Genomic DNA, 144,179 nt, shown 5'->3' with positions numbered 1-144,179 from the left:
TGAAAGCTGGGGAGATGAAGATGCGTGTTAAAACTGTGCACTTCGTCTCAGCTGTGGAAGTGAGAGGACTCCGGCTTACTTTACAGAATAGATATGTTTTGTTAGAAAATATATTTGTTGTTCCTGAATTAATGAGGAATTTGATTTTTGTAAAGTTTTTATTGGAACATAATTATACTATTTATTTTAATGTAAATAAAACATTTATTTGCAAAGATGGTATTAATATTTGTTCTGCTAAGCTGGAAGATAATTTATACGTGCTAAGACCGTTAGCAATTAAAGTCTTCCTTAACACTAAAATGTTTAAAACTACGGTAACACAAAATAAAATACTTAAAATTTCTCTGAAAGAAAATGCCCATCTTTGGCACCTAAAGTTAAGAAAAGAAAATGCCCATCTTTGGCACCTAAAGTTAAGACACATCAATCTCAATAAGATCAAGAGATTGTTAAGAATGGACTTCTAAGCAAGTTAGAAGAACATTCTTTACTTGTGTGTGAGTCATGCCTTGAAGGCAAAATGACTAAAAGATCTTTTACTGGAAAAGGTCATAGGGCTAAAGAACCCCTAGAACTTGTACATTCAGACCTATGTGGTCCGATGAATGTCAAGACAAGAGGAGAGTTTGAATATTTCATTGCTTTTACTGATGATTATTCAAGATATGAGTATGTTTATTTAATGCAACAGAAGTTTGACGCTTTTGAAAAGTTCAAAGAGTTTAAGGTTGAAGTTGAAAATGCATTAAATCAAATAATTACAACATTTCGATCTGATCGAGGTGGAAAGTTTTTGGATCTTACATTCAAGAGCTATTTGATAGAACATGGAATTGCATCCCAACTCTCAGCATCTGGTACACCTCAGCAGAATGTTGTATCGAAAAGAAGAAATCGAACCCTATTGGACATGGTTCGATTTATGATGAGTTATGCTTCCTTACCTGACTCGTTTTGGGGTTATGCAATACAGACTGCAACTTATATTTTGAACTGTGTTCCATCCAAGAGTGTTACCAAAAACCTTTATAATTATGGAATGGTCGTAAAGATAGTTTACGCCATTTCAAGACCTGGGGTTGTCCAACACATGTGCTTGAGGCAAATCCTAAGAAACTGGAACCTCATTCAAAGTTGTGCCTATTTGTAGCCTACCCTAAAGAAAATAAAGTATTTGTGTAAACAAATGCTACATTTCTAGAAGATGACCACATAAGAGAACATAAGCCTCGTAGTAAGATTGTGTTAAATGAACTTTCTAAGGAAATTACTGAAGCTTCAACAAGAATTGTTGAATAATCCAACATCTCAACAAGGGTTGTTGAAATTGGCTCATCTAGTAGAAAATGTCCACCTCAAGTGTTGAGGAAACCTTGACATAGTAGGAGGATTTCGAACCTACCTGTCCGTTATATGGTTTTAACAGTATTAAAAAATAAAGGGTAGAAGAGAAAACACCAAAGTTACGTGAAAAACCCTAGATCAGGGAGAAAAAACCATGAGTTTTTTTTATTAATTTCTAATACTCAGTACACAATACAGGAACATGTATAAATAACCAAAGGTAAGAAACCCTAGACTGTAGACACCACATAAGAGGACTAAAATGGCCTTAGGGCTAAACAACATTTTCAACAAACAGAAACCTTAGCTATGGTAGCAAACGAAGATGTTGAGGATCCATTATCTTACAATAAGGCAATGGAGGATGTTGACAAAGATGAACGAATCAAAGCTATGGATCTTGAAATGGAGTCTATGTACTTCAATTCTGTTTGGGATCTTGTAGATCAACTTGATGGGGTAAAAATTATAGGTTGAAAATGGATCTACAAGAGAAAATGAGGTGTTGATGGGAAGGTGAAAAACTTCAAGGTTAGACTTGTGGCAAAGGATTATTCCTAAGTTGAGGGAGTCGACTATGAGGAGACTTTTTCACCTATTGCCATGTTAAAGTCTATCCTGATTCTCCTGTCCATTGCCTTATATTATGACTATGAAATCTGGAAAATGGACGTCAATACTGCCTTTTTGAATGACAATCTTGAGGAGACCATTTATATGGAGCAGCCTAAGAGATTCATACCCCAAGGTGAAGAGCAAAAGTTTGGGAATCTTAATTGATCCATCTATGGATTAAAGAAAGCTTCTCAATCTTAGAATATAAGATTTGATACTGTGATCAAATCTTATGGCTTTGATCAAGACGTTGATGAGCCTTATGTTTACAAGAAAATCATTAACAGTTCAATAGTTTTTCTAGTGTTGTATGTAGAAGATATCCTACTCATTGGGAATGATGTAAGTCTACTGATTGAAATTAAAAATTGGCCAGCGACCCAATTCCAAGTGAAAGATTTGGGAGAGACACGATTTGTTCTGGGCATTCAAATATTTAGAGATCGAAAGAACAAAACGCAAGCTCTGTCTCAGGCATCGTATATTGACAAAATGCTTGTCAAATTTTCGATGCAAAACTCCAAGTGAGGTCTACTTCCTTTCAGGCATGGAGTTATATTGTCTAAGGAATAGTGTCTTAAGATACCTAAAGAGGTTGAGGAAATAAGACACCTAAACTCCAAGTGTAATGTATGCGATGTTATGTACTAGACCTGAAATCTGCTCTGTGGTGGGGATGGTCAGTAGATATCAGTCTAATCTAGGATTTGATCACTGAACCGCCATTAAAAACATCCTTAAGTATCAACGGAGAACAAGGGACTACATGCTCGTGTATGGTTATAAGGATTTGATCCTCACAGGATACACGTACTCTGATTTCTAGACTGATGAGGATTCTGTTGGGATTGGTGTCCTAATTCTCCCAGAGTCTCGTTGTTTTGTAAAGATACACATCATTCAATGAATAAAATAAGTGTTATTTAATTATGGTATTTACTCATATCCAATAAACAAAGCTTTTTGGTTATCTTATGTGAACTTAAACATGTATATGTGATTACAAGTGGATCATGACTTAAGTGATAACCTAAATAGGTCTGTAGTATAAGGATTAAGGTGGGATACATGATCCTAGTGACACAACGGATACGACCCGCTTTGTAGAGGTTTGCAAGTGTTGTAAACTACTACAGATGGTAGATCCTGACCATTCATGTGGAGACGTGGAGCGAGGGTGTCCTATATAAAGAGTTTGTATAAGACCTGAACCACGAGATGACTAGACTCTGTATATAACGCCGTTGATACTAGAGACTTGCATCTCACCTACACGACCTCAATCTTGAGTGTTTTGGGAACTCTTGCCTTTGAGGGCGGTCTTTTGATTAGTATGGGTGAGAGTGGCCAGATTACCAACTCAACATGCCTACCTTTTTAGGGACTTGTCTCATCTGGGAGTTGGGAACTCAATATATGGAATTCACTCATTTTCCGAAGCAGGGATAAGTAGAGAGATTACTCCCTTAAGGGCTGATTCTGGGGCTTGAACATAGTGGCCACAGCTTCTCTTTGGAAGAGAAGACTCAGTCATAGTAGGACTATGACTTATGTTCATTAGAGGGATCAGTGGTACTTAAGAAGACAGATGTAACTACAGGGGCATAATGGTTATTCGCCTAACTGTACTTACGAGCGATCTGTGAAGGGTTGTCGCACTTCTGATTGGTTAAGATGGACGCATAATATATCTGTGGTAAGGAGAGTTCAACTATCGGTCTTTAGTGGAGTGCCTGATGCTTAACGGATGGTGGATCCCGTGACTAAAGAGTTTAGTCAGTTATTCACGTATCGTTGGAGCTTCGAGCTACAGGTCTATGAGGTCCCCTTGGTAGCTCAATGGATTTAGTTGAGGATCAGTTCTTGGTGTCGATTTGAAATGTTCAAATTGACAAAAGACATTTTGATTATATATGATATAATTGATATGATGTATAAGATACATCTAGTGGAGGATTGATGTAAATGAGATTTACATTAAGTACCATGGAATAGAAAAAGAACTATAGTTTATATGTTTCATGAGATGAAATATTAAAACTATAGGTTATAAATATAGTATGATAAGTTAGTTATCATTTATGTTTATAATAATATTAATTATTGGATAATTAATTCTTTTTCTTTTAAATAATCAAAGCAGTGAGTGGTTATTGAATCATGGTAACCGTGAGTTTAAAAGGAAAATGGTTTTCCTATTTTGAAATGAAGTTTTACAAAAGTTTGATAAAAAGTTTTGAGTTTTTTCTCTTGGCGCAAAGAAACTCACGTTAGTCATAAAGTAAATATGGATTTACTAAATGACGGCTGGGCGAGCTAAACGATCATGCAGTATTTACTAAATGATCGCATAGTTTTGCCAAACGATCGCTAGCCCAAGGTAAACGATCGTGTAGTGTCTATAGGCGGCAGACCGAGCTAAAGGATGAGCTAAACGATCGCATAGCTTTTACTAGACGATCGCTTAGCTTTATCTAAACGATTGGGCATTGACCTATACGATAGGTCTCCGCCATCTCCCACTTGCCCAGTTGTGTACGCGATCGGTGTTTCCTCCTTCATCTGCCTCATACCAAGTCCGAATAGAGTCCACCCTCTGGATTCTCACACCGAGAATACCAAGGCCGCCTTGTTGGTGGTGTTAGACCTAACTCGACACCGTTGAGGTTTTCTGGAGGCCGTTGTTACGGAGGAGTTCGTGACCGAGGAGATTATTGAGGATGAGCAAGAAGTGTCCGTGCTATGTTCATTGCGGTGTTACGGTTGTGTAGATCGAACGTTCGAGGTTGATGATTGTTCGAGCGGTCGCGCAACAGAGCATGGAGATGCATCTCATATGTGCGTAGAGTTTGCTTTCTGTGCATTATAGTTTTTCATGCTATAATTTCTCTATATGAATTGTATAATCGTTTGTTTGAATTCGACTGTAAACATATGTTCATTCATGATTGTAATTTGAAATTATCTTGATTTCGCTGCTCATGGAAATCTCACTTCCGATTTTCTTCAGATTCTAGAAAATCCACCTCAGGATCAGTGTTTACTCTTAACTAATGGGGTTGTGGCCAAGTCCCGAGAGCCTCGGAGTCACAAGTGGGGGAAGCATATAGAGCGGAAGTATCATCTCATCCAAGAATTTGTGCATTGAGGGGATGTGATCGTCATGCAAATAGCTTCGAAGCACAACATTGCTAACCCATTTACAAAGGCCCTCACGCTAAGATGTTTGAGGGTCACCTACAGAGTATGAGTCTATGGGATAGGCCACATTTAGTCTAGTGCAAGTGGGAGATTTTGTACTGGGCGCGTATTATGCCCTAGTTTATTGCTTTGTGTACTTGTATATTGTACATCCTACTAGCTTTAGGACAAGTGGGAGATTGTTAAGGTTGATACCCTAAATCTTGTAGGGTCCTCTAGTTTAAGCTACAGATGATAACCTTTGATGTTAGTTTATTGGTTTGTGGGTTTAATGCTACTAAATGTAAAATAAAACGTCTCATATTATATTAAATACATAAATGATTAGGATCAGGTCATATGTAGCACTTTACAACAATACCTCCGCTCACATGTCTCTACATGAATGATTAGGATCAGGTCATATGTAGCACTATACAACAATCGTAACATCTACAAAGCGAGTCGTACTCGTAGTGTCACCAAGATAAAGTATTCAGCCTTATCCATCTACTATAGACCATTTAGGTTATTACTTAAACAAGATCCACGAAATGACTAGTCTCATTATATAACGCCGTTCGTAATTGAAACTTACATTTCACTAGAATGACCATAAGTGACATGACTTGAATCGTGAGTGAGTTGTGAACTTTTGCCTATGAAGGCGGTCCTTTGATTTGTATGGGTGAGACTGGCCAGATCGCCGATTCAACAGGCCTACCATTTTGGGAATTTGTCTGATTGGGGAATTGGGAACACAACTACACAAGACAGAATTCACTTCTTCTCTGATGTCGGGGAAGTAGATAAATTGTTCCCCTAAGGGTTGATTCTGAGACTTGAACAATGTAGCGTCACACCCTTTCCTGGCTCGAGAGGGGTTTGATTATAGTTGGACTATGATTTATTGTTCATTAGAGGGATTAGTGGTACCTAAAGGGTTAGATGTAACTATAGGGACAAAACGGTAATTTAGTTGTACTTACGAGCAAGTTGTGAAAGGTCATCGCATTCTTGACTGATTATATCTAATGGACATAGAAATAGCTGTCGATCTTTAGTGGAGTGCCCGACAATTAATGGATGTTGAATAATTTAATTAAAAAAAGTTTAATTAATTATTCAAGTACCATTCGAGCTTCAATCTACAGATCCATGAGGTCCCATTTGTAGCTCAACATGGATTAAATGAGAATCAATTTTGAATTAATTTGAATTGTTCAAATTAATTTAAGGAATTAATTATATGTGATATAATTAATTTAATTTAATTATATATGATATAATTACTATAATGTATTTAATACATTATAAAATAAAATTTATTTAAGAGGAAATAAATGTTTGTATTTGATTCAAATATTAATTATGTGAATTGGATTTATATAATTGAATTTAATATAAATATGATTTATATTAAATATCATTAACGAGAGAATTAGAACTATAGGTTATATTGTACTTGATACAATATTAAACTATAGATTATGTGTTATATTTGATATAACAAATAGTTTAATATATATTATATAATAAGGTAGTTATCATATAAATATATATATTAAATTTTTTATTAAAATAATTTTGTTAAATTACTTTTATATTAATTTTTTTAAAAATAATATGGGAAAGAGTCTTAACTAAATTATTTTTATATTAATTTTTTAAAAAATAATATGAGTGGGAGTTGTAACTCCTTCCCCTCTTTTCTCTCTCAGTGGTTCATGAAAGTGGGGAGTGTGCAGATGAGTGGTTACCTTCTTTTTCTCTCTTGCGTTTTTATGAAGATGAACACAGAAGGTTTTTTTTTTTTTTATCTCTGCAAGAAAAATTCTCCTATATGCTTCCCTATTAACTTTTTTATCTCAATCTCTTTTCCTCTCTTCCAAAATACCAAGAGCCCACATAACTCTTTGGATTCTCATCCCAGAGAATACAGGAGGGTCTGATTGGTAGTGGCTAATTAGGGTTTCAAGCACGTTGCAGTTCATGAAAAAAGTGGAGAAAATGATTCACGTGAAGAAGGTCGATCTTCAAAAGTTAGTATCTTCTTATCTTTTTTTTCTCAATTTTATAATTGGCATGCTGTAATTTTGATTTAATGCATAATATTTCTCTATGTTTCTGTAAAATTTAATGTTCTGTAAAAATTGGGATTTGGAACTGATCCCCGCTTCCACTTAGGACCTTCACAGGTTCCTTCACATGAAACACGTAAACAGATAACTTTAGGGTTGGTTGGAGCTTCAATTTGAAATAGGGGCAAGAGTTATTTCAAGGGCAGCTACTGAAAACATTTTCTAGTATAGTAAAATATCATTGTCTATGAGCGATAAACTACGATAGACATCTAACAGTTGATGATAGACCGCGACAGACCTCCATCAAGACACTAATAGACAGTGACATTTTGCTATCTTTGTAAATAAGTTGGTTCATTTTTTTTTATTCAAGAACAACCCTTATTTTAACTCTCTTTGGCGCAATAATATTATTTTACAACTCAGTGATTAAAATAACCCGTTCTCCTTATTTTCAATGTTTTCAATAACTCCAATTGTCAAGAATTAACTCCAACCACTACCTATACGAACTATCAACTAATCCAAAAGTACAAGTTGATAGGTTGTAGTAAATTAAATTATATAAGCACTTTAACGCTAGTGAATGATAAAATTGTCGTTGATAATTTATTATACAGGTTTTAAAGTTTAATAAATGTATGGGAAGACTAACTTTTAATCCTCCAATTTTGAAGAATGAGTGTGTTTCGTCCTTGAGTTTTCAAAACATACCTTATTAGTCTCCATTTTTTTTTCTTTTTAACGTGATTTTCAAGCTCGATGACTTTTTATAAGTGAGTTTTGAAAGCTAAAACACTAGACTTGTAGTTTAATATATATTCTTTTAGAGCTCGACAATATGTAATGAAAATTCAATTTTCTAACACTTTGCTCAAAGTTATATTCTTTAACTACTTTTCGTTTTTCTTCTTTTTTAACACGACATTTAAAATCAAATAAATCAAACTTTAATTCTTCTGGATCGAAGATATATTTCTTATGTTTAAATTAACTAACCTATGCTTAAATCAGTAAAACAAGATAAGTTTGCAATGTAAAAATTTGGGGTAATGTTGTAAATTTCTCATAAAAATGTATTACGCGTAATTGGGGAAGCCCATTGGGCCTATTGGAAAAATAAGAGAGACCGGAAAAGCCCATGTCGAGAGCCCACATGAAACGTCCGAGATTCTGAAATTTCTATATTTAACCTCCCTCAATCTTAAATTATTATCTTACCAGTAAATTTGGGAGGTTGTACCAATTTAAGCCCCTAAGCTAATAATTATATCAATATAATCCTAAATTTTAGAAGTTGTATCGATTAAATTATAAATTAATAATTGTATTAATTTAAACTCTGAACTTTCGTGAATGTATCAATTTAAACTCTTCATAATATTTTTTTTAAACATCGTATGAGACTTGTAATTTTATTAATTAAATCTCTAAACTTACATAAGTTAAACAATTTAGATTCTTAATTAAGATTTATTTAAAAATTATCCATTTAAATTATAATTGTCAGTTTTGTTAAATCGACATTTATAAAAGTCTACATATGTGTAAGAATTTATCTACGGACGTTTTTCAAATATAATCCTAATAAAGGTTCTAAATCGTTTTACTTATAACAATTTATAAGTTTAATTGAAAAAATTAAATTTTTTGCATGATATTTTTCAAACTAAATCTAAAGAACGGTGCAAATTGATTCACTTAAGAAAGTTTAGGGTTTAAAATTTAAATAGAATTATTAGTCTTGGGTTTAAATTGATACCCACAAGGTTTAAATTGATACAATTAATAGTTTAGGATTATTAGTCTTGGGTTTAAATTGATACCCCACAAGGTTTAAATTGATACAATTAATAGTTTAGGATTTAAATTGATACAACCCAAAATTCAAGAGTATAAATTGACATTTGTTCTATCTTTTTTTAATAAGATTCCTTAATTATATACCCTAGACACGAACTTGTCTTTTTTTTTTTCCCTTCTTTTTAAAATCAAAATTGTCCTATCAAAAGATAAAATTTGCAAAAATTAAATTAGGTGAAGTTAATCTCTTAAAAGAACGATATATTAAAATATTAAATAATATGGAGTTTCATCTCAAAATCAATTAATCAATTGAGAGGAAAATTTCTAGTCCTAGGTTGTATATTGAACCCTTCCATACCTCTTCCATAACTATTATGTTCTACATTCATTTTACATAAAGATTCCATCTTTTTATCTCACTCATGTTTAGTTTACATTATTTTTTTATAACAAATTTCTCTCTCATGTTTAATTTATATTATTCATATATATATATATATATATATATATATATAAATTTGATTTGTTTCATTTTCTCTTTTTTACGATTGATTTCCTACTCTTCACATTATTTTCTTTCCTTTTCTTTTCGTTTTTCACTCTCTCACTTTTTATCTTATTCATAAATTTCTTCATTTCAATTTGTTTCATTTGGATGCTCAACTTATCCAGTAAATCAGAATCCAACTTATCCAATATATCAACTTAACAACAGTATAAAAAACACTTTAACAAAAGTATATGCATCTCATACATAAAGTTGATGTTTTCTTATTTGATTTTCAACTATTTTCAACTATTATATAAAGTAAACATAAAAATTTCCTATTTGATTATCAGCTGTTACACAATACATTTGATGTTTACTTATATATTTTATAGTAAGTGTAATCAATCAGGACATCCTTCCAATTTTAGATCAAGTACTTTATTATTATTATTTTTGGGTATGAAATTATCACTAAGTTAATAAATTCAGAGATTATCAATTAGTTACCCACTCGGAACTACAATGTTTTCTTAATAACTCAAATCAATATTGAAATAATAAAAACCAAAAGTTAGAGACCACCAGAAATTAAACTTAATAATTTTAGAATTCCATCATCAGCTGACAACAATCCACTCCATGAAAATTAACAGCAATCCATCATCAACTAAGCCACACAATAATTCCCACGCATTTAACACCATGAAATGATTTCAATAGCTAAATGCAACCACACTTTTATAGAGAATATTCTTCTTGATTGAACTCAAAGGTAAAGTTACAAACTCTCAAATACTAATTTTCACTCTCTTAAGTTTCCTCTCTCTATTTATACATGTTTACAAGAAGAGTTTAACACCTATAGAGACATTTATTAAAGCTCTTCTTTGTGGTTATAAAAACTTTACTAAAGCACACGAGGGCCACATAGTAATATTAAAATTTTGTTAGATATAAATAACTTTCATTGGTGTATCAAAAAAGGATAAGAACTTACTTCTAAGAAACTTTGGCGTGTTAGAAATGTTGAGAATGTCCTGGAACTCGCAGTTCGTGTTAAACATTCTATTTATCAATAATAATAAGTTATTGATTTTGCATTCTATTATGAAAGTCCAATAAACATATTCATGGCTATAGTCTGAAAACTTTAACTTTATGTGGTGATATAAACAGGATCAAGTTAACAGTATATAGCCTAAATGATCTAATAAGTATATGGATGAAATTGGGTATCTTATCCTGGTAACACTATTGGATGCGACTCACTCTATAGTTGTTATAAGAAGTTGTAAAATGCTAGAGGCATCCTATGCAATGAGTTTGCATATAGATTGGACCACGAAAATAGTCACTTTTCTTTATAACGACCGTTTACTGTTAAAACTAACTATTTCATTTATTAAGTAACCTAGGTTAACTCGATCTTAATCCTTAGCTATCTATGAACTTCTATTTATTCAGGATTATCCTTTGATCTGCATGGGTGAGAGTAGTCTAATAACATTGCTCAATAATCCTCCCATTTTGGGGATAAGACCAGATGAATAGCTGGGGACATAGCCTTGCAAGATGGAATTCACTCCTACCCGATTTAGGGTTAGCAGATAGGTTGTTCTCTTAAGTACTGATTCCAGGTCTTGAACAATCGGGGCCCGCCTTCTCATGATAGAGAAAGGACTTGATTCATTGCTATTATGAATCAAAACTGTTCATTAGAGGGTCAGTGGGAACTTAAGGAACAAGATGTATTCATAGGGGTAAAACGGTTATCTTGACCCAGTTGTGATTACGAACAACCTATGAATGATTGACTTACTGATTATGGTTATATCAAGTGGACATAATTTATCTACAGTGAGGGGAGTTCAACTATGGGTTATAGTGGAGTGACCCATTAGTTAACGAATGAGGATTAATTCAGTATAATGAGTTTAACCGATTAATCTCGGATCGTTGGAGCCCATGATCTGTAGGTTTGCGAGGTTCCCCTACTAGCTCGTAAATGGATAAGTTTTAGAGTAGCATGATAAGTTAATTTGAAGCGTTCAAATTGGAATGAAACGGAATATGAGAATTTATATTTAAATATGATTTAAATATATAAAGATGAATTTGTGTAAAAATTAATTTAATATTTGATATTAAATTAATTAGAATTATTTAAATGATTATTTATTAATTTTATTAGAAAATTAATTTATGAAATTAATTTTATAAAATTAATAATATTTTTCGATTTTAAAACCAAGTGGATTTTGAAATCATTTTTTTTTTATGAAAATAGAAAAATTGAAAAATTGCACAAAATAGAAAAATGGTTTTTTCCATTACCATCTTCAATTAACTCACTCAAAATCCATTAACTTTTTCTTCAATTACTCCAAACATGAGCTGCATCTCATGCAGCCATCTTCTTTGCATGATCTTGAAGAGTTCTACAAAGATATGACTTCAAACCCTCTTATATTAGATGAGCATCCTTTAGTTTCTACCAAAATTAATAAATTAGAATGCTTATTGGTCCTTGTTATTTCCGGTGCCTGCTAATATACTCTTACAAGAGAGTGTTTTCGCTAGCTGAATAAGAGAGAGTTAAACATTGATATAGAGACATTTTACTTAAAACTAGATGTAAGCTAAGTACATGATAATAAAGTAACAAAACTCATTGAAAAACAAACTTATGTATCTTAACAACTAAGCTTATCAAAATGAAGAGAAAATTAATAATTGTAACCAAATAGAAAAGACAATAGTAACGAAATAACTAAGAGAAAAGAATATAGTAGCTGAATTCATTTGGAAGGTACATGAACACAAACAACTCACATGGTAACTCAACCTCAAATGCCTAAATTTATGGAACATGAAAGCTTCATGGTCATGAGAAGGAAGATTCTTTGAAAACACCTAAAACCCAAAGGAAAAAGAAAACAATGAAAACACACACATTATATAAATATTAAAGTTAGAAAAGAGAGAACCAATACGATACATTGAACCATTTTCATGTCTTAAATACAAAATGCTTAGTACAAAACCACATTCAATTAGGGTTCATATAACTTAATTTGAAAAAGAAAAAAAAAAGAAACAGACCTACCAAATCAAGGTTAATAATCGGGCAATTTGTTGAATGATGACCCATTACCTCACCTATAATATCTTACTCAACCACCTCAAAATGTTGACTTATTAAATCAAGGACACTCATAACTACCAGAATCAATAATGTAATCTTTCAAACTTATAAAGGTATCTCATTACAACCAAAATAGAAAATAAACATACAGTTCATGAAATGAAGCTTGATAGTTGTTGTTGATCGGTGGGTATTTAAATCGAAGATGAACTAGGATAACAGTTCATAGATACAAAACAAAGGGTTTTTTCACAGATACAGTCAGCGAAAGTCGCCTCAATCATTCAAGTGAGCATTAGCAAGAAACTTGGAACTGAGGCAGACAGTTACACTATTACTAGATGTGAAACTTAAATAACATTTTACCTGCTGTGAAGAGCCCACAACTTGCGATTAGCCGACATGAGCCAATAACCAGGAGGGCAAACAAGACCTTTATCATCATCATTCTAATTTTTTATGTTACAAAAGATTCAAACACGGAGTTCGAGCTGGAAGCCAATACTCGGATGCTCGATCTGGATTTCTGCTTCAGCTTCGAAGTGAAGGAACTCTAAATCTAGAGAACCAGTGAATGGAAGCAGATCGTTCCAAACTCTATTGTGAAAGAACATAAACATTTACAATCAAAAGAAAACAGTTATGCATCATACGATAAATTACAACATGCTTCGAAAATAAAATACAAAGGATCGAGTAGAATACCTTTGAAGAACCTTTTCTTCACGTATCCCTCGATCGTTCAGCAATGTGTCCAGCAGCACGAACGCAACAAGAAACTTAACAAACAACACGAACTGGAAAAACCTCGATCATAACCGTGTAAAACTCGATCCTTGACCCTCGAACGAAACTCGATACTACCACTCGGTTACCTTGGTATTCTTGGTGTGAAAATCTAGGAGTTATGGGCTCTGTATGGATTTGGTTAGAGGGATGGAGGAACTAGACGATCGAGTATGCGACAACCAATCTTTTAGAATAAGAAGTCTATCGTATAGAGTTTAGTACTCGATCGTTTAGTAAGCGAGTAACTATCGTATAGTAAACTCGATGACTATCGTTTACTCTCTCGAATATGAAAACGATCACTTGATGCGTGTGTCGTGTGAAATCAATAATGAAAACTCTTTTCATCTTTATCCATCAATTAGCCATAAACCGTCTATAACCTCCCACCAAGGTGGTTATTGGAGAAAAAGATAATTAATTATCTCATAATTAATAAATTATAACTAAATACAATAACTAACTTATCATATTTTATTATCATATTTTATTTATAACCTATAGTTTTAATATTGCATCATATGCAACATATAAACCATAGTTCTTTTTCTCTTTTATGGCATTTAATATAAATCATATTTATATTAATTCCTCCAACCAAATAATGTATCAAATACATCATATCAATTATGTCATATATAATTGAATAAATTTAATCATATCACATATAATCAAATTTCCTCTTGTTAATTTGAACATTTCAAACTAACCCAAAAACTGATTCTCAACTTGAATCCATTGAGTTACCAACGGGACCTTATGGACCTGTAGCTTGAAGCTCCAATGGTAGATGAATAGCTGACTAAACTTTTTAATCACGATATCCACCATCCGTTAACCGCTGGGTACTCCACTAAAGACCGACAGCTGCATTCTTCGCACTACATATATATTTTTGTGTCCATCAGATATAACCCATCAAGTCCATCAGATATAACCCATCAATAGTACGATGACTCTTCACAAATCGCTTGCAAGTACAGCTGGGCCAAAATGCTGTTTTGCCCATGTAGTTACATCTAACTCTTTAAGTACCACTGATTTCTCTAATAAACAATATATCATAATCCCACTATGATTAAACCTTTCTGGGGCCAAAAGAAGGTGTTGTGTCACATTGTTTAGCCTCGGAATCAGCCCTTAAGGGAGTAATTTATCTACTTACCCCTGCTTCAGGGAAGAAGTGAATTCCGTCTTGTGTAGCTGAGTTTTCAGCTTCTCAATCAGACGAATCCCCAATGTGGTAGGTTTGAATCGATGATCTGGCTACTCGCACCCATGCAAATCAAAGTACTGCCTTCATAGGCAAGAGTTCACAACTCTCCCAGAATTAAGGTCATGCTACCTATGGTCATCCTAGTGAAATGAAAGTCTCTGTCATAAACGGCGTTATATAACAAGACTAAATATTTCGTGGTCCGATCTTATACAAGCTCCTTTGTATAGAGTATCTCCGCTCGCATGTCTAATACACGAATGATTAGAATCAGATTATTTGTAGCACTTTACAACATTTGTAACATTTACAAAGCGGACTACATTCGTAGTGTCACCAGGATAAGGTTTTCCTCCTCTATCTATATGCTACAAGACCATTTAGATTATCACTTAAAGCACAATGTACTTTATCTTACCATGATAAGCAGGGATTTTAGTTTCTTAGTTTATGGTTAATGCAACAAAAAATATCACATATTTTATAAATCAGAGTTAATAAAATATTTCATATTATAAATCACAAAATTATTTGTTTGTGTTTACAAACTACAAGACGTTACGAGATTTAAGCATTAACCCCAACACGAAGAACCTCACCAACAAAGACGAAATGAACTGGACTTCAAAGATTGAGAAAGCTCCATTACGGACATGGATTTTCCAGCTTAAGCGTCCATTAATTTGGAAGATAAGTGATGAATTTCGCACAAGGCTAGAATCAACATACTTGAATCTACAAGTGACGCCCACGACTGGAATTTCCTGATGGACGATATGGGCAGCGGCGACTGGACAACAGTGGAGGTGATGGAGGCTGCCGATTGAGGTTCCTACAGATGGTTGAGAAAGAGAGGCAAAGAGAGTTTGAGTGAGAGGAAGACTTAGAGAAAGAGGTTGAAGTTTATACAAAGACTAACGGCAGTGCACACGCTACCGATGAACGCCCAACCAGACAGAGTCCCTGAACAAAGACTGAACGGAACCGAGACTGCCGCTAAAACAGTTTCGTCCTCCTTCGCACGGCTGAAGAAATTTTTTCGCTCTCTCAATCTAAGTGTGTCCTCCTTTGTACGGCTGTAGATCCCCCTTTTTCAATAAGGGTTTTCATGATGGAAGCCCCAAGTGGGAAAGATCACTTATTTACAAAAATACCATCAAATGTTACTTACTCAAATGCCACTCTCTGCTTTTGCTTCATTATTCTTGAAATTTTTCTTAAAAATTACATATTACTTGACTTTTTTTCCATAAAAACGTCAAGTAATTAAAAGTTGCAATTGTCAAGTAATACAATTTTTATAGTAGTGATGTTACTCATTGGATGGAAGAGGTATAGAAGATACAATGGTAGGACTAGAAATTTTTCTCCAATCGACAATGAAAAAAGTGACACATGTATCTTATAAAAATTGCGAGTTCAAATGCTCCTTAAGATAATATCTCTTGGTTTCATCTCAAAATCATTGACAGTGAAATGAGTAACTCATCTATCTTATGAATATTATGAGGACTCTTAATTTTTCCAATCTGAGATCCTCGACATAAAACAACCTTATTTAAGAGAGAGAAAACAAATAAAAACTAGAATGTTTTTCCACTTTTTTTTTTAATCAAACAAATATAAAACATGAAAAACATAATAAATGAGTAAAAACACTGTTTATAAAAAAAAAAAACCATTAAACTGACTATTCTTAAAAAAAAAAAAAAATTAAACTGCTATAATGTGGTTGTCTCATAATAACTATTAGATGTAGATTTCTTTATCTGCAGTTTAATTTAACGATAATTAATATACACTTACTTTCTTGAGTCTGAGTTCAATTATCTATTTTACAATTATTGTACTAAAATTAATTATAATAACAATAATAATACCCACGAAATATAAATGTAAGATGCAACTTTATCTACATCTAAAAATAAAAAGAAAAAAAATATAGTCATGACCTTTCCAACAATTTATACATTTGGAAAACAAAAGGAGAGTTTTTTTTAATTTAAGAAAGAATTTGTTTCCACAGGGGTAGCCAATTCCATGTAATTGTAAATTCTTGGAGCCCACGACTATATAAGAAGTTGATAATATATAAAATTAATATTTTTTTTAGTAGTGAGACCCACAAATTCCTTAGCCAAATAAGGTGTGGAGTTCACAATTCCTACTACCCAACCCTAACTTCCCAAGTTCTTCAACCAATTTGATGAAGGCCACATCCATATTCTGAACACCATAAAGTTCAATTTACATGTATTTTTAATAAATTTTAAATTTAGCTATTCGAATTTAATTTTTATTAAAATTGACTAAATAATTATAATAATTGTCATGCAATAAAATATAATATGTGAATATGTTTTTAAAATTTATAAAGAAAATGTTAATAAATAACAAAATATTTTTGAAAATATTAACCATAAACCAGAAGTAGAGACTAAATTTAAAAGTTATTAACATTAGAATACTAAAATCAAACAAACTTGAAATATAGAGACATAATATAGTAGTATTCTTTTTCATATATATATATGTATATAGGGACCAAAATGTATTTTAACATAAAATTTAATTTTCAAACACTTTAAAACATTTTTGTTTATTTCAATTAAAAAAAAGAGAAAAAAATTGCGTTTTGGCCTGTGGCCCGTGGGTTCCATTTATCATGTATATTCGCTCTCGAGCTTTGTTGAAAATTCTTAGATGGACCATTAGGTAGACTTCTCTTGAAGGCAAATAGAACAATCAAATCATCTTGCTTTGTTGTTTATTTTTAAGAAAAGTATATATTTTTTTTACAATAACTCTAAATTAAGTGTGTTAATTAAAACTCCGTCAGACATTATTGGAACGACAAGATTCTCAGAACGACAAACAACAAACAGTCAAGGTACGACGGTCAAATAAAGAACAAAACCTGCAAAAGAAACTCGTTATAGACTGAGTCACAAAACTCGCTCTCTTTAAGATGTTTCGCGGTTCTGCTCAAGTGTGCAAGCAGATATGGAGAATTGTCCCGTCGTCCCCAGGATATAACAACCAAAGAAAATCCGATTGAAAATGCACCGTTATCGACCGGAACACACCCTTTCTAACCCACTGCTCGAAAAACAAAAATGGAAGAGTTAGGAGGGAAAAAGAGAACATTCGAATGGGAGTGAAAGAAAAAATTCATGTGAATGAACTTGCGAATAGGAGTGAATGAAAAAATTTGTGTGAATGAACATTCGAAGGGGAGTGAATGAAAAGAGAACATTATAGGCCTTCAGAGTGGAACGGTAGAGAACGAAAGAGGCGGAGAGCCTCAGAATGTGCAAGGCTCGCGCGGACGACTCGCTGCGAGGGAGGACCTTTTCTTTTCTTTTTTGTTTCGGTTTTAAAATAATAAAAAAAAATAATATTTTTACTAAAATTAATCATCACACATCGTACTCAACCAGACGGCGGTGGCGCGCGTGTGGGACGTCCACCAAATCCACATTAATTTATCTCTTCACTCACTTCGAAACATGGGTACCCTTAGAACCTAAACCCAAAGCTCGAGATTGGAGTATATAAAAAGGTTTCTAAATCAAAATTTTCTAATGTAGGATTCTCCAACTAAATGGTTCCCTCTTATTTTTTAAAATTAAATTTTCACCCAACATAAAAGTATAATTTTTTTTCTTTTACAATAACTCTAAATTGAGTGTGTTAATTAAAACTTCCAAACATGGTTTAAATATAAATATAAATATATATATATATATATATATATATATATATATATATATATATTTCACACAATTTCTTTTTAAATCTCATTAAAGTAGCAAGAAAAACTATCACAACAAGTAGAAAAAAAATATAGGAAGAAGAGCAAATAAATAATTGCTCAAGTTTAACGAAAAATCAATATTATCTATGTGATTCTCGCACTTATCTCTAATCTACCTTAATTTTTGTATTATACATTGACGGTTTCCAAACAAAATTTTAATTAAGGATCTAATTTTTGGGGATATAATTTTTTTTTTTAATGTTTATGTTCTAAACTTAATCGAGTATTTAACCCATTACTAACCAATATTCCTTTCACATTGACTTTGGTGAACCAAATTGATTGAGAGTATGAACAGAATAAATTAAGTTTCCTTGATAATCATTTTATTCTTAGATTTTGTTTTTGAAAATTAAGCTTATGAACATTATTTCTGCGTCCAAATTTCTTTTTTGTTATCTATCTTTTATCCACAGTTAAAAAAACCAAGCCAAAATTTGAGAATTAAAAAAAGTAGCTTTAAAAAAGTTTTGTTTTTGGAATTTGGCTAAGAATTCAACAATCATATTTAAGAAAGATGCAAATCATTGTAACAAATGTGGATGAAATAAGCTTAAACGAAAAACTAAACGATTATCAAACGGAGACTAAATTAATTTTCAATTTTTGATTTATTTTTCTTAAACTAAAAAAGTAACTGGTCAAAATTTTCTATCTCCACCCCTATATTGTTATCGAAAAAGAAAAAGGACATTTTTATTTTATAATTTGAAATCATTTTCTTTTGTTGAGTGAAAAATCTCACACACACATATATGTATTTAAAAATACCAATTTTTATTTTGTGGTTAGGTCTTTTTGAGCTTCTTTGGTAAAGATATATATACTTTATTTAAGTTGAATTATGTTCATGTAGGTAATTATGTGTGGAGAATGAAATATTTAATTTAATTAAAATTACATAACAATAAGGTTTTCCAAAATTTTTCTGTTTTTCTCTAATTTAGTCTTTTTTTTTTTAATGAATATAATTTAATTTGTTACATTTGAATCTCACAAAACATGTTTAATTACGAACAAAAATCATGTGCAAATAAAGACAACTTTATTAAGAAGTGAAAATGTATGTGTATATATATATAGAATAAGAAGTCAAATTTGTAATAGTGGTTAGTATAAAGAACAATGATGTGACATCATAGTAATCATTCCCATAAACAGTAATTGTCATAAAGAATCTTGTGGGTGCATAAACCAAGCACAGGATTGGAAGGCATTACATATAATTTTTCTTCCATTTCTACCGTATTGGAAATAACATATACCATTTGACTATATTGACCTGAGTTATACTTACTAATCTTTTAATTTGGTGTTGTAACAGTAGAAGTATTCGATTGAAAATAAAAGAAGAAGAGGAGAAAGAACAAACAACACAAAAATTACAGTAGTTCAATCTCAAGATGAGATTTACATATACCACCTTGCTTGTTGCACGCTTATATGCTTACTCACTTACTCGATGCTCTCCTGAATGCTTGCTCAACCGGCCATTTAATAACATCGGGGGAAACACAAAAAATATCCCTCGAAGAAGAAAAGAATTGATGAAAGTGATGAAAGTGTGCAAAGTTTATTTATGAATCCTGCTTAATATGTTGATAGGGACAACGACCCTTGTCCACTTTGGGTATAAACCCTCATGGCTTTGCTTTTGGTTTCACCCAAAAAACCTCATACCAATGGAGATAGTCATTCTTACTTATATACCCATGATCCTCCTCTAATCTAACCAATGTGGGATTTTGGTCGCATTCCCAACATATGCTAATAAGATGAAAACAATATGAATTTCTATCTCTTTATTGGAGGGAATTGAATCTTCCAAAAGTTTCGAGTCCATCATTTTGATTCTAGATCCAACTACCGCTTCCATGACTATTTCCACCCATCACACTATTCTTAGTATATAACATGAGTAATTGGAATGATTTTAAATAACACAACAAAAGAAAAAACAAATACATAAAGGATAGGTGCTTGTTAGTATCCATATAATTTAGGGTAATCTTTAAGCCATATTTTGATCTCTTTAAATTTTTGCACGTAACCAACTAAAACATACGTTGTTATACTGTTCGGATTATACGGTCGGTAAAAGTAAGTCTAGCAATTAAACCACTCATTAGCAAAAGATTGTGTTTCTTGGCAAATTGCATCATTCCCGACAATAATTAACATAGTATTAAAGAATTGATGTATAAACCATCTCGTGGTTCATTTCCTCAACCATGTAATGTCTTAGCAAACTAAGTTTGTTGTTCATCTCTTAAAGTGATGACCTAACTACATAATATTCTTTTCTACATATATCATATCATTTCACTTGTTCCAAAATAGTTGAAGTGATCACAACGTAGGAAATTTTAATCTCTCAACTAGTTACAATGTCTCATTGTCCGTTCAATTACGTTGTGGTTATGAATCAAACTAACCGTTCAATTTTGGAATACATAATAGCTTAAGTCACAAATTTAGTCCCTTAAACTTTCAAAATTACAAAATTAGTCTTTGAACTTTATCTAATTTTTAAGAATTCACAGATCATAATTATACACGAAATTGAATGTTTAGGGTTCCAGTAAACATAGAATTCACATTAATATCTAATACGTCGATTAGTTTTTAATTTATTAGAGACCTATTAGACACAAAGTTGAGAGTTGAGAAGCTCGTTAAAATTTAGGTCCCTACTAGATATGTTTGAAATTTCAAAGACAAATTCAATCCTCAAAATTAATGGACTACACTCATAATTTAACCGACATAATATAGAATTTGTATTGATTGAATTATACTTGAATGGAAGTCCATATCATTTGATGAAAATAAAGAGACGTTTCAATGAATTGTTCAACCCACCTATATACAATCTCGAACTATAATTAGGAAAAAAATTGTTTTTATCCATAAACATGTCAATTTGTTTAATTTTCACCCAAAGATTTTGATGTTATCAAATTAGACCATAGGCTTATGAAATATTACGATTTAAATATATTAAGAGTAATCTATTACAAAATTGTAGAGTAGTCTGTTAAAGTTGGTTACACTTGTACATAATATTTAGCTTTCTGTTGTTACTTTTGTTACGAGTTTGTTAGCCTATAATCTTCTATTTACACCATCCTTGTATTTTACTATAAAACAATTAATGAGAATATCTTTTCATTGTGAAAAGTTTCATAGTATCAGAATCTATAAAGTCCAAACTGTTGGAAAGGTAAGACTGTTGGAGAGGTACCAACACGCAGTGGAAGGAAGAAATAAGGATCAATAAGCAATTTAATTCATAGCATAAAAAAAAACATGTTCAAAAAGAGTTTAATGGTTTTCAGGAACATACCTTTGAAAAACCTTTGAAATCTTGATTTCCAACTACTAAATCCTCCAAATCTTTATGCAGACCACCATGAAGAACACCTTCCAAAATGATTTGAAAAAACTATTTTCCTTTTTATCTCACGGTTACCATAAAACCGCAAATAACCTCCCACTCAAGTCGGTTATTGAGAAAAAGAATAATTAATTATCATATAATTAATAAATTATAAATAAATATAATAATTAATTTATCATATTATATTTATAACCTATAGTTTTAATATTGCATCACATGCAACATATAAACCATAGGTCTTTTTCTATTTTATGGCATTTAATATAAATCACATTTATATTAATACCTCCAATCTAATAATGTATCAAATACATCATATCAGTTATATCACATATATTTAAATTAATTTATATCATATATAATCAAATTTTATCTTGTTAATTTGAACACTTCAAACTAACCCAAAATCTGATTCTCAACTTGAACCCATTGAACTACCAAGGGGACCTTATGGACTTGTAGCTTAAAACTCCAACGATACGTGAATAACTGACTAAACTCTTTAATCATGATATCCACCATCCATTAACTGTCGAGCACTCCACAAAAGACCGACAGTTGCACTCTTCACATTACACATATATTTTTGTGTCCATTAGATATAACCAATCAACAGTGTGATGACCCTTCACAAATCAATCGTAAGTATATATGGGCTAATTTATTGTTTTGCCCCTGTTGTTGCATCTAACTCCTTAAGTACCACTGATTCCTTTAATGAACAGTAAGTCATAGTATCACTATGACTGAGTTCTCTCTTTCCAAGAGAGGGCGTGACCACTATGTTCAAGACCCAGAATCAGTCCTTAAGGGAGCAAGTTATCTACTTAACCCTACTTCGGGGAAGGAATGAATTCCGTCTTGTGTAGCTGAGTTCCAAGCTCCCCAATCAAACGAATCTCCGAAATGGTAGGCTTGTTGAGTTGGCAATCTGGTCACTCTCACCCATACAAATCAAAGGACCGCCCTCATAGGCAAGAGTTCTAAACTCACTCAGAATTCAAGTCATGTCACATATGGTCATCCTAGTGAAATGTAAGTCTCTATTATCAACGACATTATATAGAGAGACTAATCATTTCGTGGTCCGATCTTATACAAATTCTTTGTATAGGATACCCCCGCTCGCATGTCTCCACATGAATGATCAGGATCAGACCATTTGTAGCACTTTACAACACTTGTAACATCTACAAAGCGGATCGTATCCGTAGTGTTACCAGGATAGGTATCCCTTCTTATCCATCTACTACAAACCATTTAGGTTATTAATTTAAATAAGATCCACTTATATTTCTCTACATACTTGTTTAAATCTACATAAAATAACCTCGTGGATGAGTCGTGGATTGAGAGTTGTGGGAGAGGTGTGTAGGAGTATATCAGTATGCAGCGGAAGCAACAAGGATCAATAAGCATTCTAATTCATTAATTTTGGCTGTAACTAAAGCATGCTTATACAATAATAAGAGGGTTTCAAGTAATACCTTTGTAAAACCTCTTTGAATCACAAATTTAGATGCAAATCTTCTCCAAAATTTGTTGTAAACCACTTCAAGATCTTCCCTACTATTCTCATGGAGCCTTAGATTGAGTTATGGGACTCAAAATAAGCTTGAATGAAGGGAATTTGGAAAAGAACTCACTGTTGCATCCATTTGAAGAACACCTTCTTCAACTCAAACTTTTCTAGAAAAATTCAACTGATGCATGCCTCAATTCCATTTCCATCTTTTCTATTTATTGTAGGACATTCATGCAACGAAGAAGGTTGCATGAGATATTACTCATGCTTGGAGTATTGAAGCTAGAGTCAAGTGTGAAGGAAATCGAACACGAGGATTTCCATGAGCAGCGGAAGGATCATTCCAAATTACAAATCGTATATGAACTTTATAATTACAATAAAAAATGGAAACATATGGTTATGTGTAAATATAGAAATTACAGCATGATATACAAATGATCAAGGACAAGAGTAACACACTTTAGTCGACTCATCACAAAGCTCTTTGATCACGAACGCTCGATCACAACTACATAGCAACACACAAATGCTCGTCTAACATGACCGCTACACTGCACGACCACCACGCACTCGAACTAAGTGATCGCCTTGGTCACGAACACCCCAAACAACACGAATGGCCTCTATAGAACCTTGACAGTGTCGAGTTGAGTATGACACCACCAAGAAGGCTACCTTGGTATTCTCGGTGTGAGAATCTAGAGGGTGGGCTCTGCGTGGACTTGGTTTGAGGTAGAAAATAGGAGGAAACACAATCGTGTAAACGATTGAGCAAGTGGGAGATGGATGAACATATCGTATAGGTCGATGCCCAATAGTTTAGGAAAAACTAAGCGATCGTCTAGCAAAAGCTATGCGATCGTTTAGCTCATCGCTTAGCTAAGTGTCTATCGCCTACTAACACTCCATGATCGTTTAGCTCACTCCAAGTTGTTGCTTAGTAAATCTCATTTATTTGACAACTTCCATGAGAATTTTTCCAAGATTTCTCAACCTTACAAAATCTTACTAAAATTAGGAAAACCTTTTTCCTTTTATCTCACGGTTACCATGAAACCACCAATAACCTCCCACTCAATTGGTTATTAGAGAAAAAGAATAATTATCCAATAATTAATAACTTATAGTTTATAACCTATCATAATATATTTATAACTAACTTATCATAATATATTTATAACCTATAGTTTTAATATTTCATCTCATGAAACATATAAACCATAGCTCTTTTTCTATTCCATGGCACTTAATGTAAATCTCATTTATATTAATCCTCTACTTGATGTATCTCATACACCATACCGATCATATCACATATAATCGAATTACCTCTTGTCAATTTAAACATTTCAAATCAACACCAAGAACTGATCCTCAACTTGAATCCATTGAGCTACCAAGGGAACCTTATAGACCTGTACTTCGAAGCTCCAATGGTACGTGAATAATTGACTAAACTTTTTAGTCACGAGATACACCATCCGTTAACTGCCAGACACTCCACTAAAAACGGACAGTTGAACTCTCCTTACCACAGATATATTATGTGTCCATCTTAACCAATCAACAGTACGACAACCCTTCACAGATCACTCAGGATTGAGGTTGTGTCACCTATGGTTGTTTATGTGAGATGTAAGTCTCTAGTATCAACGGCGTTATATACAAAGTCTAGTCATCTCGTGGTCCGGTCTTATACAAACTCTTTGTATAGGACACTCCCGCTCGCATGTCTCCGCTTGAATGGTTAGGATCTACCATCTGTAGTAGTTTACAACACTTGCAAACCTCTACAAAGCATGTCGTATCCGTAGTGTCACCAAGATACGGTATCCCACCTTAATCCTTATACTACAGACCTATTTAGGTTATCACTTAAGGCATGATCCACTAGTATATCACATATACCTGCTTAAGTTTACATAAGATAACCATGAAGCTTTGTTTATTGGATATGAGTAAATGCCAGAATGAAATAACAGTTATTTTATTCATAAAAACAATGTGTATCATTACAAACAACGAGACTCCGGGAGAATTAGGATACCAATCCCAACAAAATGGATGTTAAGTGAGCTACTTAGTTGATAGTGGAGAAATCCCATTTCCAAATTTGTGTTTTTTCCAATTTTAATTTTGTTTTATATTATAAATTGATTTCCAAAATCAATTTTAGTTTTTTAAAATTAAAACTTTATTAATTTTACAAAATTAATTTCATATATTAATTTTCTAATAAAATTAATAAGAATTAATTAATTAAAAATTTTAATTAATTTTAATTAATTTAATATCAAATATTAAATTAATTTTACATAAATTCTACCTTCAAGAATTTAATATTGAAATGATATTTAAATATTAATTCAATTCTCCAATTTCGTTTAATTCTAAAATTAAACGCGTAACTATATCTTATATAATTACTAATTCCCTTAATTCTAATTTGAACGTTTCAAATTAACTTATCACACTACTCTAAAGCTAATCCATTTACGAGCTAGTAGGGGGACCTCGCAAACCTACAGATCATGGGCTCCAACGATCTGAGATTAATTGGCTAAATCTTTTACACCGAATTAACCCCCATTCATTAACTAATGGGTCACTCCATTAAAGTCCATAGTTGCACTCCTCTCACCGTAGATATATTATGTCCACTCGATATAACCATGATTAGTAAGTTAACCCTTTACAGGTTGTTCGTAATAATGGCTGGGTCAAATGTCTATTTTACTCCCAAGATTATCTCTTGTTCCTTGAGTTCCACTGATTCTCTAATGAATAATTGATTTGTGATCTGATCAACAAAATGAGTCCCTCTCGGGCGAATGAGAGGGTGGGGCCCCTTATTCAAGACTCGAAGTCAGCACTTAAGGGAACAACCTCTCTACTATCCCTGAAAGCGGGTAGGAGAGAATTCCATCTTGCATCCTATGTCCTCAGCTATCTACCCAGTCTTACCCCTGAAATGGAGGTTTAGTGGGTCGGCGCTGTTGAGCCAACCCTCACATATGCAAATCTAAGGATAATCCCAAATAAACAGGAGTTCATAGTTAGCTCAGGATTAAGGTTAAGTTACCTAGGTTGTGGCTTTGAAATAGTCAATCTTAAACAGTAAATAGTGTTATAAAGTAAGAATGACTGATTTCGTGGTCCGATCTTGTACAAACTCATTGCATAAGATGCCCCTACTCCTCATGTCATAACATGTTCGAATTAGGATCACATCGTCTGTAGCATTTTCCAACTCTTTGTAACAACTACAGAGTGGGCCACATCCAATAGTATTACCAAAATAAGACACCCAACCTCATTCATATACTATAAATCATTTTGACTATTTACTTGAACCTGATCCACTTTTATGTCTCCACATAAAGTTCAATTACTCATGTAATAGTCATGGGTCTTTTAGTTTATTGGATTTCTAAAACGAAGTAAGCAGTTCATTTATTCAATAACAACTTATTGAATTTTCAGAATAGGTTTTATTGTTTACAAACCAGCAGTCTTAGGACATAAAACCCAACAAGTTGATGCTTGAAATGGGAGGTTTCTCCTCCTTTACGTAAGCCAAGGTGGTTGAGGAATGACCTAAAATCATGCTCTGGATGTTTACCCATCATTTTAGGCGTTGACTAATAGTTTTGACTGAGAAAACAATAATCCTAATTGTTGGGGATGATGCCCTAAACTCTCGTTTGGTTCTGTAGTTTGTAAATACAGTATTGAACAAACGCTTGTGATGTAATAATATAAGATATTTTCTTCACTTTTGTCTATAGAATATTGGATGTTTTAATTTCTTTACCACAAACCAATAAACTAAGATCCCTAGTTGTCGTTGTAACTTAAACATGCATGTGGAGACATACAAGTGGAGCATATCTTAAGTGATAACCAAAATGGTCTGCAGTATATGGATATAGAAGGGAAATCTTATCCTGGTAATTTTACGGATGCGGTCCGCTTTGTAGAATAGTTACAAGTGTTGTGACTTGCTATAGATGGTCTGATCCTAATCATTCATATGAAGACATGCGAGCAGTGGTGTCCTATACAAAGGAGTTTGTATAAAATCGGACCACGAAGTATTATAGTCTCGTTATATAATGTCGTTCATGACTTAGACTTCACTTCACTAGGATGACCATAGATAACATGACCTCAATCCTGAGTGAGTTGGAAACTCCTGCCTTTGAGGGCTATCCTTTGATTTACATGGATACGACTGGCTAGATCGCCGACTCAAACCTACCACTTTGGGATTTCGTCTGATTTGGGACCTGGGAACTCAGCTACACAAGATGCAATTCACTCTTTTGTCGAAGCAAGGATAAATAGATAGATTGCTCTCTTAAGGGCCGATTCCAGGGCTTGAACGATGTTTTGTCACACACCTTCTCATGGCCTGAGAGGTGTCCACACATAGTAGGACTATGTTGTATTGTTCATTAGAGGGATCAATAGTACTTAAGGAGTTAGATGTAGCTAGAGGGGTAAAACGATAAATTGGCTCAACTGTATTTACGAGCATCTGTGAAGAGTTATCGTACTGTTGATTGGTTATATCCGATGGGCACAGAAATATATCTATGGTGAGAAGAGTGCAGCTATCGGTCTTTAGTAGAATGTATGATAGTTAACGGATGGTGGATCTCGTGGCTAAAGAGTTTAGTCAGCTATTCATGTACCATTGGAACTTCGAGCCATAGGTCCATAAGATCCCCTTGGTACCTCAATGGATTCAAGTTGAGAATCAGTTTTTGGGTCAGTTTGAAGTATTCAAATTGACAAGAAGGAGTTCGATTATATATGATATGATTGAACTGGTCAATTATATATGATATAGTTGACATAATGTATGAGATACATTGATTGGAGGAAAATGATATAAATATGATTTATATATAGTGGAGGAGAAAAGGAATATGGTTCATATGTTGCATATGATGTAATATTAAACCATAGGTTATAAATATAATAAGATTATATTTATTTTTTAATTTAATAATTATGGGATAATTGTGGCAATTTTTTCTCCATAACCGAATGAGATAGTGGGAGGTTGCATTCACTTTTCGTAACTAAAGGATAAAATAAAAATGGTATTCATTTTGCAAGAGGTCAGACATTCGCCCACCAATTGTGTTTACTACCTATCGCATAGCAAATCGAGAGCATAAACGACAGCTCAAAGTTTCTAAACGAGCGTATACATGCACACATTTCCTAAACGATCATCCAGAATTACCTAAACGGCTGTCTAGCTTTTTCTAAGCGATCGCGCGCCCGAGCATTTTACTAAACGATCGTCTATACGATCAGTGCTTGCTTACTACACGACCGTCTACTTTTACCTAAACGATAAGCATCCGTCTATATGATAGACTCCTGATATCTCCTACTTGCTTGGTCATGGTAAATGATCGTTTCTTCCTTCTTCCCTCTACCAAATCCAACAGAGCCCACATCTCATGGATTCTCACTCCGAGAATATCGAGGTTTCCTAGAGGTGGTGTCTTCCCTGCTGCCTTGTTCATGAGAAGCCTGTTCGTGAGAGAGAGATCCATTGACGAGAGCGAGATTTCTGCGAAGAAAAGTTCTTCAACTGGTATGTATCTTGTTCTCTTTGTTGTTTAAAGTTTAAAGCATGTCGTAATTTATTGTTAAATGCATAACTAGTCTGTTTGATTGTGAATGCGGTAATTCTATCACAATGAGTTTGAAACGATCTTGCTTCCACTCAGAGGTACTCTTGGATAAGAGTTCCTTCAATAATGATTGGACATGAATCTGAAAAATTAGGATTTTTTTATGCGGTCGTAGTGAATCTGATGATGCAGTCGCAGTAAAAATCTGTAAAATAGTAAAAAAAAAAAAAAAATCTAAAAGATTATATAATTAGCCCAAATCACTAAAAACACACTTTAGACAATTCAAAGGCATGTGATTACTTATTTTATCTAATTTAAGGCACTCCAGGGTCAAAATGTCACAAAAAGTGTCATTTTACAATTAAAAAAAAATACTAAAATAGATGGTAAAAACATGTACTTTTTTACATCAACCAGTCTTTCTCGGTATCCATTAAAGTATAAGGGCTACTTATGTTGCAGCATGGAGATTATTTTGGGTCTTGGGGTGTCTTGCACTCCTGATTACATTGGGGTTACTCAAACAAAATATATCAAAGATTTGTTGAGCCATTTTGGTATGTATTCTGCTAAGAGTTGTAAAACTCCTTTTGCGCGCTACAATATATAGAGCTATTATTGGAGCCTTACAGTATTTGACTTTCACTTGATCGGACATAGCCTTCTCAGTTAGTCGATTGTCTTAATTTATGCACTCTCCATCTAATGCACATTTTTCTATTGCAAGAAGAGTCTTATGGTACTTATTACGAACTATTAATTCTGGTCTTATGTTCAAAAAGAGCAGTGGCAACTATCTTAATTTAAAGGCCTTTTCATATTCGGATTGGACTGGGGATTCAATCGATCGGTGGTCAATTACAGGCCTTGTTATTCTTTTAGGCAATAACTCTGTTTCTTGGGAAGCCAAAAAGCACGACATCTTAAAGCTCTACAGAAGCTAAATATCAAGCGCTTGCAACAATAGCTGCAGACATTTTTTGGCTTTGCCAACTTTTACGGGATTTCAAAGTTTTTAGCAATCAACCACTTACTATTTTTGTGACAATATTATGCTATTCAGCTTTCTCGGAATCCTATTTTTCATGGATGAACAAAGCATATTGAAGTAATTTTGTTTAGAAGAAAGTTGTTTGGAAAGATATGTTGGGGTTAATGCCCTAAAGTCTCGTGTCCTGTAGTTTGTAAAGAGTTTGTATGAATGCTTGTATTGTATAATATATGGTATTTACTTCACATCTTGTTTTTTTTCTCAGTTGCATGTTTTATTTACTTTACCACAAACCAATAAACTTAAAATCCCTGGTTATCTGTATGTAACTCAAGCATGTATGTGGTGACATACAAGTAGATCATGTCTTGAGTGATAACCAAAATTGTATGTAGTATATGGATATAGGAGGAAAACCTTATTCTGGTAACGCTACGGATGCAACCCGCTTTGTGAAATGGTCACAAGTGTTTTGACTTGTCACAGATGGTCTGATCCTGATCATTCGTGTTGGGGACATGTGAGCGGGGGCGTTCTATACAAAGAGTTTGTATAAGACCTAACCACGAAGTGTTAACGTCTCGTTATATAACACCGTTCATGACAGAAACTTCACTTCACTATGATGACCATCGGTAACTTCTGCCATTGAGGGTGGTCCTTTGATTTGTATGGGTGCGAGTGGCCAGATCGCCGATTCAAACTTATCATTTTGGGGATTCATCTGATTTGGGAGCTAGAAATTCAGTTACACAAGATGGAATTCACTCCTTCCCCGAGGCAGGGATAATTAGATAGATAGCTCCTTTAAGGGCTGATTCCAGGACTTGAACGATTTGGTGTCACACACCTTCTCTTAGCCCGAGAGATGTTTACACATAGTTGGACTATGTTGTATTGTTCATTAGAGAAATCAGTGGTACTTAAGGAGTGAGATGTAACTACATGGGCAAAACAATAATTTGGCCCAGCTGTACTTACAAGCATCTGTGAAGAGTTCTCGTACTCATGATTCGTTATATCCGGTGGACACATAAATATATCTGTGGTAAGAAGAGTTCAGCTATTGGTCTTTAGCGGAATGTCTGACAATTAACGGATGGTGGATCTCGTAACTAAAGAGTTTAGTCAGCTATTCACGGACCGTTGGAGCTTCGAACCACAGGTCCATTAGGTCCCCTGGGTAGCTTGGATAAAGTCGAGAATCAGTGTTTGAGTTAATTTGAAATGTTCAAATTGACAAGAGGGAGTTCAATTATATATGATATAATTGGACTGGTTAATTATATATGATATAATTGGCTAAATGTATGAGATACATTATTTTGGAGGAAGTTAGATATAAATATGATTTATATCAAGTAGAGGAGAAATTACTATAGTAGATATGTGATATCAAACTATAGGGTAAAAATATAATATGATTATATTTATTAATAATTTAATTGATTAATTATATGAGAATTAACCTAAAATCTCTCGCGGATGTGTGTTACTGGGAAAACCGCATCGGTTATTGTAACCGAAGAATAAAAATGAAATTTTTTTTCATTTTGAAGAGTTCGAAAAGTTCGAAAGGTTTTGCATTGGTGTGGAAACGTAAACGATCGTTTAAGTAAGTCTAGAGCCTATACAATAGTCGCTCAGTGCCTAAACGATCGCATACATCGCGCCTAAACGATTGCACACTAGTTCCTAAACAATCGATTAGCTTTCCTAAACGATCGTATAGTGTGCTGTGTTTGCTAAACGATCGCCCACCTTTTTCTAAACGATCGTTCAATAAAACCTACACGATCATGTAGTTTCTTCTAAACGATAAGCACCTAGCTATTCGATAGCTTCATATTCTCTCCCACTTGCTTATCGTCTACATGATCAGTTCTTTCTCCTACCTCTACCAAACTTACCAAAGACCACGCTTTTGGTTCTCACTCCGAGAATACCTAGGACTCCTTTCTGGTGGTGTCGTCCTCGCTGCGTTCGTTTGTTTGCGGTTGTTCGTGCTACTGTAGTTGACGTATTTGCTGGGCGTTTGTTGATCGCGTGGAGGTCTTCCGCTACGTTGAGTTCCATAGCTTGAAGAGCGTCTTCAACTAGTATGAGAACTCTCTCCCTTGTTATTTTATGTTCAAAGCATGCCGCGAATTACTGTTTGTTTGCATAACTGTGCATGTGAATGTATATGGTGTATTTGGTCACGGTGAAATTTGAGCAATCCGAACGCGCTCATGAAACTCTTCGTTAAGAGATCCTTCAATGCAACTTTAATATATTCATACTTCCCAACAACTTGCTGATTTGTTTACAAAACCCCACACTTTTGATAGGTTTCACACATTGAATTCCAAACTAATATTGGTCCTTTGTTTGAGGGAAGATATTAAGAGTAGTCTGTTGCAAAGTTTTTGGGTAGTCTGTTACAAAGTTTGTTACACTTGTACAGAATATCTAGCTTTCTGTCATGAGTTTGTTAGCATATAATCTTCTATTTAAACCATTCTTGTATTTTATTGTAAATCAATTAATGAGAATATTTTTCCATTGTGAAAAGTTTCAAAATCACCATTTTAATTGTTTACTAATTCACTCATTAATTTTAAGAAATATCAATGCAAACATCTCAATATCAACGCAAACATCTCCAACTCACTGATTTTAACAATATTAAGTTCTATAAAAAATTTTGTTTGGTTAATCCACAAGTTCACAACAAATCACAATTTTTAATTTTTTTAGAAAAAAAAAATTTCTTTAGTGTAGTTATTATTTGAAATCTCTATAAGGTGTATATTTTATAATCCATCTGACGCAAATGAAAATATTTGCTAAAAAATACAAATAAAAATTATAATACAAGAAGATCTGTAACGCTTTTTTAGTCTAAGGTGAAGACTGCCACACAAACTTAAGAAGTTAAAACTCGTTTCCACTTGATAAGTTTAGAGGCAAAAGTTAATTATTATTTTTCTATTAAATACAACTACACATTTTTTTTCTTTTAAAAAATAGGTCAAATATCAATTTATATCTCTAAACTTTTATTGTATCAATGTAAACCCTAAACTTTCATAATTGTATTCAAATAAAACGTAATGGAGTTTAAGTTGATACAATTATGAAACTTCAAGGTTTAAATTGATAAACTTATAAAATATCACAGTTTAAATTAATACAATTATTAGTTTAGGGTTTAAATTGATACAACATTTAAATTAATATAATTATTAGTTTAAAGCTTAAATTGATACACAGCACTTAAAATTCAAAGATATAAATTGATATTTGTTCTAAATGTGATAATATTTTTCTGTGAATCTGCTAGCAAATACAAAAGGGACGAGACAAAACCCAACCACATAAATTTACAGCCGTTGGATTTCAAATTTCCAGCCACCTCAATTTACAGCCGTTGGATTTCAAATTTCCAGCCACCTCAATCTCGATATATACACGCTCTGGCTATGTGAAAGTGACAATTTTTTTGTTAGAATATAGAAGCTTTGATCGTGAAAGTTGATAATGAAAACTTATGTTAACTATATTCGTGTTGGCAAAAGTGACATCAATTTATTTATGGCGATTGTTATTGATGTAATAGTTTTTTATATTAGGTTCAAATCCATGACCAAATGAGCCCAATTTTAAAATAAAGGACTTCCAGTCAAATAAGAAAAATGTTTTAAAAAATCATAAATGTTATATGATTATTAAATTTTTTTTCATTTGGAAAAAGAAAAAAATAATAATAATAAGAGTTGTCCAACTCATATGGACTTGTTAAGTCCTAAGACCAGTTCAACTTGATCATGCATTTAATCTTGGTCAACTTTACAACCAAACGAAGCAACACATTCCTCTCTCACAGCTCCACTGCAAGAAAACTGTGATACCATAATATTTAAAAACTGTCATATTTAGAATGTATGACAGTTATTTTTTGTCATAGTATTTCTTGTAAAGGTATAATATTTAATGACAGTTTTCGAAAAATATCATAATTGAACTTTAAATGACAATAAATAATTGTCAGTAGTGAACTATTTCTGACAATGATAAATTGTCATTGTCAAGTTTAATATGACATGTTATTATTGTCATCGGTTGACTCAAAATTGGCTAATTTATGTAAGATTTTAGGTAATAGTCATAGTTATAAAATGTCAAAAAAAGAATATATAGTGACATTTTTTCCTTGTCAAGAGTAAATTTACCATGACAATTTTCAGTGTCATTAAGATGCACTTTTCGATAGTTGTTATTTCTGTTAACCTTGTCATTACATATAAGATTTTCATAATGAATTAATGTTTTTCAACCCCAAGAACACAAATATAAAATACTTTCATATATGTAGAAAATAAGTGTAAAGTTGATAATATTTTTACATAAAAGATAACTAATAACCATTAATAAAGGTTTTGTAATAAGCCACATCAAATTACATTTCAATCAAAGTTTAGCTGCTAACCCTACAAAAAATCATATAAATATATCAATGCTCCATGGTGTTTTTTTCTCCAACAAATTCTTACAAAACCTGTTAAGAAAATGAAAAATCATTTTAGAGTTTAACTCTACGCATTTATATTGATAATAATAGCAATATAAGAAGGTTTCGCCTTTCCAATGTTAACAATTTTTCCAACATATTGATCTTACCCAAAACATGGGGTTCATAACCTATATCCATAAGTATGAATACCCATAATCAAATTGGGTAAATGTTTTACTTATACAACATTGATATAATAACCTATACTCATAATTGATCCATGTCAACAATCATAATAATATTCAACAAAATTCTCCAAAACGGTAGTAAAAACTTAATATTATTTGACAACAAATTGCATCCTTCTTTTCCTTATTATTATTATCATTCTCTTAGGGAGGGGGGAGGAGGTATACAAATGAAAAATGTAAACACAACCACGTACCTATTGAGCACCACTAAGTTGCCGAAAAATGACGAAATAGATCTCGTCAACCTATACACTCTTTGGATAATCATCACAATTTCTTCCTAGAGTAAAAAGCCAATACTCAAATTAGTCTACATATATAGTAATCTAAGTGTTCTTATATATCATTTAAGCACTAAACTCACGACTTTGTTGGTCTTAGTTTTTCCTACTGTGTGAATGTACATGTATTTCTTCTCCAAAAAAGTCCTTTACAACAAAATGCAGTCCAAAAGCAACAAAAAAAATACCAAGTACCACATATCATGTAAAAAAATATATGCAACCCTACAAAATTAGCCCATTCAGATTGCACTCAATCAATGTCATCTTGTGTATAAGTAGATGGCGCACCTTTCATTTGTATACAAGAAAGTGGATCTTAACTTATGGCACTAAATTTGTAGTTCAAATTGTTTGAAGTTCTACAGTACATACCATATCTACAATTGAAGTGTTCTTGGACAATATTATATCACGCATAAACTGCGTAACATAATAGCCGCATTCAACCATGCCCAATTGTTTAGGACACTTTGCATAGAACATAAGAAACATAGATATGGTTGAATGAACTCTTAAACAAGAGTATCTATGAGCGGGTTCGGATCTTTCCTATTTCATTGTGACCGAATTACCACACACATACTTTAACAAACAAATAGGCATTGTAACACTAATTATAGCTATGCTTTCATAATTAAAATACAACAGATTGAGTATATGTACCAGTTGAAGACAATCTTCGCTTAAACTCAATCCAGCAGAAGCGACTCCTCTATAGCCTTTATCGCTCAGCAAATAGTCGTCAAGCAGCACCAAGATCGTCTACAGAAACGACAGCACACGAACAAACAGCAACCGAGGATGACACTACCACTCGAAGCCCTTGGTATTCTCGGAGTGAGAATCCAAATAGTGAACTTTTATGGAATTGGTAGAGGAAGGAGGAAAGGACGATCGTGTAGAACGAATAAGCAAGTGGGAGATAGTAGATGACTATCGTATAGTCGGGTGCTTGTCATTTACGAAAAGATACAAGATCGTGTAGGTTTTACTAAGCGATCGTTTAGGTCAGCTCGGTGCGCTAAGCAATCGTTTAGAGAATGTGAGCGATTGTGTAAAAATTGCATACGATCGTTTAGTGCGCGAGTGTGCGATCGTTTAGGCGATGGACGCTATCGTATAAGCTCTCAACTAAGCAATCGTAAAGTTTCCACATTGTGAGAAAATTTTTCGAACTCTTTACAAAATGAAAAAAAAAATCATTTTATTCTTCAGTTACAATAACCGAAATCAATCTTCCCACTTTCGCACGATTCAGAAGAAATTCTTTGTCAATTAACACATAACTGCCTATTAAATAATTAATGAATATAATAATATTATATTCTTAGCCTATAGTTTGATATCATATATATACTATAGTAATTTCTCCTCTATTTGATATAAATCATATTTATATCTAATTTTCTCCAAAACAATGTATCTCATACAATTAGTCAATTATATCATATATAATTAACCAGGTCAATTCTATTATATATAATCGATCTCCCTCTTGTCAATTTGAACATTTCAAACTGACCCAAAAACTTATTCTCGACTTTATCTAAGCTACCAAGGGGACCTTATGGACCTATGGCTCGAAGCTCCAACAGCACGTGAACAGTTGACTAAACTCTTTAGCCACAAGATCCACCATCCATTAACTGTCAGGCATTCCACTAAAGACCAACAACTGAACTCTTCTTACCACAGATATATTTCGGTGTCCATCGAATATAACCAATCATGAGTACGATGACCCTTCAAAGATGCTCGTAATTACAGTTGGGCCAATTTATCGTTTTGCCCTTGTAGTTATATCTCATTTCTTAAGTACCACCGATTCCTCTAATGAACAATACAACATAGTTCAACTATGTGTGAACACCTCTCAGGCCAAGAGAAGGTATATGGCGCCACATCGTTGAAGCCCTAGAATCATCCCTTAAGGGAGTTATCTATCTACTTGCCCCTGCATCAGGGAAGGAGTGAATTCTTTCTTGTGTAGCTCAATTCCCAATTCCCAAATCAGACGAATCCCCAAAGTGATAGAATTGGGTCGACGACCTGGCCACTCGCACCCATGCAAATCAAAGGACCGTCCTCAATGACAGGAGTTTCCTGTTGGGATTAGTGTACTAATTCTCCCGGAGTCTCGTTGTTTTGTAAAGATACACATTGTTTAATGAATAAAATAAGTGTTATTTAATTCTGGCATTTACTCATATCCAATAAACAAAGCTCCTTGGTTATCTTATGTGAACTTAAGCATGTATATGTGATATACAAGTGGATCATGCCTTAAGTGATAACCTAAATCGGTATGTAGTATAAGGATTAAGGTGGGATACCTGATCCTGGTGACACTACGGATACGGCTCGCTTTGTAGAGATTTGCAAGTGTTGTAAACTACTACAGATGGTTGATCCTGACCATTCGTTTGGAGACGTGGAGCGGGGGTGTCCTATACAAAGAGTTTGTATAATACCTAGACCACGAGATGACTAAACTCTGTATATAACGCCGTTGGTACTTGAGACTTGCATCTCACCTAAACGACCATAAGTGACACGACCTCAATCCTGAGTATTTTGTGAACTCCTGCCTTTGAGGGCGATCCTTTGATCAGTATGGGTGAGACTGGCCAAATTGCCAACTCAACATACCTATCTTTTTAGGGACTTGTCTGATCTAGGAGCTGGGCACTCAATCCACAATATGGAATTCACTCCTTACCCGAAGTAGGGATAAGTAGAGAGATTGCTCCCTTAATGGCTGTTTCCGTGCTTAAACATAGTGGCCACAACTTCTCTTTGGAAAAGAAAGCTCAGTCATAGTAGGACTATGATTTATGTTCATTAGAGAGATCAGTGATACTTAAGAAGACAGATGTAACTACAGGGGCATAACGGTTATTGGCCCAACTGTACTTACGAGTGATCTGTGAAGGGTTGTCGCACTGCTCATTGGTTAAGATGGACACATAATATATCTGTAATGAGAAGAGTTCAGCTATCGGTCTTTAGTGGAGTGTCTGGTAGTTAACGGATGGTGGATTTCGTGACTAAAGAGTTTAGTCAGTTATTCACGTACCGTTGGAGCTTCGGATCTACAGGTCCATGAGGTCCCCTTGGTAACTTGGATTCATGTTGAAGGATCAAGTTCTTGGTGTTGATTTAAAATGTTCAAATTGACAAGAGGTATTTTGATTATATATGATATAATCGGTTTGATGTATGAGATATATCTAGTGGAGGATTGATGTAAATGAGATAAAAGAACTATGGTTTATATGTTTCATGAGATGAAATATTAAAACTATAGGTTATAAATATAGTATGATAAGTTGGTTATCATTTATATTTATAATAATATTAATTATTAGATAATTAATACTTTTTCTTTTAAATAACTAAATGTAGTGGGTGGTTATTGATCATCGTAATATTGAGTTTAAAAGGAAATCGGTTTTCTATTTTGAAAAGAGGTTTTTAACAAAAGATTGAAAAATAATTTGAGTTTTCTCTTCGGTGAAAAGAAACTCACGAAAGTCGTCAAGTAAATACATATTTACTAAATGATAGTTAGACGAGCTAAACAATCATGCAGGTGCTAGCTAAACGATCGTGTAGTGTTGACTAAACGATCGCATAACTTTTCTAGATGATCGCTGGCCCAAGGTAAACAATCGTGTAGAATCGATCGAGCTAAACGATAGAGCTAAGCAATTGCATAGCTTTTGCTAGACGATCGCATAGTTTTATCGAAACGATTGGGCATCGACCTATACGATAGGTCTTCGACTTCTCCCACTTGCCCAGTCGTGTACGCGATCGTTCTTTCCTCCGTTCGTCTACCTCACACCAAGTCCAAACAAAGCCCACCCTCTGGATTCTCACACCAAGAATACCAAGGTCGCCTTGTTGGTGGTGTCAGACTCAACTCGACACCGTCAAGGTTTTTCGGAGTCTATTCGTGGTGCTGCGGAGGTCGTTCGCTGTTGTAGAGGACTTCGTGACCGAGGAGATCGTTGAGGACGAATGCGAAGGGTTCGTGCTGTGTTCGTGTGGTGTTGCGATCGTGTAGATCGAGTGCTCATGGTTGCGGTTGTTCGATCAGAGTCGCACATCGGAGCGTGGAGACGCTTCCTCATATGTGTGTAGAGTTTCCCTCTGTACATTTGTAATTTTTCATGCTGTAATTTCTCTGTATATTTGCATAACCGTTTGTTTAAAGTCGACTATAAATGTATTGTTGATTCATGATTGTAATTTGGAATAGTCTTGCTTCCGCTCTCATAGAAATCGCGTTTCCGATTTCCTTTAATTGGTATCAGAGCCAGGTTCTCTGATATTCCAAATTACAGATCTGAATCAAATGGTTTTTACAATCGCGGTGGGTTTTCGCATTTGTAGTTAACCGTTTTCTGCATTTTTGGATGAATTGATGAATGTTTCGGGTTTAAATTGTCTTTTTGTTAAAGCTTTCATTATTACAAATTGTTAATTGTAAGGGCCCCTGCGTTTTTGGGCAAAATTAACTTTGCAGTTGAGTCTGTAATTCGAACAGTTCGAGTTCATCGATTCGTTCGTGATGAAGCTTTGACGCATGGCGATGCAGTTCTCAACAAAGAAGAAGATTAATCGTTGATCGGATCGTGTAGCCTTAATTAAACAATCGTAAGGATTTTACTAAGCGATCGTTTAGATATATTTTTAGACGATAATGTAGTATTTTCTGAATGATTGTTTAGCTAATGCTAAGCGAGGGGGTAAATCGTTTACCATATCATGTAGCGATGGTTGCATGATCGGGTAGGCACTGGAGGTAAGCGATCGTAGTGGGAGCATGCATGCTCGTCGTTTAGTAGAAGGTGCACACTAGACGATCGTGTAGTTAGCAAGCTTCATCGCTTCATTACTACCTATGCGATCACACTTATGCGATATGGAGATGCTAGCTAAGCGATCGCTTAGGCAATGGTTCTTCGCGGAATCGTAGTCGCTTAGACGATCGCGGAAGGTGGGCGTCGTGTAGAGCGTGCTAAGCGATCGTGTACTTCAGGCTTCATCGCTTTGTAAAGGTACACGATCGTGTAGTCATTTCTAAACGATTGTATAGTAGATGCTAAACGATCGTTTAACTCTGGAGCACTGGTAAGCGATAGAACGAAGGGTTTGTTTTATCGTGTAGACGATCGCAGAGTGCTGAGTACACGATGGATGGTTGAAGAAGCGATGCTTTGCCGAGCGGTTCAAGACCCAGTTCGCCTGTTTGAACCGAAGACTCCTTGTCTTTGTAATAGTTAGCTTCTCTTTTGTGTTTTAAGGAAATTTTACCCAGTTCGTCAACTTTTATTGCTTATACATGTGATGTATGGTGCTTATATGCCAAAGTGTTTGTCATATAGTTAAAAACCCACCTTAGGTTGTGCAATTATTCATGCATCATGTATTATAAATGTTATAATCTTACATGAAGAAATTACTTAATAGCATGTGCATACATCATGAAATATAAGAGTTATATTTTGCATGCAGTGAGCATTATCATGCATCATCCTCTTATTATAAATGTTATAGTCTAAGGGTGAATGGAAGCATGTTTTTCTTGTTTCATTGTTGTTTTGTATAAGTGTTATATAAAAGAAGTAGCAATGAATGGACAATGCATTGAGCATGGCACTTAGGCTGTTTATAATCGTTATGAATGCCTTGCATGTTTCAGCTTCGCATTGTGGTGGTTGTTTCCGTTTATAAGTGTTATGAAGGAAAATAGACCTAAAATCAATAATTCAGAGTTGTATGCGGACTTAGGGTGAACTCAAGTTTCTTAAAAGGGTTTTAAAAATTGGAATGAGATAGACCTAAGTTCATTTTGTTCTATTTGGACAAGATAACATATCTAAATCATGTCAATTCCATGGAAAACATGCTTTACTTAATATGAGAAACAGTTTCATAAAAATGTTGCTTGGTAATCCATTTAAACACTTAGCATGGGAAATATCTTCAAGAAATCATAGTTTCTAAATCATTAAAATAGTAAGTCACCGCATAGTCTAGTAATCTAGCTTAATCTTTTAAAATCAGTTTAAAAGATTAAATTGGTTGGAATAAAAGATTAAATTTGTTGTAAACCTATCTATAAGGAACCTTTTGTCTAAAGCGGGTTCTGGCTAGGCTGGGGTTCTTAAGTTGATGAAAATATAACACCCCTACCTGGGAACCTACCTAGAAAGGTGAATTAGATAGATTTTCAACAAGCATGTGATATTTTGGTGAAAGACTCCGTTAAAGAGTTTAATGGATGATGATCAAAAGTTGTTCAACTATCCAAGGTAAATGTACTCTTGGGAAAACCTAAAAGTCACTTAGTTAAAATTCTTAGCCGTGTTTTTTTTAAGTAAACTAAACCCTAGGTTATAAAATACTCGGTGGGAGGAGGAGGTGTATCAGATATGTCTATGATTCCACTCACGTTTCTCCCTATATGTTCACACTGTGATATTCATACTTGGCCTCTAGATGCCACAGGATACATCCCCCTTCGGATGTTGTTTGCACGAGTCAATGTCAAGGTGGATGGAGAGAGTATTTATAGTAAGTGGGTGAAGGGTGTGTGCCAACACGTTCTATGGTCTCTATCATTGGTTCACATCGTGAGATCATTCTGTATGCCCTCGTATCGCCTTCGGAGCGGCCCCCTTCGGATGGGTTTTGTGCAGTTGGTCAATATCAAGGTGAACTCCAGAAATGGATAGGGTTGCTTTAGGTTTTGCCCCAATCGAATTTTTCCCTTTGGAATGGCCTTTTGTGACGAACCTTTTGGGCTTAAAATGGCGGGTCACAGTTACGGGAGATTGTTAAGTAAGTTAATAATCTCTTTGCCAAATCAATTATGAATAGTCGTTATAGGAGCAAGAGTTGTTCTGGTATTAATGGCTGGTTGAGATCTTCTCAATTCAGAGGAGGGATAACTGACCTCCCTTCGGCGGTTTTTGTCCTAAACCTTTAAAACGTCATTGCAAAACTAGATTCACACGGGGTTCATGTTAGTTTTGCTAAAACCTTATTGGATGTTATTTTGTTTTACAACGAGTATTTTCTTGAAACCTAACGTAGGTCAATGTGTTTTTCTTTTTAGCAACTCGTTAGTATTTCCGTTTAAAGTTTTTAAAAATGACCGATTTGTTACAGTGAAAAGAATCGTGTGAAACGAATTTCGTGGCAAACGACCTCCATCCCACTACTCTCAGAGGAGGAGACAAGACAGTAAATATGATTTATTGGTTTTGGAGACATGTCTGGTGGAGAATGATGATTCTGTCTGGATCCTTGATTCAGGTGTTACCAATCATATCAGTTCCTCTTACTAAGGATTTAGTTCGTGGCAAGCATTGCCGTAGGGAGAGATGACTCTTCAAGTCAGTAATGGTGAGGTTGTTTCAGCTGTTACTGTAGGCAGGCTGAAGTTATTTGTTGACAAGAAACGTTATCTGTTGCTGGACAATGTTTTTGTAGTTTGGTATCAATGAGGAACTTAATCTCGGTTTATTGTCTCATTGAACAAGGCTATATCGTCTCCTTTTCTGAGAATAAAGTGTTTATTTTCAAGAATAGAATGGAGATTGGTTATGGTTCAATAGAAAATAACTTATATGTACTAAGGCCGTTAGTCATAAAAGCCTTGTTTTACACTGAAATGTTCAATACGGGAACAGCAGCTAAAAGACCAAAGGTTTCTCCAAAGGAAAATGTCCGTCTTTGGCATCTAAGGTTGGGTCACATCAACCTCAATATGATTGAGAAGTTGGTGAAAATTGGACTTCTAAAGAGTTAGAAGAAAACTCCTTGCCAGTATATGAATCATGCCTCGAAGGCAAGATGACCAAACTACCTTTTACTAGGAAAAATTACAGAACCAAGGAAGCCTTGGAGCTTGTACATTCAGACCTCTGTGGTCTGATGAATGTTAGAGCTCGAGGTGGGTATGAATATTTCATCTCTTTCATAGATGATTATTCAAGGTTTGGGTATCTCTTCCTAATGCAACATAAGTCTGAAGCTCTTGACAAGTTCAAAGAGTATAAGGCGAAAGTTGAAAACTTGTTAGGTAAGAAGATAAAAACACTACGATCTGGTCGTGATGGAGAGTATATGGACCTCCAATTCCAAAACTATATGATAGAACATGGGATTGCGTCCCAACTCTCGGCCCCAAGTACACCTCAGCAGAATGGTGTATCAGAAGAAGAAACAGGACCTTGTTGGACATGGTTCGGTCTATGATAAGTTATGCTCATCTTCCAGACTCGTTTTGGGGTTATGCAATGCATACTGCATGTTATATCCTAAACAACGTTTCCTCAAAAAGTGTTTCTGAAACACCTATTGAGGTATGGAGAGGCCGTAAAGGTAATTTACGCCACTTCAGGATTTGGGGCTGTCCAGCACATGTGTTGGTGATTAACTCAAAGAAGTTAGAACCGCATTCGAAGGTTTGCCTCTTTATAGGCTATACCAAGGAAACGAGAGAAGGATCCAAGTGACAACAAAGTGTTTGTTTCCACTAATGCTATGTTCTTGGAAGAAGATCACATGAGGGATATAAGCCACGAAGTAAGCTCGTTTTACGTGAAATCTCTAGTGAGATTGAAACTGCTGAGGGTTCAACAAGAGTTGTTAAACAGGCCGACAGATCAACAAAAGTTGTTGAGGTCGAGACGTCTAGTCAACCAGCTCAAGAGTTAAGATTGCCTTGACGTAGTGGGAGGGTTATGAACCCACCAGATCGCTACATGGGTTTGACTGAAGTCGAAAACATCATTACGAATGATGGAGTCGAAGATCTGTCGTCTTTTAAGAAAGCAATGGAGGATGTTGACAAAGATGAATGGGTTAAGGCCATGAACCAGGAAATGGAGTCTATGTACTTCAATAACATCTGGGAGCTTGTTGATCCACCTGATGGGATAAGACCTATTGGGTGTAAGTGGATCTATAAGCGAAAGAGAAGTGTAGATGGAAAGGTGCAAACCTTTAAGGCTACGCTCGTGGCAAAGGGTTATACCAGGTTGAGGGAGTTGACTATAAGGAAACGTTCTCACCTGTTGTCATGCTTGAGTCTATCCGGATTCTTCTGTCCATAGCCACATTCTATGATTATGAAATATGCCAAATAGACATAAAGACTGCCTTTATGAATGGTAATCTTGAGGAGACCATCTATATGACTCAACCAGAGGGGTTCGTAGTTCCAGATCAAAATCAAAGAGTTTGCAAGCTTAATAGGTCCATTTATAGGCTGAAACAAATATCTCGATCTTAGAACATCAGATTTGACACTGCTGTCAAGTCGTTGGCTTTGACCAGAACGTTGATGAGCCTTGTGTTTACAAGAAGATTATCAACAGCTCAGTAGCTTTCCTGGTACTGTATGTGAATGATATCCTACCCATTGGGAATGATGTAGGATATCTGACTGACGTCAAGAGTTGGCTAGCTGCCCAATTCCAAATGAAAGATTTGGGTGAGGCGCTATATGTTCTCAGGATCCAGATCATTCAAGATCGTAAGAGCAAACTGTTAGCCTTATCTCAGACATCGTACATTGATCAAATGTTGATCAGGTATAGGATGCAGGATTCCAAAAGGGGTTTGTTACCTTTCAGACATGGAATCGTTCTGTTTAAAAATCAATATCCTAAGACACCTCAAAAGGTTGAGGAGATGAGATGGATTCCCTATGCTTCTGCTGTAGGAAGCTTGATGTATGCTATGTTGTGTACCAGACCCGACATTTGCTATGCAGTAGGGATTGCCAGTCGGTATCAGTCCAATCTAGGATTTGATCACTAGACGACGGTCAAGACGATCCTCAAGTATCTTTGGAGAACAAGGGACTACATGCTTGTGTATGGAGATAAGGATCTGATCCTTATAGGATACACGGACTCTGACTTTCAGACCGATCGAGATTCTCGTAAATCGACATCGAGGTCAGTGTTTACTCTGAATGAAGGGGCTGTAGTTTAGCGAAGCATCAAGCAAGGATGCATCACGGACTCCACTATGGAAGCCAAATACGTAGCGGCTTGTGAAGCAGCTAAAGAGGCTGTTTGGTTGAGGAAGTTCCTTACAGATTTGGAAGTTGTTCTAAATATGGATTTGCCTATCACTCTTTATTGTGATAACAGCGGGGCTGTGGCAAATTCGAAGGAGCCTCATAGTCATCGTCGAGGTAAGCACATAGAACGGAAATATCACCTAATCAAGGAGATTGTGCGTCACGGTGATGTGATAGTCGAGCAGATCGCATCGAAGCACAACGTTGTTGATCCCTTTACAAAGGCCCTCACAGCTAAAGTGTTCGAGGGTCACCTGGAGAGTCTGGGTCTGCAGGACATGCGGCATCTTGTCTAGGGCAAGTGGGAGATGATACTAGAATATGCCCTAGTTTATTGTATATTATACATTTTTATATTGTATTATACATTAGTCTCCCGAGTCATTAGGACAAGTGGGAGATTGTTGGGATTGGTGTCCTAATTCTCCCGGAGTCTCGTTGTTTTGTAAAGATACACATTGTTCAATAATAAAATAAGTGTTATTTAATTCTGACATTTACTCATATCCAATAAACAAAGCTCATTGGTTATCTTATGTGAACTTAAGCATGTATATGTGATATATAAGTAGATCATGCCTTAAGTGATAACCTAAATCGATCTGTAGTATAAAAATTAAGGTGGGATACCTGATCACATAGAACCTCTTCTGCACGATGCAAACAACCCTAGATTATCTCCTTCCTCGAAGAGCCGCAACCTTTGCCTAGAACTTCGACGAACGACTCAAGACTTCAAACATTTTGAATACAGACTCGATTATGATTATTTATACCCAAAAACGTAGGGGCCTTTATAAAAAAACAGCAAATATAAAAGGAATTAAACAAACCGAGGTAATTCATCTCGAAAGCATCCATTAATCTGGCACATCCGCAGCAAAATTAACATTTAAAACAGCATAGAAATGCACCCATCATGAATGTATACATTATTTCGTTGCAAAAAATGAAATCGGAGTTTCAGAAACCTGACTCTGATACCAATTGAAGAATCTCATATCGAGAATTCCATGAGCGAGTTTAGATCGCTTCGATTTTATAATGACCGAAATACAAAGGATATACATTCAACACATACAGTTATGCATATAATTTAATTATCAGCATGCTCAGAATACAGTAAAAACCATGGAAAGGGTTCAAACCAGATGAATACACTCTTCGAACGTCTGAACCCTAAGCAGCGGAAACCTCCAACAGATCTACCAACACCCAGCGAGTATTTCGACTGCAACAACACGATCCGAACGTACACGAACAAAGCAGCGGGGATAACACCACCAAAAGAGAAAACCAGGTATCCTCGGCGTAAAAAACCCAAAGAGTGGGCTCTGGTGAGTTTGGTAGAGGACGCAGGAGAACACGTCGTGTAGACGATAAGCAAGTGGGAGATGAAACTCTACTATCATATAGCATAAATGCTTATCGTATAGTAGAGCTACACGATCGTGTATGAAAGACTGAACGATCATTTAGGAAAAATGTATACGATCGTTTAGCGAAAACATGAGGCAGACGAGCTTCTATCATATAGGCTCTCGATTGCTTTCACGGATTCTTTTGAGCGCGTGATAATACGAATGCACGATTGAATAAAATGAAAACGATTTTCATTGTTCTAATTTGCCCGTTACCATAACCATCGCAGCCCCACTTCCCACGTCCAAACGTGGATAAATCCGTTAATTGTCAAATAATTAATCAATTAATTTAATTAATAAATATAATCATATTATATTTATATCCTATAGTTTGATATCATATATCTACTATAGTATTTTTTCCTCTACTTGATATAAATCATATTTATATCTAATTTCCTCTAAAATAATGTATCTCATACATTTAGCCAATTATATCATATATAATTAACCAGTCCAATTATATCATATATAATTGAACTTCCTCTTGTCAATTTGAACATTTCAAATTAACCCAAACAGTAGTTCTCGACTTTATCCAAGCTACTCAAGTGACCTAATGGACCTGTGGCTTGAAGCTCCAACGGTACGTGAATAGCTGACTAAACTCTTTAGCCACGAGATCCACCATCCGTTAACTGTCAGTGATTCCACTAAAGACCAACAGTTGAACTCTTCTTACCACAGATATATTTCTGTGTCCTTCGAATATAACCAATCATGAGTACGATGACCCTTCACAGATGCTCGTAAGTACAGTTGGGCCAATTTACCGTTTTGCCCCTGTAGTTACATCTCATTTCTTAAGTACTACTAATTCCTCTAATAAAAAATACAACATAGTCCAATTATGTGTGAACACCTCTCGGGCCAAGAGGAGATGTGTGGCGCCACATCGTTCAAGCCCCGGAATCAGCCCTTGAGGGAGCCATCTATCTACTTACCCTTGCCTCGGGGAAGAAGTGAATTTCATCTTGTGTAGCCGAGTTCCCAGCTTCCAAATCAAACGAATCCTCAAAATGGTAGGTTTGAATCGGCGACCTGGCCATTCGCACCCATACAAATCAAAGAACCGCTCTCAATAGCAGGAGTTCCCAACTCACTCAGGATTTAGGTCATGTTACCTATGGTCATCCTAGTGAAATGAAGTCTCTGTCATGAACGGTGTTATATAACGAAACGTTAACACTTCGTGGTCAGGTCTTATACAAACTCTTTGTATAGGATGTCCCCGTTCGCATGTCCCCAACACAAATGATTAGGATCAGACCATCTGTGACAAGTTACAACACTTGTGACCATTCCACAAAGTGGGCCGTGTCCGTAGCATTACCAGAATAAGGTTTCCTTCCTATATCCATATACTACAGACCATTTTGGTTATCACTCAAGACATGATCCAATTGTATGTTACCACATACATGATTGAGTCACATACAGATAACCAGGGATTTTATGTTTATTGATTTGTGGCAAAGCAAATAAAACAAATAATCGAGTAAAACAACAAGATGTGAAGTAAATATCATATATTAATAATCACAGGTGTTCGTATATACTGTTTATAAACTACAGGGCACGAGACTTTAGGGTATCAATGCCAACAAAATGGTGTTATATAATGAGCCGTTAACAGTTCATGGTCAAGTTTTATACAAACTCTTTGTATAGGACGCCCCCGCTCGCATGTCCCCTACACGAATGATCAGGATCAGACCATCTGTGACAAGTTACAATACTTGTGACCATTCCACAAAGCGGGCAGCATCCGTAGCGTTACCAGGATAAGGTTTTTCTTCTATATCCATATACTACAGACCATTTTGGTTATCACTTAAGACATGGTCCACTTTTATGTCACCACATACATGCTTAACTTACATATAGATAACCATGGATTTTAGGTTTATTAGTTTGTGGTAAAGTAAATAAAACAAACAACTGAGCAAAATCAAGAAGTGAAGTAAAATATCATATATTATACATCACAAGCATTCGTACAAACTGTTTACAAACTACAGGACACGAGACTTTAGGGCATCAACCCCAACAATCTCCCACTTGTTTAAAGTGAAGTGGGGTGTACAAAAACTAGTACAAAACAATAAACTAGGGCATAAAGATCCAGTACAAGAAAATCTCCCACTTTCCTTAGTCCAGCCGCGGCTAATCCTGTAGACCCATGCTCTGAAGGTAACCCTAAAACACTATAGCTGTGAGACCCTTCATAAATGGGTCAGCAACATTGTGCTCTGAAGTGATCTTCGTGATGATCACGTCCCGTCGATGCACTATCTTGCAGATCAGATGATACTTCCGCTCTATGTGTTTATCGCGCCTGTGACTTCTAGGCTTCTTAGAATTCGCCACTGCCCCACGATGATCACAATAGAGGGTAATGAGCCTAGACATATCTGAAACAACTTCCAGTTCTATCAAGAACTTCCTGAGCCAAACAGTCTCCTTAACAGCTATGCAAGCCAATACGTACTCCGCCTCCATAGTGGAGTTGGTGATACACCCCGGCTTAGTGTTTCGCCATACTACAACTCCTCCGTTAAGAGTAAAAAATGACCCTGACGTGGACTTGCGAGAGTTCTTATCAGTTTGAAAGTAAGAATCCGTGTATCCAGTAAGGATCAAATCCGTAAATCCATATACAAGCATATAGTCCCACGTTCCCCGAAGATACTTGAGGATGTTCTTCCTTGCGGTCCAGTGACCTTGGCCTAGGTTAGACTGATACCTACCGACTATGTCCACAGCGTAGCAGATGTCTGGACGAGTACAGAGCATCGTGTACATCAAACTGCTAATGGTAAAAGTAGATTATTTAGAGTTCAAAAAACTGCATCGGATACCCTGGACATATGAACTCAATTCTGCACCCCGAACATAGACATGTGAACTCAGACCAAATAACTCTGGACCCCAAACACAGACATATGAACTCCACAAACATATGAACTTTAGACAATCATATCTCAATTTAGCATCCAAAACAACCTCTAAAAGATCAATATTTAGGTGTACTAGACTACAACTACTTTTTCAACCCACTCTAACAACACGGTAACAAAATCCAAAAAACATAATAAGAGTTTATCACTCTAACCATGCAATAAAAAAATCTAAAATATACTTTATAAAGAAAACAAAAAATTTGTCACGTGAAAAGTCGTGGTTGGATAATTAAGTGGAATAAAAAAACATGAATTCCAATATGCATTCAAATGTTTTTCATATATATTAGGATCGTTTTCTAATATAGAAAAACGAGTCAACTTATTTACAAATATAGTAAAATGCCGCTATCCATCCGTGATAGACACTAATAAATTTCTATCACGAATAGACAGTGTTATTTTGTTATATTTAAAAATATTTTCAGTGATTATGTTTTTTTAAAAAATTACTTTATATATTATTTTAATTTTTAAAACTTATTTGTTTTTACAAATGTTGGTATTATATGTGGGATTATTCCCCCTTTTTTTTTCCCATATTTAGAATCATTCTTTATTTACTATAAAATTCAAGTTTACATATCATTTTGATTTTGAACCGTGTATTTTAATTTCTGTTTCATTTCATCCATATACTTTTAAATGGTTAAATTTTATTTAAATTTAAAATTATCATTAATGTGGTCTATGTATATTATCTGCTATTTTATCTTTTAGACCTATTGTTTTATTGGACCAATTAAGTAAAAGATAATTCCCTGATTAAGTCACAGATAATTCCTTAATTAAGTCAAAGATAATTCCCTAATTAAACACCCTGATGAGGGTGTCTATATAAAGATAAAACCGAGGGATTGGTCCCCGCGCTGCCTTATTAAGTAGTTCTCCTCATAAAAAAAAAATTTAATTAAGTTCTAAAGGAATATTAAGAGAAAGAAACACAATCCCTTAAAATACCATTATGATGGATCAAGGTTTGTTATTGTAACTAATGTTATTGTGAAAATCATTTAATTCTAAGATATTAACATTTATTAGTTAATACAATATTAAAGTTCTATTGTAAAATCATGAAGTTAAAACTTGATGGAATACACAAGCATGCAACAGAAGCAAACAGAATCAATAAGCACTCTAATTACATTTAATTTGAGTTCTAAAGCATGCTATTTCATAAATTCAAAAGAGGGTTTCAAGAAGAACATACATTTGATGATTTCTCCCAACCAAGATGCTCTTCACTCCAAATCAGCTCCAAATTGACAGTGAACCACCAAGAGATCTTCTTTACCATTCTCAGCCTTGAATTTGAGTGGTGGAACTCGAATTTGAGTGAATTTGGTGAAGGATAATAAGGGTTCTTGTGAGGAAGAAGATGAAGTAGCAGAAACTCTTTTCAGCTCAAGCACCACCGAGATCTTCTCTAAAAAATGAGAGTTTTATATTTCTTCAGCATACAAGCATTCCTCAGCCATCAAATGACCAGCACCTACTTCTCAATTCAAGTGAGATTTGTGTATGCTTGTAGAAAGAACACCTCCTACTTAAGGTGTTTTGTGGACAAAACCCATATAATCCAGTTTTTCTAATTTTTCATTTCAATAATCAATTAATTAGAAAAATAATCAAAAGTTGATTCAATCAATTCATAATTAATCAAATATCAAAATTCAATTTCTTAAATTGAATTTTAAATTGGAAATGTGAATTTGAATTTTAATTAATTAAACATATTTAATTAATTTAATATCTAATATCAAATTAATTACACATTAAATTTAAACATGAATCTAATTCATGTAATTGATATTTAAATATCATAAACTCTCCAATTTCGTTTAATTTCAATAAATTAAACGTTAAATAATTATATTAAATATAATTTATACAAACCCTAATTTGAATTTGAACTTATCCAAATTCAAACCCTAATTTCAATTTGAATATTTCAAATTGATATCATTCCAAATTCACTTAATTTAATAATTCAATCTGTCCATGTTTTACGAGCTAGTAGAGGGACCCTATGGACCTACAGATCATGAGCTCCAACGATTAAGATTAATTGGCTAAAACTCTTTAGACCAAATTAATAAGTATTCGTTAACTATCAAGTCACACCACTATAGCTCAATAGTTGCACTCTCCTCACTGTAGATATATTTGTGTCCACATGATTTAACCATAACTAGAAAATCAACCCTTCATAGATTGTTCGTAATAACGGTTAGGTCAATATGCCGTTTTACCCCCGATATTACATCTTGTTCCTTAAGTTCCTACTAATCCTCTAATGAACAATTGGTTTATGATCCAGTCACTAAATCATATCTCTCTAAACCCAGTGAGAGGGTGGGACCCCTTGTTCAAGACCTGAATTCAGTACTTAAGAAAACAATCTTTCTTCTATCCCTAAATCAGGTAGGCGTGAATTCCATCTTGTACCCTATGTCCCCAACTATCTACCCGATCTTACCCCTAAAATGGGAGGCTTATTGAGGCGGCGTTGTTGAGTCAACCCTCACCTATGCAAATCTAAGGATAATACCGAATAAACAGGAGTTCATAATTAGCTCAGGATTAAGATCGAGTTACCTAGGTCACCTAAGCGAAATAGTCAGTCTTATACAGTAAACAGCGTAATAAAGTAAGAGTGACTTATTTCTTGGTCCGATCTTATGCAAACTCATTGCATATGACGCCCCCACTCCTCATGTCAGTACATGAATGAATCTAGATCACTTCATTTGTAGTATCTTGTAACAACTACAGAGTAGGCCGTATCCAATAGTGTTACCAGAATAAGATATTCAATCTTAATCATGTACTATAGACTGTTTTGGCTATTTACTCGAACTTGATCCATCTCTATGTCTCTACATAAAGTTCAAGTATTCATATAATAGCTATAGATCTTAGTTCATTAGATTTAGACTTTTATGAATGCAATTAATAGATTCAATACCTTTTTTGAAGAAATGTTGAATAACATCTTTATTGATAATAGAATATGTTTAACTTTACAAACTACGAATTTTAGGACATAAAACCCAACAATACTCCCACTTTGACTAAAACTCCAGTGGATCAATATATACAAATATATACAATGTTGAGTTTACACAAAGAGAACAAAAAGTATAAATACAATAAACTTGGGCATTAGATACCCATAACTTCTCCCACTTGCCCTAGTGATAAATATCTCGTTGACCTAGTCCTACTAGGTGACCCTCGAACACTTAAGCCAAGAGGGCCATTGTAAATGGATCAGTTAAGTTGTCTTGTGAGGCTATCTGTGTGACAATCACGTCTCCTCTGTGTACAATCTCCTTGATGAGATGGTACTTCCCCTCGATGTGCTTTCCTCGTTTATGGCTTCGAGGTTCCTTTGAATTTGTAACCACTCTACTGTTGTCACAATAGAGAGTGATAGGCAGGTGCATATTAGGAACTACTTCCAAGTCAGTCAGGAACTTTCTGAGCCATATTGCTTCTTTTGCTGTTTTACTTGCAGCTACATACTCAGCTTCCATTGTGGAGTCAGCAATACAAATTTGCTTGATACTTTTCCACACAACTGCTCCTTCATTCAAAGTGAATACTGAATCCGAGGTTGATTTCCTATAATCAATATCGGTTTGGAAGTCAGAATCAGTGTATTTAGTAAGGATCAGATCCTCAGCACAACACATGAGCATATAATTTCTCGTTCTCTGAAGATACTTGAGAATGTTCTTAACGGAAGTCCAATGATCATATCCAGGATTGGACTGAAATCTGCTGACTATTCCAACGACATAGCATGTATCGAGACGAGTACACAACATTGCATACATTAAACTCCCTACTATTGATACATATGGAATTCGTTTCATATCCTCAACCTCTTGAGGTGTCTTAGGACTTTGTTCTTTAGACAGGTGAATTCCATGTCTGAAAGGCAATGTTTCTTTCTTGGAATTTTGCATTTTATACCTATACAATATCTTGTCTATATAAGATGCTTGAGACAATGCTAATGTTATGTTCTTGCGATTCCGAACTATTTGGATCCCAAGAACATACTGTGTTTCTCCCAAATCTTTCATTTGGAATTGCGTAGCCAGCCATCTCTTAATGTCAGCTAGAAATTCTACTTCATTACCAAGTGGATACTAAGGTATCTAATATGGACAAAGAGTGCTAAAATATCCTATCAGAGATCAACTGAATCAGATTTTCACCTATTTGGCTATGTTGATTCAGATTTTGATGGGAATAATGACAAAAGGAGATCCCTATGTGGATATATATTCCTACTAGCAGGAAAGCTACCCTACAATCTATAGTAGCTTTATCAATAACAGAGGCAGAATTCATTGCATTAACAGAGGCAATAAAGGAAAGTTTGTGGCTTAAAGAGTTGTTGAATGATCTCAAATTAAATCAAATAGTAGTCAATATCTATTGTGATAATCAAAGTATCATTCACCTTTTCAAAAACCCACAGTATCACAGCAGAACCAAGCATATTAATATAAAACACCACTTCATTTGAGAGAAAATTGAGAATGGAGAGATAGAAATTCTAAAGGTTCATACCTCTGATAATCCAACTGACATGCTCATGAAACCAGCATCAAAGCTCAAACTCCACAAGTACTTCAAGCCGATAGGCTTTGATTTCCCTGAAAAAGGATAATAACGGTCAGATCTGGAAGATACTTGAAGAAATACAATAGTTGGATTTAAGGTGGAGATTTGAAACAGTAAATCCAACATCTACTTTTATATATTTTTCTTGTTATGTTTTAAACTTTACGTGTAAAATCTGACCTCCCTTAAAATATAAAAGGGGCCTCTCAGATTACAAAAGACAGATATAGACAGAAAAACAAAAAGATTGTACTCATCTGTATTCTCTTCAAGATTGAAAGATTATCTTCCCATGGATATAGGCATGTTCTTGGCCGAACCACGTAAAAGACCTGAGTTCTTCTTCTTCTCTTCTCTTCTCCTTCTTTTTCTTCTTGTTATGCCATGTAAAAAAAATTCACACAAGAGTTAACCCTACTAGAGGAATTCATTCTAAGAGATAAAAAAAAAAAAAGCTAGAGAGAGAGAGATTTCACCATCTGAAAGAAATCAAACCATTTCTAGTCTTAGAGAGCTTAATCACAACTACACGTGTTTGCTCAATATCCTCTCTATCTGGCTTCTTCACAACCTTTCTTTTCACCTACCAAGAGCAGTCCTTGGGCCAAGCTATCTTTTGTGGGCTTTCTTCTTACATTCTTGACTTATGGAGTTAACTTTGGGCTTGTGTGGTGAGATCCCAGACTTCGTAGCCCAACAGACATTAAAGAAGAATAATAGTGTCAATTGAACACATTAGCACTAACCTTATGATTGCAGATCCACTAACTAAAGGATGGCCACCAAAGACATTTATTGAACATGTCGAACATATGGCCATTAGTGGATACCATCATTTATATTATGCTTATGTTATTTGACACTCTAAGTTCATTTACTTATTGTTTCTGATTTTATTTTACGATTCTGTTTCTTATGATTTGTATATACATAAATGAATAACGCAAATTAAATAGGACATTATCTTTTGATAAAAACACTTATTGTTGGATCATTATGATTATCTTTATTATATAATTTTGTGATATATGCAAGGGAGTATTTCAGTACAATGATATATGTATGACCGCCATGATCCTTTAATAGTTTCTTGACTTGACATTGATATCATGATATGAAGATATATATATATATATATATATATATATATATTATCTTCTCTACTTATTGTGTTTAAGAACTTATGTAGCAAAATGTCAAATGGGCCAAGTGGGAGAATGTTAGATTTTATTTAAATTTAATATGATTATTAATATGGCCTATGTGTATTATCTGCTATTTTATCTTTTAGGTCTATTATTTTATTGGGTCCATTAAGTAAAAGATAATTCCTAAATTAAGTAAAAGATAATTTCTTAATTAAACATCCTGAAGAGAGATGTCTATATAAAGATAAAACTCTAAGGATTGATCCTCGCTCTGCTTCATTAAGTAGTTATTTTCTCCTCATCAAGAAACTTATTTGAGTTCTAAAGGAAGGTCAAGTGAGAGAAACAATCTCTTAGAAGACCATTATCATAGACGAAGGTATGTTATTCTAACAAATGTTATTGTGAAATCATCTAGTTTTAAGATTTTGGCATTTATTACTTAATACAATATAAGATTTTATTATATAATCATGACATTAAAACTTACATAAATGTCTAGTTTTAGTCTCTAAATATTCAATAAATCTTAAATTTTTGACTACTAAAAGAAAATAATTTAAAAAAAGGTAGAATAAAGTTTTTTTTTTAATCTTTTAAAAGTGAACAGACATGTATATATATACACACGTATAGTTGTCAAACTAGTTACTTGACCTTTTAAAAATAAAAAACTATTTTTGCGAGGACCTTCCGAATAGTTGATAAAAATAATGTTAGTTGATGAAACGTGGTTATTTAATCACAATAAATTAAAAAAAAAAAAACACTTTTAAAAAATTGAATGAATTTAAAAACTACTTTTGAAGAATAACATATATATATATATATAACTATTGAAAAGAAAAATTTTCACTGATAGAAAAAAATGTAAACTATTTATAAAAATAACAAAAATTCACCTATAAAAAAAATGTCAAACTATTTACAGAAATGACAAAAATTCATCAATAGAAGAAATGTCAACTATCTACCGAAATACAAAAATTCATGGATAGAAAAAATGTCAAATTATTTACAAAAATAGCAAAAAAATATTGAAAGACACAAATAGGTTTCTATCATTTCAATTAGGGATAGACTTCTATCAATTTCTATCATGGACGGATAAACTTCTATCAACCTTTAATTTTGTTATTTTGTGTAAATAATTTTTCTTACTTTTTTATTTTGAAAATATTTCATTAAAAAACTTCAAAATATATAATATAAAAAAAACATATTTGTAATTTATAAAACCATATGTGAATACTGAATAGAGTGATTTAAAGCATTTTTCTAAGTGCTACAGCTAGTGTTATTTATAATTAAATCTTTTTTAAAAAAATAAATAAATAATATGCAGATTTACATTTGCATTATGTGGAGAACAAAAAATCTTAAATGTGTGAAATTACGTAGTTGTCCACGTGAATATATGCAGGAGCCGTTGGGCATTTTCACAATATGTATTAGTTTAAAGGATCTTTTTAAATATAAAAAATGTTTAAAAATATTTAAACTTTACAATAAAAAGTTTCAAAAGTACAAAGTAAGTAAATTTTTTTAGAATTTTTTTATTTATAAAAAAATCTGTAGTTTTTAAATACTATTTTAGAACTTTGATTCTTTATAATTTTAAATATCTAATTTTAGTCATCGTATTCTTGATAAATCTTAATTTTATCTATTAGTCATAGTATTTTCCATACAACTTAAAATTAATTCAATTTTAATTGTTGAATTTTCAATAAATCTTAAAATTAGTCAATGTATTTAGTTTATTGTTAAATTTTTATTGCTTCAATAAATACTTCTTTAAATAAGTTTTGAAAATATTACATGTGGTCTTTTCTTATATAAAATTATTATTATTATTTTAACCAATTTCTATAAGAATTAAATTTAAAACAACCTTGTTCCTACGTGATCTGGTCAATTCTTTTAGACTTCCTTTCTTTTAAGCAATAGGCCTCTAAAAAAAACTGCATTGCAAGCAAAATAGAACATAGGAAAGTTTATCGTGATAAAAATTAAAATTTACTGAAAAAAATACTCGAACTGAAATTGAACAATTAAAAGTACATATCCTAAAATGACAAGAATCCAAAATATAACAATTAATAATATGTTAATGGAGAATTTTTAAAAATAAAAAAATAAGAAAAATTATTTACACAAAATAAAAAAATTTAATATTTTTTTATAAAAGCCGATAAAAGTCTATCAGTGTCTATTAATGATAAAATTGATAAAAGTCTATCATTAATAGTATGTAATAGACGCTAATATCAATATTTTTTTTTATTATTATTCATGTAAATAGTTTGACTTTTTCTTTTCCTATTTTCCTATGTTAACCTATATATTTCAATTGTAGACTGGTTCATCTGGAAATGGGAGAAATGAAGCCAGCTCAATTTTCACATTTTATTTTTCATTTCTTTGGAAAAACAGAAGTAAAAAATTCAAAAGAAATAAACAATTTGAAAGGATGCCAATGCCAGTGTAAAGATTATGCTTCAATGGAATCATTTGATAAAAACAAAATATCAAACTGTCTATAGGATCTATCAACATGGCCTGCATTATTGACAACCAATTGCTCCATTACTTTGATTTTATATCTTAAATTATTGGTCATAGTATTTATTTGCATATTAAATAAATGGTTTGAGATTCTTTTAATGGGGACTCTTATGAATTAGCCTTTTTCTTATGGGACATTCACGTGTTATTCTTACATTATATATTTAATTATCTGCCAAGTCATATGGTATATAGTCCATTATTTTTTGTCTAAGGAAAAATATATATATATATATATATTTTTGTATGGAATTTATTATATCTTCCATATATATATATACATACATATTAATGTTGACTTTTTTCAAGTTGAGATACGTATTTATTGTTGTTATTATTTTCTCAAAGCAACATGTCATTATTATTATTATTATTATTATTATTGGATTAAATCACTTTTTTTTAGTATATATTATAGTTCAAATATGAGATATATGGCCTTCATATGGTAAATTATTGACCTTTTATTTATTGGGCTCTACTTACAAAATGTCAAACTTATTTAAACAGTGTAATATAAAATCATATTTATGAGAATTCCTTCATGATTTATAATGATGGCACTTAAACCTGTGGAAGGAAGAAATGATTTCCACGCAGCATCTACGTTTAATTTGAAAAAAATTAATTGGAGAATTCATGAATTCATCATAATATTTAATTATCCATAAGCTCGACCATACTTTCCTATATATAAAAAATAAAATTGGCCTACCAATAATGTGTTAGGAAAAATTGTCATATATTTTCAAATTCTTTTTCCTCTCGCCACAATTTTTTCAAATACCACATTCAATTCTGTCACCATTATAATCTATCAATGTTTTTTTTAATACAATTAATAAATAATTATAAATATTTTTAATTTGGTATAATAGGATTTTAAATAGATACATTGTTTTCCATTTCATTATAAGTTTTGAAGAAATTAGAAAATGTAGTCCAATCTAAATAATTGTTACACATATCTCAACTTGTAGAGTTGTTTGGTTTAAGGTTTTAAAGATGCTTAGAAATTAAGTATATCAATTTGTTTGATCTAAAGTAAGAGGTTGATCCCAATAGAACCTCTATTAATTGGTCTAAAACAGACTACTTGAATTCAAAAATGCAAAAGATTAAACGGGGTTGTTTGTTTTCAAGAATTAGAAATTAACTAAGTGAAAAAGTAAGAATTGATATAGGAAATTTATTAACGAGAGAAGTAAGAGAGATTATGAGATAAGATTCAATTGAAATGAAATTTTGGGGATTTTATGTAAACCAGGCAAATTTATAGTTGACTTAACAAAGAGTCATGCAATTAGATTATTCAATAGTTCTAAGAATAAATTTCTAATGTCTTAATTAGATATTTGACAATTAACCCTAATCTAGATCTTAATTGCTTTTCAAAATATTTCACAATTAATCTTAAATTGCATTAAACTCATGAGTTTTCTTAACTATTCTAATCTTAATTAGTTAATTTTTGTAGATGTAATTATCTCAAAATGAGATTGCTTATATTGTAATACTGAAAATCATAATATATTTTGGTGTTATTACATAATTTTTTAAACTGTTTTAAAATGATATTAATTACATCTAGAATTGATTAATCAAGGTCATTAATTGCCATGATAAAATTACAAGAGGCCGATTAAAGGCTAAAGCATATATTAATAAAAATTACATTTATAATCATTCTCAGGGTCCGTTAATGTTTTTTCACTTGATCATTATTGAACTAAAAATGACCCAAAAAAACCAAAAAAAAAAAAAAAAGAGAGAGAGAGTTTGTTAATTAAGTTCAAATACTTGCCAAAGAGGGACAGCATGTGGGTGATAATTGACCCACAACTGAAATTATTGCTCCCTTGTGAACCTTGTCCTTATTATCACTACAAATTGTAACAGTATATTCTTTTTTGGTTGGTCACACAATTTAAATAAGTATATACTTTGAAAATGAAAGTTTAGCATTTTCAAAAAATTTTAAACTAAATTTAATATCATTTTGGGTGTTAAATAATTCACCATTAAGAAATACTTTAACCCATTTTCGTCCTGAATTTTAAAACAACATTTTAATTAAACTATGCTTATTTTGGTAAAAATGATTCCAACCTCTGCATCAACGTAATTAATTAAAAATAATTTTGAAATTTTAATTAAGAACCAAATTCTAGAATGTATTTGTTTCTTTTTAAATCATTTTTTTATACCCATACACATTTTTAGCTTACTCACGCAAAATAATGAATGGTCGAATTCGAAACACCGTGAAAATTCATGGGTTAAATTAATATGACTCCTAAAATTTAAAAGTGTAAAATGATATTTTTCTTATATTTGGTAGACTAAAACATTATTGTTTCCTAAGACTCCGTTTGGTAATCATTTCATTTTTTGTTTTTGATTTTTTAAAATTAAGTATATTTCCTCCCCATTTCTTAGTACAATTGTTGAATTATTAGCTAAATTCCAAAAACAAAAACAAATTTGTAAAAGCTACTTTTTTAGTTTTCAAAATTTGACTCGGTTTCTTAAACATCCGGTAAAAAGTAGATACAAATTAAGAAATTTGAACGTAGAAGTATGTCTATAGACTTAATTTTCTGAAAACTAAAAATCAAATTGTTATCAAACGAACTTAAATTTTCATAAAAATAACAATTTAAACTTTAAACTTTAATCGGTAAAAATTTAGTTTTTCTTCATATTCTAAATATTAAACGTTGCAATCGATTTTTTTTAAAGAAAACAATTTTTACTTTTGATGGTAAAATTTTGGTTCCACTCATCTGCCCATATTCCAATATTTCCAAAATTACCGGAACAATTTTCCAAAAGTAAGTAGCAAAATATATATATATATATATATATATATATATATTTTGTTTGAGTTTAATGTCTATAAAAATATTAGATTATTGTAATTAACTTGTATTCGTTCTTGTTAAAGATTCGAATTTTTTACTAACAAATAAATTGAATTTAATGAAAGTATGGAGCAATTAGAATTTTAAGATAAGATATTGATTTTAGCAACATGGTAGCAGAAACAAATTCAAAGCAAAATCATCCAATTGTTGTCATTTTTAAAAGGCAGATTATTTATTATTATTATTATTTAAAATGCAAACGAAAAAAATCCATGAAATCTGACCATCAGCCCCTCAGGAATCAGGATAATATAGAATGCATCCATTCTGACTGAGCAAAACACTTTCCCCAAAAACCACTTGCAAATGTCGTAATGATGATATCCCACCCCACACTTTTTCCTTTATTTTTATATTTTTTAAATAGGTTAAAAGTCACTCTCCCTTGTTCAATTTTTTCTTTTAAAGACTAAAATCGGATTTCCTCACTAGATTTTAGCATTTAATAATTTTTCCTTCTACTTTTAGCATAGTAACAATTTTGTCCCTCACATAAAAAATTTAATCAAAATTTCATATCAATTTTTAAACCTCGTTTGACAATCATTTTATTTTTTATTTTTTATTTTTTAAAATTAAGTCTATTTCATCTATATTTCTTACCATGATTTACATTTTTATAAAGTAAAATTGTCGAATTCTTAGTCAGATTTAAAAGACAAAAACTACTTTTTTTATTCTTAAAATTTGGCTTGGTTTTTCAAATAAAGAAACGTGGAGGTGGAAGTCGTGTCCATATGCTTCATTTTAAAAAACAAAGACAAAAAATAAAATGGTTGTCAAACGAGACCTTGATATTTTATGATTTAGACTTTATATTTTGCAAAAACATTGAGTCTCTAATCAATTTAACGATTTATTTATACATTAGATTTTATCGTTAACTTATACAATAGAGATTAAATTGTTACGAATTTTAAAGTACATAGAATAAGTTGTTGCATAATAAAGTTAATTGACTAAATCGTTACAATATTTAAAATATAGAGATTAAATTGTTATCAACCATAGTTTAGGGGTTAAATCGTTATTTCTATGAAAATGAAAGGTGTAAGAGTGATTTTTTACCATATTTAAATTTATATTTAAAAAGAAACTTGGTAATTGCAGTGATTGATAAACTTTATTTTCTTTATTTAACTGAACACCCATTTTTTAAACTTAAATATGTAATTTACCATGCAAACTTTCTTGGAGGTTAAAAAAAATGTTAGTCAGGTGGGGACGTTTGAGACAAAAATTATCCTAAATTATAATAATTACTTCTTGTTACAGGAAATATTATCTTGTAATTCTCAATTAGCTACAATCACATACTATTTCACAGTCTACTACTTAACATTCATTATTATTTTTTTATTTTATGTTACGGTATTTACTATTTTCTTCTTGAATTAAAATAATTTACGCCTCTAACACATACTATTATAATCCAAAATAAAATAATCTACACTCTAAACACAGACTATTATAACTCAATCACAATAACCTGAAACTATAATAACCAAATTCTTGCCGCAAATGTCCCTTAATTTTTTTAATTTTTTTTTTACCAATGTCCCAAATTTCATAATCAACAAATAAATTTTTTGTTTTCGTCACTTTATCAAGCTTGCATTCATCCTCCCTCACTTTTGTACTCGTATTAAATAATCCAATACAATAGTGTTCTCACACACTATAGCCCTCATTCCCTTGTTTTCTTGTACTCCTCTTCGCTCTTGAATACGATCTCTCCTCACTCTTTCACTCGTGTTCGTGCTCACCTTCTAAAAAAATATCAACAAGTGGTTTGCGATAGTAGTAAAATGTTGTTTTCATTGCTTTCAAAAGATTAACTATATCCTGACCATAAAATTTAAAATATTCAATATAAAAATCTATGAAACGATCTATTCTTATTCTCTATTGTATTTGTTGTTTTAATAAAAATTTACGACAAAAATAATATATTTGAAAGTATTAAATGAAATAGAGTGAAAGAAAAAGTTGATTGTGTGTCTATGTAAATTTGATTTAAATAATTAAGAAAAAAAATTGTTTTGGAATAAAATAAATAAAAGGGACTTAGCGATTTTGGTTTGAATTTTCAAAGGAAGCATCCATTCCACGGTTGCTTTTGAAGAATTTATATTTAATTTGAAAACCCATTAAAATTCAAATCAGGAAATTTCGTCCATCAAATCAATACATACAAAATTAATCTATATTTATTTGTTTTATTTCACATAACTTATTGAGCATCTAAATTATATCTTAATTCTTACGGTATTCCTTTTTTCTCAGGCTTTATTTTTTTAGAACATTAAAAAGATAAATGTCAATTCAAATCCAACTCGATCCATAACATATTTATTATGACTTTTTAAACAATCAATGATTCTATCTCTATTTTACCATTTTTGAATTAATAAAATAATATAATAAAAATGTGAACAAATAATAATCAGAGTTGAATACTCGTTTTTTTTTTCTAGTAAAGATACTTTAATTATAAAAACCAATCAAATTTAAAAGCAAAAAAAAAAAAAAATGTTAAACGTAGTTTAGAAATCACACCAATTACGTGAAAGTGTATTACGAAGTAAGAGGTTAGAATTTAAATCTATAACTTACAAATTAAAACATTATTTTATCTTTTATTTTTAGTTTTTGAAAATTAAGTCATCTAACTATTTCTTATAATAATTTACATATTTCTTAAATATAATGGTTGAATTCTTAGCCAAATTTCAAAAACAAAAGCAATTTTTTAAAAATCATTTTTTTTAGTTTTCAAATTTTGCCTAGTTTTTTTGAACAATTGGTAAAAAGTAGATAGGAAATAAATAAATTTGAAGATAGAAGTAGTGTATATAGGAGGCTTAATTTTCAAAAACAAAAATGAAAAACTGAATGATTATCAAATGGGTCATAGTTTTTTTTTTTATAATAATAATTATTATTATTAAAAAAAAAAGGATACGAGCCCTACTAAATGCTTGATATCTAGATATTTATAAATTAAGACTCTTAATCTTTTTTAATCTTTTATAAAATATTGTTAATATCATATAGGAATTGACTTAACGTCCAAAAAACATAACTTGAAGATCTTATTAATGGATCAGTATCGATTAACTTGTTAACCAACACGAATAATTAACCTATAAACAACAATTTACATAATGAACGCAATTAGTTCTCTACTATACACAAATAGAAATTTCCACTTGGAGTGGACATAAAAGCTAGAACTCCTCCCTAGCCCTTGAGGCCTTTTTGAATATATATATATATATATATAATAACCCTACATTTTATGGTGAAAATTACATCTTTGGACATTCAAAAATTTCATTTTTACCATTAAAGTTTGAAATTTGTAATAAAATAATTCTATTCATTTCTTCCATGGTATTGATTTTGGAACATTTTAAACATTTTAAAATATCTTTTATATTTAAAAAGACGCCTAAATTACGATATAAATAATCTAAGAGTTATTAGACACATATATATATTTTAAAGCTCAATGTAAGAATAAATCTTCAAATCTTAAGACATATTTTAAAGTATGAGATGTGGATACCAAAATGAGGCTATTTAAACTAACATATGTGATATTATTTGGTTTCTAAACATTAAAAATTTGTTTAATATATCTTTAAATTTTTAATTTTTTATTTAATCCATGAAAAATAAAAAGTAAATTTATATATTAAATAAGAATTTGAATATTACGTTTAATTGAATCATAGATTTTCAATTTTGTGTTTAGTAGATTCAACCTTAAGGATTAAATTTATAGTTTTGAAAGTTCAATAATTAAATAAAGACAAATCTCAAAATTTATGGACCAAGATTATAGTTTACAATCTCTATGTTTTGGATTTCGTTCTATTTTAATCTCAACATTTTTCAGATTTTCAATTCGAATATCTTTACTTTCTATAAATATTTAACTTGTTGATATTCTAAAAAAAACAACGATAATCTTTTTTATCATCGTCTTTATAAATGGTTAAAATATATTTTCGTAGTGTAATATTTCACATAAAAATTATTATTATTATTTAACTTATCTAAAAAAAAAAAAAAGAAGTTAACTTAGAGTAAAACTAAATAATTAAGTACCAAAACAAACATAATTTAATTGTATTAATAACCATTCGTGGTTTGAATCTCTCCACTAAATTAAACCGTTGAGAAGATTCAAAATGATATTTTAAATAACTATGGAAAAACCCCGAAAATGCAATCATGCGTTCACGTGTTGTTGCTGACGTCATCAAACACGTATCGTGTATTGCACTCGTGTGAGGCTGGAGACAGCGAGTACTAATAAATTTCCAAACGCAGAGAAATCAAACCCCTCAATTTGGACTTTGTACAAAACTTTCCAGTTTCCACCGTAGCAACCAGCAAACCTACCTTAGGAAATATCATTCATTCTTCTCTCCCTGTTTTATTTATTGAAAAAAAAAAAACCAAATATATTTGTTCAATAATTTACTAATTCCTCATTTGCGAACTCCAGCATTCACCGATTCACGAAAGGGACCACAGCGTTGTTTCGTTGACTCCGCCAAAAACCCAAACTGCAGTTCGAACAAATCAGAACCCAAAAGGGAAAGATCAAGGGGGAAAAACAAATTAAACTGAGGGATTTTGTGTTGTCGAAATGCCATTGAGTGTCCCTCGTCGTTGCTCCGGCGATGTGATGGCGGTGTGAGATCTCACCGACGACGGACAGGCCCCTTTGACTCATCTCAGGGCCCATTTTCCAGATGGGTTCGAGTCCAATTGGGACCGGTGTGAGTGGAGCAGCGAATAATTGCGTTACTAGCGGCGCTGGAGTTAGCGGCGGCGGTGCCAATGGTTCCTCCACTAGTAGCTGTGGTTGCGGATGGAAGTGGCAACAGAGACACATCAGACTTGTCTCTTCAGGGTTCGTCTTCTTCTTTGGATGCTTCGTTTTGTTTGGATCGATTGCTACACTTTACGCTTGGTTAGCTTTTACCCCTCAGTATGTTCGTACAATCGGCGGCGTTTCATCTCTTGGATGTCAAGAAGATAATGAAGGTTCTTGGTCTATTGGGGTCTTTTATGGCGATTCTCCTTTCTCCCTTAAACCCATTGAAGCTGTGAGTTCATCTCAACTCTTCTTCTTCTTCTTCGTCTTCTTCGTCTTCTTCGTCTATTTTCCTCTGTTTTCTAACAGTTTCTATTCTTGTACTTAACTCATTTAGTTAGGTCTTGATGTAAAATGGTTATATTATTGCTTATTATTCCTTAACTCAGCTGGTTTTTTTTTTTTTTTTTTTTTTTTTTTTGACAATTTTGAAATTTCTGGATTATTAGATGGATTCTTGATTATCGTTTTGCTTTTAGTTAAGTGGGAATTTAATTGAGTGCAGGCGAATGTATGGAGGAACGAAAGTGCTGCCTGGCCAGTTGCTAATCCTGTTGTCACTTGTGCTTCAGTTTCTAATGCTGGCTTTCCTAGTAATTTTGTAGCTGACCCGTTTCTTTTTGTTCAGGTAACTCTTTATTACTTCTTAATTTCCTTTTTTGGCGCCTGAATAACATTCTAACGTTCTTTATCCTTCGATTTTTTTTTTTTCGATTCACTGAATTGTATTGTTCATCAGCCTTCAATTCTATGGTCCTTTGATAGTTCTGGAGCTCGTTGAAGCACGTTTGTTTCTTTGTCTTTCTGTTGGCTGTAGAATTCATATCTATGATCTACTTTTAAGTTTGTTACTCTTTAATAGAATGAATCCCACGTACGATTTTTTTTTACTCGATTGTTTCTGAAAAAAATTAATTGGTCAGTAAACAACTTCAAATGGCTCATATGAGGAATCCTTGTTGTTGAAATAAAGAGAAGAACAGCTGAATCATGGGTTGACCTTGTGGTAAATAAGGGAACATCTCCTTGATGAAAGGCTAAGAGGTCATGGATTCCATTCATGGTGGCCACCTACCTAGCATTCAGTATCCTACGAGTTTTCTTGACACCAAAATGTTGTAGGGTCAGGCTGGGTGTCCTGTAAGATTAGAAGCTGATCCGGATACTCAAAGATAAAAAAAAGAAAAAAAAGAAAAGAACAACGACCAAATCAGTTTGTAGCTTGTTGGCTTGTTTGGTTGGCTCGAAATTTAGCCATTTTAACATATCGCAAGTCTGAATCTCGAAATCAGTGCGGGGTTCAGGGTTAAATGTGTGTTGCAGTGGTGGTGATGTGTGTTTGGATTTGATCGCGAAATAATGAGGGGAATGTACATTTCTTAGTTCTTTCTCGATTGTTTTCTTGCTCTGTAATCTTAGGGATAAATAGGTTAGGTTTTGTTCCAAAATGATCTTTTGTCTTTTGTTTCATTCTTACGGTCCTGCGGCAGCAGCTTCCCAGCATGATAGAATTGATTAGCAGCTCCTTCAAGAAGCATTCATAAAGCTGAGTGGGCTTTTAGGTTTTAACTTGTCGTGAGACCGTAGTGTTCTTTGAGGGCAAGACAGATGTAAATAAATGGATATAATGAAGAATATAAAACAGAAACCAGTAGCGAAACTTCATAAATATAATCATCAGCCTTTTGCTTTTACAGGTTTTGTCAATTTGAGTATAGCTTAGCTGGTTAAGGCATATGCCTTTGATAAAGAAGTCATACGTTTGAATCTCACACCCACACTTATTGTTGGACTCAACCAATGATCAGCCTTTTGGTATTGGTTCTGTGTTAGTCCATAACTATTTGATAAAATTGGACCTTGGAGGTTCTTTCAAGCGAGCAGGAAGGCTCACTGTCTTTGAGTGGGTTGTTTAATATTCATAAGTTTTCACGGGGATGCTGCAAAGTTGTTAAAAGGCCAAATTGAATGCTAATCTTCACTCTAGATATAGATACAAGTAAGTTAGTTATTAATATTAAATGCCAATCCTGAGCATAGCTAAATTGTTCAAAACAGTTAAGTTAATTATGGTTCTATTCTGGAAAGAACTTTAAGGCACTATCAATATCTCAACGTTAGTTATTGTGCAAGAGTTAGTAAATACTTGAATAAACAAGGTGAGCTTTCTCAATCCATGCAAGTGGGTTTTTGCAAAATCTGCTTGGCTTTTTGCAGACCTCTTTAGAAATCCTCCTGTTTAATTTTATTTAACATTTTGTGTAAGATGGTATAGATGTTTATTTTATTATTATTATTATTTTAATTTTTAAAATTAGTTTCAAGTATTTTAAATAGATGCAATGATGAAATAGTGGGCTCTTTTTTTTCTTGTTCAAATAAGTTGTAAGTATTGTTGGCTAGATCTTATTTGTCTTGCTTACCCTTTCTTGCTGTTTGGCTCTTGTTTTGTGAGTTTTTTGTATGCCCACGTATTGTTTCATTTGTTTTCAATGAAAATCAAGATTTTTCATAAAGAAAATGATGATGCAATCACAAAGTAGCTGTAATGATGATGCAATCATAAAGTAGTTGTGGGATAATGAGTCTTCAATCATGATAAATGAACTACATTATGTCAAATTAAAAGAGTTTTGAGACAGAAATATACAGTATAATGTCATAAATGTTATTAGGAAATAACATTATAATGTTATAATGTCATGAATGTTATTAGGAAATAACCATGTGATATCTATTAGGTTTGGGTGACTTTGGATGTAGCCATTATGGCCACTTGGCCTACTTCTTATTACCAAATTGTTTTAGTTAGGCTCCAACCCTTGGTTTAACACAGATTTTGTTACAATAGTTTGGTGTTGCTGAAATTAACATTATAGATTGCGGTTCTTGAAAGCTATTAGATTAACTATCTACCTATAGCAACTTTTCAGTGTCTTTTGTGTGTGTGTGTATTGATTTCAACAACATCTGGAGTGGGGGATTTGAACCTCCTATTCTTTTTGTCGAGAGTCTATGCCTTCATCAGTTGAGCTTTGCTCGAGTTGGCTGGTGTCTGGTAATTTTGGTCTTTGAACTTTCATCCTTATTTTGGGGTGGTCATTACACTTCAAAATGTTTTTTTAAGGATCCTTATACTTTTATAAGTACCCGTTTTAATCTTTGTGGTTAAATTTTCATATTGCATTTAATAGAAAATTTAAGACGTGCATTCAAATTTGATATTAGATTGAAAACATATGGCTTAGAGCACTAGTTCGTAAGGTGCTATTCTTAGATTTCTCTCAAGTACAAACAAAAGTTTAGGTGGAAAGACCAAACTATGCTTTTATGTAAAGTTAATGGACCAGAATAATATATATAAACCAAAAATGAAACAAGGACAGATGTTCAAGATTGAAATGGTTTATCAGATTTTTTCTCCACTTATGAGCATGTTTACATATTTTACAAACAAATCAATCTTGCCATTCAATTATAATATGTGTACGACGATTAACATAATCGTTGTGTTTAATATATTGGCAGGGAGATGTTATTTACTTATTTTATGAAACCAAGAACTCAGTATCCTTACAAGGAGATATAGGTGTTGCAAAGAGTGTGGATAATGGAGCAACATGGCAGCAACTAGGTGTTGCTTTGAACGAGAAATGGCATCTCTCTTTTCCCTATGTCTTTGAACATCTTGGTGAGGTAAGAGATTTTATTTCTCTTTTCCTATTTCCTCAAAATGAAATGGGTGTATTATCATTGCTAAATTCAATCTTTCTTCTGCATATAACCTAAATATTTTGGACTATATCTATATATATGATAAAAAACCGAACCTTCATTGAGATAGAAGGAATGGATACAAGGGTATCCAGAAAAAACAGGCCCATTATAGTCCCACCAAAGGAAGGAAGGGATTTCTGTCAAGAACAATAAGACCTAACATATAATTTTGTTTAAAAAAAAAAAAATTGACACTTGAAGTCCTAAATGTTCAAGACCATATGTAATGTTGGTTTTAGATCTCTAAACCAAGCTTTTATTAAAATGGTGCCCTGTAGCCATGATTCTGAGTTCAAGCTTCACGTTTGAAACTTGGCACTCTTTTTTTACCTTAGGGTTTCTTTTCTTTCTTTCTTTCTTCTTCTTCTTCTTCTTCTTCTTCTTCTTCTTTAAATAAAATAAATATATATAAAAGAAAAGAAAAGAAAAGGAAAAGAAGAAGAAGAAAGAAAGGGGGAAAAAAAAGGAAAAAAACAAAGTAAAAGAAAAACCTCAGACACTTGATGGACCATGAGCAAAATACAAGGAGAGGCTCCCAGCCTCCCATAAATGGTTGTCCAAAGGGCTAGATTTACCGTGTCTATTTGATTGAACCACTTCCAAAATTTGATAAGTTTTCTATTATTTCTTGCAGATATACATGATGCCGGAAAGCAGTCAGAAAGGGGAAGTTCGTCTTTATCGAGCGGTTAATTTTCCTTTGAAGTGGAAATTGGATAGAATTATTCTCAAGAAGCCCCTTGTTGATTCAGTCATCATCAACCACAATGGTATGTATTGGCTTTTTGGGTCGGATCATAGAGGGCTTGGTACTAAAAGAAATGGGCATTTGGCGATATGGTATAGTAGCTCACCCCTTGGTCCTTGGAAGCCACACAAGAGGAACCCTATCTATAATGTAGATAAAAGCTTTGGTGCCCGTAACGGAGGCAGACCGTTTTTACATGAAGGTAGCCTTTATCGCATTGGTCAAGATTGTGGTGAAACTTACGGCAAGAAAGTTCGTATTTTCAAGATCGAAATTCTTACAACAGATGAATACAAGGAAGTAGAAGTTTCATTGGGCTTAGTAGAACCTGTTAAGGGTCGCAATGCTTGGAATGGTGTTCGCTACCACCATCTTGATGCACAGAAGCTTAGTTCTGGTAAATGGATTGGGGTGATGGACGGAGATCGGGTACCCTCGGGTGATTCTATTCATCGATTTTTTCTTGGTTGTGCTTCATTTGCTGTTGTTGCTGTTCTTGTCGTGTTACTGGGTGTGTTACTCGGAGCAGTGAACTGCATCGTGCCCCTTAATTGGTGCGTGTATACTTCAGGGAAGAGGAGTGATGCAATCTTAACTTGGGAAAAGTCGAATTTATTTTCTTCGAAAGTGAGGCGGTTTTGTAGCCGAGTGAACAGAGCACCTTCAATCCTTCGAAGTTGGATAAAATCTAATACTTGCACTGGCAGACTTGTTCTTGCTATTTTATTTGTTTTTGGAGTTGCACTCATGTGTACTGCAGTGAAATATATATACGGGGGCAATGGTGCCCAAGAAGCCTACCCGTTTAAGGACCACTACTCTCAGTTCACTTTACTCACGATGACTTATGATGCTCGCCTTTGGAATTTGAAAATGTACGTGAAGCATTACTCGAGATGCTCGTCTGTTCGAGAGATCGTTGTGGTGTGGAACAAGGGAACACCTCCAAAAATGAGTGATTTGGATTCAGTTGTGCCTGTGAAAATCAGAACAGAAGAGAAGAACTCACTCAATAACCGGTTTAAGTTGGATCCTTTAATAAAAACTCGAGCTGTTTTGGAGCTTGACGATGACATCATGATGACTTGTGATGATGTTGAGCGAGGTTTTAGGGTATGGCGTCAGCATCCCGATCGCATCGTAGGCTTCTATCCGCGGCTTGTTAATGGAAATCCTTTGCAGTATAGAGCCGAGAAATACGCCCGAGCTAATAAAGGGTACAATATGATCCTTACAGGGGCAGCTTTCATTGATAGTCAATTAGCTTTTCAAAGGTATTGGAGTGCAGCTGCTAAGCCAGGCAGGGATTTGGTTGATAAGATTTTTAATTGTGAAGATGTTTTATTGAATTTTCTCTATGCCAATGCAAGCTCATCCCAAACAGTAGAATATGTGAGACCCGCTTGGGCAATCGACACATCAAAATTCTCTGGTGCCGCTATCAGCAAAAATACCCAAGTTCACTATCAGCTAAGAAGTGAATGTCTCAATAAGTTCTCTGAATTGTATGTACATTTGGCTGATCGGAAATGGGGATTCAACGGGCGCAAAGATGGTTGGGATTTGTAACCGACGAAAGAGTTTCTCCTGTAAAAAAAGGTCTATAACTTATGTTCAACATTGCTGGTCTTCTCTCCCGAGTCATTTTTAGTGAACTTCCAGTGTTGAGGCTCCTCCCCCTTGTGAATTTAGTTGAGGAGTTTGGATATTTATAGTTTCAGTCAGTGAGATGTACATTGCTTTTGTCATGGTTTGTTTCGCCTGTTCCGAAAACCGATTCCACTCGGAGTGTGCCAGATGGCTTTTCCTGATTGGCTCTGAGACGTTGCCAACTCAGCACCCCGATGCTCCCAGATCAGCCAGTTCCATTCCAACTCTACTTGTTGTAGCTTCAATTGTACCATTTGCCCTGATTTGAAGGACCCTAGGCCCGTAGTTACAAAAAGGTAAAGGGTAACCAAAAGAAAGCTCTGAATTATCATGGATGCCTTTTTCTAATTTATAGATTTTCCCTTTTTTTTTTTGCTAGAAATTTTAATTTCCACTTTCTGGGTAGGCATACTGAAACTAGTATCTAGTTGTCCAATTAATGAGTGTATTGTTTGATTCATCATCCAGCTCTTATTTTTGGTAGTTTAAACGTTATGTTTGTTTAGGTTGTTTTTTTTAAAAAAAACTCTAAAAAGGTTTCTACATTTCTTTAGATTATGCTTTCTATTTAGTTCATAGCATCAACAACATTAATATAGTGTTTTAGTTGTCTGTCATATCATGCCAACTTACTTTGTAAAAACTTATCTAATAGACTTGGTTTATAATTAAATCTATTAATTAATGTGTTCAATGTGATGGTTATCTTTTTTATGGTTATTTGATATGTTTGACTGTAAAGTGAAAGTTAGGATATGGGTTGAAGAGGGAAAGATGTGGGACAAATGTAGGGGAGGTTGATGATTCCATTGCTTTTGAGAAAGAGCCCACAAACCCCCAAACAACTTTAGAGTGTAAAATAAATAAAATAACCCACATGGGCCAGCCTTATGCTGTTTGCTTCTGGGGGCCACAGTGACTTGCTAGCTGGGCTAATGGGTTCTTTTTTTTCTTTTAAATATATATATATTTATATTAATTAGAAAAATAAAAAAAAGAAAAAGATGCTTGTTCTTTTTTAACAGTGAAAAAATAAACAAACACAAGGATGCTTGTTCCCCCAATATGGTGATGGGAATGGGATGAGGAAGGAGGAGAAACCAGCCCATATGGGCTTATTTTTTATGGGTGTTTGTGGCCCCCAAATTCAGAATTATTTCCATATCTTGTCCCTCTCATCCTCTATCAATGGAAAAACATCCTCAGATCTTGGATTTACATCCTCAGATCTTGGATTTAATGCCGATGTTGATGGAAATGTTAAGAGTCTTCAATTTTATTAAGGTTAGATTACAAGCTTAGTATCCAATCATTTAAGTTTATATCTAAAAGGTTCTTCAACTTTTGAAAATTTTTAATAGATCATTACATTTTCAATTTAGTATCTAAAGAGTTTTTTAGCTTTTAATTTTCTATTTAGTAGGATTTTTTTATATATTTAAAATTTTTTAAGAATTAATGGATATGTATTAGACTAAATTTATATCCTTTTGTTTTTAGAGACAAAAGTGAACGTTTATATTTCGTTTGGTAACTATTTGGTTTTTTGTTTTTTGTTTTTGAAAATCAAGTTTATAAAATGTATTTCTTACTAAATTTCTTACTTCTAAAAGGTTTTTCGTTTTTTGTTTCTTACTTCTAAAATGTTTATTCGTTTGGTAACTCATAATTCAACTTATGATTGATGTATAGATTTAAACAAAATGTCTAAAAACTAGTTGAAGGAAGCAATGCATTGGTATTTACCTCAATTTTTCTGATAAATATTGCACTAAACGTGGAGTGGGGATTTGATATGTTTAAGTTGATATTGCTTATCTTTTTATTTGTGATCTCTAGATTTATTATCAGAGTTCTATGGCGAGTTAAAAAAGTTTAAATATTACTTTCGTCTTTATATTCGAGTTTTGGTTCATTTTGGTCTATATACTTTTCGAATGTTCATTTTGGTCTCTATATTTTCAACTTTGGTTCATTTTTAGTCTCTATACTTTCGAATTATTTATTTTGGTCCTTGTACTTTCAGTCTCGATTCATTTGGTCCTTAAACTTACAAAAAGTGACCAAATCATTAAAAAATGAAATGAAAATGAAAATGTAGGGACTAAGATGGTTACTTTTTCAAATTCCAATGATCAAAATGAACATTCGATAGTATAAGGACAAAAATGAACCAAAGTTAAAAGTAAAGAGACAAAAATGAACACTTCCAAAGTATAGGAATCAAAATGAACAAAAACCCAAAGTGTGGGACTAAAGTAGTATATTAAACCCATGTTAAAAATATCAATTGATCTATTTTGAATGGTGAATTTAAAATTTAGATGTAGATGAAGGAAGGAAGAAATAACAATGAGAATTAATTTTATTAAGATATTTTACAATTTTAGTTAATTTGTGTATTTAAATTATAATCAAGGTGTGGATTGCTATTTAGTTTCTAAATTTGGAAAGTAATTAGATACGTTAATGAATGATGTTATATCAGGATTTTTTAATATATATTTTAAATAATAATCCTATAATTGCCAAACTGAGTGAAGTTTTAAAGATTTCAAGGTTAAATTATAAGTTTACTATCTAAACTTTATGGTCTGTGTTTTTCTGACAAATTTAAAACTTTTAAAAACTAATTGTTGTATATTTTATGCCTAATGAAATTCTTAGACTTCTAATATTGTGTCTAATAGATCAATAGTTTTTCCTTAGAAAAATAAAAGTTCGCAAATTAAATGTATAATTATAAATGTTAAAAGACCGAAATCTTGAAATTCAATAGTTCAGAGATTTGTCTTATTAAAAAGAAGAAGAAGAGTTGGGTCTGGAATTGTTATTTAAGGTATAACTTATACAATTAAAATTGTATATTGAAAACTAAAATTGGTGGACTAGAATCAAAATTCTAAAAATTTGAAGATTAAAATAGAAATTTTTTTTTCTAAAAGTCAAACATTTGTCAATATAATTCATTACAAAGATTGCAGTAATTTGGGTTCGGTCTTTTTTTTTTTTTGGGCATTTCCCCTAGTTTGTGGGTTTGTTTTGATTCGTGATGGTTTCTCTCGTTATTCTGTTTTCTTTTGTTATGGCTTTTGATCTCTGGTTCTATTAAGAGCTCAGTATTTATTGTTTCTTTGCTTGTTGTGGTGCCTTGATCTCGGGTTATGGGATCTTCCTGTTGTTGTATAATAATATTACCTATTAAAAAAAATTGCAGTAATTTTTTACCTGTAATGATTTTTCATTGAGTTTTTTTTGTACAACAATTGATGATCGAACCTCCAATTTCTAAGAATAAAGACTATGCTAATTATCTTCCAGTTAAACTCATTTTTGGTGATTTTTTTTTATTTAGTTTTAATTTGAGCTATAGTTTTTCTTTTTTTCTTTTTTCTTTTTTCATTTTTTTTTAAATGAATCTATCTTAGTTAAATACGTCAAAGAAAAATGCAATCTTAAAAGTTAAAACAATAAAAACATTAAATTTTTTTTTAAAAAAAGACAAATATTAATTTATACTCTTAAACTTTTGATATAGTATCAATTTAAACTCTAAAATAATAATTATATTAGTTTAAATACTGAATTTGAGAATTATATCAATTTTAACTTCAAACTAATAATTTTATCAATTTAAACCTTAAAATTTCATAATTGTATCAACTTAAATCTACCATTATGTTTTATTTGGATACACTTATAAATGTTAGGGTTTAAATTGATGCACAGTTCAAGATTTAAATTGATATAACTATTAGCTTTAATTTAAATTTATACAAAACCCGAAGTAATTCATAATTTAAATTGATACAATCTCCAGAGTTTAATATTTAAATTGATACAATTCTTATTAGAATTTAAATGGATACAATCTCTAAAGTTTAAAGGTATAAATTGATATTCATTCAACAACAACATACAACAACAAGTATTTGTAGAAATATGCTAATATTAGAATTTGAGTACTTTTAGCTAATAATTAACTGATTAGAATCGAACAAGCCTTGAAATGACACATTTTGAATTAGTTAAGGGACAGCCAACCATTTAAAAAGAAAAAGAAAAAGAAAAAAAAAATAAAAAGGAAAAGAAAAAAAAAATATATATAATCTGCCATAGAAAAATCCCTTAATTTTTCAAAGTTTCTTTTCGAGTTAATATCACGTAATTCTTTCAAAATAAACAGAGAAAAATGGAGTAAGACAAGAATATGAAAGGCTAACTATTTATTTGATCATTATATCTTTAAAGAAATTTCATATATGTAAAAATTGTATATTAGCAATTTTAAAATATAATTCTAATTGAGTGTTTAAATTGATTCATTTATAAAAATTCGGAGGTTTGGTAGATATGATTAAATTAAATTATAAGTCTAATCTCACACTTTGAAGTTCGAGTCTATTTGATTCTTTAACTTTTAAAAGTGTCTAATAGATATCTAAAGTTCAGTTTGAAAATCATTTGACTTTTGATACTTTAATTTTAGAAATTAACCTTATTTTTCTCTCAACTTCTTACTATAATTTTCATCTTTTTTAAGTACAATAGCTGAATTGTTAGTTAAATTTAAAAAAATAATAAGCAGTTTTTTTTATAAAAAAAAAAAACTATTTTTTTTAGTTTTCAAAACTTACCTTAAAGTATTGGTAGAGAGTAAATAACAAAATAAGAAATCCAGATATGGAAGAGACGTTTGGTTTAATTTTCTAGGGCTTAAACTTTCACTTTTATGTCCAATAAGTCTATACCATATATTGAAATTATTGAAAATCAATTAATCTATTAGATATAAACTTGAACTTTATGTCTAATAAAATCCTAAACTTTCAATTGCATGTCTAATAATTAAATTTGTAATTTTGAAAGTTCAATACCAAATTTAATCATACAATTATTAGTTTAAAGCTCAAAGTGATACAATTCCAACGTTTAGGGTAAAAGTTAGGTTAAAAAACATTTATAGTCCCTAAACATTCAGAGAAATAACAATTTAGATCCCGTTTAGTAATTATTTTAGTTTTCTATTTTTGATTTTTGAAAATAGAGTTTATTTTCTCCTTATCTCTTACAATGATTTGCATATTTCTTAAATTCGATTATTGAATTCTTAGCCAAATTCTAAAAACAAAATAAGTTTTTAAAAACTGCATTTTTTAGTTTTCAAAATTTGGATTGGATTTTTAAACAATTGGCAAAAAGTAAATAACAAATGAGGAAATTTGGAGTAGAAAATAGTGTCTATAGACTTAATTTTCAAAAACAAAAACAAAAAATCAAATGGTTACCAAACGGCGATTAAATAAACATGAACTTTCGTTTATAACGAGTCCTTCAAAATTTGTAATGATTTAGAACATAATATCAAGATTTAATGATATTTTATGCATAAATAAACAATTAAACTTATTAAAGACTCAATATTTTAAAAAAAATACAAAGTCTATGTTATAAAATATTAAAATTGACACCTAATTTTAATGATTTTTTTTTTTTTATATTAGAGACTAAATTGTTATAATTTTGAAAAAAAAATAAAAACTAAATTATTACCCGATTGAAAATATAGAAACTAAATGGTTGTAGACTAAGATTCATGAACTAACAACAAAAGTTTTCAAAATAATGAAGGTAACCCTCCAAGTTTAGGCCAATGAGGAGAGAGAAAGAAAGCTTAGAGAGAGAAAAAATTGAAGAGAGAAATTAAAAAAATAAAAATAAAAATACATGGTTGATCATCATCCAATCCCATGTGCTTCAACCTCTCTCCTGTCTTCTCTCTAATCCCCACATCTCTCCCTCTCTCTCTTCCATGAAAAATTTGCCTTCACATTCTCTCTCCTCCATTTTCCCCATGTCTAAATTTCCCAATTTCATCCTTTACTACCTTTCTAGGGTTTTGAAATTTTGTTACAAAGCTAAAAAAGCTGGTTCAACATTCACAGATTTCCATAATTAATTACAACACCTCTAAAATCAGCACTTCCTTCCCATTTCCCACCCCCTTTCTAAAAACAAGAAACTGTTAAAACAAAAACACTTTTTTTTTTCTTTTTCTTTTTAAATTTAGAACTCTGAATCAATTTTCTTCTTTCTCATTTGTTCTTGTTCTTGCTGTTGTTGACTGTATTGGCTCTGTGCCCAAGAACAGGGTTAAAAAAAAATGGAGTGTTGAGAACGAGAAAGTGGGTGAGTTTAATGTAGAGAAAAAAGGGGTTTTGAAGATAGCGATGTTGGCAATGGAGAAGGATTTTGATGCCAAGTTGATGATTCAGAGCAACGCTTCTAATGGCGGCAATGTTCAGAGATCCAAGAGCTTTGCCTTTCGAGCTCCTCAGGAGAATTTCACAATCCAGGATTTTGAATTGGGAAAGATTTATGGGGTTGGTTCATATTCCAAGGTATTTATTCTTGTTTCATTTTTTTCTTTTTAAAAATTAATCAATCGTCTTGTTTTGTAATTTACACCAATCCAGGGAAATTATGGAGATTTTAAATTTGTGTATGATTCTGTTATTACTTACATTTTGATTTGGTTGGTTCTGTGATAAATTGAGTATTGGAGTGATAATCTGTAGATATTATAGAATGTGATTAATATTTCCTTTTCACATTCTAAATCTTATGAACAAGTATCAATTTTCTTTTATCTAGACTCCAATCATTCTTTCCGTGTATTCAAGGTTGTGTCCTATGCTTCTTTTTTCTTTTTACCCAAAAAATTTAACTGGGCAGCCATACATCTCAAGCTGGAGAAACTTGAAATAGGGTTCAAAATGAATCTAGGATCCCTTGAATTCATATAAACTGGAACATCTGTTTTGTTTACCTTCTTCATTTCTTTCTGTTTTCATGTCCGCTCCAAACCGCCTTGTGTTGGATGGAAAAGATCTTGCTTGAATGCTACTTGAGGAATAGAACTCAACTCACCCATCAACAAAATTTTAAGCACTCATTAACAAAATCTATTTTTTCCCAGTGGGATGTTCACGTGTTTAACTTCAATGATAAGAATAAAACAGCAATTTAGGTCCCATTTGATAACTATTTAGGTCTTATTCGATAACCATTTTGTTTTTGGTTTTTGGATTTTGAAAATTAAGCCTATTTATTCTCAATTTATTACAATGATTTGCATATTTCTTAAGTACAAGAGTTGAATTCTTAGCCAAATTCCAAAAACTACAACAAGTTTTTAAAAATTACCTTTTTAGTTTTCAAAACTTGGCTTAGTTTTTGAAAACATTGGTAAAAAGTAGATAGGAAAGCAAAAAATTTAGTGGTGGAAGGAGTGTTTATAGGTTGAATTTTCAAAAACCAACAACAAAAAACAGATGGTTACCAAATGGGACCTAAAAAAACAATTTTTAAAATATTGTTTTTGTTTTTGGAATTTAGCTAACAATACAAATGTATAATTAGGAAAGATGAAAACATTAGCAAATAAGTTGTAAGAAAGCAAGCACTACTTTAAAAAACCAAAAACAAAAGACCAAATGGTTATCAAATGAGGCCTTAAAGATACTGCCAACAAATTTAATATATTTTTTTTCTAACAGAAAAACTAATGAATAATTTTTAATGCAGTTGGAGCAAAATTAAGAACTTTAAAAGATTAAGGATGATTTAGTATATTTAGCTCTTTGCTTTCGTTACAATCATTATCTTTATCTGTAAGGGTGAGTATCATGATATCAACTGTTGTGTTTTATCTATTGTTTTGTAAATGGCCTTCTAAATGTTCTCACCAGGTTGTGAGGGCGAAGAAGAAGGACACAGGAATTGTATATGCATTGAAGATAATGGACAAAAAATTCATCACCAAAGAAAATAAAACTGCTTATGTGAAGTTGGAAAGAATTGTACTTGATCAGTTGGACCATCCTGGGGTTGTCAGACTATTTTTTACCTTTCAGGATACTTTTTCTTTGTGTATGTATTTCTTATGCATATCATTTTATCTTTTTTATGTGAATGTTTGTAGAATCCATATCTTTTCGTTTGCTTGATCAAAAGTCACTATGAACTTATTTATTTGCACAGTTTTCTGTTATCCACGTTGTTTTCTTACTGATACTCTTCTTGATTTTGATGTCAAGACATGGCATTGGAGTCTTGTGAAGGTGGAGAACTTTTTGATCAGATAACTAGGGTAAGTTAATTTGAAAGAACTTTAAAATGTTTGTATGCCGATCTCTCTCATGAAGTTTATAAATCCCCCTAGAATACATTTTCAAATTTTGCTATTTCTTGTGATCGTAAACATTAAATTTGAGTTAACTAGATAATTTGATAAATCTATGCATATTTTTCTGTTTAGACGTTCAAGTTTTGTGACCAAGGGGTGTTACTTAAATTTTTTTTTTCTCCAAATACTTTTGGAGAGAAGTCTTTGGTGAAAGCTTGCTAGCATGTTTATTTTGGTCGTTCAAGTAATTATTAGTAATTTATTTAATATGGTACATGTTTCATTTTCCCCTTTCAAAAATTTCCCCTGTTATTGATATTTTGAAGTGTAAAATCAATTTTCAGTCATATGGTTTCACGTATCTTTTAAATTTTGATCACTTTTGAAGCGTTGGATGGCTGTGATATTGCATTTGCATTTTGGAGAAAAGATATGTCATACTGTCAGTAATTTATATGTATATGCTTATTGGCATTTTTCGTTTTTTTCATTCTAAACTTAGAGTAGTTTATCAACAGAAAGGTCGTCTGTCAGAGGATGAAGCTCGGTTTTATACTGCAGAAGTGGTCGATGCCCTTGAATACATACACAACATGGGATTGATACACCGAGATATCAAGGTTTCTTATCTCTGTTTGCTCTATTATTGTGGACATATAGCACATAAAAAATAAACATTTTTTTTTTACAGCCTGAAAACTTGCTACTTACGACTGATGGACATATCAAAATAGCTGATTTTGGGAGTGTAAAGCCTATGGTGGATAGTCGAATTACCGTTCTCCCGAATGCAGCATCAGGTTCATATCACTGGAAAAAAAAGAAAAAACTTAAATTATATTCGAAGCACATCTTGACATGGATTGCACCAAATTTTCCTTGTAGATGATAAAGCTTGTACATTTGTGGGAACTGCTGCATATGTTCCTCCAGAAGTCCTTAATTCCTCCCCTGCAACTTTCGGGTAACGAGTTCGTTGTACTTACCTGTTCATAACAATATTACTTTACATCAAATATTACTTTACATCAATGTTTTTATCCGAGCAATTATCCAAGGAGGCAGGTACAATATGGTTGGCACAGGTACAATATGGTTGGCAGTGTTATTCCCCTTTAATGTAGGATAAAGGAACAAAAATCACGGTTTCACCATGTAACCTAGGGTTTAGAGGGGAGCAATCATTATGTGATGGTCTCGTTGAATAATTTTTCTGTCTTTTTGGGTCTTGAAATTCAAGAGCTTTTGTTGGCCTTTATGTTCGTATCGTAACTCATCTGTCCATTTTAGTTTATACTCCACGTAATCAGTTCTTTGGATTTGAAAACAGAAATGACCTTTGGGCGCTCGGGTGCACCTTGTACCAGATGCTTTCAGGGACTTCTCCTTTTAAGGATGCAAGTGAGTGGCTTATTTTCCAAAAAATTGTAGCACGAGATATAAAATTCCCCAGCTATTTTTCCGAGCAAGCAAGGGATCTCATCGACCACCTATTGGTATGTACGTTTTTTTGTCCTCCAGTTCATTTTAGCATTTTCAGACTTCATTAACTGTATGAATTGTTAAATGATGCCCTTGGGTAGCTGTTAATCCAGTTTAATGAGAAATCTCCTGCATTTTTGCATTAAAATCTTTTGATTTTGTGATCGAAATATTTATCATAAATTTGTTATATGCATGAGTTCGGCCTTAACTCATCTTTTGTCTATTTCAGGATTTAGATCCCATCAAGAGACCGGGTGCGGGAGCCGAGGGTTATACTTCTCTCAAGAATCATCCCTTCTTTGAGGGGGTTGATTGGAACAACATAAGAGCACAAACTCCTCCCAGACTTGCTTTAGAAGCAGGGGTATTGTTTGCTATCAAAAGTGCTTGTCATCATTTATTTGATCCACTTGTTCTTGTCAAATACGTTATCTCGCTTTCGATTATGTAGAGTCATTCAAATGAGAACGAGGATGGCTCTGAGTCCTCTTGGAATCCTTCACATGTTGGAGATGGTGCATCAAGACAAAATGATGGGAATGCTGGTTCTGCATCAACTTCCGAAGGATCACATCATATTACTCGGCTTGCATCGATCGACTCCTTTGATTCAAAATGGTATTTGTTTTCTTCCTGATATTTACTATATTATATTGCTCAAGACAATGACTTCGTTGTGATTATAGCAGCGATACCGATCTCTATTTTGGCTTGCTTTGCTATACTTACTAAGAAATGTCTAAATGTTAATTTTCGTCTTAACAGGCAACAATTCCTTGAACCTGGAGAATCTGTTCTTATGATTTCAATGGTGAAAAAACTTCAGAAGCTAACAAGCAAAAAGGTTCAACTCATCCTCACCAACAAACCAAAGTTGATTTATGTTGATCCTTCAAAGCTCATTGTCAAGGGGAATATTATTTGGTCTGACAATCCTAATGACCTCAACATTCAAGTGACTAGTCCTTCACATTTCAAGATTTGCACAGTATGCCATATCAACTCTATGCTTCTCTTTCTAAATAATTTTAGATTTATCAATGTAGATTGCCAATTTTGAGTATTTCTTTTTCCTGATCACTTTGAATATTCATTGATGTCCTGTTTGATAAAACATTTCTTTTCCGTTTTATGTTTTCGGAGATTTCTCCTCTGCTTTCTGAAAATGACGTGTCTCAAAAACTGAAAAGGAGTTCCATATATATATATATATTTAAAGAAAAAGATTATTTGACAAAACAAATTATTAGTAAACAAGCAATCAATCAAATTGGCTCAGTTATGCTTATCATTCTGTTGCCAAAGCCAATGGCTCAGTTGTTATGTTTCTCAACTGTTCTAATCCAAAGTTCATTCTTCAGCCAAAGAAGATTGCCTCTTTCGAGGATGCGAAACAGCGAGCCTGGCAGTGGAAGAAGGCGATCGAGGGGCTTCAGAATCGATGAATCGTTTGTGGTGACACATTCTTTGGAAGAGTTTACATTTTAAAGAGGAAAAAAGAAAGTGAGGTTCATCAATAACTTAAATTTTCTAGGATTATTTATTTAGTGGGAGCTATTATATAGTTGGAAGAAAATATCAGCTAATCCACACCCTCCATCAACCCCAAAAGAAGAAAGCTGGAAGAAAGAAGAAGAAAGAGTGATATTTTTATATCATTGAATCATTTCTTTGGAATTGTATGTGCAGTTCTGCCTTTAGTCTTTATATATGGCCTGGATTAATACATGTATTGAAGATACCTACCAGTCATCAATGAAATTTACTCATCAAATTATTTCCTATTATACAATTATATGAATCCTTGTTCTCTCTAATAGTTTAAAAAGAAAAAAGAAAAAATTTCAGTGTCTATGACTACTTGATCTGTGAGTTGCCACAGAATTGATTTCATTTTTGAACATAGGATTATACATCTTTTTAACTTGGGACTTCTGGCATTGTTTACTTGAACTTTATGATATTAAATATTTAATTATAAATTGCAAATTACCATAGTAGTTTAAAAAAGATTAGGTAATAAGAGTTGGTCAAGGATAATTTTTGAAAAGGTAAAAATTAAAGGGATCTTTCTTATCCAATCTCTTCAATTTTATGTATGATAAGATTCATGAAATGTGAAAACATATTTAGTTGGTAAGGGATCACTCGATCGGTTAGATATATAATTTGAAAATGTAATAAGCTATTAAACATTTCTTAAAGTCTAATTGAACTAAATTGATAATTTAACCTAATCTATTAGGAGAGATTATTTTGTCATTCAGTACATCGAGTTTTGATGAATGGATGATTGAGTATCATGGGTCAAATATAAAAATAAAAATTTTTTTGAAGGGGGAATTTTAATATATCAAATGTAAAATCGAGAATTTTAAATTACTGAACACCAAGCTAATTACTTGAAATTAGCACCCATTTTATAAATTTAGCCAAATATAAATTAATGGTTTTTTTTTTTTTTTTTTTTTTTTTTGGGGGGGGGGGGAAAGGAAATTACTTCGTCCCCTTTTTAATAAATGAACTTTTGATTAAGATGAAAAGCGTGTAAGATGCCTCCTTTTGAGGCTGAAAAAAAAAATACTTTTTTTTTCTTTTATATAACAAATTAATTATTTTACAGGAATTTAAAAGATTCAAACTTAAAATCATTTCATATAATAATATGGAATCAGACCAGCAAAAAAGGAAAAAAAAAAAAAAAAAAAGGAAGAAGAAAATATGTATCAAATGGTTAATTTGCATTGGTACAAGGATCAAAACAAAAGTTTGGAAAGTAGAAGGATTAAAACAAATAAAAATTAAAAATACAAAAAAAAAAAAAAAAAACCCCATTTGAAGATATGGAAAATAAAATGGAGTAAAAGTCGAAAATATTGAGACAAAAATGACATATAAACAGAAAAGGGAAAATTGACCACGGAGCTCAATGATATATTTTAGAATATTAAAATACTATTTTTGTCTTTTTATCTTAGGTATGTTTTTAAATGATTTTGAAATTGTTAATTTTTTTTATGATTAATAATCCAAAATCAACTTAATTTTTTTTATTTTATACTTTAAAACATGTTTTGATAGTATCAAAATTAATTTCGAAATATATTACTGTAGGATGACAATCATAAAATGGTGAATATGGTTTAATCAAACCAATTATTTTTTTTTATTGATGTGGGTCCAATTAAATAAATTAACAAACTTTTTGTTAACAATTGATTTAAACAATCAATTCATGCAAATAAATTTAACTCAAAATAATAAAAGAAATTAACAACATTACTATAAAGTACCCTATTTGATTCTAAAAACAAAATTGATAATGAATATAGAAATTTAAGAACTAGACCAAAATATACAAATATGAGAGCAATTAATTTTATGTAATAAACTATAATGACACATTAATTGTAAAATTAAAATAGCATAGGGATAGAGAAATTAACATTGAAAATCTTTATAGTGGTTTAATTAAACTCGACTTACATCATTTTTCCAAGCGCCTCTTGGGATTTTGAATAAGGATCTTATCAACTATTTCCACGAATTAGAGCCCAATCGTTACACCACTATTTTTGTGAGTTCGAGAGCAAACTCAAACTTTTCCACGGATTAAGAACAAACCGTTACGACAACTCTTTTTGTGATTAAGAGCAACCCTTGCAAAATATTTACAAGAATTAGAACACACTCAAGAAACTCTCTAAAATAGTGAATTTACAAATTTTGAGGTTATAACAAATCAATCCACACCATACATAAATCTATCTCAAGAATAAGATGAAAAAGAAGAAAACAATAATAGAGGCTTAATGAATCATGGAGGATTGTAAAAAGTTGTGAAATTGTTGTTAAAATTTTGGAAAAGATGAAGTGTTTTAAAAGAGGGAGAAGTCGGTGAAAATCACCATTCAATTTGAGGCTTTGGATAGTAGTAAAAGGAAATCAAATGGTGGAGATTTAAACTCAACTAGTTATTAGACACAAATAAAAATAATAAAATAATATCTATCTTTTAAAGTAATTTCTCTTAAAACCTAACAAAAAGATAAATGCTCACCATGTGTCTAAAACTAATTATTAGACATGAAAATGAAATAATATTAAATTAATTTTCTTTTTAAATTCATTTCATTTTTAAAACCAATCCAAAAATAAAAAACTTACCATGTGTCATTCCTCTATTACTCCAAATAGTGCATTTAAGTTGGTATGAGAAAAATTATAAGACATGAGATTTTTTCGTTAAGTTTGTTTTGACTACTCTGATTTGAGTGATTCAAATTGCATCGAAATCGTTGTTTCAAATTCTACACAATGAACATTTAAAAAACACTCAAATTGTTAATAAATAAAAGTAGGTTTGTTATTTTCAAAATATTAACTAATTAATTAATTTGAGATTAAAAGTAAAAAAAACTAATTATTACTTTTATACTTTAAAATATGTTTTGATAGTATCAAAATTGATTTTAAAATATTAAAAATATATTTATAAGTGATTTTAAAAGTGACAAAAACGATTTTAACCTTTTTCAAAATCGAGTTAGGTTAATTAAATGACAAAGAATCCGAAAAATTCATACAACCCAACTCAACCGGCAAAATTTGGATTGAGTAACTTCTTTTTTGGAAAACCGGTTCGGCTTGCGTTTGGTTGTCATTTTGGTCGGTTCAATCCGAGCCAAACCAAAAACTCGGTTAAATTATAAGTTAAACGTAAACTTTAGGGTTTAGCGGTTAGCACACGTCAGCCATAAGGCTTCCCATCTCCTCCCCCGTGTTTCCCCCCCTCTTCTTCCGTTTCTCACTCTCCGGCGCACCTCTCTCCGCCAGCAGCTCTCGTCCACTCGTCCAGTTCGCCGTTTTTTCGTTCCCAGAATCTGTGTTTCGTTCTTGCAAAGTTGATATGCAATTTTGATACCATTTCGTGTAGCTAATTCATGAGCCGAGCTGATTAGAGGTCATTCATCCGCTAGAATGCTTAGAATGGATGAATTTTTGAAGAACCAAATCTTTGCAACTCATGCAGTTGCTGCTGTAGGCTCAGTGACACTGAGCACAGTTCTTACTTACCCTCTTGACACTATCAAAACTCTTATTCAGGTTTAATATCTTGCTATTGTGAAAATTTTCTGTAATGGAAGTATATCTGTATGAGTTGAACTAATTATTTGCTCTACAATAGGTTGGTTCTGATCCTTTAGGATCTGGTAAACAGTTGACGACTACTCAAGCTTTACAGAGAATTCAATCTCTCTCAGGAAATTCAGGTGATTCTTTAATTTTTCTTGAATTATAATATTGAGCCGGTTGAAGGTTGGCTGCACTGTCTTGTTATCTGAAAATCCATTCTTCAATCGTAGTCTCAGTAAATCTTTAGCATTTGTTATTTGTTTTTTTTGTTTTTTTGTTTTTTTGTTTTAAGTAAGCTCTCAACGTTAAGGAGTTCATTAACTTCCATTCCCAATCTTTTATACCCTTTGTTAGATTTTGGACTGAGATAAGAAGTTTTAGACGAAAAAGACTGTTATTCTTTTGGAAATAGGCATTCAATTTAATTCCCACTATTCCACTTGAAGGAATGAACATGATGCATGGGATGAAATTGATATTAGTTTCTTTGAACTAATGCCTAATGGCGAAGTGTAACCTTTTCTTTTAATATGTGTGTGCATGTGCCCCGGATTAAGGTTAATGAAACCTAACCATGGTTTTGGTCCTTCTTTGATGACCCAAAACCATGATTAGGTTCCGTTAATGAGTCCTTATCATAGTCTGTTGAGTAAGATGCTTTTGTTATTGGGCCCTTTTTGTTGTATCCTTTGTTGGAAGGCTGAGGAAAACCTAGATCACCTTCTCTGAGAGTGTCAGTTTGCGAGGTATGGGTTGAATTGTTTCTTTAGGAGTTTAATTTTGTGTTAGCTTGCTAGAGAGATGTTCGTTTGATGACTGGAGAGTTCCTCTTCCCTTTCAAAGAGAAAGGTCATTTTTTGTGGTTTGTGGGTGTGCGCTTTGTTGTGGGATCTTTGAGAGAAGAGGAACAATAGATTGTTTAGAAGTGTGGATAAAGGCAGTGTTTTGAAAGGCATGGCCGGGCGCGTGCCTTCAAGCGCCTTCCACGAAGCGGCGAGGCGCGCCTCGCATAATCACACACATAATTTTTTGCTCTTCTTTAATTCACATTTCTATCCATCTATGTTTTAGTCGTGTAAATAACATGTATATAGTATATTATATATTTTTTATATTTTTTGTGTCCACGCCTTTTTGTGCATTTATGCCTAGGCTCCAGAGAGCCATTGTGCCTTAATGCGCCTTGGACATTTTAAAACACTGAATAAGGACCCTAGCAAGGTTTTGTGTTTCACTTTGAGCTTCGGTTTTGAAGACTTTTTGTTATTATTTCCTAGGCAACATCTTATTTAGTCGGAAATCCTTTCTCTAGGAAAAAAACGAAGGAAAAAATTGTCAGAGAGAACTTAATTATGGTTGAAAAAAGTGGTTATCACAATATATATTGTTAAAACATCTCAGTATTTGCTTGGCCTTTTTTTTTTGGTAAGGAACAATGCTCTCATTGGGGAAAGTGAAAGAGTATACAATGAACATAGAAAAAAACAAGCCCATAAAATTGAAATAATATTTTACGAATGTTGCACTATGGCAATTTTGCTTTTATTAGTTTGCGAGAATATAAAGTTAGAGAATAGTAAAATGAAGTCATAATGGTATTTTGTTTTGTATCAAATGGTTGGTTCTCAAACCTTTGCTTTTATGTATCACGTGAGCATAACTCAACTGACATAAAACATGTATCTTTGATTAAAGAGGTCAGAGGTTTGAAACCCCAAATCTCTTTTTCTATATATTCCTTTACTCAACGTGGTAATTGCCTGCTTTCTTGAAAACATATTGCTTGGATCATATTATTTAGAGTTTAATTTTACACTGACTGAAGATTGCAGGTCTGTATAGTGGATTTGGATGGTTGGCCTTTGGGAGACTATTTGGTATAGGAGCTAGATTTGGAATATATGAAATTGTGACAGCATTTTATAAAGGTAAATCACATATCCTAGTTTAAAGTATGTTTTTATATCTTATCTATGAATGTGTCCAACATTGCAATCTTAACTCGAAGTATTCAAACCAACAACCCAAATATTATTTAATGAAATGAATTTGATTGATAAAAAAAATATGCAAGGAAGGGAAATTACAAAATTCATCTTTTGTTGGACTGACTTCAACATTTCAACGAGACTTCAAATATACTATCAATAAATTTTGTTTTCGTGACGGTCGTTAGTGCATACATGGCAGATGGTCGGGAAGATGATTACGTGCATGTGTCAGAGGCTCTGCTAGCTGGGCTTATGGCTGGTGCTGTGGAATCATTGATATGCTCTCCATTTGAGCTTGTTAAACTTCGTGCCCAGGCGACCTCCGCAATTCGTGTACGAAGCCCAATTCCTCCTGTCGGACAAGAAAGAGCTCTTGCACCTTCTATGTCAAGACTTCTTCATGGCTATACTCTGGATCAAAAAGCCTTAAACCATTCAGTTGGTCTTTTATCCACCCTGACAACTAAGCACCCGAACATAAAAGGTGCTTTACAAGAGTATCCATGGATGATGACAGGGTCCGGGAGGCCACCTGCAGTCAGCAACGTGCATAGGACATCAGATATCATTTCACTAGAAGGATGGCGTGCATTTTGGAGAGGTCTACGATCTGGGATCGCGAGGGATTCCATCTTTAGTGGCGTATTTTTCTCAACCTGGCAATTTCTGCACCAATCTATGCTTATTTGGAAGAGCATCAATATGGATTCACGACCCAGGTTTGACGATTTGATACTAGACTTCCATTGCAGTTATGTCTAATTTGCTTCCATTTCAAATTTTCACTTTGAATCGAAGAGTTTCCATTGGATATCAAGAACACAATTATGGACTTGACCACTGTCCCTAGTTTCTTGAACTGCTTGGTGAAGTTTGAGTATCTGAGCCAATATATAGTTGTCGAAATCTTGATCTAACTAGTTGATATAAAAGTCTGGCTGTGGCATCTTTCACTTATATTGAATATTATTATATGTTTACTGTCTCCTTTCATTAGCTTGAGATGATAAACAATTTTTTCTCTTGATCTCTTTTTCCAGGTCAAATGATGAAGTAGGCCCGCTCTCTCCATTTTCAGTTAGTCTTGCAGCTGGATTTTCTGGTGCAGTTGCTGCGGCTGCTTCTCATGGTTTCGATACTGCCAAGAGTCGATCACTATGCACCGTGTTGCCCAAGGTATGGAATGTAACGAACATAACAAATCAAATAGAACGAAATGTGGAAAGAAGAGAGAAATATTGCACGAAGGATCAAATGGTTTAATTAAGTTCTATACATTCATTGAAGTGGAAACGATACAAGTATTTATAGGAAATAATAAACTACCCACTAATGCACTAGCCTTGAAATTCTATCACAAACCTTGAAAATCTCCCTTTAATGAATCCACTAAACCATTATGCCACTGTCCTCCAAATTAGGAGGCACTACCCAAAATAAAAGCCATTAACTTCAATTAAAAAAAGAACTAATTTAATTAATAACTTGTAAAATAAGTTTGCACTAATTTTTAACACTTCCTCTTAGTGCAAACAAACGTTCAACAACACTAGGTATGCTCCTAAATTCCTCAAACTTAGACTTTACCAAGAGCCTTAGTAAGTATATCAACAACTTGCTCCTTGGAATGTATCTTTTCCAATCGAATATCTTGTGTCAAGACTTTCTCTCGAACAAAGTGAGAATGTGTTTCAATATGCTTTGTATGAGCATGAAACGCTGGATTTCCTGCAAGCTCGATTGCACTTTCATCATCACAAAAAATGGAAACTGGATAGTTTAAACTGAAAGATATTTCTCCCATAAGCCTTTTTAGCCAAATACACTTTTGAGTAGTCATAGTAGCTGCTACATATCTACTTCACAACTTGAAAGAGCAACAAAGGATTGCTTCTTACTGCACGATGAAATAACTTCCGAACCTGTATTGAAACAGTATCCTATTGTGAAATGTTTGTCATTTATATTACCAGCCCAATTTGCATCAACAAAACCATTTAAACCAAAAGATGTAACTTGTTTATACAACAAGCCAAGACATAGGGTGCTTTTTACATATGGTAGAATCATCTTTGCTACAATTAAATGAGCTTCACATAGTTTATCCATAAACTGAGCAACACCACCTACAGAATAAGAAATGTCAGACCTTGTGATAATTAAATAAATTAAACTACCAACAAGTTTTCGAAAAGGTGTTGCATTAGCCAATTGTTTTCCTTCTTCCTTAATCAACTTCAAGGACGGATCCATAAGTGTAGTCATTGGTTTTGACCGATTCATGTCAAAACGATCTAATAAACTCGCTGCATATTCTTTCCGTGAGACAAAGTATCAATCTGACATTTCAATTTCCAAGTCAAGAAAATATCTTGCTTCACCCAAGCTTTTCATTTCAAAGCGAATGGACAAAGCATCTCGGAGACTATTAATTTCAACTTCGTCATCACCTGCCATGATCATGTCATCAACATAGAGTAGTAGCACTGTACATCTTGAAGTTGTCTTTTTAGCAAATAGATTTGAATTTGCATTTGAAGATCTAAACCCAAAAAATTCAAGATATTGAGCAATCTTACCATACCAAGCACGAGGAGCTTGCTTAAAACCATACAAAGCCTTTTCGAGTCGACACACAAAATTTGAAAACTCCTTAGAAATAAAACCATGAGGTTGTTCCATAAAAATGTCTCGATCCAACTCTCCATAAAGAAAGCATTCTTCACATCTATCTGCCACAATTTTCAATCTTTGTAAGCAGCTAATGAAATAATTGTCTTGATGGTCATCATTTTAGCAACAGGACTGAATGTCTCTTCATAGTCTAGACCATATTGCTGTGAAAAACTACGAGCTACAAGATGAGCTTTATACCTTTCAATAGTACCATCAGCCTTTTTCTTTAACTTGTAAACCCATTTACAAGTAGCCAACTCGACATTTTTTGGCTTTGGAACAAGTTCCTACGTGTCATTCTTGCTAAGAGCCAAAATGTCCTCCTTCATTGCTTCTTCCCATTCGAAAATTCCTTTAGCTTCATTATAAGACCGGGGCTCATCTTCACAAATATCACTCATTTTAAAAACAAGATGCAAATGTACAATTATTTAACTGTACCTTATAATCAGATAAATAATGAGGTCGTATTTTCGGTCTAGAAGACTACGAACAACTTCACTATCTTCATCTGCCTCAACGTTTTCTCCATGATTAACATTAATACCTTTCTCATTCGATACATCGTTGGTAAAGAAAGGCGACACGTGAACAATATCTTCTTTCTTTGAATTTGCATCCATTTGGTATGACAAAACTTCGTCAAACACCACATCTCGAGAAACAAAAACTTTTCTCGTCTTTGGATCCATACATCTCCACCCTTTCCTGTGAGTATCATATCCAACAAAAATACAACGTCTTGCCTTTAGGTCTAATTTAGTACGTTTACTCTTTGAAACATAAACATAACAAATTGACCCTAAAACCCGAAGTAACTCACATCGGATTTCTGATGATATAGTACCTCAAAAAGAGATAGATTCGATCCTGTCCATGGAGGTAAGCGATTTATGACATGACAAGCTGATTGAATAGCTGTTGCCCACAACTTCCTTGGAAGATTCTTTGCATGCAGCCAAGACAAACACATGGAGGTAAGATTTGCTAATTTACGTTAAGCAATTTCATTCTGTTGTGGAGTGTCAGACCACTTCATTTGGTGTTGAAACCCATGCTCTTTGCAGTAATTTTGAAACTGATCAGACATTTATTCTCACCCATTATCTGTGCAAAGACACTCTATAGACAACTTAAATTGCTTCTCCACTTACTCCTTGAACTGGATAAACTTGGAGAAAGTATCACTTTTAGTTTCCAAAAAATACACCCAAGTGAAATGAGGAAAATCGTACATAATGACCATAACATGACAACAACGAGAATAGCTGGGTGTTTTAGTTGGTCCCATTAATCTTAATTAACTAATTACAATGCACTGTTATTTGAGTTTGAGAAAGGAAGATGATGTGACTTACCAAATTGACAACCAGGGAAAACCACATCATGGTGTATTTCTTTAAAGAGAGGAACACCATCAAGAAGCTTCGTCATAGAAATTCTTTCCAACAGCTGGTAATCAACATGGCCCAGCCAAGCATGCCAAAGTGTTGCAACATCATTTTGACCTGTCTTTTTAACATACGCATAATTTGCAGACAAAACATAGAGAGACCTCTTTCCAGTGAACAAAACATCACATTCAAATTCCTTAACATCAGAAATAATTTTCACATCATTTGGTCCAAAAAGAACATACCTCTCAGAGACGACAATCTGAGAGACCGAAATCAAATTCTTCTCTAAACCTGGAACATGCTAAACATCTGTAAGAGAAACACCATCGTTCTCAACATTAACATGCCCTTCTTGAGTAACAGGTGTAAGGAATTGTCAGCAGTCACAATTACTTTTCCTTCTTGGTGAGCACATACATTAGAGAGAAGAGAAACATTTCTAGTTGCATGATGAGAACAACCAGAATCAATGTAATCTATAGAAACATTAGCATGCAAAATAATGGGTTGATCTATAGCTTAAATTGATAAACATTGTTTCCATTTAATGTGCTTAGATTTGTTACTTTCTTGTACAACATTTGCTTCTGCTTCTTTGAGATCCACATGATAATTTTTCCACAACGATGGCACACCACCTTCACCTGACAATCACGTTTTATATCTCCTGGCTTGCTGCACCTAAAACATTCCTTCAATTTTCCCTTTAACTGCCCTTCAACCTTGGAATCATTGCTGTCATTTGAATTACATTTGGAAGAATAATTGACTCTTCCCTTGTCTTTTGTATAAAGAATAGCTTCCACCTTGTTTCCAAGCATTTGTTTCAACAATGCTTCTTGATTTGAGAGCAAATTTCCAACTCAACAATAGAAGGCTGATCTACGCAACCTTGTATCAAAGAGATAAATGGACTTCTCTCGCAGTCCACGAATAAGATAACGACACAAACGAGCATCGCTAATGGGCTCCTCTTTATCAAATTCTGAAATTTCAGAACACAAAGTCTTAACTTTCAGAAAATATTCTGAAACCGAAAAATTACCTTGAGTCATTCTAGCAAGTTTGTTTTCCAAATACTGCAAGCTTGTTGTGTTCTTCTGAGTGAACAACCTTGCAAGTGTGTCTCACACTTTCTTTGGAGAATTCTCATCACAAACGTGCTCTATATACCCCTTGCTGATAGAAGTTTGCAAAGCAAATAAAACTTTACCACACTTGACCTTCCACTTCCTCCGTGCCGCAACGTTCTCTAGAATATCTTTTGGAATTGAATCATCTCCGAAAACAAGATCCCACAAAGCTTGTCCTTGAAGAAAAGCTTCCATACATAGCCTCCAATAGTTATAATTATCATCAGTAGTAAGTTTGTCTATACAAATGTTATTTCCACCGTTCATCTTCACTGAGTATTTAAACTCAAACACAAAACAAAGAACCTGAATGCTCTGATACTATGTAAAGAAAACAAAAAATTGAAGAGAATGGAATATGGAAACAATAGAGAAATATTGCACGAAGGATCAAAGTGTTTTAATCGAGTTATATATATTCATTGAAGTGGAAACAATACAAGTACTTATAGAAAAATAATAAACTACCCACTAATGCACTAACCTTAAAATTCTACCACTAATCTTGAAAATCTCCCTTAATAAATCCACTAAACCATTATGCTATTATCCTCTAATTTAGGAGGCACTATCCTAAGTAAAAGTTAAAAGAAAAAATTAATTTAATTAATAACTTGCAAAATAAGTTTGCACTAATTTTTAACATGGAAATCATTAATGGAAGAGTTCGGTGCAGTATAGTTTCAGACATGGAAATCATTATAGTGCACTTGTTGTGATGGGCTTGTCTGATGAACAAAATTAAAATTATGGCAGTACTCCTGAATTTTGCAAAAAGTAGTCAGAAACTTTTAAAAGTTGCAATATTATGCTTGACCATCTATAAACATTTCAAAATTATCACTAGTGTAGAAATCCTTTAGAATTTTGGAAATTGAAAATCTAAAATGGTATAGCGGTGACCTAAAATAGAAAATTGGATCACCACTCTACTTTAGGTCCCAATTTCCGTTTGAAATTATGAACTAAAGGTAGTTTTGAAATACTTATGAAAGTTCGAGGACAATATTGTCACTTTTGAAAAATAAGGATACTTTGAAACAAAGGGTAAAGTTCAGGGTGTTTTTTTATTTCCATTTGAAATTTTAAAGGAATTTTATTTTAAGGGTAGTTTTGAAATATTTATGAAAGTTCGAGGGTATTATTGCCAATTTTGAAAAATAGGGATACTTTGAAATAAAAGGTAAAGTTTCGGGGTATTTTTATAATTTAGCCTCTGATAAAAAAAACCATCACGATAATTTTCCTATATGCAATTTAGCCTTATGGAAACATTTTCCTATTTAGTGCAAAATTTTATATTCTATGTTCACACCTATTGTCTTAAAACATTAAGATGATGTGAATCATTTTTTAGTTCTTAATAATTGAACACTACAAAAAGTACGTTTCATATAACATTTCTTCCGCCCGATCCATTTTCCTCGATGAGGATCTTGACCGTTAGAAGTACCTTTTTTTGGAGGTAGAATATTCAAATATTATCAAAAAATCATACATTAACTTTTGTTTTTACTTTTGAATACACAAAAAGTTAAAGGTTCCCTTTATGACCATTTGGTTGTTTATTTTTGAAAATTAAGTTAATAGACACTATTTTTACCCATATGTTTTTTTGTTTTGTTATCAATGTTTTCAAAAACCGAACAAGTTTTGAAACCTAAAAAAGTAGTTTTTTAAAAACTTGTTTTTGTTTTTGGAATTTAACCGAGGATTCAAATGTTTGTGAAAAAAATGTTGAAAATATAGTAAGAAAATTGAGAGGAACAACCATAAATTTCAAAAACAGAACCTAGTATATTCATTTTATATCAACTTCATAGATTATCCTTTATATCATGAACGTGTTGTACACAAAAATGTTATCCATATATTCTGTTGATAGGCTTTTTGCATAGTAAAATGGAGTTATTAATGAAGTAATTTTGAAACAACTAGAGTTGAGAAAATTTTGTTTTAAAGTTCAAGAATGAAACTGAAGATTGTTAATATTAAGGGGAGCACAAGATATTATCTCTCTCCCTATTTACTCGCATTGTGTGATTCTCGCTGTTGTGTTCCATATGTATCGTCTTCTCTATTACTATAATGTCAAGTTTTACAATCAGCAGGATCATTTAGAGTAGGAGATGTACATGCAACATTTATTTCCTATGACGCATCCCTTCTACGTTTCTCAACTTACATGGAAGCAATTGGTTGATCATGGTTGTTTTGTTGCAGTATGTCGCCATGGAGAGAAAGTTTCTCAAATGGCGAAGACCGGGTAATAGATTCGAGAGAACTACAGGGATTCATCCTGCAGATCGAAGTCTCCTGTTTCGTGGCATAGGATTGCGAATGGCTCGCTGTGGTTTAGGGTCATTTTTTATGGTTGGAGGTTACTATTTGATTATCGATCATTTGTTGAAATGATGTATTATTTGCAGGGAATACTTGGAATAAATTACAAAGAGTATTTTCAAGGCCATAGAGAATCAATTTCTTTGTACCATACACAGATTTTGTATGGCTAATTTGCTATATTTCTGATAAAAACATTGTTTCTTAAGCATCTGTTGCATAATTATGTTACCCAATTTTATATAGCCAATTTGAGGGTATAAGGCCCTAGTTATCCTTTTAAAGGTTTAGACGGCTGGATTTTTCACTCATACAAAACTAGGTATATATCACGCACACCGTCCTTCTTTATATATATATATACATATATAATTCCAATATTTATTTATTTATTTTAAAAATAAATTCTGATATTAAGATTTTTAGGTTAAATTATGGATTAGTTTATGAATTTTGAGATTTGTGTCTATTTTGTTTTCGAAATTTTAAGAGTATTTTTATAGGTTTTTTTAAACTTTCAAGTTTGTGTCTAATATATTATAGATTCTTAAAATTTTCTAATTTTGTGTCTATTTGATTATTTATAAATTTTAAGATTTAAAAAATTAATTGATATATTAAATATTAACATTAAATTTTATGTCTAATGTAACATTAAATTTTCAATTTTGTGTCTATGAATTTAATTTAGTACCCAAACTTTTTTTATTGGACCAACTTATTTACAGTGTATTAAGTAAAAAAATAAAATAAAATAAATAAGATTGCTCAAAAGTAAACTAATAATTAGAATTAAAATAACCCTTTTGTTTTGAAGCTTAGTGACTAAATAAGACATTTTCAAAAGTTAAAATAACTATATAATATCATAATAACTGAGATCTTTTGAAAGTTGAGTAGAATCGGATAAACTTTTTCAGAGAAGACTAAAATGAGACTTAAACTTAATTTTAATATATATAGTCACAATTATTTTATTTAAATACTACAGATTTTTTTTTTTAAAAAAAATTAAATTTAAGCAATGAGTGAGTGAGGTAGAGTTTAAATCTCCAATGAGAGATATGAAGCTGTTGATACTTTAATTTATTTCACACATGTCAAATCGAGCATAACTCGATCAACATCTAAATATGCTAGAAACCAAGAGATCCGTAGTTTAAATTCCTTATCTCCAATTGTACTTAAAAAATCCATTCCACATATATAATTGTAATCAATTTCGATTTTTTTTTTTACTTCTTAAAACAATATTTAGTATAATAATTGTTACAGTAATCATAGCAATTAATGAATATCATTAGAAGCCTTATTATCTTGGCTCAAATTTGTTTTTATCATATCTTTATTAAACGTGGTTTGAGCTGCACAATAAATAGATGCACCCTTATTGGTTACTTTTTGTCGTCGTCGTCCTCAGGTTTCCATCTTTTCCAAGCCCACCCTATGATAAGAACTCCTCCTAAAGCAAGTAACTGAAAGCAGATGAAATTAACTAACATCAAAGCAATTTTTTCTTTCTTTCTTTACAATCAAAGAGCTGTATTATTTATTTATTATTCTTTTTAGTTCAAAGCTGCAATTTGCTTGATAAGTATAGAAGCCATTGAGTTCTAATTGTGAAAACCGCTTGCATATAATTTAAATGAGTAACAATTGAGCTGTGCGTAGAGATGTCCATTTTTTTAGAGCTGAAGTCCCGTGGGAGTCCGTCTTTAATGAATGAAAAAAAGAGGGAGAATGAGATAAGAAAATTTTTTAGGAGTTAAACGAAGATGGAAATGGAGAATGTATTCTCCATTCATGTTCCTGGCCTCATTTATTTTCATTATTATTATTATTTTAAAAAAATTATATATACACATACATATAAAAGATGGAAAATTATTTCAAAGGGTAAAACTGTTGAAAATATTTACAAGATATAACAAAATTTTAGAACTATCAATGATAGACACCGATAGATTTATCAGTGTCTATCATTGATAGTTCTAAAATTTTGCTATATTTTTTCTATATTTAAAAATGACCCTGTAAAGGTATGTATATAAATGTGAATCAATTTAAACTCTTACTTATAGAGATGATGATATTGTATGAATAATTTGATAAGTTTAATGACTTATCTCTAAACTCTTATGTGTACTTAATTAAATAACTTATAAGGAAACACATTAAACTGAAGTCCTATTCTATTTTATTTAAGAGGTTTAAGAATTTTGGTTAAGGGAAACTCATAAGGAATTCACAATTTAAATAAGAACTCACGATGGAAAAAACTATTTAATTGAATTTTTTGCTTAAAAAATTTTGCATCATTTTTTTTTTCTAAACAAATAAAAAGGAGAATAATCCCCTTCTTGAGAACTCGAAACCACCACAAATTTCCTCTTTGAATATGTCTTGACCCCCGCAAAATTAAATAGAGAATTTTTTAAGATGGAGAATAAAATGGGCAGAGATAAAAATCGAAAAGTCATCTCCGTCCCTATTCTCACTTCGTGGACATCTCTAAGACTATCTAATGAATTCAATAAACTTAAAAATATTAATAAAAAAGAATTGCGCCATGTAATTGGCCACATAGCTTGATTGCAAAAAATGACTCGTCTAACACTTGAGTATTATTCTAATTTCTTTTAAATAAATGTATTATTCTAATTAAAATCTCTCCAAGTTGGTCTTAAGAAGCATCTTAACAAACCATTTGAGTTTATTTATTCTATTTTCCTCTATGAACTCACATTTTTTAAAAATAAAGCAAAATTTAAGAAATTAAAAAAAAAGTTTATTTTTTTAAACTTAGATTAAAAGTTCAAATATTTCTTAAAAATATTATAAGAACTACCATAAAAAAATTAGAGAACATAAATTTTAAAAATAGAAAACAAAAAACAAATTAATATTAAAGAGAAACTTGATTTTTTATTTTGAGAAATTAAGCTAGCTTATACAAACACACTACTCCCACTAATTAGTTATTCTATTTTATAATCTATAAAGCAAAGTTCCAAGTGTTTTTTTTTTCGATATTAAATGAATCAACTTATATATAAATATAACAAAATGTCATTGTGACATATTTTGTATATTTAAAAATATTTTTTTTAGTAATTTTATCATTTAAAATAGTTAATTTTAAAACTTTGTTCTATTTTTGAAATTTGGTTAAGATTTAAATATAATTTCTTAAAAAAAAAAAAAAACTGAAAAACAATCCAAAGTTTAGAAAATAAAATCATTATATCAACAAAATTTAGAAAACCTAAACTTAAAAGTTGTGTTTAATAAGTTATTTGACATATATAACTAAAAATAAATAAACTGAGCAATAAAAACACAGTAGGAGTAGGAGAAAATGGAGAACGAATCATACCGACCACCGGATTGCCGGATGTGAAAACTTGCCAGGGCGCTTGCACTCAGCCACCAACGGCGGAGGAGGAACCACTTCCGGTGCCGGAACGGTGACGACGATAGGCTTCTGAGGTGGAGTTTCTTCTTTCTTCTCCCCTAATTTCTGCAGATTTTTTAGCAAAGACTTGGGCAATTTAGGGTTTTTGTGAATAAATTCTCTGTTCTCAGCCATGTCGTAAGATCACCGGTTCCGGCGCCGCCGCTGATCGGAACAATATTTCGTTTGTCCTTGTGGAAATATCTGTGTTTTGGAAGGTGAGAGAATTGCCCTTTTTGTGGACGGATCGGAAGAATGGCCTTTTTCTTTTTTTCTTTTTATTCATTTATTTTTTAATTTTATTTTTGAGTTGCTTCGTTCTCCCGCCAAATACGATGCTGCGCTAATGAAAATTAACGTACACCTACCAATTGTTTAATACAATGTAAATAATTTGAAAGGAAAAAAATAATAATAAATCATTTTATACCCTATAAATATTTTAGGTTCTAATATTTTGAAATTTTTTCATCGAGTATGAAAATTTGAGTTTTTTTTTTCTCCATAATTATTAGTTGATGTTATTGAAATGGACATATGTTTTTATTATTATTATTATTATTATTATTATTATTTGAAGAATACATGTCGTTAGAATTATTTTCACTTGGTTTATTTAAAATCATCTTAAATTTATCCAAATAATACGTTTCTTACACCAAAAATCTTACTAAAGTAAGAAAAGAAAGAAATAAATAAAAATATTTTTTAATTCTTCCTGAATTATTAGAGAAAAATAAAGGGGAAAAGGAGGATAAAAAATTGCTTATTACGTTAATTTGACATTTGAAAAGGTGTACACATGTGTGAGAGCTGATACATGAATGATTTTCAAAAGAAATCCTAACAGAGAGGTCTAAATTTGCTCACTTATGAAAGTTCAAGGGTTTAAACTGATACAATTATATAAACTTTCTCTAAAATTTTCCAAACAAATTCAACTCTAAAGTAAATAGTATAAATTAATGTATTCATAAAAGTTGAAGGCTTTAATTGATACAATTATTAGTTTTTAACGTCAATTTTGATACCATCCCAAATGGGTATATAAATTGGGTCTTTCCCCCTAATTTAAAGTGTATATATATGTTTTTATTTATCTTTTTTCTTTCTATGGCATGTGAAATTGAGAATTCAATTTTCTAACTCGAGTCAAAATTATATACCTTAACTAATTAAGCTATATTGAAGAATTGGCAGTGTTTTGTTGTTCCTACCATTTTTAGTTCCTTACTTTTAAAGAAAATTTTCATAGATAGAAAAAATGTCAAACTATTTACAGAAATAGCAAAAAAAAATGGTAGACATTAATAAACTCCTATCAGCATCTATCAATGACAGACTTCTATAAGTTTCTATCACCGAAAGACATTGATAGACTTCTATTAGTCTTTATCAAAGAAGATTAAAATTTTGCCATTTTGTGAAAATAGTTTATCTTATTTTTCTATTTTTGAAAATCCACCTACTTCAAATTCACTCTTCTTTTATGTTTGAATATATATATATATTATGGAAGTATTTTTTTTGTATGTCAATAATGAAAGGTAATCATCCTTATGATACAAAAATAACAGCACCTTGGCTTTGCTCATTTACAAAAACAAACATGATTTTTAGGGTACCACCATATTCAAGAATAACCAACTTGATTTATGTTCATCTCATACTCGCAGACAGAGGAATTTACATATATAAAGAAGATCCGATTCTGAGATTGTTCGGGAGACATGGTAAACGTCCGGAGGAGATATTGTGAAGAGAGAATGAAGATACAGATATAAGACTACTAATTGGTTGATTAACTAGGGTCCTAGCTTTTTTGAGAGCCAAAGACTTTAGTTCATCTTGTGGGAACTTTTATTGATATTTAAGTTGAGAGAGAAATTATCTTTATAATTGGATAAATTATTCAACGAAGCCGCTACAATAATATTGACATGAATTAAAAAATCTATTGCTTCTTCATAATTATCGAGAATATAAAATCGAAGTATTTCTTTCTTATTATTCATCTGTAAAAAAAATGCCTATCACATTGTGGCGGCCTCGGCAAATATGCCTATCACATTGTGGCGGCCTCGGCAAATATTTTATTATTATTTTTTTATTTTAAAGTTGTTATTAATGAATGTTAAAATTGCATAATATGATAATAGTCGGTTGCCTAAATGAAAACAGTAATTAGTCAACTTAGAAACTGTCTTATAAATAATTTATCTTCTAAAATTGTAAGAATTTGATAAAAAAGTTGAGATTATATGGCATAATTTATGGTTTATGGTTTTAACACAATAACATAAGAATGAAAATGAAAATCTATCTTTTCAATAAAGCTATATTTTTTTCCTTCAAAAAGTTAGTCACTGTAATTTAGTTTAAAGTATTTTAATTCTCATAAATTAAAATAAATTTCCCAATAATAATGGCTGACATTCTAGAGAATTAAATAGAAGTAAAAATTGAAAAGGATCCAAAAGCTAGTGACTCAATTCTACACCATTTCAAATTTGAATTTCAAACAACACAACAGGTAAAATTCGAATCACTATAAAAATTAGAAAAATTTTCTTAGGTAGAAAAAATGTCAAACTATTTACAAAAAATAGCAAGAAAAAAAAATACTAATAGATACTGATAGACTTTTATCAATTTCTATGTTTATTAGTATCTATCATCGATAGACATTGATAAACTTTTATTAGTCTTTATCCGTCTCTATCAAAGAAAGATTAAAATTTTGCTATTTTGTGTATATATCTTCCTTATTTTTCTCTTTTTTGAAAAATCCCTCAATAAAAATTATTATTTATTTTATGCTACACAATATTCATACTTTTGAATGAGATTTTTATTGATACAAAAAAATCCTAATTTCTAATTTAAAGTTATATATTTAATAAAGGCTGATGGGTTAATAAACAGTATTTCTTCTGTTTATTATTGTTATTATTTTAATTTAGAAAACAGTATTTCATCATTTTACATTTGGAAAAAAATTCTCTAAATAACTTGTATTTTGAATAACTTTTGTTTTAAAGTGGATGAAAATGAATCAATCCTTTTCCCAAGTTGGAAGGAGATGTTTATCCCCATTGGACAAGTATCAACATCAAGCAATCTATCCTTTATCAACAAATAGCCTAGACATGATTTATAAACTAAATTAAGTGTCATGAAAAATCTTTTATAGCAAAATAGGAGAAGTGAGAAAATAAGGAACTAGATTACAAACAAAAAAAACTATTTAATGAAAAATTGACATAGAAATGAAAATCGAACTTTGACGAGATCAATAGTATAAGCTTTATGTTAGTTGAATTATGTTCATTTGGACAAATTGTCACCAATATAATAGAATAAACTTACTAACTTGTAAAGATTACACTACTTTAATTATTTATCTTATGAACTCAATATAGTATTTTATTTGACTTGATGAACTCAACAGGGTATAAGAAGAGATACATAAAAGAACAATAAATCCTTGTAAAGGAAAATATTCTTCCATGTAAGGTTGAGTCCTTTAAAAAAACACACATCCTTCCCCAAAGAGCATGGACTTTAATTATGTGACAAGAAGGTGAATTTGTAATTCGAGTAAAATGTGACCTGCAAGACAAGGAATATCTGGACACTGGTGTGTGTGGTATTTGCCATAAACTGTCTGATGCCTAACTTAGTAAAACACTTTTGGTTCTAGCAATGAGAGTGCAAATTGCACACCTCGAGAATGACTCTTCATGGACCTTGAAGCTCACCTGGCCCAAGGCCCATTTGAGTTCGACCATTGGACGAGATTTTAGTTTTAGGTCCTGTCTATTATCCCATTTCAGCATGAATACCATTGAGTTTAGTTTGTACCTTTTTTAGTGCAAATTTACTCATAAAATCCCTAACAAAGGGTCTACATCAACCTTAAAAGTTTAAGCCTTAAATTAGTATAACTATCAATTTAGAGTTTTTAATGAGTACGAATTGAATTTTTTCAAAAATATATTGATATTATTTTGAGAAAGATTAAAAAAAAATAAAAACAAGAAGTTGAATTTCTCCGAAGCATAAATATGTCATTTTTCCAATAAGTCATTATTATTGGATAAGTATTAATCTTCAAACAAGCGCCCATGGCCTAATGGATAAGGCGTCTGACTTCTAATCAGGCGATTGTGGGTTCGAGTCCCACTGGGCGTGTGTGCATTATTTTTCCTTTCATGTCTATAGCTTAATGGACTTAAATAGTAATATCAGGTAGATGATGATACTAATGTCGATTCACCTGTAGATAATATATCTACGATATAAATTTAATACTATGGGTAGAAATAAGATTATAGTACTTCAAATCGAATATATATAAACCTTCCAACTTCATAATTATATGCTCTTTTTAGATAAAATAATACAAACACATATTCAATTATAAATTTCTTTGTTTTATTTTTTGCATTTTTAAAAGATAATCAACCACCATCTTAGCTCAAAATGAGCATTGTTTTTCAGCCTCATATATTTTCTTGCAAAAATTTATACAGATTCAGTTTCAACTTAAAGCTTCATCCTAAAAAAAACCAAAAAAGAAAGAGAGAAAAATCAAGCTAAGGCTAAAGAGCCTCCGGAAAACGTAAATCTGCAGGGCCAGGACCCAAAATCCCCTTCTGTTCACTAATCTTGCCTAGCCCAGGGATGGAGATTGGGACCACAACTGGAACCGGAACGGTAACTGAAACCGGAACTGGAACCGCAACCGGAACAGGAACAGGAACAGGAACAAGAACAGGAACCGGACCGGAAACATGATCTGGCTGTACACTTCTTTCTTCATCTCGCCACACACTCCCCTGCCACTCTATCTACAAAACCAAATAACAAAGCCAGATTACCAAATACCACCGAGCTTAATTGGAAACATAATGAAAGTATTATAAAAAACTAAGGAGTTTCAGATTTGTCACATTTTTTATCTACACTGATTTTACCTTTTTGATTCTATCACCTTAGTAATGTATCTAGTTAAATATAATTTTTTTTACAACATGTGAGGTGGGGGATCGAATCTCGTACTATGCCAATAATAGTTAACTATTATTAAGGGTTAATTTAAAATAACAAAAAGTAATAAGTTCAAAGTAAAAGTAATAAGAAGTGAAATAACATTTATCATTGCACTTGCAATTCTCAAGATTTAGCGCTGTCATTGTAACCATCATCATTTTAAGAGGCAAGACTGAATGCTGAAAAGTTTTAAACGAAGAGCTTGCGACAAGTCCCGTGGACCAAATTTAGACGTCAAGTGTAAGTTTCCTTCTTAGTGTTCTATCTTAATTAGATGCATGAACGACTTCAGTTGAGATGTTTTTTTTATTTATATATCTTTAGACGGTTTTTCTTTCTTCTGTTAATTAATCTGTTACAGGGATTGCAAATAAGAAATCAGGACAGTTGGAATTTTATCTCCTTAATTTCTTTATACTATATTTGTAAAGGATTTCTAAAGACAGAAACTTGCCTCTTCGTGATCATAACTAGTTTCTGGCAATAAGGGGGTCATAATTGGTGGAGTGATGTCTGGATCTGGCTTCTGAAATATGAATGTTGTGTACAGACCTGTTAAAGAAAGTTTCAAAAAAACATATTAACACTATGCTATTGCTAAAATGATAATAAACTTAGAGGAAATAAAATAAAAAATCACCTAGTACATCATATGATCGAGGAAGAAGTCTCCCCCTGGGATCCAGAATGTTTTGACCAAAATTCATGAGCATGCCTGCAAATTGTGCTCTTTTTGGGGCAATCAAAACACGGAGGGCAAAATAATCAGCCTCGCCCGGAAAAATTAGTTTGTGAGCTTTTCATCAGTTAAAGAAAACTAGGAATTTTAAAGCAAACTGCAAAAACCTGTGATCATCAAAGAATTCAGTCAAGTTTTGAATCTCGATATACTCAAGACCTGCTTCTCTAGCCAACCTGAGTGAGTTATAGCCACCAGTTAGCAAAATTCATTCAGATATTTGGGATGATTATATTGGCACATACAAATGTCAGTAAATACATATAGGAAAAAGTTTTATTCAAGTATGTGAAGAAATTTTGGTTTTGTAACACATCTGCAGTTACTTGATGGAAATTAGAAGGATGATGTATATGAACTGAAATATTATAGGATAAAAAAGAATGCGGTTGGAGATGGATAAAAAAGAATTAAACCTGATAAAGCTTGGAAAATGGACTAAACAATGAGTCTCAGCAGAGAGGTCATTTGCAAATTTCAGTTGATATTTCTTTCCAAACAAAGGGAACCTGGAAATACTCAATATCTTCAGTTACCATAGATTGACAAAAACTATTCATTAAAACAATCTGAAGATTAAGAAATATTTTAAAATTATTAAATTATACATACTTCTCTTCTTCCACTTCAAAGGTGATCATGTAGCTTTCCGATCTTATGCAATTGGGTACTATATTAGGCTTCATGCCAGCACTCCTATTGTGGTATGCTTCGACATTCTTCTGATACTTTGCCCTATAAAAGTAAAACAATCTAATATTTCAGAACTTTTTCTTTCTCTCTTAGCAATAATGTGGTGCGAAGGATATTCCTCTATTAGTATTGAAAGAACAAGAATAAAATATCCAACTTCTAACAAATATCTAATAAAATGATAAAAATTTAGACAGAGTAGATGCTTAAAAAGCCAAAAGAATATAGCACATCGGCTGGCAATCACATTTCACGAATCTGTAAATTTTTAAGTGGGACTACTTCTTGGGAGCTGCACCCACGCCAACTCCGTGGTGGAATTTTCATGAAGAGTCGAAGCTCAATTAGTGTTGGGTTAGATCATTGCAAGAACTTCATGATACTTCTTAAATTCTGATAGGCTATTGGTAAAATATTTACTAAAAAAGAGTAATGAAAGTTCACATTGCGCATCCAAAACTTACAGTGCTAGAAAGAAAGGGTGACTGGGCAGAATGAATGATATACATATGAATAAAACATCAGACTGAAAATTGTAGACAAAAATATGAAAATAACAACAAACTCCTAAAACAACCGGATTTGATTATTATTTCATACCATATTGTAGACGAGTCTGGAGTAATGCCAAAAAAGTAGCCCCCAGGTTTAAGCAATGCTGACACATTATGTAAGAGTCTCTGTGCTCTCTCCTCGGTTTCAAAACACATCTGCAAAAAGCACACATCATCTAATACAAGGAAGACAAGATCCATTCTCACCCCTAATCCACAAAAAACAAGAAGAAGAAATTCCAGTGTAGGACCTGCAGATGCTGCAAGCAGGAGACTAGATCAGCTATCTCAGTTTTGTCTTTCAAATGAGCTTCAATATTTTCCTGTCAAAATAGAATATAGTTAGCAGGAAAATAAGAAAAAGAAAATAGCAGGCAACAAAGTTGATGTGTCTGAGTTTTAAATGTTACATTCTATCTAGTTACATTCTATCTAATAATGTAATCATATTTTACACTAATGGTATTATAAGTTTAACACTTGCCTTTGAAATCAAATCTGTAAAATAGAGGACCAAATGAATTAGCATTTCGTAGGATGATAATGGTTTAGATACTTGAATAATTAAATCAAAAAGCATGCACGTGCTAGTGTGTGAAGTGAGTTCCAATCCATTTCTTTGTTACTGAAGTTTAATAAGTGATGGCAAGATGGGTAAGGAAAAAAAAAGGGAGATTTGCTTTCTATTCAATTCTTTCAAGTAAAAGTCAGTATTTGTATTATTTCAGGCATCAAGATCAAAGAGAAATCACTTTGCAAAGCAGGTTGTAACATCTCAGTTATTTATTCTCTCTCCCTGAGCAAGTGAGCTTTTCACTAATAGTTACGGCCTATCTATCACAGAAGATGTAATCACAATTCAGAAATGACATAGATATATAGTTCAAGCAGTTCCCACTTCCACTTCCTGGGCTGATGTAGTATTGTGTGATTGTTTCTTGCCTTATTTATTCCTTGCAAGAGCAATAATGATAGTGAAGTTGATAGTGCTCAAATTTTAAGAACTTATACAATTGTCCAATTTCTCTTTTTTCCCCTTTCAATATCTCAACATGCTGATTAGTGGAACCTTCTTTGATAAGATTCATCAAAGAGAACTGTTCATAACTAATAAAAAAACAGCCTTATTTGGTTCTTAGAAAACATTAATGTAATATTTCATATCATTAAACAGTGTTACATAAACTGCAGCAAGAGGAATAAGTAGAAACAAATGCAGATCTTAGACTGCCCTTGGTGATAAGACTTTTTTGCTATAAATGCATAACTAGTGGTGTTTTGCTAAACAAGAAGAGCATTCCCAAAAATCTTTGACATAACTTTATCCATCTCCCATTAAGGAAGTATAAGGAATAAATCTACATGAAATCCTCAACACAGATTGTTTTGTAACCCTTCCTTCGGGAGAGGGGATTCCTTATCCCCTTATCCCCTTGTCCCTTAGGTTGTTTTGTTGGGGCTTCGTATTGTTTTGCATACCATCCTTCGTTTCTATTGAGAAAAAAGAAAAGAAAAGAAAAGAAAAAATCTACATGGAATGAATTTCAAATGTCTTAGTATCTATATATCTTAGGAATCTATTCATTGTACAGTCAAGACAGAGCGTCTAGGAGACTCTTGTTCAAGAAGTAGCATGCAATAGAAAGGAAAATTTTAAAGATAATAATGTTTCTCTTGGAAAACGTTTCACAGAAAGATTTCTCCCCAATGCTTCTAAACACATTTTGTGACCAAAAAACTTATAGGACAATTCGTTTATTTTCCACGATCCAAATTTACAATAAATTCCTTTGGTCAATTAAACATTACACGGGTGAACATATTGATTTCTCCAGATTTAGTTTGAAAAGTCAGATACATCACTCGACTCCAGAACTGGTAGAGGAAGGAAACAATGATCGAACTATGCATTTATGATTTGTCCTCAATTTAATGTACGGTTACTGATCCAGTCCTCTCAAGTTAAATATAACTCTGTAGTTTAATTGAGAATTGGCCTAAGTTATTATTGCTCTCCCTAAATTGATATTTCTTAGATACGGAAATTCATAATGATTGGAAAGGAAACTAAAGAATTAGCAGCGAAAAACTCACAACGCAAGGATCAACTTCAAAGAATTCAGCAGTGTAAGACTTCCTCTGACTCTCCCATGCCTCTCGCATCTGGCCGATTCCAGAACTGGATTCATCTAAAGAATAACAATTCCAACAAAACAACTCAAGGCAACTTCTTCCGAAAAAGAATCTACAGTTTCAAAAAGAAAAAAAAAAAAAAAGAAAAACCTAAATACCAATTCCAATGTAATGACTGATTTGAGCTTCGTCCCATTTCTCCGCATCCGCCCCTCGGGCGCAATACAAATCACAAACCTTCACAAACAAAACCTAATTACATCTTACATACATTTCTTAACACCTAAATCATAATTGAAAATTGGGTTTAACAACGGACCGTGACGTAGGGGTGCGAGAAGATCTTGATGAGGGCGGTCTTTGCAAAATCGCAAAGGCGGTGGTGAGTCCACTCGCCTCTTGGTGGGACGAGTTGACTCATTCTAGTTCGGAGTTGACAGTTTCCGGTCGCCGGTACGATGGTTCGCGCCTTTTTTACCCTCCGTTTTCAAGATTTGAAATTCGGCTCTCTCTCTTCAAAGGGTTTATGCAAGTCGTTAGTTTTCAGAGTTTTCAATTTACTTAATAAGAATTTTAATTTTTTTTTTTAAAGGATTTTTTTTAGACACATATTTTCTTTTGACATTTTTTCAGAAATATAATTTTACTTATTAAGTAAATTGAAAAAGTATCAACAGTTACCTATTTTCGTCTAATAAATTTCTGACTTTTTTTCTAAAGTCTAATAATAAGTCGATTAAATTTCAAACTAGTGTCAAACACATTTTTAATTAGTTTTATAAAGTGTCATAAAAATATTAGATATAAATTTGATTTTTTTTATTCTAATGAATTTAAAATTTATATTTACAAGTTTAGTTAATCAACCTTCAAGTTTGTATCTATTTGATTCTCAACTTTCAAAAGGGTCTCTTTAGACAAATTCATATCTATTTAGTAAATTCATATATCTACTAAACATAAATAAAATTAAAATTTTAAACTTCTATTAAACATATAATTCAATTTTATTTCTAATAAATCAATAATAATCAAATTAATCATTTAAAAAAATTAAAGTAACTCAACAACAATTGACATGTACTACTCTAGATGTCAGAGGTTCAATTCTCTCACTCATTCCACGTCGTTGAACTCTTAAGAATTTTTTAAATTTTTTTTATTAGACATATTTAAAAATTTAAAAACTAAACTTATTAGTTTCATATTTAAATTATTCTTTAGGTTTTAATCTTCTTTTAGTTGGTATAAGAATAGATGATTTCATGGGCGGAGCCACGTAGGAGTTAGGGGGTGTTATACAGAAAGGTGAAAATAACTTCATTCAGTTACAAAATCTGTTACAAATCAAGCTACCTTTAAATACATTGTGTAACTAATTGTAAAGTGAGAGAGTGCAAATTGTAATTGAGTGATCAAACTTATCTTGAAGCAATCTTGAATAAAACTCCCGTCAGCTTCTCCGTGGACGTAGGCCTTTCTTGGCCGAACCACGTAAAACTATCGTATTCTTTTTCTTCCTGATCGTTTTCCTCTATCGTATACCTCTGACCCACCGATCGTGTAGCTTTTAGCAAACGATCATCTAGCTTTTAGCCAACGATCGTTTACTTCTGCAAGCCTCATCGTGTAGATGACCATCGTTTAAACGCCTTCGTCTAGACGATCTTCAGTAAAGCCTTCATTGTCTAGACGACTTGTCCCTTATCGTCTAGACGACCTCCAGCTTTACCTCCCATCGCCTAAACGATCGAAGACTTATCGCCCTCTGCGATTTCTGGTAGCCTCCCGACGGTTCTCTCTTTTCTTTTCTCTCGTTCTTTCTCTGCAAAAAGAAAAGAAAAGTTAGTCTTTCGAAGTGCATAACTAGCTGAAGTGTAAAGCTCTAATCTCAGCCATTAAAGTGTAAGGTCGAGATCCTTCATCACACGGATTATGTTTTCAGCATGTTGTTTTGTGTTTGCGTGAAGAAATAAGGTGGTTTCTGGTATTCGTTTAAGGGTCATCGCATTGTCAAAGCCCAAAAGGATCAGTAAGTCTGTTCTTTCAGCCCATTAATCTCAACTCAAGCCCATCAAGTGGTATCAGAGCCTGCAAGAAAGCTTCAAGATTAATCAAGATTCAAAGAAGCAAAAATCTTGGAGTTTTTTCAGTTGAATTTCGAAACAGATATGGCAGTAGCAAGGTATGACATTGAGAAATTTGATAGCAAAGGGGTTGTGAAAAGCCAAAATTAAGGTTATCTTGGGACAACAGAGGGCACATAAGGCTCTAGATGATCCAGCAAAGCTGCCAAGCATAGCAACATAAGAAGAAAAAGAAAACATGGAGCTAATTGCTCATGAAACATTGGTTTTAAACTTTTCAGATAATATCCTAAGGCAAGTGATTGATTAGGAGACAACTTATAAGATGTAGAGTAAATTGAATGAGCTATATGAGACAAGAAATCTGCCCAACAAAATTTTCCTAAGGGAAAGGTTCCTTACATTCAAAATGAGTGCTTCAAAGTCTTTAACAGAGAATCTAGATGATTTCAAGAGAATTACTACTGAGTTCAAGACTCAAGGGAAGAAATTGGGCTAGATAATGAAGCATTTGTGCTTCTTAACTTATTGTCTGATTCCTATAGAGAAGTGAAGACAACCCTCGAATATGGGAGAGATTCCATTACTACTGATATCATAATTTATGATCTTAAGATCAAAGAAATGGAGCTCATTACAAGTAAAGAAGACAAGCCTAGTGTAAAGGGCTTGTTTGTAAAGGGGAAGTCAAACAGAATAACAAGAAAAAAGGAAAACAGAGCTCAAATGAAGATGGGAAAGAGAAGTCCAAGGTTAGATGCAAGTATTGTAAAAACTTGGACATTTAATCAAAGATTGCAGAACATTGAAATGGAAAAATGAGCAAAAAAATAAGTAATCTCAACCACAACCCAAAGTCCAACCAAATCAGTCAGGTGAAGCCTCAGTTTGTGAGGGATCTTACTTTTATTCTGATGCTTTGGCTACCTCTAATTGCAGGGCAGAAGAAGAAGCTAATAAGAACCTAGATTGGGTTCTAGATTCAAGGTGTTCTTTTCACATGACACCCCATAAAGGCTGGTTTAGTACTTACAAAGAATTGGATGGAGGATCTGTCCACATGGGAAACAATAACTCATGTCCAGTGGTTGGGATCGACTTAGTCTCATTAAAACTAGAAGATGGAATAGTCAAGCTCTTAAGAAATATCAGACATGTACCTAAGTTGAAGAGAAATCTAATTTCACTAGGCATGCTTGATTTTATTGGCTGTGAATACAGAGGCAAGGAAGGTTACTGTGAAGTTTTGGAGAACAGTAAGCCTATCCTTAGAGGGGTGAATATTAATGGAGTGTATGTAATGCAAGGAGTTCATAAGGTACACTCAACTTTGATGATGAGTCAAAATCAACCTACTGAAGGAGATATATGGCATAAAAGACTCTCACACATTAGTGCCAAAGGTCTACAAGCTCTAGCCAGCCAAAGTATTCTACCTAAAGGAGTTTATCAGAGCCTATCCTTTTGTGAACATTGTGTAATAAGGAAGGCTACTAGGTAGAGCTTTGTGAAGGCTCAACACACAACCAAGGCCATCCTTGACTATGTGCATTCAGACCTATGAGGTCCTTCACCTTTTCAATCATTAAGTAGAGCCAGGTATTTCTTAACCTTTGTTGATGACTACTCAAGAAAAAGCTGGATCTATTTCCTTAAATCTAAGGATTTAGTTTTTGAAAAATTTAAAGAATGGAAGATCATGGTTGAAAAAATGTTTAACTGTCAGATTAAGTGTCTAAGAATTGATAATGGGCTTGAGTACTGTGCAGAGGAGTTCAATGTTTATTGCAGACAACATGGTATAACTAGACACAAGACAGTTAGGTATATACCTCAGCAAAATGGGGTGGCAGAGAGGTTGAATAGAACAATAATGGAGAGAGTAAGAAGCCTATTGTCTGATGCTATACTTCTTGAGAAATTTTGGGCAGAAGCAGCCTCATATACTATCTATACACTGAATAGATGCCCTCATGCATCTCTTAACCTTCTAACCTCTAAAGAAAGGTGGACCAAACAGCCCCCTAACCTGAATAACTTAAGGGTGTTTGGCTGCACTGGCTTTGTTCATCAGAATAAAGGGAAATTAGCTGCTAGAGCTGTGAAGTGTATGTTTTTTAGCTTCACAAAAGGTGTTAAGGGGTTTAAAATGTGGCACCCTACTGAGAAAAGATGCATAACTAGTAGAGATGTGGTTTTTAGAGAAGATGAGATTTATATATAGAAATCTAACCTTAATGTTTCAATACCTCAAGAGAAGAATGATAAAATTGAGGTGGAGCAAGTTTTAATTCCTACTTCTGATCCTTCAAGCTCTGAATCATATTTTGATCAACTACCTCATCTAGAAGAAGAAGTAGAAGATGCTACTATTGATCTTGAGCAAGAAGCACCAGAGTTGAGAAGTTACAGCCTAGCTAGAGATAGACAGAGAAGAAACATTGTGCCACCTTCAAGGTATGAAGACTATTTAGCTTTGAATGCTTCTGATTTAACTAATGATGCAGAACCTTCAACCTTTGAGGAAGCAGTGAGTTGTTCTAAAGCTAAGATGTGGATAGAAGCTATGAATGAAGAGGTTTATTCACTAGTGAGAAACAACACATGGGAGTTGACACCTTTGCATAAAGGATGCAAACCAATTGCATCCAAATGGGTATACAAGTTGAAGGAAGGTTTCTTTAATGATCAAGGACCTAGATTTAAAGCTAGGCTGGTTGCTAAGGGCTTTACACAGAGGCTAGGTGTTGATTTTAATGAGATTTTTTCTCCAGTGGTAAAACAGACTTCTATCAGATTATTGTTGTCTATTATGGCTCAAAATAACCTAAAACTGGAGCAACTAGATGTCAAAACAGCTTTTCTACATGGCTTCTTAGAGGAAGTTATCTACATGAGCCAACCGAAGGGGTATGAGGTCAAAGGAAAGTAAGATTATGTGTGCCTACTTAAAAAATCTATCTATGGCCTCAAACAGTCCCCTAGATGCTGAAACAGAAGGTTTAGTGACTTTGTTCAGAAGAATGTTTTCTATAAAAGCTCCTATGACAGTTGTGTTTACATAAATACAGAGTCCTATACTCATCCTATCTACTTGTTACTATATGTGGATGACATGCTTCTAGTAGGAGCAACTATGAAAAATCTGAATAAAGTAAAAGATCTACTGAAATCAGAGTTCGAAATGAAAGACATAGAAAATGCAACAAGAATACTAGGCATTGACATTATTAGAAACAGAAAAACTAGTATTCTAAGCATTGATCAGTCACAATACTGTAGTAAATTGTTAAAGAAGTATCAGATGACAGAGGCTAAAGCAGTAACTGCTCCTATTGCTAACCATTTCAAACTCTCGGCAGAGAATTCACCCAAAGAATCAGATATTGAGCATCAACAAATCATGTCAACAGTTCCCTATTCCCAAGTTGTGGGAAGTTTGATGTATCTAATGGTGTCTACAAGACCTGACATTACCTATGCTACTAGCCTGGTGAGTAGATACATGGCTAATCCGAGTAAGAGGTACTGGGAGGCTAAAAAGTGGATTATGAAGTATCTAAAGGGTACTACTAATGCTAAACTAATGTACCAACAGCTACCAGACAGTGAACCAGAGCTAATTGGGTATGTAGACTCAGATTATGCTAGAGATCTAGACAAGATGAGGTCATTATCAGGGTATATCTTCCTATTTGGAAGGTGTGTCCTAAGCTGGAAGGTTACCTTACAATCAGTAGTAGCCCTTTCTACTATTGAAGCATAGTTCATAGCACTATCAGAAGCAGTGAAGGAAGGCCTATGCTAAAGGGTCTCCTAAGTGACTTTGGAATTAAATAGAACATAGTGAAGATTTTTTGTGATAATCAGAGTACAATTCATTTATTTAAGCATCCTCAGTACCATAACAGAACTAAACATATAGATGTTAAATATCATTTTATTCGACAGCAAATAGAAGCTAAACAGATTGAAGTTCTGAAAGTTCATACTTCAGAGAATGCCTCCGACATGTTGACAAAAACAATCACTCAACTCAAACTCCAGAAGTTCCTTGATATAATAGGGTTTGAGCTGAGAGACAAAGGTTAAAGGAAAGAGACAGTCAGATCAGAGAAGCTAAAGAAAGTATGAAGTTCATTTCAAGGTGGAGATTGTTATACAGAAAGGTGAAAATAACTTCATTCAGTTACAAAATTTGTTACAAATCAAACTACCTTTAAATACATTGTGTAACTAATTGTAAAGTGAAAGAGTGCAAATTGTAATTGAGTGATCAAACTTATCTTAAAGCAATCTTAAATAAAACTCTCGTCAGCTTCTCCGTGGACGTAAGCCTTCCTTGGACGAACCACGTAAAACTATCGTGTTCTTCTTTTTCTCGTCGTCTTCCTCTATCGTATACCTCTGACCCACTGATCGTGTAACTTTTAGCAAACGATCATCTAGCTTTTAGCCATCGATCGTTTACTTCTGCAAACCTCATCGTGTAGACGACCATTGTTTAGACGCTTTCGTCTAGACGATCTTCAGTAAAGCCTTCATCGTCTAGACGATTTATCCCTTATCGTCTAGACGACCTCCAGCTTTACCTCCCATCACCTAGACGACCAAAGACTCATCGCCCTCTGCGATTTCCTGCAGCCTTCTCTCTTTTCTTTTCTCTCGTTCTTTCTTTGCAAAAAGAAAAGAAAATTTAGTCTTTCGAAGTGCATAACCAGCAGAAGTGTAAAGTTCTAATCTCAACCATCAAAGTGTAAGGTCGAGATCCTTCATTACATGGATTATGCTTCCAGCATGTTGTTTTGTGTTTGTGTGAAGAAATAAGATGGTTTCTAGTATTGTTTAAGGGCCATCGCATTGTCAAAGCCCAAAAGGATCAGTAAGTCTGTTCTTTCAGCCCATTTATCTCAACTCAAGCCCAACGGAGACATGTGCCCTTCATCAATTTATCTATTTTTTGTATTTTTAATATATATATATATATATATAAGTTCAAGTCGAGTAATGAAAATGGAATTAGCTTGTCGGTGTCTAATGTTATTTGGATGTAGCAAATAGGAGTTTGATTCTTACTATCTACAACATTTTTGTATGAGTTTTTATCCAGATGTTTCATCTCTAATAGGGTTTTAAAGCCCAAGTCATGTAAAGAATAATAAAGGAAAACATATAAGACAATATGACATTTAGAATATACTAATGTACTTTTTTTAATAAATAATGTAACATTTAGAATATAATAATATACCTTTTTAATAAATAATTAAACAATTTTATTAGCAACAAGACTAGACAATTGATAGACTTTTTTTCCTTCTTTTCAAAATTCATTTTTCAATCTCAAAAGCATTAGATTAAAAAGGTATCGTTCATTTTTTTTTACATAATTTTTATATTCACATTACAATTTACATAATTGGGTGTGCTTTTTGAGGTTTAAAGGGGTTTACTTTACTAATAGATTTTTCACTATTGTGTTTTGGGTCAAAAGCCCTATTTTTCAAAATTCTTTATGCAGAAAATTGGTTAAATTTGGGAGAATATTGGGTAGTTAAGATTGGTTAAATTGGGGTTAGTTTTTAAACCCATAAAAGTTTAATGTTGGTTTTTTTATTGGTAAATTTGGGATGTGCATAGGTTTCTAGGAAGTTAACATCCAGGAGCTGAATTTGAAAGTTTGAGGGTGAGATTGTGGAATTGGTCACTGTGGTAAGTAGTTTGCACATCTCTTGCAAAATATAAATTTTGATGGTTGTAGTCAGATGAATTTGAGATATGTTTGAAAATTCGTATTGTTTGAAATTGTTTACATGTTTTAAGTGGTTTTCTTTTTTAAAGAACTTTTTATGTGATTTGAGAATTGAGTGGATGTATTTGGTTGATTTTTAGTTAATTTTGCAAATAAAAGTATATGATTGATTTGAATGAATATTGGAAGTGTTTTGACTGATTTTGAAGGGAAAGTGTTTCTGTTTTAGTTTTAGTTATTTTTTAGAATTTTGGAAAGATTTGAATGATTTGATCTGATGAGTTCTGCTGCTGAAATTATTATTTGAAACTACATATTTGTGTTTCAAATGTTTTTGAATGATTTGACTGGGGCTATCCAGATATGCAAGTTTTTGTGTTTTTGGAGATTGTATGATGTTTTGTTGTAGCCAACTTGAAATTAACGGTTTCAGTTTCTAATTGAGGCTTATTTGTGAGAAGGCACATTTGGTTTGACATTATTCGGAATGAAGATTCATGTGTCTGTTGCACCCACATGGCTTGACACTTAAGTAATTTTTGTTCTGGTTGGATGTAACCGACATTTCTATTGTTCTGGTTGGTTGTTAACCAATGTTTCTATTATTTTGGTTGCTCGATAATCGACGTTTTTGCTGTTTTGTTGATAACGGTAACCACATCTGTTAGGCTACTTCAATTATACGTCTTTCCTACTCTTTATCTGAAAGTTTTGAAAGATTAAAAGCTGTAAAGTATTGACTGATTGAAAATTTTGTTTGATTGCAAGAAAGCTTTTCATTTGAAAGCATTGAAAGATTTGTGTTTTAAAAGTATGGAAGTTTTGTTTTTAAAGGTGTTGAAAATTTGTTAAAACGCTTTGGTTTTCTTGAAAAACTGTTTGAAAGTGTTGATAGATTTTTTTACTAAAAGACTACAAAATTGAAAAGCCAATTATTTGAAAGTTTGACTTTTGTCCAACAATGGATTCAAAAGAGCAAGAAACGTTTTGCAGATTGATCCTCTCAATATGTGTTGTTTTTCAAAATATATTGTGAACTTGACGTGGAAGTTGTTTATTGAGTATTTTTGTAGTCATCTTTGTCTTTCAAAATATTTTTCAGATGAAAGTGCAAGTAATAGTTTTGATGGTGATTGAAGGATTAACATTCTGACATAACATACATAGACTATGAGTATAAGTTTCCATTAAATCTTTGATAGATATAGATGTTTTTAGTTGTTATTTTTATTGATTATTAATTATTTCTTCTTCAGATATTGGTAAAGTACTTTACATTTGGATGTTGAATTTTGGCTTGTGGTTTCGAGCCTTAGAGTTTCGTTGGTAGTGAGGTTCTTTTTTTCTAGTTTTGGCTATATCTTCCGCATTTTCGTTATAATAGTTGTATTGGAAAAATATGGATTGTTACGTAAATACAATTTTTAAAAAACTTAAAACCAAATGGGGAGTAAACATTTTACCTTATTTTGATGGTGTGCTTTAGAGTTTGTTTGGATTGATTTAAGTATTTTTATAGTGTTTCTAAGGGTAAGAAAAGGTTTTTAAACACTTAAAAAGAATCCAAACTGATCCTTAGTATATGAATTTTAAATATCACACTTTTAATCACTATTGCATATTTAATTCACATTGTTAATAATACATCATCAAATTTACATTCACCTGTCAGTTTAAGTTTTTGAGTCAATCAATAATTTAACATGATACCAATACAAGAGGTCCTATGTTCAAATTCTTGCAATCTTAAATTAAATTAAATTTACCTTCACCTGACCTAAATTTTTGGGTTAATCGATGATTTAAAAAGCATTGAATAGTCTGGATATTCACCTTATCAATATCTCAAATCAATGATGGATTTTTTTTAGTGCTTAAATGGGGCACTCAATTCGGATCAAACTTTTTGTTAGGCTACTGTGTGGGCCAATGGGCTTACCCGTCTTGATCATTACAAAGGACGATGCTATGGAATCGAGCTTGTTCCTGAAATGACATAGAAGAGCCTAGATTCCAAATGAATGAAAACGTGACTGAATTGGTCCCAATCGCTCTTCGGGACGGAATGGAAGAAGGGGGGAGATTCTCAAACGAGGAAAAGGATCCAATGACTTCGAAAGAATTGAACGAGGAGCCATATGAGGTGAAAATCTCACGTACGATTCTGTTGAATGGCAGTAAGGATGATTTACTGTCAACTTTTCCACTATCACCCCCAAAAAACCAAACTCTGCCTTACGTAACGTTGACAGAGTACGCTTAACCTTAGGATTTGAAATCACTGCTTATATACCTGATATTGGCCATAATTTACAAGAATATTCTATAGTTTGAGTAAGAGGGGGAAGAGTTAAGGATTTACCCGGTGTGAGATATCACATATTTCATCAAATACGTACACACATACTTATATCAATCTATAGTTATATATATATATATAAAAAAAAAAATATATGTTACATATTATGCTAAAAAAAACAAGTTTCACACATTAGCAAATAAACGATAATATTTGGCATCCAAAACGATTTGTCGAATGGATGCAACAGCCCCAATTATAGCCAAGACGGATGAAATTGCGATAATCAAAGTGTTTATCCAAAAAACAAAGCCACGCTTTGAAGGTTTGAAAGTGGCATTGTAGAAAAGCATTGGCATTATAAAGTCAAGAGGAATGAATCCAAATGCTCCAATTAATGCCATTAGATCCCCAAAGAAAGGCAACATGGCTGCCAATATGGTCGCAATCACCACTGATAACGACCGTGATATCAACCTCGGCGCCATGTTCCGCATTGAAAATTGCTTTTTATTTGGGTCTGCAAATTTCTTCTCAAATGCTTCATTCGTTGGTTGTAAGTAAACCTACACAAAATAAACATTTTTATCCAATTAATAAATAATTAACCCAACTATTTCTATTCAAATAATCATAGATTTGTCGATGAACCTTAACTCTATTCTTGTATAAATATACTATCATAATTTCATATGAAGTAAGTTTAAGTTCTGACTACTTATATTCAACCGTTTCCATCTTTGATTTTGGCATTGAAACCTTTTTTTCTTTATGTTTCAGGTCACATTTTCTCCCAATTACAAATTTACCATTAAAGCTTAATTAGGTGAGACTTCTTGTGACCATATTTTGGCATCAATACCAAAGAAGATAGGTAATCCCTTAATAATAAGCCTATATCAAAATTCCCTACGTAATAGTCTTAAGTTTTTTAAATGAAAAAAAGATAATTAACATAAAGTTAAATTATAAATTTAATCTTAGAACTTTTATATTTGTATGTTGATTTAGTCACTCTAAAAAAAAAAATATCAAATAGGTGTATTGAGCATTTAATTTTACCTCCCATGCTTTTTGAATGTCCAATTTTATTTGATAAGGTTCTTTTAAATACTTGTTTAATGTACTTTAAAATTTATTGGTCTATAAACACAAAATTAAAAGTTTAAGATGAACGATGATCTTACGCTAGTCACAGCAGAGACTTGTAAAAGACAAAAAACATTGGTGATGATGAGAAACCAGGAGGGCAAGAGAGTGTGGCCCATCAAATTAGCAAGAATGGTTCCCATGGCCTCATTTCCAAAAGTCCAATACCCTGATATTGCTACACTAAAAAAAGTAGCAGCTATCACCGTATAACAAAGGCACAATCCTTTGAACATCTTCCCTTTCACTGGAGCTACTAAAGTTGCCTGCACAAACACATATTCAAATTCAAAAAAGAAATTTAAACTTTAAGATCTATTAGACACAAACCTTAAAGTTAAGGGATTAAACTTATAATTTAACCTAACTTACTTGTATTTCAGGAAGAATTCCACATGCGTACGTAGTTCCAATAATTGAAATGCCATTGAAGGCATTAAGTAACTGGTTGACTTCTGATCCTTTAAGGGAGTAGTTTCTTGAAGGTGCATTCTTGGAATAACCTGTCATGATAAGTCAACTCAAGGACAAAGTTAGTGTAGAATTACATATATAGCTTTTTGTTATTTTTTTTAAATCTCAAGATGCATCAATACATCGTTTAAAAAAAAGTAAAAAAAATTCATCAAGAAAGAAATTATAATGAGACAATTCGATGAATGTACAAAATAGGTATTGTTTAAGATATACCAAATATTTTTCTTACCTAGTTTTAAAGAAGCAGCGGTTACACAAGCACTATAAACAAGGGAGAGTGTGAGAGAGAGAAGGTTGATGTGCCTTAGAGAGTGGAAAGATGGAACTTGAGCCAAAATCAGAATTAAGATTCCAAATATGATGATGAAATGGTACAACTTCATTGTCCCATCTGGATTTGACAGCAAATAAATATACTGCCAAATTAAAACAAGAAAAATAAGTATTTGAGTAATCTTTTAGTCCAAAACTATGTTATATTATATGATTACTAGGCTAAACAATTTTGAAGATTTTATAAAGTGGTTTGATTTTTTTTTTTTTGAAGAGGTATTGTAATTAAAGTGTGCAGTGCGAGAATCGAACTTCAAATTACGAGATTGGTAATATAAACATTATATCAGTTGAACTATGCTTACATAATTATGTTATGTATCTTTCTCAAAATATATATATATATATATATTAAGATTTGGTAATATATAATGGAAAAATCTTACCTTGAGGTTTTGGCCACCAATAACAATTCCAGCAATAACGGCGCCACAACACACTCCAAATTGAATTGGGCCCACAAAGTGGCTGCCCCATTTGGGTCCTGTTGTCTCGCAACAACATTTTGAATTTATTTATCTATTAAGTTAGGTTAGAATTGACAAATGAATTTATTGTTGTAACTATTTATACGTGGATTCATAATTACCTACTTATTCACTTTATCACGAATAGACACAATGATATTTTACTATATTTACAAATATTTTAATCAGTTTTACCATTTAAAGTAATTACTATATTTAAATTATCTTTTTTAATTTAAAAATAAATTAATATAATTATTTTTAAATACTCAATTACGAGTTTAGTTCATTACAAGTCTAGTTTCTGAATTTTTCATATTTGTATCTATGATCCTTGAACTTTAAAAAGTATCTAATATATCTCCAAATTTTCAATTTTGTATTCAATAAACATTAAAATATATCTTATAGGTTCTTAAGCTCTCAATTCTATGTTCAATAGATATTTGAATTTTCAATTTTATGTCTAATAGGATTTTGACCTATTTAACTTTTTTTTTAAAAAAAAAAAAAAATTATAAACCTACTAGCTATCATAGTGAAAGTTGGTAATTTTATATCCAATAGTCACTATTTTTTAAAAGACAAAAAAAATAATAAATAAAATTAAAAAAAAATTGAAGTGGTCAGAAACTTAGTATCCCCAGATTAGAATACTCAGAAAATATACTAGTTACATTCAGAAGTTTTTTCCTTTTTTTAATAAATTATTTTAAATTACATTAAAAACCAAATAAACACAAATCTAACAATTCAGACATTGTTTGGTAACCATTTCGTCTTTCCTTTTTTTTTTTTTTTTTTTAAATTTAAACTTATTTTTTCCTCATTTTGTATAATAATTTGCATATATCTTAAATACAATAGTTGAATTCTTAGCCAAATTCTAAAAACAAAAACAAAAATTTAAAATCTATTTTTTTAATTTTTAAAATTTGGCTTGTTTTTTAAATTATTGGTAAAAAATACATAACAAATGAAGAAATTTGGAGGTAAAAATAATGTTTCTAAGTTTAATTTTCAAAAACAAAAACAAAAATGGCCTCCGACAAATTGTAATTTTAACATTAGGGGAAAAAAAACTATTTTCCTCATATAAATCTCAGAAAAGTACATATAATTGTTTAAAGGATTGAAGTATTTGTCGTTCAAAAAATCATAAATGTCAAATGATTTGTGCTATAGAATTTTAAATTTAAGGTTTAAATACCATTTTGATACTTTCAGCTTTGGTTCTTTTTAGTCCATATCTTTTCTATTTTTTTTTGTTCGTTTTAATCTCTATATACTTTCAAAATGTCCATTTTAGTCCATGTACTTCTAAAAAATCACCATTATGGTCTCTTCCTTTTCATTTTTCATTTCATATTTAACAGATCAAAACGACAACTTTTTAAAAGTACATGAATCAATTTAAACATTTAAAAAGTAGGAGATCAAAAATACCCTCAAATCAAAAGTACATCGATCAAAGTAATAGTTTACGATATCAAAAATATTTTCGAATGATTAGATAGCGTGAAAAAAAGGTAAAATAAAGGGAAATAAGGAGACATACCAAGAATATAAGTAGCCATGTCTCGAAATCTAAGTAGACGAGAACCAAGCATAGCATGATGCTCTAAAACGAGAGATAAGAGATTGTAGGAATAGAAGGTGACGAAACCACAAAAAAGAAGGCTTATAATTCCACCAACCCAACCAAGCATACTCAACGCAAAAGGAAGGCTTAGAAGTGCCGGAGCCACTATTGATGTTGTCAAGTGATATCCACAATGCAACCATGATCCTATCATATCCAATGTATCACCATTCTAAAGTTAACAATACTTATATTAATATTTACATTCTATTCTTTTTCATTTCAATTAATAAGAAATTGAAAGTAAGAGCATTAGATTTTGTAAAATCCAAAAGTCCAGAGATTGAGATGAGATTTTTTTTTTTTTAATGAATAGAAATTTAAGTATAGAAAATTATTTCAAATGGTAAAACCGTTGAAAATATTTATAAGATATAACGAAATTTTAGAACTATCAATGATAAACATTGTAGACACTGATAGACTTCCTATCAATGTCATTGATAAGCATCTATCATTGATAGTTCTAAAATTTTTCCATATTTTATAAATATTTTAGTTCATTTTTCTATATTTAAAAACAACCCTTTAAGAATCCGTTTTATAATATATCTATTTTTTTTTTAAATTTTTAATTTCACGTGTTTTTTAATATAGTCTTTGAAAAGTAGAAGCATTTGCTAAAAGTTCAATCTTTGTTAATTACTTTTTTTTGCTCATTCTTCTTTTTTTAGTACAATGGTGGAATGGAGATCGAGTCTTTAATTTTTGGTAAGAAAGATCATGTCAATTACCATTAACCTGAACTTATTTTAATTTTATTTTCCTTTTTTTTTTTTATTTGTTAGATATTTTTTTCGCTATTTCTCCTCTTCCAATGCCAAATTAATGACCACATTGATTTTTTTTTTTTCTCTTTTGCGAGTCCCACACAAAGCAATTTTCTTTCATAAAGTAAAAATAATGTCATTAGAAAATATAAAATAAAAAAATTCTCTAAATAAAATGATAGTCTTGATACATTTTCATACCACACTCAAATTGGGACCATAAACTTCACTCAAATTAGAACACACAGAAAAAAACAAGAAAAATAAAATATAAGAACGGACCAGAGAGAGAAAAGCTCTTTCACGTGTTATTTTTATCATTTTTTTTACATATAGACCAAATGGGTAATTTAAAATGGTGGTTGTTGATGGTAGCAAAAAAGACCATTTTAATCCCTAAATTTTGAGATTTTTAATTTTAGTTATTATACTAGTTTCATTCCATTTTATATTTAATCTTATGAAATTGATTAAATAATAATAATATTTTTTTATACAGGAAGATGTAGTATTTGAATATATTTTTCAAATTTACAGATGATAAAATGTTTTTTTTTTTAAATCTACAATAGATTAGTTGTTAAACTAAACTTATTATTTATGAAAAGTATGTGGAATAATATTTGATAATACATATTTAAAATTGAACAAATCTCAAACTATCGAGACTAAAATAGTCTTTATATATTAAAAAAACTATATAAGCTTAATTTAAAAAAATGAGTTAGGAATTTTTTCTTCAAATTGACTTTGGGCATTGAAAATGATCAAACTTGAAAATTCTATTTCTTTAACATATTTTTATTTTTATTAAGGAACATGAACACCAATAAAATATAATATCAAAATAAATACAATATAATATAATAATAAAATAAATAAATATTAAAATAAATTAAACATCATATATAAATAAAAAATAAAATAAATGAATCTTTTAATTTAAAAAAATTATCTAAAAACGTTTACACTTTACCGTAAAAAGTTCCAAACACATAAATATTTTTGTTATAAAGTGTAAATATTTTTAAATTTTTTTTATTTATAAGAATTTTTCTAATATAAATTAGCAAAATATAAAATAAGAAATTTCTAAATTCTCCACTTTCTCCAATTTTCATGGAATTTGTCGAATGTGTATTTCTTTCAAAACCAAAACACACTAAATGTCACTATTTATAGGCAATTTGACAAGTATGAGGTGGATTACATGAACACATAACATCTAATAGACATCTATTATCATAATATTTATAACATATATAACTTTTTTATAATACAAATAATATATAACTTAACTAAGTTAAGAGTTGGACTTTAATGATATACAATTTTGGACAATTAGCTGCATCTAATCCTATACAATCCACTTTTCTATACATAATAATAAAAAATCAATTTAAAATAAATGTCACATGCAGATTTTTAATCGGTGTTGTTTGAGTTGCAGTAGATGTGTACCAGACTATACCTAAATGTTTTTCGTATAATTTTTATTTAATAATCATCAGACAAAATTAAGATTTATTACTTATACATACATAACAATAAATTTCTCTCAGTATAGGAGAAATTTCACATATCTAAAAGATTAGATTACCATCTCTCAATTAGTTATCAACGTTTCTCTAATTTGTATTAGAATTCATAAAATTCAAACGAGTATTTAATAAAGTAAATAAAAAATAGAATATTCCAAGGGCAAATTAGGAATCTCACATTTTGTGATAATAGGGAATGGAAGAGAAAAGTCTCTACGGACATTCTTCTTCCATCTCCCAACAACTTTCCCGACCAATTTTCCGATCACCGGAAAAAAGAAAAACAAAATAAACGAAAAATTCTAAACAAATTTTGATCGCCTAAATCGAAAACACAGTTCACATCTTCATCCGTACAGTAAAGAAGTAAACTAATTAACAAACACTAACCTCGGGATTTAAGCACGAAGAGAGCTCCGGCGTCGAGTTCCGCCGTGGACTGGACGTGAGCGCCGGCGTTCTCTTTGTCTGCCGCCGCTGCATTGCCGGAGACAGGTGCCAAAGTTCCCATTTAGTTTTTCTCTCTGTCTGACTGACTTTTCAATTAGTTTTTAGAGTGTGGATGTTTAATTAATGATAAAGTAGACGCGAGAGCAGCTACTTCTACTCCCAACAAAACAGCCCCATTCACCATCTTCTTGATAATGCCACGATGTGAATAAAGTATGCCACAATTTTTTTGGGAAAGTTGTTTTCTTTTGGATTTCTTTTTAGAAAAAATGCCAAATTATTTAAAAGATAGTTGAAAAATACCGATAAACTTTTATCATCATCAATAGACACTTATAGTTTTCTATCAACCTTTATCAACCTCGGTAAAAGATCAAAATTTTTCTATTTTGTGTAAATAATTCCCTTATTTTTTTCTACTTTTTAAAAATCTCCATTTTTTTAATGCTTTATTTGTACCATTCTTCTATCATATGTTGGGTATTGTTTTATTGGCTAAATTATAAAAATGTTACCAAACTTTTTAGTTGGTGTAACAATATGATTCAATTTTCAAAAGTTTTAATAATATTCTTAAACATTAAGAAAATGTTAAAAATATTTTTTATTGGATTTTTTTTTCCATTCTGGAACCCATTAGCATTAATGTATAGGATCTACAAGGATTTATAAAGACAAATTTATAGTATGAATAAGAGGAATATAATATTCAAGTAGTATAAGAAAGATTCCTCTCTTATATGGATAGTTTTGGATGGAAATTATTACTGTTTTGATTAAAATGTAGCTCTAAAGTTAAAATAATTTTTTAAGAAAAATTGAAAATTGTTTTTAATGTTCATCTACATATTTTCTCCATTTCATTTCTCCTTTCTTCCATACTTCACTCTATGATCTAACAAATTTTTATTTTTTAAATTGTGATAACAAATTCAAGTGTTTCTAATATCTTTAATTTATTTTTTTTTGAAATTTTGCTTAAAGATTGGAATTAAAAATTTAACTAAAAAATTCCTAATATCCTTATGACTACGAACTCATTGACCATATGAAATGTTAATAATAGTTGAGAAATGGACAAGAATAATAAACTACCTATTAAATAAAACAATGCATTAATTCGATTTATAGCTAGTATTAAATGTGATAGGGCAACATTATCATATATTAAAATATTTGTCTAGACGATTAGATATCTATAAATTATAATGTTGACTTTTATGGAAAAATAATCAGAATGTTGACATTAACATCAAATCATTATATAAAAAAATATAAATAATCGTCAACAAGAGTTTAGCTTAACTAGAACTAAAAGGTTCGTAGTTCAAAGTTTCCACTTTTAATCTGTGCTAAAAAAATTAGTTATAAATATATTTGAAAAGTCATCTATTAATCAGATTAAGACATACCAATTAAATAAGAATGTCTCTAGTTTAATTTAAAAATAAAAACAACTTACTTTTGAATTTAAATAAGATTTATATCGATAGAGATATTTGTAAGATATTTGTAAAATTGTAGTTGGATGTTATTGGAATGCTACATTGTTTAATTATTTTTATTTTAAAAAAAGAGAAGTCGGACTTTACGAAGATTCCTTGAAATATACGGAAAAAACGAAATAACAGTCCAACGACTGATTAAAGAAAATTAATTAGAAAAAAAATTCTCAATAAAATAAAATAAATAAGTAAGAGCCACTTGACTAATTTAAAGAAAATAAAAAAGTGGTTCGTAATTGTCTACATTGTGAAAGTGCTTTTGTGGTGGGCTGCAAAGTTGATAAGGAATTGAAACCTATTTTGGATTTATTATCAGTTAACTGAACTTTCAATTCCCAATTATTGAAGGGACCATTGCAACTTTAATAAAAAAAAATAAAAAATAAAAATTAAATGCGTGTCATTAGATTTTACTTTTTTTACAAATATGTCAAAAATCTTCTATCCATTTGAAAATTTGATTGCTATCTGATTTCTATGTGATTGTTATCTGAATTTTATGTGATTGTCAAACATGCAATTGTAATTACAAAAAAGTTGAAGTCATGGTTTTGGTTCTTACAATGTATTTACCATACATTGCAATTTCTCAATATTAAATAATATATATTTTTTTTTAACGATATGAAGTGGGAGAATCAAATTTCTGACTTTAAAGTTAATAATACAAACACTATGTCAACTAAACTATGCTCATTTTAGTCAATTAAATGAGACTTTTACGAGTAAAAGTGTTTTGGTTTATTTATTGTTATGATATTTCTTTTAACAATATATGGGAAGAGAGCTCAAGAAGAAAATATCGAGAATCCTTAATTTGGTCTCTTATTTTACAATTCGCGACTTATTATTATGTTTTTATTAAAAAAAAAAAATCAAATGTTAGGATTTTTTTTCTCCTTTTAACATACCTTTCTAAATTTTTGAAATTGAATAATACACCAACGAAAGCTAGAAGTAAAAACTTGATAGATGCTATTAAAAATTTTAGCTTCCTCTCACACATTATTATATCTAGATAAGTTACTTGAATATAACTTATAGTTTAAAATATTATTAATAGTGCAGCTTTAATTTCCCTTTTGAAATGGTAATTTTTTTTCAAGGAAAAGCAATATTTTTATAAAGAGAGTTATTTTAAATAATAAGACTATTGAAAATATTTTTAAATATAAAAAAATGTTATTTAATTAGCTTATTAACAGCCCTTTTCAAAGAAAGGTATCAGAATCATATCAGTGGAATTTTTTTAATTTTATTTTAATTTTATTTTTTTGACAATAATTTTTTCCAGTTATTTTAGTTTGTAAGGAAGACCAGTAAATATTGATATAAATAGAAAAAAAGAAGGTAGAAATTTTGAAAAGACAAAAACTATGATAAAAACAAATGTTTCTTTTGAAACTGATACAAACAAATGATTAGGGTATAAACAAAGTTACACCTCTATTAGGAAAATGAGAGATTTATGGTGTTGGTGTAAGTGAGTGACTTCATTAACAAAACTATGATTGTTTAGTGCCTAAATTTTAATATTTTTTTAAAAAAAAAATTAAGAAAAGTTTAATGTCAATAAGTAATGGAACATTTGCCATCGTAAAAATAATTAAAGTAATTGACATGTACTACAATACATCGGAGGTTCAAAACTCCTTAATTCCATTTTTGTACTAATAATAAAAATAATAAATCACAAAAATTTTATATTAGACTTGTCGCCACGTGCCCGAGACAACGCAGAGTGGTTGGTGTCCTTAAAATAGGTTAACTTTAAAAGAAAATAAAAATGAGTTGTCAGCAATTTTTTTAAGGTGTGAATGGACACTGAAATAAAATAAATAATTTTTATTAAAAAAAAAAGTATATGAAAACTAAAGTTGAGTTAAGAATCATTTGTGTATGGGGAAAGTGTTAACATCCTACAACACCAATTTAGAAATCGGTGGCCAAATTTTAAATTTGAATTGAAAATATTCCTTCAATTTTTTTAAAAAATAATATCTTATTTTATTCATCATTTCTCCCATATTTGGAGTCATGATCTTATAAAGTAAGTGAAAACAATGCTATCAATTTGGCTATATTAGAATTTAGGAAAATTTTTTCACCTCAAAATTTGAGAAAATATTACAGTTTCTCAAATAATCCATCATAGGATAGCCATCTGAAAAAAAAGTTCAAAATCTTGGATGTCCAAAAATCATGAGCCCTCACCTAAAAAATCTAGAAGATCAAACTCTCAAATATTTTTAGATTCCGTTATAGAAAATTTTAGAAAAACATCTTTGAAAACACTTTTTTTAAGAAAAGAGATTAAAACTCATTTAATAAAACTTAAAAGGAGTTATCTTAAAAATTTGAAAATAAACAAAAGTGTTGAAACTTATTGAGAAATATTACAAAAAAAAGTTAGTATCAAATTAATACATAAACTTACATTAGCAAAATATATAATTTAATGATACATTTAAAGTAACCAAAGGAACAACCAATTATATTTACAACGATATTAAAAATTTAATGAAACATATTAGAGATTAATCTCGGTCTCTACAAAAATTGACTTCCTTATCTTGAGGTTTTTAAAAAATCGGACTTCTAAATACTTTTAGAATCTGTGTCGGTTGTTTTTTTGTTTTTTTTTTTTTAAAAAAAGTGAATATGGATAAAAAAACAATAACGACAAAGTATTATATAACCATTAACAATATGTATGTCAATTTTGTAACATAAATGTAAAACAAAGTATATTAAAATAAATAATAATGAAATACAACATCTAAAATAAAATAGAGTGCATTACATGTGATGATGAAAAAAAATAAACTAAAAATAAAATAATAAATAAGGATATATATAAATATATATATATATAAAGACAAATAAAAATCAAAATAAACCAAAAACTTAACAATAAATAAATTTAAAAAAAGGAAAAAGAAAGAAGGAAGTCTGATCAAAGGGAACATTTATATGGATTCCCAAAAATTGAGCCAAAAATGGCAAATGGACCCAAAATTTAAAAAAAATGTGAAATGACTTTGTGCTGATGTCATAGAGGAGTGAAGTTACAAATTTTTCCTTTGAATTTATTTCTCTCTTGCTCTTTTCTTTTTCTCTGGCGTGACCTTCAACTTTTTTTTTTTCCCTTTTTACTTCCTCTTCTGCTTCTTCGGCAGATGAACTCGACGAAAATCTTTTATTCTTTACTTTTGTTTTACCGATGATGCTCGCGACTTTTCTCCGATCAACTTCAGCAAAACCAAAGTTGATAAAACTAAAGAAAGTGAGAGAGAGACTGAGACCGAGACCGAGAAAGAGCGAGACCGTGATCGAGAGAGAGCAAGATCGAGAGAGCGAGATCGAGAGTGAGAGAGAGTGAGACCAAGACCGCGAGCAAGAGAGAGAAATGGAGAGAGAGATACAGAGAGTGAGAAAGAGTAGAGAGTGGGAGAGAGAGAAAGAAAGAGAGAGGAGAGTGAGAATGAGACAGAGAGCGAGAAAAGCGAGAATTGGGCCGAGAGAGAGCGAGAAAGAAAGAATTGGGCCGAGAGAGAGCGAGAAAGAGAGAAAGAAAAGAAAGAGAGAGAAAGAGAGAGAGAGCGAGAGAGAGAAAGAGCGAGACCAAGCGAGAGCGAGATACTTTTTCGTGTGTGCACGAGTGTATCTTGGTAATTTCACCTGAATTTGACGTCCGCAAAAGGGTCATTCGCCATTTTTTTAAAAAATTGGGTCATTTGACATTTTCAGCCTAATTTTTGGGTCATCTATACAAATTCCTCGACCACAAAGAGTGGGAGAGATTTGGGTGGTTGATTCCAATTTTTTATTTATTTTTTAAAAAATTTTAAAATTTCAAAATAAAAAGATGTTGATGATGATGATGATGATGATGATGTAACAACAACAACAATAATAATAATAATAACAACAACAACACTAAACTGTTTTTTTCCAACTAATTTCAATCTTTCAATTTTCCCCCTTCTTTCTCCTTACACAATTTTCTCTCTCTTTTTTTTAGCATTTTTTAAACAAAACCCCTAGAACACAAACAAAACTTATTCTTTTCCACATTAAGGAAACTATCTCTCTCTGTTTTTTTTTTTTTTTTGTTCTACTACACAAATTCTCTTTTATTTACTCTTCTGTTTACGCACTATTATGAATTAAAAAAAATAACGTAGGGAAGGAGATGAACAAAGAAGAATATAATAAAACAAAAACACCAGATCTAGAAAAAATGCATATAAAGTTAGATGACATGACAAAAAACGAAAAATAAACAATAACAGTACTATATTCTTTTTTTAGGGTGCACGAGAAAGAAGACAAAATTGGAGAGTTAAGAGATGAAATGAAGAAGATGAAACTCACTTGTTATTTGAGGTATGGACCCTTAGGACCAAGCCCTACTAATTGTACCTCCAACTAAGTTAGAGTTTTGTTTTGTATGATGGATGGTGGCTCTAGAGTTGATGTGTGGAAGAGGAATTTTTTTGTGTCCCTAGCTAAGGCTTCTTTTGGCTTAGAAGAGGAGAGTGAGTGTGACCTCTAACTAAGGTTTTTTGCGGAATTGTGGTTCAAGGATTTTCTAGAGGAGGAAAATGTTGGGTTGTATGTCCTAAAACTCGTAGTTTTATAAACAGTAAACATATATGAAGTTTATTCAGACAAGCATTGTTGATTGTTTAATAATTCTAAATCCAATAAACTATGAACCTTTGACTATTGTTATGAATACTTGGACTTTATGTGGAGACATAAACTAGATCAAGTTCGTGTAAAATAGCCTAAACCGTCTATAGTACTTGGACTTGGTTCGGTACTTATTTCTAGAGATACTATCGAACAACCCGCTTTATGATTGTTACAAATGCTGTAAAGTGTCATAAACGATATGATCAGTTCGTTCATGTACAAACATGGGAGTGGGGGTGTTCTACACGATGAAATTGTGTAAGACAGACTGAGAAATAATCACTGTTATGTATTAACACCATTTACTGTTAACGCTGATTAATTTCACTTCTTGATGACCTAGATAACTTGATCTGAATCCTGAGTTGTCTATGAACTCCTGTTTATTCGCGATTATCCCTTGATCTACATAGGCGAGGATAATCTTAACATCCCTGCTCAATATGCCTCCCATTTCAGGGATAAGACCGAGTAGATGGCTGAAAACATAGAATTTGCAAGATGAAATTCACTCATACCCATTTTAGGGATAGTAGAAAAGTTGTTCCTTTAAGGGCGGATCCCAGGTCTTGAATAAGGGGCTCTATCCTCTCGTTGGCTTGAGAGAGAATGAATTTAGTGACTATGATCCTAAATCAATTGTTCATTAGAGGGACAGTGGTACTTAAGGGGAAAAGATATAACTCTAGTGTATTTCGATATTTGACCTAACTGAGGTTACGAACAACCTATGAAGGATCAATTTATTGATGACAGTTATATCAAATGGACACATAATATATCTACATTGAGGGGAGTGCAACTACATGTTATAGTGGACAGTCTTGTTAGTTAACGAATGTTGATTAACGAGGTTAAAAAGTTTGATTCGTTAGTCTCAGATCGTTGGAGCCCATGATCTGTAGGTCCATCGAGTCTCCTTGCTAGTTTAATACGAACAAAATTGAAGAATTAGGTGAAGTCAGAATTTGAAATGTTCAAATTTGGGTTTTAGGGGAAATTGTATTTTATATGAGATATAATTTACAATTAAATAATTTATTTATTAATTAATTATTTTTGAGAGTATACTTGATTATTAGCATGAAAGTGTTTTTTTTCAAAAAATTGATTAATGTGATTAATCAAAGCTAGGTGTCAAAGGCAATTTAATATGCGATATTAAATTTATTTATTTTATTTAATCGAAATTGTTTTGATTAAATAATTTTCAAAATTTGAAAATTGTATTTCATTTTTTTAATAAAAAAATAGTTAGTAGAAAAATTCAATTGTTGGATTTTCCTACTAACTAAGTGGACTTTGAAGTGGTACTTCCAAGGTTTGACACCTAAAATTTACATGCTAGTGGAGTTTGAGGTGGAAGACATGCAAGTTAGGATTTTGCATGTATTTTTTTCTATAAATAGTTTGGTTTTTTGAATATTGTAAAATCTAATGCTTCTTTGACCTTTGACCTAAACTCTTCCGCCAAAATCTCCTTACTCTCCTTTTACTAAAGTGAAATTCCCTTATTTTCACTAACAAAACGGTCCCACAACCGTGTTCTTCAACAGGAGAATAGCGAGGATTTACCGTTGGTAGTGTCAATTGAACTCGGGAGAGGAAGATTGCGGTGGATTCTACAAAAGTTATAATTTCTAACCCTTATGCATGCTTATTCTTGTTTTTATGTAATTAGAACGTTATGGATCCTAGCTTTCGCTAACAGGAAAAAAAAAAGCAATTTGAAAGAGAGGAGGGGGGATGGGGCGCTGCCTTTCTCTAGGTTGAGAAAACTGGGGAGGGGGGGGGGGGGGGGGGGGGGGATTAGGGTTTTTTAGGAGAAAGTTGGTATTTAAAACCCAAAAATTTTACTCCAAATGTTATTTTCTTTTTATTGATTTTTATTTCAATTTTGAAAATTTGCCAAACTTGTCCTATCCTTAAAAAGGAAAAGAAACTTTAGGTAACCAAATTTCAAACTCATTTTTTTTTTTCACATTTGTTTTGTTTTGTTTTTTTTTTTTTTAAAATTCCTAACTAAGTTGGTCACTTTAACCCAACTAGAATAAAAGTTAGAAAGAGGTAAAAATTGGCATAAAAAAGGTGGATAACCAATAGATTAAAAAATACGATAAAAATCTAGAAATCAAATTAATTTAAATAAATCCAGATATAGATAGGTGGCTACAACATGCCCCTCTTCTTACATCCTTGTAAAATTAGAAGGTGGAAGGAGGTGTAGCCACTAATTTATCAAAGGAAAAGACTTCAACCACATTAACGTGCAAAAAAAAAAAAAAAAGTCACTTCAGACATGCTCAATAAAGACAACATAAAGGTTGGGGATCATTAATAAGCAAGTTCTATTGCAACAAAAGGTGTCAAGAGCCAGGGATAAACAGACGCCTCATGACAAATGAAAATGAGCTGAAGGCTAGGGATAGACAAGTGCCATCACAATAAAAATAAAACATTGGGGGCCAGGGATAAACAAACACCACCATAGCAAAAAATTGTCAAGAGCCAAGGATAAACAAGTGACTCATGACAAAATAAAATGAGCTGGAGACCAGGGATAAACAAGCGTCATCATAGCAAAAGGTGTCAAGGGCTAAAGATAAAAAAGCACCTCATGACAAAGTAAAAATGAGCTGGAGACTAAGGATAAACAAGTGCCACCACAATAAAAAGTCTCAAGAGCTAGGGATAAAAAAAAACCTCATGACAAAGTAAAAATGAGCAGGAGGCAAGGTATAAACAAGTGCCCTTACAACAAAAGGTGTCAAGGGTCAGGGATAAACAAGCGCCTCATGACAAAGTAAAAATGAGCTAGAGGCTAGGGATAAATAGGCGCCATCACAGCAAAAGGTGTCAAGAGTCAGGGATAAATAAGCGCCTCATGACAAATAAAAATGAGTTGGAGGCCAGGGATAAACAAGCGTTATCACAACAAAAGGTGTCAAGGGCCAAGGTTAAATAAAATACACACAAAATGTACAATATTTGCCTTAGATTTAGGATTGTTTTTAATGTGTTTCTATCAGATTTGACATGTTTGCTAGTGATTTCCAGGATTTATGATTGAAAAGTGAATAATATTCAAAATAAGCCAAAAAGGACTAAATTAAGCTTAAAGAAGTCAAAACCGAGCAATAGACCAAAGGGAGTGAAGAAAAGAGAGAAAAAAATGCAATGTTTCAAAGAATAGGGGAGCGTTGCAACGCTACGACATGAAGCAGAGTTTGACGTCAGAAGACAATGGCTGCAATTGAAGATGCAGCGTTGCAACGTTGTGACAAATCTGAGCCAGCGTTGCAACATTAACTTTCCTTATTTGAAAAAATATGATAATTTTGGTAAAGATTTTGTACCAAATTTCTCATCCTTTATATAATTGGATGCCATTTTGACCTAATGGAGGAGGATTCTGACCAAATTAAGTGCAGGAGATTAAAATTTGAGACCTAAAAGAGAGTTTATGCTTAAAAGTTAGAGAATTTTAGAGATATTTTGAAGGTCATTTGAGTTCCCGAGGTGATGGTCGAGGCGAGCTTGGATGATTCTTCAGTTCTTTTTTCTTTCTCTAAATCTTATTCTTGAATTAATGTATGAAAATATGTTTTTGCAAGCTATGAGCAGCTAAACTTGTTGTTTTAGGGTATTGATGAAGTTGTTATGAATTTAGATTCAATTTAGTTATTTTTATGGATGTTTGTTGAACACTTTGCTTTTTAATGGTATCATGCTTAATTCTTATTGATTGACTATTGATAATTATTAGATGGAATTTTTAATCGAGAGATTAAATATTTTACTGGATCTATGCCATTAAATCATTATTAATCTATCATGTAATAATTAGGTTAATAGTGAAAGTTGTTAATGAAAATTTCTAATGCCTTGTTTCTCAATTTGATTTCATGAGATTAATTATCAATTAAGTTGCATGAGAATAGATTATTTTCTAGAGAAATAGACTTAGGCATAATGTTTATACATGATTCCATGAATTGGCTAGCATAGATCTAATGAAGTAATTAACAGATTCAATACCCTAAAATGCTTTTATTCTCAGATTTTCAAACAATTCTTCTGTTGTCTTCTATTTTAGAAAACCACAAATTCAACTCGATTCTGATTCCTTAGTTAAGATTGACACAATTATGAGATAGCTAAACAATAACTTGTTAATTTGATCCTGAGGACGATACTCGACCTTACAAGTCATTTTAATATTATAATTTGATCACGTACATTTGCATGCAACACAAAATATTCACATCAAGTTTTTAGTGCTGTTTTTTATGAACAAAATAACGGTTTTTGTTTAAAATTTTAAGAGTTGGAGATATTCTAGACTAAGGGTTATTTTTTTTCTAATTTTGTTTGGAGTTTTCTCTTGTGCATGCCCCGTGATAAGGACACTCCTCTTTTGCCTTTTGATCCCAAGATTGAACGTACTTTGAGAAGAAATTGAAGGAATAAGCAAGGTGTAGAAGAAGAGATGACCAAGGAACGAGAGAAGGAAATTAGGGATTACTTCCAAACATCTCTCCCTATTGCTCAACTTAGAATTATGAAGGCACCGATCAATGCAAATAACTTTGAGTTAAAGCCAGGGTTTGTCAGGCCCCCTCCCAGATTACTCTCTTAGCCTAGGCAAGGACATGATTGTAGCAATTATCAACCCTTTTGCTGACACTTACTGCTTACTAATACTATTTAAATAGTCTGATGATAACGTGCAATCTCAAACACAACGGTTGCCACTAAGGCCAAATAAACATTAACCATTAAACACAAAACATTTACAGAATTTACAACATAAGTCTCATAAGTTCCAACTCCAAAACTTAGTCTTTACATGAAACAACTACCATGTGTACAAATATTTACAGTAACCACCTAGCTGACGGGTTACTAGAACTTCTAACATTAAGTGGCAGAGCAGACGTAGAGCTATCTTCGGAGGATTTGACCGCTACTTGGGGAAAGAAAACATTTGAAAAACGGAGTGAGCTACTAACCCAGTGAGTGACTTAAGAAAGAAAACAGGTTCTCATGCATAAGTCTCAATAAAGAGATCATACTTAAACATAAGTCTTTATAGTAACCTTGTACTGAAATATAAACTTTCCAAGCATTAAATATGTAAAGCTGTTTTCATCATAAAACATTAAACTGACCTTTAGTTGAGAGTAACCCTGCTATGGTTAAATCCCAACGTCAATTTCTTAGTCAAGAGAGAACCCTTTTGCTCTTCCCTCGATGTCAAACTATCTATGTGCACATGGTTATAACTAAGTTCCGTCATACCTTAGGTACTATTGCTCATATACCTTCTCAGTGTCCTTCGGTATCGAGCTGCTCGTATACCTTCTTTATGTCCTTCAGTATCGAGCTTGAAGTAACATTAGTTACACTTAGACTTACTCTTTAAAGCATATAAAGCTAAACACATAGAAACATGTCTTTAAAGGTACTGACGCATGCTTTGTTCATATGAACACACATAAATAGTTTTACAATATACTTTCATACATGGTATGTGTTTGAAAACATAAACTCATAGTTTGCTTGGAAAACTACTTTGTAAAATAGCTAGCATGAGAATAATCTTTCTTAGAATCATGGATTCTTTAAAAACATTATAAATACTCCTTAAAAGTTGATATGCTTCTAGCAATGGTGTCAATCCTGTAGACACAAGAAGATATATATAGCTACTAGCAATGGTCTCCCTTTTGAAACTAATTCTTAATGAAGCTTGTGTTTAGCTTTCCCCTAGAAGACCTTCACTCAAATGCATACCTGGCTATAGGTAAAGTACTTAGAAATTTCTTTGAGATTTTGGCTCTTTCTATGCGAGCAATAAACCTCACCAACGCATTCCCACTATGCATCCAACACTTGCTTTAAGTGTTCCTTTAGCCGCACATGGTCATTCACATAGGCATCTATGTGTCCAACTCTTCAACATAAGCCTTCTCAGCCTAACCAACAGGTCAAACGCATAGGAGTGCTCGACCTTTAGTCTGCTCAAGTGCTCAGCCCTTAGTCTGCCCAACTGTGAGCTGCCAACTTACTCAACTCAAGTATCTGCCTGCTTGTTCATAGAATTTCAGATTCGAATTACTTCATTAATAACTCAAATTATAGAGCTGATCTCAAAATATTTCCTTCTACACACTTGTTTAGAATTGTCTTGGGAAGCTTACCTTAAAATTTTAGCTTTAAACTCTTTATAGTTCGTCCTGGAGTCTCAATTCTTCATCAACGGCCTAGATTCACCCATGAACTGAACCTCTTGTTACTTTCTTCCTTCTCCAACATTATTCCGATGTGATCTTCTTCTGGCAGAATTGCTTCTAAAACTAGACTCTCAGAGCTTTCCAATGATATCAAGAGCTCTCAATTTCCACGAAGGAATTGTTCAAACTGACCTTTTGAAGTTCCTCATTCCTTTTTATACTACCTCCCACCGTTTATCATAAATGCTTAGCATGACACCTCCAACTCAAGTGGACTTAATTCTGGAGATTAGGATAGCTGGTGACTCTAATCGATGGTTAAGACTGATTACTTCACCTACTATCAACACATGCTTTCAACTAGGTTCAACGCACACCATAGTTATAGTTCTCACGCAAATCTATTCCAATGCATGTGTTTTGTACCTTGGCCTTCTCTCGGCTTCAATCATCATAGCTCTAGCCCTTTCAGCTTTGCAAAGCCTGACCAACGCAAGCTCTTCTCATCGCATGCCAAGCTTGACCAACGTACAACCAACCTTACTCCAGCACATAATTCTAACGCACACTGAGTAGCTAGCTTTTTGCGCTCAATGCCTAAACTGGTCCGTTCACACGCAACACCTCAATCATCTAGCTTTGCACCCATCGTTTAGCTCTCGCTGTTGCTCATCATCTAGCGCTTACGCCCATCATCTAGTGCTTATGCTTATTGTCCAGCGCTATCGTCTAGCTCATCGTCTAGCACATCATGAAGCCACGCAAACAGCTATGCGACCGCCGCGCGCAACGCCTCAACACCCAACCCCTACGCTTGCGCACACTCGATCCTGCTGCACGCATACTAACCTCACAAGACTTGGTTGTCGCATGCCTTGTCCACACATAGGGTTGCTTGCTCTCAACACAGCTCCTCTTGACATGCACAACCAACGCATGACTTCTCTTCGCTCGGCCACACTTGACTTTCTTAAGAGCCCAACTAACCTCAACAAATAAGTAAGGCCAACGCCCATGACTCAACTCTAATACCTAACACAAAGCCAATGCATGGGCTACACACTAAAAACACTTAACCAGTTTCTAGCTTCACCCAAGAGTCAAGCTTCCAACTTAAACATTTCTTCTAAATATTCACCCTTTTCCCTACAATTAAACATTAATTCTCACATTAACCTATTCACCATACTGGTCTCAGTAGTAAACATACACAAGTAGGGAAAATAGGGTTCAGAGTTCACAAGGTTGATTCAAATGGTTGGGATATTGTTTTTAGAGGACGCCCTATTGAAGATCCTCATAAGCACATTAGATTTTTTCTTGAAATTTCTGGAACAGTTAAGATTAATGGAGTTACAAATGATGCAATAAGACTAAGACTGTTTCCTTTTTCTTTATAGGATAGGGCTAAAGATTGACTTGAGATTCTACCGTAAGAAAACATCACTACTTGGGAGGAGCTAGCTCAAGCATTTTTGAATAAATATTTTTCTCCTATCAAGTCTTCTAAATTGAGGTCTGAAATTGTTTCTTTCTCTCAACAATCGAACGAACAATTATTTGAATGTTGGGAAAAGTATAAAGATCTTTTGAGGAGATGCCCACAGCATGGATATCCTAGTTGGTTGCAAATACAATTTTTCTATGATGGATTGAATTGTAGCACTAAATCTATTTTAGATGCTACGACTGAAGGGTCTCTTTTCTTTAAAACTGCTACAGAAGCTCACAATATTCTTGAGAACATTGTCACTACAAGCTATAATTGGCCAAGTGATAGAGTTTTACCAAAAAAAGTAGCAGAACTTTATGAGGTTGATGAGGTAAGTACTATTAAATCTCAATTGACCATAATTATTAATGTTTTGAATAAATTGACTACAGGTGATCAGGCATAAAATTCAATGTCCATAACCTTTCTAGCAGCTAATGCATCAGAAACTCAACAAAATTGGGATTCACCGGCTAATTTTGTGGATAGAGGGTACTATAAAGGCCAACAGCAAGTTCCCATACACTACCACCCAAATTTGAGACATCATGAAAATTTTTCATATGCAAATAATAAGAATGTTGTGGCTTCTCCAAGTTTTACCAAACTGAACAAAAACCATCATTGGAGGAATTGGTGATGAACCTTGTCAAGGTAACTTAGGAACAAACATCTACTTTAGGGAATTCAGTTAATGTTATCTTGATCAGCATACAAAACCATGACAAATCCATTCAAAATTTGGAGATGCAAATGAGTCAAGTGACTTATGCTGTGCAAACCTTGCAAAAAGGTAAATTTCCTAGTTGTCCCAACAAAAATCCTAGGGAAAAGTGCAAAGCAATCATACTTAGAAGTGGAAAAAAAATTAAACAAGCCTCTAAATGATGATGATCATGAACCAACCCAAGAGGAGGTTGAATTCACCTTCATTGATGAGCCTAAAAAGGAGAAGCTTGCAGAAAAGTTTGAGTAAAAAACATGGAGTACTTCTAACCCTTTACATTTCTATTCCTAATTCTAATCCATATTCTCAAAGGTTTAGGGGAAAAAAATGAATAAGCACAATTTTCTAGATTTTTGAAAATATTTAAGAAGTTGCATATTAATATACCTTTTGCTGAAGCTTTAGAAAAGATGGCATAATATGCTAAATTCATGAAAGGTATCTTGTCTTGGATGAATAAGTTTGGTAAACATGAGACAATAGCTTTGAATGAAGAGTGTAGTGTGATGGTACTAAAGAAATTGCCTCTAAAATTGAAAGATCTAGGGAGTTTTTCTATTCCTTGTCAATTCGGTGATGTTATGATTAATAAAGCTTTATGTGATCTTGGAGCTTCAATTAATTTAATGTCTTTATCTATTTTTAGGAAGCTCAACATTGGATAGGTAAAACAAACATCGATTTCCTTGTAATTAGCCAATCGTCATATGCTCATCCTTATGATATTGTAGAGGATGTGTTGGTTAAAGTAGACAAGTTCATATTTCCAGCGGATTTTGTGGTGCTTGATATGGAAGAAGATGCCGACATTCCAGTAATTCTTGGAAGACCATTCTTTGCTACCGGCAGGGCTCTCATTGATGTGCAAGATGGTAAGCTAACATTTAGATTCAATGATGAAGAGGTAAAATTTGATCTTTACAAAACTCTTAAGCATATGGATATTGAGCCTCAAGAGACTTGTAAGTTTGTTCATACTTCCCATTCTTCTAATAAGTGCTCTTTGAATGATGACATCTTCTTCTTTGAATGATGAGTCTTCTTCTAAGGTAGTTGATAAAGATGATGGAGTAGGTTGTGAATGTAATGTTAAATTGAATAAAGTTTCTACTTTTGTCAATACTTCTAAAGAAGATACATTGAATGTTATTGATTACATTTATAAAGAAGATGTTAAGATAAAGGAGAAAGAATTGATGCATGATACTTTTACTGGCAATATTAATTTAAATGATGATTGTCTTTTTGAATGCCAATGTGGGCGAACATTTTTTATTCCAGGATGTTCTAGAATTGACAGGATAAAACCCTCCTTGGGATCTGACATGATTGATAAGCCCCGTCTAGCTAGAAGATGTTAAACTAAGCACTTGTTGAAAGGCAACCCAATATTTTTATTGCTTTTTATTTTTATTTTTATTTTTATTTTTATTTTTATTTTTTTAGTTGTTTTTATTTTTTTTTTTAATTCAGAGAGTCACCCATAGTTTTTATTTTTCCGGATTTTTGTCCAACACAAAAAATATTCAGTACTAAAGCCTATTTGATGGACTCCCGTATAGTCTTAGGCTTGTATTTCTATCTTTTTCATGCATTAAGGATAATGCATATTTTTAAATTTGGGGTAGGGAAGACATTTATACTTTTGTGTTTTTGTTTTTATCTTGCTATGCATGCTAATGTGTTTTTATTCATGATATGCATGTTAATTTTTTGTGGAAATTTGGAAAAATTTTAAAATTTTGATTGTGAATTGAGAATATTCGGATTAGTCCTTTGTTGTGTGTTGTTGATCTTGATTGTCCATGATGAGACTTGAATATACATGTTGAATGACTCATAGTGGAAATAGGAGAGTAATTGAAGTATGATTTATCTATATCCCTCTTTGAGTTTCCCATATCATGAGTACGTAGTCATTTCAATTTAGAAATGTTAACTAAAACTAGAATCATGTTTAATGCATTTGGTTGTCACCTAGAAAGACCCCACCAAATGGAGTTGATGTGCATGATGATTTGTAATATTAGACTAAAAGGAAAGAAAATAATATTTTGTTAGCTTTTGAAAAAAAGAGTGTACACTCATGTGCTTAAAAGAAAGATTCTATTTTATGTTTTGTAAACTTGCAAGGTGTATGCATGGATGGGGGTAAGAAGAGCTACCTTCCTATGATCAATTAGGACACTTGGGAATTGACTAGGTACGGTTCCCTGCAGTGAGTGTGTGAAAACTAGTACCCTTAGATAAAATGATGGAATTTTAGGGCCCTTTGTTGTTAATTTGAAGGCACCTTAGTGGACATATTACTTTCTTGATGTGTGGATACTTTCCGATTGGTGCATGAGCTAGAGTAGGGGAAAAACTGGAGAAGGTTTCTTGAACCTAATTTTAGCTTCTAAATTTTAAATTGAATGTGACTTGCAGACACACACGGGAGATGATTAGATTTGGCCGTTGACGACCATAACGATAAACTTGCTTGAATGTTTCTGCTTGAGTTTTCAACTAACTAATCTCTGAGGCATGAGTCACTAGCACACCTATTTAGAAATTTTCTATTTTCTTTTTTCTTCTTTGCTTGAAACTAGTAAACTTTTAAGTTTGGGGTGGTGAAAAGCACACAAAATATACATTATTTGTCTTAGATTTAGGATTTTTTTAGTGTGTTTCTATCATATTTGAAATTTTTGCTAGTGATTTCTAGGATTTATAATTGAGAAGTGAATTATACTCAAAATAAGCCGAAAGGACTAAATTAAGCTTAAAGGAGTCAAAATCGAGCAATGGACTAAAGGGAATGAAGAAAAGAGATGAAAAATGCAATGCTCCAAAGAATAGGGGAGTGTTGCAATGCTACGACATGAAGCAGAGTTTGACGCAAGAAGACAGTAGCTGCAATTGAAGATGCAACACTATAACGCTATGTTTGAGCATTGCAATGCTACAACAACTCTGTATTAGGGTTGCAACACTATTGTCGAGGTGTCGCAATGCTTGCTTTCATTATTTGAAAAAATCTGATAGTTTTGGTAAAGATTTTGTGCCAAATTTCTCATCCTCTATATAATTTAACGCCATTCTGACCTAATGGAGGAGGATTTTGATCAAATTGAGGGCTAGAAATTGAAATTTAGGACCTAAAAGAGAGTTTATGCTTAAAAGTTAGAGAATTTGAGAGATATTTTGAAGGTCGTTTAAGTTCCCAAGTTGAAGACAGAGGCTAGCTTAGAGGATTCTTCGGTTCCCTTTTCTTTCTCTGAATCTTATGCTTGAATTGATGTATGAAAATATGTTTTTACAAGCTATGAGTGGCTAAATTTGTTGTTTTAGGGTATTGATGAAGTTGTTATGAATTTAGATTCAATTTAGTTATTTTCACGGATGTTTGTTGAACACTTTGCTTTTTAATGGTGTCGTGCTTAATTCTTATTGATTGGCTATTGATAATTGCTAGGTTGAATATTTAATGAGAGATTGGATGTTTTACTGGATCTATGCCATTAAATCGTTATTAATCTATCAGGATCATAGTTAGGTTAATAGTGATAGGTTTTAATGAAAATTTCTAATGCCTTGTTTCTCAATTTGATTTCATGAGATTATTTATCAATTAAGTTGC

The 144,179-nt window shown here is 32.3% G+C and overlaps 6 protein-coding genes and 1 non-coding gene across 9 annotated transcripts; 4 read left to right on the top strand and 3 right to left on the bottom strand.

Moving 5' to 3' along the window:
* The first annotated feature begins 65,240 nt into the window (after positions 1-65,240).
* LOC120081392 (glycosyltransferase family protein 47) lies at positions 65,241-72,505 on the top strand. Its single transcript, XM_039036222.2, has 4 exons — positions 65,241-66,009; positions 66,283-66,405; positions 69,306-69,473; positions 70,189-72,505. The coding sequence occupies exons 1-4, from the start codon at positions 65,653-65,655 to the stop codon at positions 71,869-71,871; spliced, it is 2,331 nt and encodes a 776-aa protein (XP_038892150.1). The 5' UTR covers positions 65,241-65,652; the 3' UTR covers positions 71,872-72,505.
* A 5,171-nt stretch (positions 72,506-77,676) lies between these two features.
* Positions 77,677-83,417, top strand: LOC120081895 (3-phosphoinositide-dependent protein kinase 2-like). The gene is made up of 11 exons (XM_039037073.2): positions 77,677-78,353; positions 79,704-79,884; positions 80,052-80,104; positions 80,659-80,760; positions 80,832-80,940; positions 81,026-81,104; positions 81,471-81,636; positions 81,855-81,989; positions 82,077-82,243; positions 82,391-82,613; positions 82,987-83,417. Exons 1-11 carry the CDS (start codon positions 78,183-78,185, stop codon positions 83,068-83,070), a joined length of 1,470 nt encoding a protein of 489 aa, XP_038893001.1. The 5' UTR covers positions 77,677-78,182; the 3' UTR covers positions 83,071-83,417.
* Positions 83,418-86,359: 2,942 nt separating this feature from the next.
* LOC120082087 (Mitochondrial substrate carrier family protein) lies at positions 86,360-96,509 on the top strand. 2 transcript variants are annotated; one of them, XR_005483037.2, is made up of 7 exons: positions 86,364-86,731; positions 86,814-86,898; positions 88,594-88,689; positions 88,952-89,471; positions 89,793-89,928; positions 92,273-92,405; positions 96,182-96,509. XR_005483037.2 is itself a non-coding variant. In XM_039037308.2 (6 exons), the coding sequence occupies exons 1-6, from the start codon at positions 86,606-86,608 to the stop codon at positions 96,371-96,373; spliced, it is 1,155 nt and encodes a 384-aa protein (XP_038893236.1). In that variant the 5' UTR covers positions 86,360-86,605; the 3' UTR covers positions 96,374-96,509. The 2 variants fall into 2 exon arrangements, 1 of the variants encoding a protein (XP_038893236.1); XM_039037308.2 differs by lacking the exon at positions 92,273-92,405 and having other exon boundaries at positions 86,360-86,731.
* A 947-nt stretch (positions 96,510-97,456) lies between these two features.
* Positions 97,457-100,023, bottom strand: LOC150035141 (uncharacterized). Of its 2 annotated transcripts, none has more exons than XM_090315117.1 (2): positions 99,678-100,023; positions 97,457-97,776 (listed from the first exon to the last, which is right to left on the bottom strand). In XM_090315117.1, exons 1-2 carry the CDS (start codon positions 99,888-99,890, stop codon positions 97,696-97,698), a joined length of 294 nt encoding a protein of 97 aa, XP_090171243.1. In that variant the 5' UTR covers positions 99,891-100,023; the 3' UTR covers positions 97,457-97,695. The 2 variants fall into 2 exon arrangements, with proteins under 2 accessions (XP_090171243.1, XP_090171244.1); XM_090315118.1 differs by having other exon boundaries at positions 97,457-97,763; positions 99,678-100,010.
* Positions 100,024-103,876: 3,853 nt separating this feature from the next.
* TRNAR-UCU (transfer RNA arginine (anticodon UCU)) lies at positions 103,877-103,949 on the top strand. Its single transcript has one exon. It is a non-coding gene; the product is annotated as a tRNA-Arg (tRNA).
* A 221-nt stretch (positions 103,950-104,170) lies between these two features.
* On the bottom strand, positions 104,171-109,574 carry LOC120081215 (S-adenosyl-L-methionine-dependent methyltransferases superfamily protein). The gene is made up of 11 exons (XM_090315902.1): positions 109,249-109,574; positions 109,088-109,166; positions 108,891-108,985; positions 107,048-107,119; positions 106,843-106,952; positions 106,162-106,284; positions 105,966-106,058; positions 105,657-105,725; positions 105,451-105,539; positions 105,261-105,362; positions 104,171-104,604 (listed from the first exon to the last, which is right to left on the bottom strand). The coding sequence occupies exons 1-11, from the start codon at positions 109,348-109,350 to the stop codon at positions 104,360-104,362; spliced, it is 1,179 nt and encodes a 392-aa protein (XP_090172028.1). The 5' UTR covers positions 109,351-109,574; the 3' UTR covers positions 104,171-104,359.
* Positions 109,575-119,175: 9,601 nt separating this feature from the next.
* LOC120080837 (GABA transporter 1-like) lies at positions 119,176-126,200 on the bottom strand. Its single transcript, XM_039035488.2, has 7 exons — positions 125,837-126,200; positions 123,052-123,282; positions 121,413-121,510; positions 120,923-121,109; positions 120,589-120,719; positions 120,255-120,482; positions 119,176-119,633 (listed from the first exon to the last, which is right to left on the bottom strand). Exons 1-7 carry the CDS (start codon positions 125,955-125,957, stop codon positions 119,253-119,255), a joined length of 1,377 nt encoding a protein of 458 aa, XP_038891416.1. The 5' UTR covers positions 125,958-126,200; the 3' UTR covers positions 119,176-119,252.
* Positions 126,201-144,179: the final 17,979 nt, after the last annotated feature.

Source organism: Benincasa hispida, chromosome 7, assembly GCF_027475165.1.
Source record: "Benincasa hispida cultivar pf3 chromosome 7, pf3_genome.v1.1, whole genome shotgun sequence".
NCBI classification, from domain to species: domain Eukaryota; kingdom Viridiplantae; phylum Streptophyta; class Magnoliopsida; order Cucurbitales; family Cucurbitaceae; genus Benincasa; species Benincasa hispida.
This window is presented reverse-complemented; position numbering and strand designations above follow the sequence as displayed.

Coding starts and splice junctions, on each gene's coding strand:
- LOC120081215 (XM_090315902.1), bottom strand. CDS start 109,350: ATGAGTCAACTCGTCCCACCAAGAGGCGAGTGGACTCACCACCGCCTT. Junction 106,059..106,161: donor TTTGAAGTGGAAGAAGAGAA/GTATGTATAATT, acceptor GAGTATTTCCAG/GTTCCCTTTGTTTGGAAAGA. Junction 105,726..105,965: donor CATTTTCCAAGCTTTATCAG/GTTTAATTCTTT, acceptor TAACTCACTCAG/GTTGGCTAGAGAAGCAGGTC.
- LOC150035141 (XM_090315117.1), bottom strand. CDS start 99,890: ATGGCTGAGAACAGAGAATTTATTCACAAAAACCCTAAATTGCCCAAG. Junction 97,777..99,677: donor ATCCGGCAATCCGGTGGTCG/GTATGATTCGTT, acceptor ATCTGCTTTCAG/TTACTTGCTTTAGGAGGAGT.
- LOC120082087 (XM_039037308.2), top strand. CDS start 86,606: ATGCTTAGAATGGATGAATTTTTGAAGAACCAAATCTTTGCAACTCAT. Junction 86,899..88,593: donor ATCTCTCTCAGGAAATTCAG/GTGATTCTTTAA, acceptor TGAAGATTGCAG/GTCTGTATAGTGGATTTGGA. Junction 89,472..89,792: donor AATATGGATTCACGACCCAG/GTTTGACGATTT, acceptor CTCTTTTTCCAG/GTCAAATGATGAAGTAGGCC.
- LOC120081392 (XM_039036222.2), top strand. CDS start 65,653: ATGGGTTCGAGTCCAATTGGGACCGGTGTGAGTGGAGCAGCGAATAAT. Junction 66,406..69,305: donor ACCCGTTTCTTTTTGTTCAG/GTAACTCTTTAT, acceptor ATATATTGGCAG/GGAGATGTTATTTACTTATT. Junction 69,474..70,188: donor TCTTTGAACATCTTGGTGAG/GTAAGAGATTTT, acceptor TATTTCTTGCAG/ATATACATGATGCCGGAAAG.
- LOC120080837 (XM_039035488.2), bottom strand. CDS start 125,957: ATGGGAACTTTGGCACCTGTCTCCGGCAATGCAGCGGCGGCAGACAAA. Junction 121,511..123,051: donor CATGGCTACTTATATTCTTG/GTATGTCTCCTT, acceptor GCGAGACAACAG/GACCCAAATGGGGCAGCCAC. Junction 121,110..121,412: donor TTGGTGGCCAAAACCTCAAG/GTAAGATTTTTC, acceptor TTAATTTGGCAG/TATATTTATTTGCTGTCAAA.
- LOC120081895 (XM_039037073.2), top strand. CDS start 78,183: ATGTTGGCAATGGAGAAGGATTTTGATGCCAAGTTGATGATTCAGAGC. Junction 80,105..80,658: donor TTTTTGATCAGATAACTAGG/GTAAGTTAATTT, acceptor GTTTATCAACAG/AAAGGTCGTCTGTCAGAGGA. Junction 82,244..82,390: donor GACTCCTTTGATTCAAAATG/GTATTTGTTTTC, acceptor TCGTCTTAACAG/GCAACAATTCCTTGAACCTG.